General features: G+C 47.9%; 2 protein-coding genes and 1 pseudogene across 5 annotated transcripts; all 3 read left to right on the forward strand.

The window, feature by feature from the left end:
* The first annotated feature begins 5901 nt into the window (after window positions 1-5901).
* On the forward strand, window positions 5902-6740 carry LOC307198707 (large ribosomal subunit protein eL22-like; annotated as a pseudogene). Its single transcript has one exon. The product of its transcript is annotated as a large ribosomal subunit protein eL22-like (transcript).
* A 6360-nt stretch (window positions 6741-13100) lies between these two features.
* On the forward strand, window positions 13101-76751 carry EEF2K (eukaryotic elongation factor 2 kinase). Of its 2 annotated transcripts, none has more exons than XM_079944670.1 (18): window positions 13101-13425; window positions 27427-27739; window positions 42452-42552; window positions 45889-45949; window positions 47264-47301; window positions 47679-47850; window positions 51381-51530; window positions 51762-51894; window positions 52154-52281; window positions 52996-53197; window positions 55008-55075; window positions 58284-58361; window positions 59219-59281; window positions 60736-60870; window positions 61004-61192; window positions 66695-66819; window positions 70726-70904; window positions 72638-76751. In XM_079944670.1, the coding sequence occupies exons 2-18, from the start codon at window positions 27503-27505 to the stop codon at window positions 72745-72747; spliced, it is 2169 nt and encodes a 722-aa protein (XP_079800796.1). In that variant the 5' UTR covers window positions 13101-13425; window positions 27427-27502; the 3' UTR covers window positions 72748-76751. The 2 variants fall into 2 exon arrangements, with proteins under 2 accessions (XP_079800796.1, XP_079800797.1); XM_079944671.1 differs by lacking the exon at window positions 13101-13425 and adding an exon at window positions 13908-13925.
* A 9738-nt stretch (window positions 76752-86489) lies between these two features.
* On the forward strand, window positions 86490-118969 carry POLR3E (RNA polymerase III subunit E). Of its 2 annotated transcripts, XM_079945067.1 has the most exons (21): window positions 86490-86692; window positions 93726-93799; window positions 94949-94999; window positions 98305-98382; window positions 99144-99259; window positions 99695-99777; window positions 101593-101700; window positions 102057-102106; window positions 102434-102553; window positions 103872-103957; window positions 104219-104263; window positions 104356-104447; window positions 105475-105595; window positions 108128-108209; window positions 109487-109546; window positions 109639-109796; window positions 110321-110382; window positions 110967-111490; window positions 113780-113857; window positions 116458-116583; window positions 117572-118969. In XM_079945067.1, the coding sequence occupies exons 2-21, from the start codon at window positions 93764-93766 to the stop codon at window positions 117626-117628; spliced, it is 2133 nt and encodes a 710-aa protein (XP_079801193.1). In that variant the 5' UTR covers window positions 86490-86692; window positions 93726-93763; the 3' UTR covers window positions 117629-118969. The 2 variants fall into 2 exon arrangements, with proteins under 2 accessions (XP_079801193.1, XP_079801192.1); XM_079945066.1 differs by lacking the exon at window positions 117572-118969 and having other exon boundaries at window positions 115988-116578.
* Window positions 118970-121766: the final 2797 nt, after the last annotated feature.

Raw genomic sequence — 121766 nt, forward strand, 5'->3', positions numbered from 1 at the left:
TACGTTTTCATCACAAGAAAAATAATTGGAACTCTGTGTGGTGATGGAATTTAACTAGACATTGTGATCATTTCACAATATATATATATATGGCAAATAATTATGTTGTACAGCTGAAACTAATGTAATGTTACATGTCAATTAAGTCTCAAAAAAAAACCTTTAAAAAATTGGATCTCTCTAAAAAGTACCAATATAGTAATAATGGGAATTATTAGAAATTAGTTGGTCATATTTTTTGTTTTACTATCGCTTCAATTTGTTAATGAGGGGGCCAGTAGTGATCACTATAATCTTTAATGTTTAAACCACAAAATTTTTTAATCCAGCACTGCTCTCCACAGGAACAGTGCCTCCCTATCATCTTGGTATCAATTGTGAATACCAAAATATTAGTGTGTAAATACATCTGTATATATATCATAATATGCGCACGTGGAATTGGCTGATAAAACTATGGATCCTAGCAGAGAAGAAAACCATCACAAGCCTAAAGAAATCTGTGACGGGGTCGGGGGGAGCAAATGTGTTAGGGCCAACGTGGCCATCGCCCGGCGTGGGCATCAGCAGTATGTCCTCTGCTGAACAATTAAGAAAGTTCGTGAAGCAGTTCAAAAATGTGTGCTCCTGTTTGCTCTGTTGAATTTGCATGTGTGTATATAATTTTTAAAAGCTCAGTAATAATCCTTTATGCTTTGTTTATGCTTTATCCTTTATGTTTAATGCTTGACAGTTTGAAAGAGCTTGCATCTGTATGCTCGTACTTAATTCTCAGGCCCACCCTTACATAGAGCTTATTATTCTTATTTTATAAATAAGGAAACTGGGGTTGCCTAACTTCAAAGAGTAGAGGAGGGTGGGGGTCACTTCTCTACAGGCGGGGTAATTTGGAGGACCTGCCCAAGGCCCATTGGCCTAAACACGACACATGGTTATTTCTGCTTTTCTGCACCTTAGCCACGTCAGGGCTTGGGTTGAGCTCTGGGATCTTTCTCAGTCTCAGATCCACAAACCTCAGGCCATTTGGGGCTTTCTTTCTTCTCAGTAACATGCTTGCATGTAAACTCACCTTCTCCTCTGGCTTTCTCTACCAGTCCTGAGAAATCTGTTCTTAGGGCAGGGAAAACAGGTTTTCACTGTTCACATAATCTTCTAGATCTTTTGTCTACCGCCAAACCTCAGCTTGTGAAACCCAAAAGCAAAATCGATTTCTTTGTTTTCTGGATTTCTCTAAGTCATCTCTTCCCCTGAAAGTAGACTGTCTAAACCCTGGGCATGGGGCCAGCATGGGTCACTATGCCAGAAAGCTTCCTTCCTCTCAAGTGTCTTCACCCAATGGGAAACGAGGTAGCACTTCCACCCAGCAGAGGAACCAAGTGCCCATGAGGATTTTAGAGGCTGCCCAGATAACCACCCTCCGTGAGGTTCTTTTTTTTTTTCTTGTATACCTTCTCATAGATATTTTATTTTAAATGTTTATTGGAAATAGTTGATTTACAGTGTTGTGTTAGTTTCAGGTGTACAGCAAAGTGAATCAGTTATACATATACATATATCCATGCTTTTTTAGATTATTTTCCTATATAGGTCATTACAGAGTATTGAGTAGTTGCCTGTGTCATACATAGGTCCTTATTAGTTATCCATTTTATATATAGTAGTGTGTATGTGTCAATCCCAATCTCCCAATTTATCCCCGCCCTTTCCCTCCTGGTAACCGTAAGTTTGTTTTCTACAGCCGTGAAAACTCCAGTAAGTTCATGTGTACATTTTTTAGATTCCACCTATTAGTGATAGCATATGATATTTGTCTTTGTCTGACTTACTTCACTCAGTATGACAATCTCTAGGTCTATCCATGTTGCTGCAAATGGCATTATTTCATTCTTTTTTATGACTGAGTAATATTCAATTGCATGTATGTACCATATCTTCTTTATCCATTCCTCTGTCTATGGACATTTAGGTTGCTTCCATGTCCTGGCTATTGTAAATTGTGCTGCAATGAACACTGGGGTGCGTGTATCTTGGGCCCAGCTGCTCCGCGATATGTGGGATCTTCCCGGACCGGGGCACGAACCCGTGTGCCCTGTATCGGCAGGCGGACTCTCAACCACTGCGCCACCAGGGAAGCCCTTATTTTTAGTTTTTTAAGGAACCTCCATACTGTTCTCCATAGTGGCTGTACCAATTTACATTCCCACCAACAGTGCAGGAGGGTTCCCTTTTCTCCACACCCTCTCCAGCATTCATTGTTTGTAGATTTTTTGATGATGGCCATTCTGACTGGTGTGAGGTGATAGCTCACTGTAGTTTTGATTTGTATTTCTCTAATAATGAGTGATGTTAAGCATCTTTTCATGTGCTTTTTGGCCATCTGTATGTCTTCTTTGGAGAAATGTCTATTTAGATCTTCTGCCCATTTTTTGATTGGGTTGTTTGTTTTTTTGATATTGAGCTGCGTGAGCTGTTTTTATATTTTGGAAATTAATCCCTTGTCAGTTGTTTCATTTGCAACTATTTTCTCCCATTCTGTAGGTTGTCTTTTCGTCTTGTTTATGGTTTCCTTTGCTGTGCAAAGGCTTCTAAGTTTAATTAGTTCCCATTTGTTTATTTTTATTTTCATTACTCTAGGAGGTGGATTAAAAAAGATCTTGCTGCAATTTATGTCAGAGAGTGTTCTGCCTATGTTTTCCTCTAAGGGTTTTATAGTATGCGGCCTTACATTTAGGTCTTTAATCTGTTTTGAGTTTATTTTTGCGTATAGTGTTAGGGAGTGTTCTAATTTTGAGACAGCAAGTAGGAAGCGGTCCTAGCTTTCTTGGAGACACTAAGCAGAAGCATTATAAACGCAGAAAAAAGAGTCATTACTGTGGGCAGCTCAAAGTGAAATAGCCAATCAGGATGGACCATTAAGGCGAATTCATAAACTTTCCATTATGGGTGATGGAGCTATTCCCCTTTGTAGACCCAATGCCAGGCGTCTAAAACATCATCTGGTCTCTCTCATCTTAAAAATGTTTCTCTTGGGCTTCCCTGGGGGCGCAGTGGTTGAGAGTCCGCCTGCCGATGCAGGAGACACGGGTTTGTGACCCGGTCCGGGAAGATTCCACGTGCCGCAGAGCGGCTGGGCCCGTGAGCCATGGCCGCTGAGCCTGCGCGTCCGGAGCCTGTGCTCCGCAACGGGAGAGGCCCCAACAGTGAGAGGCCCGCGTATCGCCAAAAAAAAAAATTTCTCTTGACTCCCCATTCCCCCTCCCGCTACTGCTACCATCACTCATCAAATTTCATGATGAGATGTCCACACTTATGTTTCCATTTCTTCTCTTCAACTCACACCAAAATGGCTTTAATTAAGGTCATCAATGACCTTGTCCACAAATCATAAAACCAAAGAATATTTTTCAGTCTTTATTCTGCCAAGTCTCTTCTGCATAGTTGGCTACTCCCTCCTTCTTGCCATAATCTTCTTGACAACAATCTATATGACAACACACCTGTCTTCCACTTGTGTCTCCAGTCCTTCTTTATCTCCTTCACTGGCTTCTTTTCCATTGCATTCCCTTTAGGATGATGGTCCTCAGGACTCCATATTGGTCCCTCTACTTCCTCTGCATGCTCTTCCTGGGCAAGTTCATCCATTCCCATGACCTCAGTCTCCAATGCCTCCCAAATCTGTATCAGTTACTCAGAGTGTTCTCTTGGCCTCCAGACTTCTATGTCCAATCTACTCAACCCCATGTCCTAAATCTCAAACTCAGTGTGGATCAGAGTGAAATCATCTTTTCCACAAACGTCCTCTTCATCCCGTGTTCCCTCCTAGGGAGACGAGAGGCACTGCCAGCCATCCAGTGGCTCAAGCCCAAAACCTGGTCATCGCTTTCGATGTGTTCTTCTTTTTCATGTCTTCATCATTGAGTTCTGTCAGATCCACCTCCAAAATGTCTCCCTGTGCAACACACTGTCACAACCATGGTACAAGCCACTCTCCTTTGTCCTAGACAACTACAGTAGGCTTTGAATGGAACCTCCTATTCCTACTGCCAGAGGCAACATCCAAAATTGGAACATGCCACCCTCCGGCTTAAAACCTTTCCATGGTTTCGCATGCCCTCAGGGCCAAGTTCAAAGCCTTAACTTGGCATTCATGGCCCTGCTTGCCTAACACTTCAGTCTCATCTCTAGCCATGTCCAGCTGCTCTCTGTCCAGCTGCCCTGAATTACCTTCCCAGCATCTCAGACTCACCAGGCTCTCCTTTGCCTCTAGGATATTCCACATGCTGTTCCCTCTTCCTGGAACTCCCCTCTCCCACCTTCACTAGCTAATCTCTCAATTTCAAGTCCAAGCTAAAAGTCACTTGTTCCGTTGTCCCTGGGTTGGCTTCTGCATTCTGCATGACACTCCTCATAGGTCTAATTAAAGAAATTACAGTGGCTGTGAACTCTGTGAGGCCCAAAACATGCCTCCTGTTTTGCTCTGTAGCCTCAGGTTGATCTTGATTTCTGGCACATAGTAGGCCCTTCATAAATGGTTGTTGAATGAGTAAATAAACAAGCAGGAAGTGGATCAATGAAGCTGGGACCTCAAGGCTGATACACCTGGTGGGGGGCAGGGCTCCTGATACCCCAGACCCTCCATAAAGTCACCTGACACAGTTTCTACCAACAGTGATTTATGGAGTCAGCCTGAGCTCTCTGCTGACACAGAGCGGGCCAGAAAGGGACCCTTCCTAACTGACGTCTTGATTAAAATCACCTCCACCTAATCTTTGTCCTTGGGAGGTAAAGGGGCCCACTCCCAGTGGACTCAGGCCTTGAAGCATTAAATTAAAGGCGCAGACAGACTGTTGAGAGCTTTTCAAGGTATCTCAGGATGCTTTCCCATGGAAATAGGGAGACGTTTTTGTTTCCGTTTTTTAAGGTAGCGGGATTGGTGGGTTTGTGTAGTAGGCTAGGGAGTGAGGTGGATTGTCCTGCAGTTTCCTTCTTTTCCCCTCCCTTCCCCATTGCATTAAAAAAAAAAAAGGCTGAACTGGAAGAAAGAACTTTTACAGGTTGAAATTCCTGTGTAAGGAGAAAGTGAATGAAATGAAGGATCCCTCTGAGGATTTTCTACTGTGGGGAAAAAAAAAAAACGTCAGAAGGCAGAAAAAGTGAAGAGTAATTGGGAGAGGATATGGAAGTTGAAGGACGGAAAAGTGAGACCTCTGAAGGTGTGGCAGCGGTGGGATTCGAACCCACGCCATCGAAATGACTGGAGCCTAAATCCAGCGCCTTAGACCACTCGGCCACGCTACCGCCCAGTCATGATCTTTTCCGTTCATACTATATTAGTCTAGTGACGCGGCGCCTCATGTTCTCTAAGCCCCACCCTCATCGGTTTACGCATGCCCGATATCAGCCTGACGCTTCACGCGCCAGTTACAGCATATTAACCCCCGGCTTCCTCCTGGGCTTTGGAGTCAGAGTGCTCTTGTAATCGGCAGTAGTAAGTTCAGTTGGGACGCAGCGTTAAAAAGGAAAACAAAGTTCCCAATCGTTAATATTAATATTCACTCGTCATGTATGTTTGCATTTGATTTTCCACGAGCGTGGCATACTGCCTACGGCCACGTGGGGGCAGTGTCACGCTGCCGCTTGCTCCTGGCTGGGCTGCGGGTCCCGCCGGGTTTGCGCGGAGACGGCCGAGTCCCCATCTTGTTTGGAGTCTCTAGCCCTACTTCAGGGAACCTCTGCAGCCTCGGGTGGCCCCATGGCCGGCCCCTGCCACCGCGATGTAAAAATCATGGGTCCAGGAAGGAAAATCATTGAACGTTTTTACAGATCCTTGCCTTATGTAGGCTCCCTCAATCATCACTTGTATCTACTTTTTACAGAGGGGGAAACTGAGGCTCAGACTGGCAAAGTAACTTGTGTTAGCTACCCCCAGGCAGAGCCAGGATTCCCTAGCCTCCCAAAACCCAGTGTTCTTCTATGTAGACTATTTCAGTGTGTTTTAAAATGCAGTAACCCTTTCTGCCTTCGCTGCCTCCATGGCGCCCGTGAAAAAGTTTGTGGCGAAGGGGAGCAAAATAAAAGCAGGTCCCGAATTTTACCCTTGACTGTACCCACCCTATAGAAGATGGAATCATAGATGCTGCCAATTTTGAACAGTTTCTTCAGGAGAGAATCAAAATGAATGGAAAAGCTGGGAATCTTGGTGGAGTGTTGTAACAACCGAAAGAAGCAAAAACAAGATTACTGTAACCTCTGAGGTGCCTTTTTCCAAAAGGTATTCGAAATACCTCACCAAAAAATATTTGAAGAATAATCTACATGATTGGTTACGCGTAGTTGCTAACAGCAAAGAGAGTTACGAATTGCGTTACTTCCAGATTAATCAAGATGAAGAAAAGGATGAAGATGATTAAAACTCGGTTATCTGGAATATGTTGTGTGAGTTCTTGAATAAAACTTGGGAACCAAAATGGTGGTTTTCCTTGTAAAAAAAATAAAATAAAAACAAAATGCAGTAAATTCAGAGCAAATGCATATCAATAAATACATAACAAACTTCCATTTTCTGCCACCGAGAATTAATTGTATTCAGCTCTTCTGAGATATCACCCCCTGCGGCCACAAGAAGGAAGCAGAGATCTCTTTGAGTCATTCCCCCACAAATGAGTCAAAGCATTCTCCAGTAGTTTGCATCATTTGTTAACAGCAACTATAACAGAGAAGAACAAACCTGACTCCATGCTGAATCTATTCCTTTAGCTCTAACCTGTGTGCTCTGTTGCCTGTGCTTAGTCATGCTGGCTCTGCACCTTTTGTGAAAGATTGTTGCCTGTAGTCTGAAACATACAGGATACCCCCTTCTCAAGGCTCTGACCTTTAAACTTAACACTTTTCCATTCTTATAGAGAGAAAAAGTTGCAGAACAGAAAAGAACATTTGTCTTGTTGGAGGTTTACAGGAACATGGTGACCTGACCTATGTGGACAGCTGCGAGAACAAAGGATTCCAGCACCAAGAAGTTTACAACAACTAACCACACCTCCTCCCCTTTTAATATAAAAGCCTGAGTTCTAACATGGGGAAGATGGTTCTTTGGGACAGCAGTCTACCACCTTCTCACTCTGCTGGCTTTCCAAATAAAGTTGCTATTCCTTGCCCCAATACTTCGTCTCTCAATTTATTGGCCTATCGTGTGACGAGCAGTACGAGCTTGAACTCTAATGTGACCCTTCCCCTCCCAACTCTCTCTGTTTCTAATAATTTAATTCAAGTAAACATTTATCCAACACCTACTAGGCCAGATCAGGCAAAAATCAGGTCTTTCGGGAGAAGCAGAGCTGCTCAGAACTTGCATGACAAAGGTGCTTCACCAGAACAAAAATCCAGTGGAAGTAAGGCTATGAGCTCGTCTGCTCCAGTGAGCAGGCCTGTCTCCCTGCAGACTTCTGCAGTAGTGCTGACTCGGCTTTCCTGGTGATTTATGCCTTAAGGTTGAGGCTGGGAGGGCAGTTCCTATGCAAAACCTAGGCCCAGGCAGGCAAGGGTGGGGAGGCTACAGAAACCAGGGCAACTAGGCTCTGTTTAGTTTTTGTTCTTTTCTTTTTAAGTAACAGTTAAAAATAACTTTTGCTAAAATAATAAATACATGTTCCTTGTTGAAACTCCAAGCTAAGAAAGAAAAACACAAATAAGAGAATAAAATCACCTTTAATTTCTCCACCCAGTTAAGCTCTGTCAACACTTTGGTAAAGGAAGGTGCTTCTTTGTCTTTTTAGATTTGAAATATAATGTAATGCATGCTCATTGTACATTTTTTTTTCAAATGTCAAACCTTCTGTATAAAGTTAAAGGGAAGTTCTCTTCCTCACCACCTTCCTCCTTCACAGCTGAATCCCACAACTCATTATAATGAGTAACAGTTTAGCTGTATCCTTCCAGATCTTTCCCTATGCAGACGTAGGGGCAACTAGAGGCCCACACATACCCCACCCTAATCCTGGGGTTTGCCTTGTGCAAGAGAAAGGAAGAAAGACACTATCCAAAAGACAGAAGAGTGGTCATTTCATTGCTTCTGTGAGTCTTTCTGTAGCTACAGGTGGGTCATTGAATGGCCCTGTGATGGCTTTGTGCCCAGTAGGCCCTGGACCTCCTGAGCCAGGAAGCCAAGGAGGACTTTCAAGGACTTTTTTTTTTTTTTAAACATCTTTATTGCAGTATAATTGCTTTACAATAGTGTGTTAGTTTCTGCTCTATAAAAAAGTGAATCAGCTATGCACATACACACGTTCCCATACAAGGACTTCTTTTAAAGCTTCTGCTTAAAGACATCCCACTGTGGTTCCCAGGGATCGAGGGGGATGCAGCGGATGAATAGGTGAAACACAGGATTTTTAGGGTAGTGGGACTGCTGTGTATGTTACTGTAACAGTTGATGCATATTATTATAAGTTAGGTCAAACCCACAGAATGTACACTACCAAGAGTGAACTTTTTTTTTTTTTTATTTTGCTGTACGCGGGCCTCTCACTATTGCGGCCTCTCCCGTTGCGGAGCACAGGCTCTGGACGCGCAGGCTCAGCGGCCATGGCTCACGGGCCTAGCCGCTCCGCGGCATGTGGGATCCTCCTGGACCGGGGCACGAACCCGTGTCCGCTGTATCGGCAGGCGGACTCTCAACCACTGCGCCACCAGGGAAGCCCAAGAGTGAACTTTACTATAAACTGTGGACTCTAGGTGATTATGATGTGTCAGTGTAGGTTTGTTAATTGTAACACATGCACTACTCTGGTGGGAGATGTTGATCATGGGGGAGGCTGTTCTTGTGTGGAGGCAGGAAGGATATGGGAAATCTCCAAACCTTCCACTCAACTCTGCTGTGAACCTAAAACTGCCTTAAGCTCCCATGGACACGGCTTCCTGTGGACAGGGAATCTGAGCAGGTAGCACTTGAGAAGCATTTCACTCCCATGGCATATGTGTCTGGAGCAGTTCTCCAACCCTCTCTGAGCCCGCGGAAGGATTGCACCCATCCCTTGAAGCTGGGAGCGGCCACATACCTAGACTGGGCTAGAGCACCATTCCTGGTGACCTCTCTTCTGCTGCCACACCCCGAAGCACCGTGAGGATACCAGGAGCCCTTTTCTGAGGATAACAGCTTTATCGTGATTTAATTCACATACCATACAAGACACCCCTTTAAAGTGTATAGTTCATTGTTTTTTAGTACCTTCACAGAATTGTGCAGCCCTCCTCACAATCAATTTTAGAATATCTTCATCCCCCCAAAAAGGAATACCATACCTTTAGTAGTCACTCTCCATTACCCCCAGACTCCCTTCCTAGCTGTGGGCCACCACTAATCTACTCTCTGTCTCTAAGGATTTCCCTATTCTGGACATTTCATATAAATGAAATCATATAATCTGCTGCCTTTTGTGTCTGGCTCCTTTCACTTAACATACTGTTTTTAAGGTTTATCCATGTTTTAGCATTTATCAGTGCCTCATTCCTTTTTATTGCTGAGTAATATTCCATTGTATGGGTATAACACATTTTAATTATCCATTTATCAGTTGATGGATATTTGGTTTTTTTTCACCTTTTGCCTATTATGAATAATGCTGCTATGAACATTTGTGCATATGTTTTTGTGCAAACATGTTTTCATTTCTCTTGGATATATACCTGGGAGTGGGATTGCTAGGTTGTATGGTAACCCCATGTTTAAGTTTTTAAGAAACCACCAAACTGTTTTCCATTTTCCATTCCTGTTTGCAGTGTATGAGTGTTCCAATTTCTCCACACTCTTGCCAATACTTGTTATTATCTGACTTTTGATCATAGCCATCCTAGTGGATGTAGTTTTGATTTGCATTTTTCTAATGACTAATAATGTTGAGTATCCTTTCATGTGCTTATTGGCCATTTATATATCTTCTTTGGAGAACTGTCTGTTCAAATCTTTAGCCCATTTTGAAATTGAGTTATCTTTTTATTATTTGAGTTATAAGAGCTCTCTATATTTTGTAAATATTAAAATGGAAAAGAATGTGAGAAAGAATATATATATACATCTTTGCTGCACACCCGAAACTAACACAACTGTTACAGAAAGTGCACACAAAGTGATTCAGTTATACATATACATATATATTATTTTTCTGATTCTTTTCCATTATAGGTTATTACAAGATGCTGAATAGAGTTCTGTGTGCTATACAGTAGGTCCTTGCTGTTTATCTATTTTATATATAGTAGTGTGTATCTTTTAATCCCAAATTCCTAATTTTTCCCTTCCCCCCCTTTCCCCTTTGGTAACCTTAAGTTTGTTTTCTATGTCTGTGAGTATATTTCTGTTTTGTAAATAAGTTCATTTCTATCATTTCTTTTTACATTCCACATATAAGTGATATCATATGATGTTTGTCTTTGTCTGACTTACTTCACTTAGTATTATAATCTCTAGGTCCATCCATATTACTGCAAATGGTGTTATTTCATTATTTTTTATGGCTGAGTAATATTCCATTTTATATATATATATATATATATATACACACACACACACACACACACACACACACACACACACATATATGCATATATGTATACCACATCTTCTTTATCCATTCATCTGCTGATAGACATTTAGGTTGCTTCCAAGAGACTCTCTTTTTAAATGGTTTCTATAAAAGAACCAGATTAGTATCTCATTGGCTTGGCTTTGGTTACATACTCATCCCAGCACCAATGAATGGGGCAAAAGGGATGGAATATGCTGATTGGCCAGGTGTAATCATATGTCCAATCTTAGAGCAGGAAGAGTGTGGAGGGCAGTTTTCATGAATTGAGAATAGGGTGGACTGGCTCCTTGAAGACAAATCAAGATGCTTATGCACGGAAGAGATTAAAGAGGAAAAGAGAAGCTAAATAACTTGCGCAGGGTCACAGAGCTGTAAGTAGAACAGTCGTTTTTTTTTTTTTTTTTTGTCTGGCTTTGGGCTTGGACAGACTAGCTCAGACTCTTTGTCCTTGCCCAACTTTCCCACGGTCAAAATTTCAGGTGCAATTTTGTTTTTTGCCAAAAGCCAGAGGAGTTTTCTCAAGGTGACTAAAGGAGCCAATACTTCAAACCAAAATGATTATATCTTCTAGATCTTGTATTGATATTTTCTGAAACTTGTAGTACAGAGGCCAAAAAGTTAAAACACTCAATGATGGGTTTCAGGACTATTTCTTTTTTTTCATTCCCCTCACCACCTTATGAGATGCTGCCTGAATGTCACCCACTCCCCAAGCCTCATAAACTTGAACCTTCTCCCTGCAGGGGCCGTTGCAGCTGGCAAGCTGAAGGACTTCACTCTCCCAACGGGATCTGAATTTTTAGGGGCCACAAAAACTGAAGAGGCAAGGCTTATAGACAGGACATTAAAGGGGTCAGTATATACCTAGACCTGGGTCAAATTCTGCAACTTACTACGTAAACTTGGGAGAGTCACTTAACCGGCCTCCTTCTTTCTGTGTATGAAGTGAGGAGAGTAAGAGGGTTGGGATGAGAATTAAAAGAGATAATGTCTGTAAAGCAGTTACCACAGTACCTGACACAAAATAAATGCCCCGTAAATATCAGCTTTTACCACAACCCCAAAAAGGCTCATCAAAGAAGGCATTACAAGTGACAGGTCGCCCTTGACCACAGGGGTGGTCAACATGTTTACAACCTAGTGTTGAGTAGAAAGGAGAAATAGATGAGTCCACTCTTGTTAGGAAAAATGTATGTATTCCCATATGCATACCCAGATAACCGTGTCTGTCTCTGGCCTTCCTGCACACACCTGTTTCTCTGTGTTTGCCTGGGGCTCACCTGGACACTCAGCCCTCCCTCCAGTTCCATGGGAGAACTTGGTCACATACACCATTCCAGTCCAAGGAGGCTTTGACTGAAGAACTCTTTGGGGCAGAGGTAAGTGGTTAGGTCACAAACCCCACCACGAACTATTTAAACAGCCCCCACTAGACATCGCCCTACTGGAAGCCTTTCCTTTCTTCATCCTTCCCACAGGCCCTGGCAGCCCCTGCCTGGCTCCTGCACTCCTCTCACCTGCGGGGGTCCTTCAAATTCCTCTCCCCTTTTTTACTACACAGAGTGACTCAGCAGACCCCAAACCAGCAGGAGCCCTGTAATATGGATAGATGCCCTTTGCCAAGAGGAAGAAGCCACCTTGTAAATCTTCTGGGCAAGCGTATCTCTATAAGCCTCAGTTTTATGATCTGCGAAGTAGCGGTACTAGCGTTGGTGTGAAGATGGAATGCGATAAATAGCTTGATAAATATTACTGTTATTACTTATATCTTTTATTTATTTATTTTTTGGCCACACCGCACTGACTGCCAGGTAAGTCCCTTACTTTTATTTCTAAAATAAGAGTTGTGAAATTTTTAAAATTTCACTAGAAAAAATATCTGGAAGAATATACTATGAACATGTTCACAGTAGTTATCATTAGTTTTATTTCCTTTTCTTCTTTATACCTTCCATATTTAGTCATTCATTTTACAGGTATTTATTAAAGCACTTACTATGTGCCAGGCTGTGCGCTGAGTTAGGAATACAGCAACGTATTACACAAATAAGAATTCCCACAGTCATAAGTGCCTGTTTTCACAAAGCAGAAATCCGGAGGGAAAAAAAAAAGCAATTTCTGATAAAAATATTGCAAGGTTATGCATAGAGACGTACAATGAGATCCGATCACTACTGATTTTGGAAAGGACTCGAATACAGGAACTAGGCGGGCATCGGAGGGAGAATGGGAAGGTGCGGTGGGCGAGGGACGGGTTAGCTGCCCCCTTTTAAATTACCCGCTGGGAGGGCGCCCCCTTCGCTGGTAGGTGCCAGGCCGGCGCCACGCGTTAGATCCGGACGCTGTGTATTCAGCCGGCTGGGGAGTCGCAGACGCAGCGCCGGGAGATCCAAGCGGCGGCTGCAGGAGCGGTGATAGTCATTGCCCGCGGCCACGTGAGCGCCGCGCCGGGCTTACGCCCGCCCGCGGCTCCGCCCCTGCCCGCAGTCTCCTGCCCCAGCCACAGCCCCAGCTCGGCGAGTGTCCGGATACGCCGTCCGAACGCCGCGCGCTGCAGCTGCCCCAGGCCAGCCGACGGTCGCCGGCGCCCTTGCCCTTGGAACGCGCCCCCTGCGCCCCGGAATCGTTCTAGCGGCTCCGTGCGCCCCTCGCGCCCCGGGATCGTTCCGGCGGCCGCCCCTGCCTCCCCGGAGCGCCAGCCCGCGCTCCCCGCTCGCCGCTCCCCGGCACTCTCGGGGGGCCCGCCCGCCCTGCACCCTGGAGCACCGGGCCTCGAGCCTCTGCCAGCTCCTCTGGATCCTCGCGGCCGTGGGCAGCGGCTGCCGTGCCTCTCCGCCCGAGACAGGTAGGTAGGGCGGCGGTTGGCCTGGGGGGCCGGGATCCGGCGCTGCAAGCCTGTGCTCCCCGGTGCAGCCGGCGCCCGGAGCGCGGAGAGTCTGGGGCTTAAAAGTGGGGCCGCAGGCGGAAGGAGAGCGTGGGGGTTAAGCTCCTCGGGTTTCAGTGTTTGCTTCTGTAAAATGGGGGAGTCGTGGCGAATATCGGCAGTGTCTATTGGTAAAATACTTGGCACGTGACGGTCGGGGAGAGGCAGCTTGGGGCCTCCGCCCGCGGCTCCCGGAGGCCCGCAGAGGGTGGGGGCAGCGCTGCCTTTCTTCCCCTGCAGGGCCGGCATCCCCCACCCCGGCCCCTGAACGAGAGGCCCAAGTTCCGGGAACCTCGAGGACCGTGTAGACGCGCCCTTGCTGCATTGTTGACTGCAGGAGTTCGGGTGTTGGCAGGCTCCGTGGACCTGTGCGCCAAGGGGCCGGGCGTTAATATGCGTGTGGCGGGGCTGGGGCCTACCGGGTGAGTCCCGGCCTAGATTCGCCGCACCCGCCTGGGGGATTGCGGGAAAGCGGCCCAGCTGCGCCCCGCGTGAGACAGATGGGCTGCTGGCAGGGGGGCGCTGCTCCGTCTGCCTTGTGGGGACGCTCTATGGGAGCCTGACTTCTGGGTCCTCGGCCCTGGAAGCTGCCTGCCTTGGGGCAGCTCAGCCAGGAAATTGTCTACCCCTCTGATTTTACAGAGGAGGAGACAGATCCAGAGTGGTCTACCGGCAGATACTAATAAGCAAGATGGACTAAGTCTGGGACTACAGAGCAAGCAGGTGGAGCTGATAATGCCCACTCGGGGGTGGGGGGTGGGGGGGGACGGAGGGTTATTGGAGAAGGCTTCCTGGAGGAGGTGATGGAAAGGATGCCAGTGGTAGGAGGTAGGGTTTAGGAGATAGAGTTTGGCAGGCGTCATCCTTCTCTGTGGCCTCCACAGCGCCTTACGGTCATTGTTTGGTCGATGCATTTATTCAGCAAATACAATAAAGCTGCTTGATGATGGGAAATTAGATGTAACATGGTGGAGATTGCCATCCTCCCTCCTCTCCTGTTCTTAAAGAGGGTGTGTCGGCTGGGATCCCAAGTTCTTATCTTTTGCAGGGGGCGGGGAAGCAGGAAGTCAGGGCCTGACCATCCCTTGAAATAGTTTCAGTTTACATATGATCACTTGTGTATGTTCTGTGATTTGCGGTGGGTGGGTATTGTGTGTGTGTGTGTGTGTGTGTGTGTGTGTGTGTGTGCGCTTTTGGTGACAGAACAGTACTTTCTGGCCGACTACTAAGGATATATCACTGATATGATTTTAAAACATTTTTAATGAATTATGTGGCAGAGATGGCTGTTGGTCACCCATGTCCTCTTCTTCTTGGGGTATCACCTGGATATATTTCCTGGGCTCCCTTACAGTTTGGTGGGCCACATGACTGAGTTTTGGCTGATGGAATGTGAGCAGAGAGAGTGTGTGCCCCCGTCAAACTTGGACCCTAAAAACCTCCCCACTTTCCTCATTTACCAGCAGAGTTGAGAGGACTCTGAGGGCCTGGAGAAGGGCAGAGCCACAAGCTGGAAGGAGCCTGGGCCTCTGAATGACTGTGGAGCAGAGCCTCTCCTTTCCCCCTCTCTGGTGGTCTGTGGCTGTCCACTGAAGAGTATGGGGCTCCAGGAAGCTCTTCGGAAGGTCTTTGGGTATGAAAGAGGCTGGCTGGCTGTGGCCTTCCCCTCAGGGTGATCTAACTGGGCTGTTCCACAGGCGAAGGGTATCTTTAGGCCTTTTTTCTCACACTGGTCAGATTCCCCAAAGAAGTCTTGTCCAGTCTTTGGCAGGATTGGCATCCAGTTGCCAGGACACTGAGAGCAGCATGGAAGAAAGCTGAGGGTCACCAGCAGAAACTTGGATTTGTTCAAGCTCATTCTCTAGGATTTACTCTTTCTGGCCCTGTTCCTAAAGCTGATACAGGAAAAGTTGATGATCGGGACTGCATTCAAAGTAATAGTGGCTGGCTGGACTGATTAAAAAATAAACATTTCTGTGTTGGGGAGATCAGTTTTGCTGACCAAGAAACTGCAGACTTAATCCCCGTGAACTGAGAATGTTCTAGAAGAAAGTGGTTATAGTGACCACCACAGGATAAAAGTAGCTTGGATTAAACTCTTGCAGGCAAGGCTGATGGGCACAAGAGGAAGGCTTCAAATGAAGGAAGGAGTGAGTCACTAACAGGCTGATGACGAAGTAGAAGATGACATTCTCTGGGTCCCCAAAGTCCCAGGGCTGTGGAACACCCAGAGAAGCATTTCAGAGGGCTGGAAAGTCAGAGGGCGGCCATTGTTCCGTTCTCCAGCTGTGATGCTTTCTGGACCTGGCAAGGACCCCACAGGCTGTGGCTGAAAGGCAGGAGGCTCAGCTGGAGAACGTTCTCTCCGCCATTGGTTCTTGAACTTTAGTGAACATTGGTACCACCTGGAGGGCTTGTTTAACCATGGCTTGCTGGGCCCACCCCCAGAGTTTTCTTTAGCAGGACTGGAGTGAGGCCCCAGAATTTGCACCTGTGACAAGTTTTCAGGTGAGGCTGCTCCTGCTGCTAGTGGTCCAAGGATCACACTTTAAAAGTGGTTTAGCAGGGCTTCCCTGGTGGCGCAGTGGTTGAGAGTCCGCCTGCCGATGCAGGGGACACGGGTTCGTGCCCCGGTCTGGGAGGATCCCACATGTTGTGGAGCGGCTGGGCCCGTGAGCCATGGCTGCTGAGCCTGCGCGTCCGGAGCCTGTGCTCCGCAATGGGAGAGGCCACGGCAGTGAGAGGCCCGCGTACTGCAAAAAAAAAAAAAAAACCCCAAAAAAAGTGGTTTAGCAAGTGATGGCTGAGTGTAAGCCCTGGATAGACCTGCACTGGCTTCAGACCCACCTCCCCCACCTTCTAGCCATGTGATTTGGGGCAAGTCACTTAACTTCTCTGTTCCTCAGTTTCCTCATCTGTAGGATGGAGCCAGTGGTGCGTCCCTCCTGGGGTTCAGGGGAGGCTTCCTAGAGGAGGTGACATCTATCTAACCTGAGACCTGAGGGATGAGCAGAGTTGGCCAGGGGACAGGTAGGGAGAGCAGGCTAGAGCATGTGCCAAGCAGATGGCACAGTGTGGGCGAGCCAAGGGAGGAGGCAACGCTTGTCCTCCAAGGAGCTGAGAGGAGTGATGGAGCGAGAGCTTTATAAGTGGTGCTGAAATGGCATGAATCTGTTCTGGGCTACATGTCTCAGGGCCGGATTGCAGTGGAGGGGAGGCTGACCAGGTCATGGCAAATGGGCCTGGGGATGGGAGGGCCTGAAAGCAGTGCAGGTTACTTCTGTCCACATCCCATTGGCTCAAATGTAGTCGCATGGCCCCACCTAGATGCAAAAGGATTTGGGCAGGGGAGAACAGATTCACAGTGGACAGTTGGCTTCTGTGCCACAGACCAGTTCTCTCACCTCTTCTTCGCCTTGCTCACTCTGCCCCACTTTGGTGGATGAGTGAATTTTATAGATGAGGAAACTGAGGTTCAGAGAGGTTAGGTAATTTGCCCAACATCACTCAGCTAGTGGCAGAGCCGGGACTTGAACACAGATCTGTTCATCCCCAAAGACTTGTTGGGCCCGATCCTGGTCTTGGCTGCTTTTTGAGGGCCTCCCCATGACCCAGGCTTTCCCACTCGGGATCTCAGCTGCGTCTCTGGGCTAAGTAACCCCCAGATGCCTTGTAATTCTAACCCGATAGTCCCTCCATTCCTCCATGCCTACAATGCTCATTATACCCGCAGAAATTGCCCACTTTTGTTCAGTTATTCATTCACGCAGCCTGCGTTTACAGGGAACCTAGTGTGTGCCAGGCATTGTGCTCTGGGCTGGTAGCTAGAAGGACTAAGACACGGCCCCTTTTGTTCCAGACGCTCACGTGGTCTGGCCACCAAGAGGCTGTATAAACACAGAGTTGCCCTGAGAAGTGAACCACACTGTCTCTCTGATCTGACCCACCAGGAGGACAGAGTATCCTGGGAACATGAGAAGGGTGCAAACGATTAAAACTTAAAATTCAAGCCCTCTTGTGCATTTTGTCAGTTGAAGCTGTAATTATATTATCGTGCTTTGTATTCTAAGATGTATTTTTCTGATTTTTAAAACAGTAAAGTAGCCTTTGCATCTTAACAGCTTTATATGAATGAAGGACAGTGAATGGCAACGATGAGCTTTAGCAGTCAATGTTGACTTGTCTCTCTGGGTCCAGCTGCGGGTTGCTGTTCTCATCAGCGAGTAAGCTAATTCCTCTGTCTCTGGTATGCGTGGGGATGTGTTTTTAAAGAGGAGATGAGGGAGGGTGGATTGGGGGAAGTCTCCTTGGAATCCACCAGAGTCATTCTAGAACAGGGTTTCTCAGCACTACTGACAGTTTGGCTGGACAGTTCTTTGTCGTGGGGTGCTGTGCTGTGCATTGTGGGATGCTGGCAGCATCCCTGGCCTCTACCCACTAGATGCCGGTTGCACTCCCAGAGGTGTGACAACGAACGGTGCCTCCAGACATTGCCAAGTGTCCCCTGAGGGGGCAAAATTACCCCACTGTTCTGGACTCTATTTGTTTCCTACTGCCACTGTAACAAATTACCACAGACTTAGTGGCTTAAAACAACACAAATTTCTTTTCTTATGGTACTGGAGATGAGAAGTTCAAAAGCCAAGGTGTCAGCAGGGCCATGTGCTTTCTGAAGGCTGTAGGGAAAATCTGTTGCCATGCTTTTCCAGTTTCTGTAGGCCACCTGCATTCCTTAGCTCGTGGCCCCTTCCTCCATCTTCCAGGCCAGCTGCATAGCATCTTCAAAATTTCTCTATGACCCCTGCTTCCATTGTCACATCTCTTCCTCTGACTCTGACCCTCCTGCCTCCTTTTTATAAGGACTCACTGGATAATCGAGGATACTGTCCCATTTCAAGATCCTTAATCACACCTGCAAAGTCGCTTTTGCCACATAAGGGAACATGTTCACAGGCTTTGGGAATTACGACGTGGGCATCTATGGAGCGGCATTATTCTGCCCGTGACATAGACTGTTGGGTCTCTGGGTATGATGGAAATGCTTACGGAGGGCCTGGGAGGAGGGAAGTGACTTAGGAATTGGGGAGTGGCGTATGGTCAGAGCGTAATAGCAGCTGGTGCTTTTGAGGACAGTTCCCTGTCAGGCCTCATGGGCCTGATCTCACTACCAATTCCAGGGGTTAGCTGTCCCCTGTTTTACAGACTGGAAACCACCCAGAGAAGCCTTTCCGGAGGGGGTAAAAATTTGAGCTGGATTTTGAAGGGAACAGAGGGGTTTGGCAGCAGGTGGGAGAGGCATGCCAGAAAGAGTGTCCTTAGGGTGCAGGGGCAGGGAAGTGAGAACTTGGTTGTGAATGGGGACTGGTTCTTGGGTGGGGACATCTGTGAATCAGTCCTTTTTCTCTGACATGAACTGTATTATTTCTTGAAATAGTTTTAATAAATGTTTATTCATGAGCACCCCCACATCCTGGGGGTATATATGTTAATAAGTCACTGACCTGAACTCTTAGCTGGAGGCTTGACTTAGTAACTCCTGATGTCACACCTTGTTACCCTCCCCACCAGCAGCAAATTAATGAAACTCAGCCTGGAAAGGTATCTGATTAGCACTTTATGAGCCCTGCTCAGTGCCAGGCGCCGTGCAGGTAGAGACTCAAGGAAGTCCCAGCCTGCCACATGGAGTCTGTTGTTTCAGGCTCCTAGCTGGGTAGCCAGGATTCAAACTGTCTCGGGCACTACACTGAGCTTTGGTTTTTGTTTCTTTTATTTTCACCAACTTTTTTTTTAATTGATGTATAACTGATTTACGATATTATAGTAGGTTCAGGTGTACAGCATAGTGATTCAGTGTTTTTACAGATTATACTCTATTAAAAGTTATTACAAATAATGGCTGTAATTCCCTGTTCTATAAATATATCCTTGTTGCTTATTTATTTTATACATAGTAGCGCATATATCTTGACTTGCCCCTCCCTTTATCCCTGTCCACACTACTTTTGGTTTCTGTATCTATGAGTCCCAGGCATGTTTGGATTCAGAATCTCAAATGACGTCATCACTGTTCATTTTTCTCTTCATCTCTTGTTCTGCTCTTCACCAAAAGTCAGCTTTGTTCTCTGGTGGCCTCAGCCCCTGTCTCAGATTAACAGCCTGCAGGAAAGGACTGACCTTCTCTTCCAGTTGCTCACGCTAAAGCCCCAGGCTTACCTGAGATTAGGCCATAGTGGTTTGACTTGAGTCACATGCCCATCTCTGAGCCAATCACTATGGCCAGGTGCCCAGTGCTGTGATTGGCTTAGTGGGGTCATGTGACACACCCCATTACCTGGGGGTGGATCCCCAACCCCATGACTGGAGAGTGGGGGAGAAGCAGATCCCCAAACAGAAACAGGTGCGTGACACGAGGTGGTCCATAAGTCACCCGGTCCATTGTGGTTGCAGTTGAAGACCATTGAGTTCTGCCGTGCTGGCCATATACTAGTGTGTGTACTGGTGGCCCAGCACAGCCCGTGTTGGCTCTGGGGTGCTGGCTCCCAGGAGTGGTGGGTGGGAGATTCCAGATCATTTCTGCATCAGGAAGGCAGCTCCTGGGGGTGAGGGGAGCCCCAAGGAGGGCCGGTGGTCACTGTGGCTTGGCCCACAGGCCTTGACCTAGGCACTGCAATCATTGTTTCCTGCCCCAGTGGCTGCCAGAGAAGCCCTTTACAGCAAGATGCAGTGAGAGCAGGGGTTCAGTGGCCAGAGCCGAAGACAGCCTGTTCCCTGAGGACCCCTGAAGAAGCTTGGCGTGGCTACTAACCAGGCGTCCAGGTCACCAGCCTGGCTGGGACCCAGGATTCAGCCCCCTTTATTGATGGTACTAAAAATGATGATGATAATTATAGTCTTAGTGCTTGTTCTGTGCCGGCACTGTCAGGTTAGTGGGGTGGGTACAACTCTGCATCCCAGGTTATAATGCGGAACCCGAGGCCAAGAGGTAAAGTCACACACCTAGTAAGTGGCAGAGTTGGGGCTTGAACTTGGGTCTGACTCAGAACTCTGCTCAGTTGCCTCTCCATAGAAATATCTTCCCAGGATGTGTCAGGGCCTGGGAGGGGAAGATGCGGATGCCTGAGTGAGGGCAGAGGAGAGCTTCTCGAGAATCCTGATGTCTTGGGAACTGGGGTTCTGCTCCTGGTCTCAGTCTCTCTGCTCACAGAGAGGCCCTCTGTGGGCCGGGCAAAGCCCAGGTTAGATGGAGATTCCTAAGAGGCTGGTATTGGAACAGGCATCATGGGGCTGAGTTATGGGCCAGTGAGGGCTCCTTGCCTGTCTAGGGGAATCCACCATCCTCCAGGTGTCCGGTCTTTATGGGCAGATGTGGAAGCAGCTACAAGTTAGGTCTCTGGATTGAGACCACAGTTTTCCTAGGCTGACGTGCCCAGGCATCAACTTGTCATAAGAGATATGATGTGACTTTTTATGACATGGGAGAGAAGGGGTACTGGACCAGATAGAATTAGCAAGTAGTAGGAAAAAAAGAAAATTATAGTCTATTATGTAAGTTTAGATAGCAAACTCTGAAGATTGTGAGTCCAGGATAATTATGGTGCCCCATGATGTAAGATAAGCTGCCCCAGGCTCTCTCTGTTTCATGGCTCTGCCATCCTCGGCACATGGCTTCCTTCTCATGAATAAATTTAGCTGCTTGAGCTCCAGCCATCACACCAGCATTCCAGCCAGCAGGAAGGAGAGAGAGCAGAAGGGTACACTCCCTCTTTTTAAAAACCATTCCCTAGATAAACAAGGTCCTACCGTATAGCACAGGGAACTATATTCAATATCCTGTGATAAGCCATAATGGAAAAGAATATGAAAAAGAATGTATGTATAACTGAATCACTTTGCTGTACAGCAGAAATTAACACAACATTGTAAATCAACTACACTTGAGTAAAATAAATTGAAAAAAAAAAAAAACCCTTCCTAAAGTTGCATAGAACCCTTCTGCTCATATCCCCTTGGCCAGAACTTGGTCACATGGTCACGCCTAATTGCAAAGTAATCTGGGAAACGTAGACCTTATTATGAGTGGCCGCATGCTTAGCTAAAAAGCAGTGGTTCTGTTATTAATAAGGAGAGAATAGCTGTCGGGGGACAGTTAGCAGGCGTTGCCACAGCTGCCTTTTCAAAGCAAATGTATGACAACTGAAAAGCCATGAAACAGATCCCCCTCACTCAGTTCTGGAAAACGTATCAAGTGCCTGCCGGGTACAAGGCACTGTGCCAACTAGGGTCACAGCTGCTTGTCTGTAGCTCATTTTGTTTCCCAGGGCCCAGGAAAATGTCAGGTCTGTGGTGGGATGTGGCCAAGGGCTGGGATTCTGGTCCTAATTCCCCTGTGAACTCCTGTGGAGCCCCAGTCAGGCCACTTTCCCGCTCAGCTCCCCTCACAAATGGGGAAGTTGGCGAGATGAACTAATTTAGTCAAGGTCACCAGTAGCACAGCTAGGATTTGCACCCTTTGGCAGCCTGGCTCCTGAGCCCGGGCTCTTAACTGCTGGGCAACACTGCCTGGAGCTCCGTAGCTGAGGCTGTGGCTCCGGCCCCTCTCCTGGCACCAGCGCAGCCCCAGAGGCCAGTAACCTGGCTGGGCTGCTGGCAGCTCCAGGCCGCCGTGTCTCTTGGTCAGCAGGGACTCTGGCCAGGGGCTGACCAGGGCAGACTAGGCATTGGGGCTGGGAGCGGCCGAGAGTGGGGAGAAGTGGGCACAGGGCCCGGGGACGATTTTGGTAACAAGCAAGATCAGGTGGCTTTGGCATCGGATCCAGGCGATGACTGTATTGCCCAGAGGGTCAGAAGCAAACTCGGAGGTTGACACCCAGAGCAGCAATTTTCACACTGAGTTGAATAATCAGTGTGGGTGGTGCATTAAAGATAAAGAGTAAAAAAGAAAGAAAAACAAGTGGAATCAAAAATAGCAGAGGGCATTGTACAAAGTAAGGCTAAGTACAGTTTCCTGAAATTTTCACTTACATTTTGTAGGTGGGTACTGGGTTAGGATATAAATATATTTCTTGCTCTGATGACTGTCAAGAAAGTGCTGAAGCCTCAGGTCTAGAAAACTGCCTCCCGATGGAAACAGCTGTTAAGAATAATTGGAATTAGTTGATTTAAAAATTTTTAAAGTTTTTTCACTTTTAAATTTTTTTTTATATTGAAAGCAACCAGCTTTGTAAAAACTTAAAACAGGGCTTCCCTGGTGGCACAGTGGTTGAGAGTCCGCCTGCCAATGCGGGGGATACGGGTTCGAGCCCCGGTCTGGGAAGATACCGCATGCCGCGGAGCAACTAAGCCCGTGCGCCACAAGTACTGAAGCCCGCGTGCCTAGAGCCTGTGCTCTGCAACAAGAGAGGCCACCGCCATGGGAGGCCCGCGCACCGCAGCGAAGAGTAGCCCCCGCTCGCTGCAACCAGAGAGGGCCAGTGCGCAGCAATGGAGACCCAATGCAGCCAAAAATAAATGAATAAATTAAAAAAAAAACACTTAAAACAGTACAGAAGTGTACAAAATGTTAAAAACTTCCCTCCACCCGCCAGCTCCCAGTCGCACTGCCCATCGCAGTGCTGGCAGCGCTCCTGTGGGCCCTTCAGGGACGTACCTTTTCTTTTAGCACAGATAGGATCACCATAATGCAACTGCTCTTGTGCAACTTGCTTTTTATTTATTTATTTTTTAATTATTATTTTTAATTATTATTTTTTTTGCTGTACGGGGGCCTCTCACTATTGTGGCCTCTCCCGTTGCGGAGCACAGGCTCCGGATGCGCAGGCCCAGCGGCCATGGCTCATGGACCCAGCTGCTCCGCAGCATGTGGGATCTTCCCGGACCGGGGCACGAACCCGTGTCCCCTGCATTGGCAGGCGGACTCTCAACCACTGCGCCACCAGGGAAGCCCGAACTTGCTTTTTAAATGTAACGGTTTTTCCTTTTCTTTTCTTTCTTTCTTTTTTTAATTATTATTTTTAATCTTTTTAAAAAACATTTATTTATTTTATTTTTGACTGCATGAGGTCTCTGTTGCTGCCTTCAGGCTTTCTCTAGTTGCAGCGAGCCGGGGCTACTCTTCTTTGTGGTGCACGGGCTTCTCATTGTGGTGGCTTCTCTTGTTGCGGAGCACGGGCTCTAGGTGTGCGGGCTTCAGTAGCTGTGGCAGGTGGGCTCAGTAGTTGTGGCTTGTGGGCTCTAGAGCGCAGGTTCAGTAGTTGTGGCACATGGGCTTAGTTGCTCCACCACAGGTGGGATCTTCCCAGACCAGTGATCGAACCCGTGTCCCTTGCATTGTCAGGTGGATTCTTAACCACTGTGCCACCAGGGAAGTCCCATGTCTTTTATTTTTTTAAACATTAGATTATTGAAGTATATTCACAAACCTACCAAACTTATTTAAAGTGGATTTAATATAGTCAGTGGTTTTTTAATGTATTAACAGAGTCATGCAACCAACACAGTCGGTTTTAGAACATTTTCATCTATACAGAAGAAACCCTTTAGTGATTGTTCCCCATTTCCCGCCGACTCTCCCCTCCCCCATCCCTAGGCAACCACTCACGTACTTTCTTATAGAGTTGCCTTCTCTGGACTTTTCATATAAATGGAATCGTTCACTATATGGTCTTTTTTGAACTGTCTTCTTTCACTTAGCATCAGTACTTCATTCCTTTTTGTGGCTGAAGAGCATTCCGTTGTATATATAGACCACATTTTGCTTATCCATTCATCAGTTAATGGGTGTTTGGATGTTTCCCCTTTTGGCTATTGCGTGTAATACTACTATGAACCATATGTCACAAGTTTTTGTTGTGGACATGTTTGGGTATATACCTAAGAGTATAGTTGCTGGATCATATAGTAATTCTGTGTTTAACTTTTTGAGAAACTGCCAGGCTGTTTTCCAAAGTGACTGCACCATTTTACATTTCCATTAATAGTGTATGAGGGGGCTTCCCTGGTGGCGCAGTGGTTGAGAGTCCGCCTGCTGATGCAGGGGACGCGGGTTCGTGCCCCGGTCCAGGAAGATCCCACATGCCGCGGAGTGGCTGGGCCCGTGAGCCATGGCCGCTGAGCCTGCGAGTCTGGAGCCTGTGCTCCTCAACGTGAGAGGCCACAACAGTGAGAGGCCCGCGTATCGCAAAAAAAAAAAAAAAAAAGTGTATAAGGGTTTCCAGTGTCTCCCCATCCTCACCAACACTTGTCATTTTCCACTTTTAAAATTCTATCCTAGTGGGTGTGGCTTTGGTTTGTATTTCCCTAATGTCTAATGATGTTGAGTATCTTTTCATGTGTTTACTGGCCATGTGTATCTTCTTTAGAGAAACGTCTGTCCAAATCCTTTGCCTTTTTTTTTTTTGGCTGTGCTGCGTGGCATGTGGGGTGTTAGATCCCTGACCAGGGATCAAACCCGTGCCCCTGCAGTGGAAGCGTGGTGTCTTAACCACTGGACTGCCAGGGAAGTCCCCCTTTGCCCATTTTTTATTTGGGTTATTTGTCTTTTTATTGTTAAGTAGTATGAGTCCGTTACATAGTCCCTTATCAGACATGATTTGCAAAAATTTTCTCCCATTCTGTGAGCTATCTCTCCACTCTCATGGTGGTGTCCTTTGAAGCACAAAAGTTTTTAATTTTGATGATGTCCAGTGTATCTATTCTTTTGTTGCTTGTGTTTTTGGTGTCCTATCTAAGGCTTTGCCTAATTCAGTGTCACAAAGATTTTCTCTTATATTTTCTTTTGAGAGTGTTAGAGTTTTACTCTTATATTTAAACCTTTGATCCATTTTGAGTTAGTTTTTTTGGTCACACTGCGCAGCTTAGTTCCCCAACCAGGGATCAAACCCGTGACCCCTGCAGTGGAAGCACGGATACTTAACCACCAGACCTCCAGGGAAGTCCCCATTTTGAGTTAATCTTTGTATATAATGTAGGAAGGTGTTCAACTTCATCCTTTTGCGTGTGTATATTCACTTGTCCTGGCACCATTTATTGAAAAGAGTATTCTTTCCACATTGAATTGTCTTGGTACCCCTTTCAGAAGTCAATTGGCTGTAAATGTGAGGGTTCATTTTTGGACTCTCAGTTCTGTGTCTATCCTCATGCCACTATCACCTGTCTTAATTACTTTAGCTTTGTAGTAAGTTTTGAATTCAGGAAGTGTGATTCTTGTAACTTTTATGAGATTCTTTCGGCTATGCTGGGTCCCTTGAATTTCCATGTGAACTGTAGGACCAGTTTGTTAATTTATTCAGTGAAGCCACTGGGATTCTGATAGTGATTGGGTTGACTCTGTAGATCAGTTTTGGGAGTATTGCCACCTTAGCTATGTTAAATTTTCTGATCTATGAACACGGGATATCTTTACACTTATTTCGGTCTTCTTTCACTTCTTCTGACACGTTTTGTTTCTCGCTGTACAAGTCAAGCACTTCTTTTGTTAGCCAAGATATTTTATTTTATTTTTTTTGGCCGCATGATTTGTGGGATCTTAGTTCTCCGATCAGGGATTGAACCCGTGTCCCCTGCCATGGAGGCGTGGAGTCCTAACCACTGGACCTCCATGGAATTCCCTAGCCAAGTTTTTTTTTTTTTTTTTTTTGCGGTACACGGGCCTCTCACCGCTGTGGCCTCTCCCGCTGCAGAGCACAGGCTCTGGACGCGCAGGCCCAGCGGCCATGGCTCACGGACCCAGCCGCTCCGCGACATGTGGGATCCTCCCCAACCGGGGCACGAACCCGTGTCCCCTGCATCGGCAGGCGGACTCTCCACCACTGCGCCACCAGGGAAGCCCCCTAGCCAAGTTTTTTATTTTTTTGATGCTATTATAGATAAAATTGTTTTCTTAATTTCATTTTTGGATTTTTTCATTGATAGTATATGGAAATACTATTGATTTTTGTATCCTACAATGTTGCTGAACTCTTTCTTGACTATCTTTGCATGTCTTTGTGTATCTAGAGCTTCCTTTTTCTTTGTAAGAGTCACACAGTATTTCATGGTGTAGAAAAACTGTAGTTTATATAACAGGCCTCCATTGATGGTCCTTGTGGGCTCTTCCCTCTTTTTACTGTTACTGATTGTGCTACAGAGAACGCTCTTCAGGCCACTCACCCATTCCGGGGACGTGTGTTGAGTGCCTGCTCTATGCCAGGCATTCTTAAGGCAACAGGGCTACAGATGATAAAGAAGTTAAATGAGATGATTTTGGCTTGCTTGGGAAAATCTCTTTGAAGAAAATAAAACAGGGTGATGTGCTAGGGAGTGACTGGGTGTGTGTTTGAGAGGGGTTCTTTGAATTGAATCAGAGAGGATTTCTCTGGAGAGGTGACTTTTGAGCTGGGATCCAAATGATGAGAAGGACCCACTGTTGGGAGATTGGGAAGGTTGTTCCAGGCACAGGGAACACAACAAGTACAAAGGCCCCGAGGTGGAAAATGGGCCCCCAGTGTTCACGGAACACAAAGAAAGCCCATGGGCCTGGAGAGCTGCCAAGGCCGGAGGAGAGGTGGACAGGGGCCAGACTAACACAGGCCTGGTAGCCTTAAAAGGCGTTTGGATTTTGTTAAGAATGTGAAGAGAAGCTGCTGGAGAGTGTCAAGCAGAGAAATGATTTGATCTAATTTATGTTCTAAAAACATCAGCCTTGTGGCCTAAGAAGCATTTATTTTCTGTTTCAAGTGCTGAGTTCTTCAAAGTGGAATTACCGGGTGGAGGGGTTTGTACATTTAAAATGTTCCTAGACACTGCCTGCCAGTGTCTCCCCTAAAGGTGGAAGTAGTTTTCACTCTGAGGGTGCACGCTCCTTCCGTGCCAGGGGCATTCGGGGTGAGGTGCCCTGCAAGCTCTCAGCCCCTGGACCCCAGCACCCATTCTCTTTCTTCCTTGCAGGACCCTCACTGCTGCATTTGCCCAGTAACTCTGGCTGTGCCGCCCAGCCCTTGGGTAAGACGGGCGTCCCGGGAACATGGCAGAGGAAGACCTCATCTTCCGCCTGGAAGGCGTGGATGGCGGCCCGACCTCCCGGGCTGGTGATTCAGATGCAGACAGCGATGGTGAGGAGGGTTACTTCATCTGCCCCATCACTGATGATCCGGGGGCACACCAGAATGTTAATTCCAAGGTTAATAACTACTACAGCAACCTAGCCAAAAGCGAGCGCTACGGCTCCAGCGGGTCCCCGGCCATCTCCTTCCATTTCAAGGTGAGTGGTCCCCCCTCCCCCCACTCCCCCTGCCCAGCTCACCTGCCGTAGGGATGGGAGGTTGGGGTCGCTGGTTGAGGTTGTTTCCAAACTCTTGCCAGTGCGTAAATCCTGGATCTGAGGCTATGCCTATTAACCTGGGAAGATTTGGTTGTTTTAATATAACTTTCATTACTTTAGAACAGTGTTTTACGAATAGCTGCTCTGTACCCACTAGTGGGTTGTGGAAACCTTGGCCAGTTTTTTAAGACCCGGAACAGAACAGAATAGACTAGAAAATATTGGAGAGGGAGGTGGGAGGGGGAAAAAATATCAGAGAGCACTGACAGTCGTAAAGATATTTTAGGGACACGTACACACACGTTTACACACTCACATGCAGTGACCAAATTGGTTGTTGGTGACCAGGTTCTCCGACAGAGCGGTTGTGAAGTATTTTTATTTCATCCCTGCATTTGTGTGTATGAGGGTCTAGAGAAAGGATGTAAAATGTAGTTTTTCATGTTGGTTGTGGTCAAAAGAGCCACTGCTTAGAGTTGGGCATCCTTCTTCTGGATTGAGGAAGAGGGGACTTATTTTGTTAGGAATTTGTGTTCATACCATGGCAAAGCTGGTAAAGAGAAGAGGCAGAAAGGCGAACGTTATTGGACTTTTGTATAATAACTGGTGGTGAAAAAAAATTTTTAATGCAGTAATGTTATCCTTATTTAAGTTAATCCTCACAAACAGTAAGTATCCGTTTGTACTGTAACGAAAATGCCTATTACCACTTTGGGATTTGAAATTGAAGTCATTCTTCTCTAACTGCAGAATTAATCTGTTTTTAGAAAATTAATAATTCTAGTTCTCAGACAGTTGTATATTTTTCCTTTCAAGTCAGAGTTCTAGCTTAGCTCTCTCGGGCAGGCAGCTCCCAAAATAGGCCTGTGGGTCCCCTCTGAGGTTGGGGGGCCCCTGAAGGGTCAGGTTGCGGCTTGCCCTGCTTTCCTGTCCTAAGGTGGCTTCTGAAACACACACTCTGCCCCTCAGAGGGCAGCGTGGGAAGACAGGGGAGCAGCCTGGCGCTCCTGTCTGTTCCAGTAAGTCAGGAAGGCTCGCGGAAACGTGGATTCCTGCAGCCTCGTGTACCACGTGTGAGGAGATCCAGGTGCCAGAGGGGGCCGGAGGGGTCAGAGCTTGTGAAACACAAACCAACTCATGCTAACTCAAGTGAAAAAAAAAAGGGAAATTTATTCTAGCAGTCAAGAAGTGTTTCTTGAGACCCACAGGCAGAAACAATGTCTGGCCTCTCAGGGGACAGATGCAGGAAGCTGGAAGGCCACAGGACTGTCTCTCTCTGTCTCATTCCTCAACTCTCTTTGCCATTCTTTATTCTTCTCTGCACCTCAGTCTACACAGTGGGAAAATGGATCCCCCCAGCCCCAGGGTCCCCTCATTACAGACGGAGCCACATGCAAAGACAGATCTGACCTTCTTCCATCCCAGCTGTAAGAGGAGAAAAATCTAATCTGCTTGGCCCAGCCCGAGTCAGGCATCCTCTGTCTCTGGTCCAGTCAGTCACCTCTGGCCAGGGCACAGCATGGTGGGGCGCCGGGGATCACAGAACGGGGGCTGCTTCCAGAGAAGGAGGATCCTGGAGGCCTCCTAGTGGGGCAGACCCCTTAGAAGGGCTCCACCCACAGCTACCTGTTCAGAGGAGCCATGAGCGTGGTTTGGCCTTTTGGCAAACACTGAGTGGGTCCAGGAGCTGGAGGGTCTCAGACAGGGAGGGATGGACACAGTCTCTGACCACAAAACTCAGTATGGTAAATCCTTTAAAGGAAACACAGACGGAGTGATCCAGCAAAGGGAAGTTTGTCTATAAGTCTGGCTTAGGACGTGAGCTTCATGAGGGCAGGACCCTGTGGCCTCATCATTCATCCCCAGTGCCGTGCACACAGCAGGTGCTTTATTCGGAATCAGGAGAGGGATGAGTGCTGAGCTCACTTCACTGGGTGCGATCTTGCTAAAGGACAGATAGGGACAGATAGTCGGTATTTACATAAAACAGAAACCACTGTGGACCATTTGACAATAGTTATTAAAGTAAAAAATACTTATACCTCAGAGTTATAATTAACATAGACTATTACATTAGTTTCAGGTGGGGACGATTCTTTATTTGGTGGGACTGTCCCTTATATTGTAGGACATTCAGCATGTCTGACCCCTGCTCATTAAATGCCATATTCTCCCCTGCTCATCATGACAACCCAAAACGTTCCCCACCATATATTTGCAAAGCTCGCATGAAGAGGTACTGCCCTCAGTTGAGAACAAGTAACAAAACATTTGTACAGGGCTTCCCTGGTGGCGCAGTGGTTGAGAGTCCGCCTGCTGATGCAGGGGACACAGGTTCGTGCCCTGGTCCAGGAAGATCCCACATGCCGCGGAGCAGCTGGGCCGTGAGCCATGACCGCTGAGCCTGCGCGTCCTGAGCCTGTGCTCCGCAACGGGAGAGGCCACAACAGTGAGAGGCCCGCGTACCGCAAAAAAAAAACCAAAAAAACAAAAAAAAACCCACATTTGTACAAGTGTTCGGATTTACATATTCAAAGATGTGCTTTGCAGTATTGTTTGTAATAAAGAAAAAATGGAAACAGCTCAAAAGTTCCATTGAGAGGGGCCTGTTTAATTATAGACCATGGTCCTAACAGAATGCTGTATTTACATTCAAACAAAAATGTTTCTATGTGAATTGACTTTAAAACAGTGCCAAGAGGGGCTTCCCTGGTGGCGCATTGGTTGAGAGTCCGCCTGCCGACGCAGGGGACACGGGTTTGTGCCCCGGTCCGGGAAGATCCCACATGCCGCGGAGCGGCTGGGCCCGTGAGCCATGGCCGCTGAGCCTGTGCGTCCGGAGCCTGTGCTCCGCAACGGGAGAGGCCACAGCAGTGAGAGGCCCGCATGCCGCAAAACAAAAAAAAAACAGTGCCAAGATATACACAAGATATATTTTTTGTGGGGAGAAAACAAAATCCATGAAAAGCTCTTGGGAAAGTGCTGGTCCATAATAAGGACAAACAAAAATTAGTTATTTTTATGTGCTGTGAAGTAAAAAGCAAGTTGAAATATGATCCCACTTGTATCAAAAAACATAGATATACATATATTAGTATTTGCATAGCAAAAACTCATATAATGTTATAAAACAATTTAAAAATTACTAACGAGAAAAAGAAGGAATTTGCATCCAACAGTTAATGGTGATTCTCTCTGGGGGAGAGGGTGGTATCAAGGGGGACTTTGATTATCTACATGGTATATATTTTTAAACATTGGAACTTTTAAAACTACACGTATGTATTACTTCTGTGCGCAAAAGGATGTTTTTAGCAGAAGAAAAATAAAGCAGCACAGCCAGGTAACCGCCCCTCCCCTAAACAAACATTAGTAATTGGCTGTCCTTGGGCTTGCCTGGTGGCACAGTGGTTGGGAATCCACCTGCCAATGCAGGGGACACGGGTTCAATCCTTGGTCTGGGACGATCCCACATGCTGTGGAGCAGCTGAGCCCGTGAGCCACAACTACTGAGCCTGTGCTCTAGAGCCCACAAGCCACAACTACTGAGCCCACATGCCTAGAGCCAGTGCTCTGCAACAAGAGAAGGTGCAGCAGTGAGAAGCCCGCGCACTGCAACGAAGACCCAACGCAGCCAAAAATAAACAAATAAATAAATTTATAAAATAATTGGCTGTCTTTAAAACTCATCGATTCTGCAAGAGAAAGTTCAAAATCCTCACTGACGATGGTAGCTCATGGTCCGCAGGGCCCCGCACCTCTCCCTGCTCCTGCAGCAGGCTTCTCTGTTTTTTTCTGCGGTACGTGAACCTCTCACTGCTGTGGCCTCTCCCGTTGCGGAGCACAGGCTCTGGACGCGCAGGCCCAGTGGCCATGGCTCACCGGCCTAGCCGCTCCGCGGCATGTGGGATCTTCCCGGATCGGGGCACAAACCCGTGTCCCCTGCATTGGCAGGCGGACTCTCAACCACTGCGCCACCAGGGAAGCCCCAGGCTTCGCTTTTCACGCCTCTTCCTGAAACCTCTTTCAGTTGGGTCTGTTAAAATGATTGTTCAGCCTCCCTAGACGCCCTGCCCTGGCTATCGCCTTGGCATTCCTTGGGGCTCGTAGCAGACCTTTCTGTGCATCTGTCATTCTTGAATGCCATTCTGTTTATGAGTCAGCCCCTGACCTCAAGGCCAGGGGCTGTGTCCCATCGCACTTCATCCCCAGTACTCAGAGGAAGGGCTGTTTAAGGGTGAGATGTAGCTCTTGGCTGCCCACCGTCCTAGGTGATCGAAGCGAGGCTCTATGGGGTTCTTGTTGCCAGTGGTGACTTCAGAGGGAGATGGCAGCTCAGTTTTCCAGACCTCACTCTCCCTGGCACTCAACAAACTGAATGTGTTTTTTCATTTACTGTTGACATGGCAACTGAGTTGTTTAACCAAAATGGCTACCTGGCATTCCTCCAAGGTGGCGTCACCCTGGCAGGTACCAGGCGTGTATTGTGAACTGTTGAGTTTGTCACTGTCAAGGCCAGGGCGTTTTGCCTGAGTTCCCAGGGGGATGGTGGCAGAATCGTTTAGGGGGCCACGCCCTGGGTAGCATGTCAGGCAGCCAACCAGAGGATGTTTATACAGTTTCTCATAACGTGGGAAAGTGCTTCTGTTCTGGAGTTAATTTTAAAGAGCAAAATATAGAGTATGATCTAGTTCTGTAAACACACACACGTGCACACACACACACACACACACACACACAAAACAAAACCCTAAAAGGAAGTCCATCAACACGCCAACAGAGATTGTCTTAGGATAGGATCATTTTTTTTCTACTTCTGTGCCATGTCTACATTTTCTAGAATAAGCATATGTTTTCAAGTTTTTAATAAAGTGGAAAATTTTATTTAAAAGAATTGTTTTCCTGGTCTGAGAATATCTTGGGGATCATTCCAATTAGCACATATAGAGCACCTGTTTTTTAAGTGAATTAAGTTGTATTCCATCACAAGATGTACATGGGTTTATCTAGCCAGTCCCCCTCTTTTTAAAAAAAAAAAATTATTTGGCTGTACCGAGTCTTAGTTGTAGCACCTGGGATCTTTGTTGCGGCGTGTGGGATCTAGTTCCCTGACCAGGGATCGAACCTGGGCCGCCTGCATTGGGAGCGTGGAGTCTTAACCACTGGACCACCAGGGAAATCCCTAGCCAGTTCCTCCTCTTGAGGGACACTTGGGTTGTTTCCTTTTTTTCCTATTACAGACAGTGCTGTAATAAATCTATACACATATCTAAACAAACTTTAAAATACATGTATTTTATAATATGTAAATAATATACCTACATGGTAGAAAGAATTCAACCTGTACAAATGGTAAACAGTGAAAAGTAATCCTCCCACCTCTGATCCCTGTTTCCCTGGGGGATGTCCTTCCAGAAATGTTCCTTGTGAGTGTAAGCATATGTACGTACGTGACTCTCTTCCTTTCCTTTTTCGCAGAAATGTTAGTTGACCGCAGACCTGTTTTGCACTCCTGTGCTGTCTTCCCATATTGGCACATATGAACTGACATCAGCTAGAACTTACATAACCGGCACTGTGGATCAGGCAGGCCCGCTTTACGTGTTTTACTCATATCAACTCATTGAATCTGCACAGCAGTCCTCTCAGGATCGGTGTTTTGACAGATAGTAAAACTGAGGCTCTGAGAGCTTAATTGCTTGATGCTTCCTGAGTGCAGTATGTTGTCTTGCTTATTTTGTTTTGTTTTTCTAATGGCCGAATATCATGGCATTATCTGGAAGCACTGTAATACATTTAGCCAGTCCCTCCTGGGTGGGTGTGAACGTCGTTTCCAGTCTTTTGCTACCACAAACCGCTTCCGTAAGCATCTCTTACGTGTGTCTCTGACATGTGCGTGTGTCCTGGTGCCCACTCGGGGGTGCGCCTGCCAGGTAAATCCCCAGAGGTGGAATGGCTGGAGCAAAATGTTTGTGGGTTTAAAACTTGGCTAAGCATTGCCCATTGCCCTTCAAAGAGGTTGCACCGGCATTGGTGCTCCCGTGACGCATGGGCATGCCTGCTTCCCACGCCCTTCTTGGTAGACTTTGGTGATTAGACTGATACTTTCAACCCGCCCAGCGTGGCTCTAACAGCTTGGTCAAAGTACAGCAATCGCCCCAGAATGAAGTGGATGAGCGTCTGATGACTCACTGGGAAAAGAGGCGTCCCTGCCCACCCGAGCCCGGGGAGACCCCAGCCTCGCATCTTTGGGCTTCTGCCCCTGCCCACTGACCACAGGAAACTCTGTGCATACGCAGAGGTGGTGACCATTTTGGTACTTTGCCCAGTGCTCTGGGAATGCAGAGTGGGAAAGAGAAGCTTAGGTGTCCTGGGTCCAAAAAGCTTTGGACCTCCAGCAAAATAAGGGCCTGCTGGGCGGATGAAGGAAAAAGATGTTGCATCTGGCATTGGGCAGGAAGCCGTCCGTGACCTGGTGTCTGGAAAACAGGAGGAGACTGAAGAGAGTCAAGCCTGGCTGGAGGGACTCATCTTTATGAAGCACGTGGTCCTTTATGGAATATGCTGGATATTCATTAACAGGGGTTCCCTTTCTTTAATTTTATTTTGTAAATTTTTTAGCAGCTTTATTGAAATATAATTTACATACCATACAATTTAGCCATTTAAAATGTACAATTCAGTAGCTTTTAGTGTATTCATAAAATGATGCATCCGCGTCACCACAACCAATTTTAGCTCATTTTCATTACCCTAAAAGAAGCCCATACCTCTTAGCCATCACCCCCAGTATCCCCATCCCACCCAGACCCTAACAGCCCTAACGTTATTTTCAGTCTCTATGGATTTGCCTCCTCCAGACAGTTCATGTGAGTAGAATCATACAATATGTGGCCTTTTGTGTCTGGCTTCTTTCACTTAGCACAGTGTTTTCAAGGCACATCCATGTGGAAGTGTGTGCCAGTACTTCGTTCCTTTTTATTTTTTATTTATTTATTTTTTTTCAGTACGCGGGCCTCTCACTGTTGTGGCCTCTCCCGTTGCGGAGCACAGGCTCCGGACGCGCAGGCCCAGTGGCCATGGCTCACGGGCCCAGCCGCCCCACGGCATGTGGGATCTTCCCGGACCGGGGCACGAACCCATGTCCCCTGCATCAGCAGGCGGACTCTCAACCACTGCGCCACCAGGGAAGCCCCATTCCTTTTTACTGATGATGGATGTACCAATTTCGTTTATCCATCAGTTGATGCACGTTTGGGTTGTTTCTCCATTTTGGCTGTTTCGAATAATGCTACACAAGTCTTTGTGTGACCATGTTTTCCTTTCTCTTAGGTAGGTACTTGGCAGTGGAATTGCTGGGTCATATGGTAACTCTTGTGTTTGGTCCACATTCTTGAGTCCTGGGTCTTCCATTTCATGGTTGCTGTAGCTCTGAAGGCAAATCACCTCTGAGCCTTGGGTACCTCGTCAGTGGACTGGGAACTATCCTACCTGCTTGTCCGTCCTTGGCAAGGTTACCGTGAGGTGCCGGCCAGGATGCTGTCTGAGGAAAGACTTCCAGGAGACAGGGCGCTTTGTCATCCTAGGGAATGTTATTGCTTTGCTGGTTATTGTTCCCATCCTTCTCTTCCTGTCCTCTCTAGCCGTGACTCTGAATCCCACTGGTCAGGGAAGATGACCTGCAGCTACTGTTTTCAACAGAGAGATTTCTTGAGGATTTTTAACTTTGTTTCCTTTATAATTATTTTATTGCTTATAGAAGTAATGTATGCTCCTTGCAGAAGACAACTTTGAAAGTGCAGATACAATTGCTGTTAAGGTCTTGGTGTGTATTTCCGTATAAATACAGACACGACTAAATAAACAGGGACTTTTCCTTACAATAACAGGATTTTGCTATATACGTTCTCTAATAACCAGTTTTTCCTCAGCAATCAAGAAATGGTGGGCTTCCCTGGTGGCGCAGTGGTTGAGAGTCCGCCTGCCGATGCAGGGGACATGGGTTCGTGCCCCGGTCCGGGAGGATCCCACATGCCGCGGAGCGGCTGGGCCCATGAGCCATGGCCGCTGAGCCTGCGTGTCTGGAGCCTGTGCTCCGCAGCGGGAGAGGCCACAGCAGTGAGAGGCCCGCGTACCACAAAAAAAAAAAAATAGAAAAAAGAAATGGTACGTATCTTTCCACATCAGTAAATGTGGATCTAGTCCATCATTTTTTTAGGGGCCCCATGGCAGCCCGTTGTATAGATACGCCACAGTTTCTTTAAGTATTTCCTTTTGTGGGATCCTTAGGAAGTTTCCAGGTTTTTGCTATTATATTCCGTGCTGGGTTCCATGGAAATTGCACGAAACCTCTAAATGCGTGTGGCCCAGAGTGGGGCAGCCACACAGTGGTGCGGCCTCTTTGCATCCCAGAGCGTGATGTGCACCTCCACTTCTTTTACTTGTCCTTGGCTGTGGTTTAAGCCCTTTACTGTCGGTCAGGAGGGGTAAGTAGGGCTGACTTAGGGCTGTAGTTCTTAAATTCTACAGAAGTGATGATGGGGAAAACATATTTTATAACATCTGCTTACTGAATGTAACAGTTGATGTTTCAAGAAGGAAGCTTCGGGCTTCCTTGGTGGTGCAGGGGTTAAGAATCCGCCTGCCAATGCAGGGGGCACAGGTTCGAGCCCTAGCCCGGGAAGATCCCATGTGCCGTGGAGCAACTAAGCCCGTGTGCCGCAACTACTGAGCCTGCGCTCTAGAGCCCGCATGCCACAGCTGCTGAGCCTGTGTGCCACAACTACTGAAGCCTGCATGCCTAGAGCCCGCAATAAGAAGCCACTGTGATGAGCCCGCAATAAGAAGCCACTTATTGCTCCGCAATAAGAAGCCACTGTGATGAGAAGCCTGCGCACCGCATTGAAGAGTAGGCCCCGCTCACTGCAACCAGAGAAAGCCTGCGCGCAGCAACGAAGACCCAACGCAGCCAAAAATAAAAATAAATAAAATAAATAAATTTTAAAAAAGAAGGAAGCTTCAAGGAGCTACTGGATGCTTCATGTAAGATCCAGAGGCTTTGACTGCTGTGATAGTAGTAATAAGAATAGTGATATAAAAACGGCAGCAGTAGCTGATAACATCATGTGTGCCAAAGAGATTGCAAACACATTAGCCACACATCTGGTCTCACTCCTGGCATATTTCAGGAAATTTACTATTATTATTAATTAATTATTTAGTTAGTTTTATTTTATACTCTCAGGCTCTGAGGAACCAAAGCCATTCTGTTCTCTTCCCAGGATTATGTTTTCCTCTTTGTGAAACCGCCTGTTTTATGTAAGAATAATTAGTCCACTCACCAGAGTTTTAGGCTCTTTGAAGCTAGAGAACGTTAGAGCTGTCAGGGCCTTAAGGTCATCTAACCCAGTGATCTTTGTTTAATAGCGTTGACTTACACATGCAACGCCTGAACACATTCTCATAGTAAAAAAATGAATGTAGATGAAGATGAAGTCACCTTGATCAGCCTCTTATCTTCTTCTATTCCCAGAGATAACCATTGTGTCAGTTTCGAATAATCACTTTTCAGACCTTTTACATTTATTTTTATCTTTAATTTTTATTGAAGTATAGCTGATTTACAACATTATATTAGTTTCAGGTGTAGAACATAGTGATTCAGTATTTTCAAGGATTATACTCCATTTAAAATCATTATAGGGGCTTCTCTGGTGGAGCAGTGGTTAGGAATCCTGCAATGCAGGGGACACGGGTTAAAGCCCTGGTCTGGGAAGATCCCACATGCCGCGGAGTAACTAAGCCCAGGTGCCACAACTACTGAGCCTGCACTCTAGAGCCCACGAGCCACAATTACTGAAGCCCGAACACCTAGAGCCCGTGCTCTGCAACAGGAGAAGCCACCGCAATGAGAAGCCCGCACACCGCAACGAAGAGTAGCCCCCGCTCTCTGCAACTAGAGAAGGCCTGCGCGCAGCAACAAAGACCCAATGCAGCCAAAAATAAAATAAATAAATAAATTTATTTAAAAAATTAAGTCATTATAAATATTGGCTTTATTCCCTGTGCTGTAAAATTTTCAGACCTTTTAAGATGTATTTATATATAAATGTACATTTATGCATATATCTACAGACACACATATCCTTAGAAATCTGTGGTATTTTTTTCATATATATATTTATTGAAGTAGAGTTGATTGACAGTGCTGTGCCAATGTCTGCTATACAGCAAAGTGACTCAGTTACACACATAGAGACATTCTTTTTCATATTCTTTTACATTATGGTTTATCCCAGGAGATTGGATATAGTTCCCTGTGCTATACAGTAGGACCTTGTTGTTTATCCATTCTAAATGTAATAGTTTGCATCTACCAACCCCAGTCTCCCATTCCACCCATCTACCCCCCCATCCCCCTTGGCAACCACAGGTCTGATCTCTGTCTGTGAGTCTAAGAAATCTATAGTACTGATTTGTGGGTGTCCTCCACCAGTAAATGGTGTCATGCCGTTTGCTTTCTTCAGCACCTTGCTTTTTACCCCCAGACAGTAGGCCTTAGAGATTGCCCATATCAGCATCGTCATGTTTTTAACGGCTGCATGCAAGTATGCCAAGTGTACCTAAATCATCCCCCTGTGGACTGGCAGGTTGTTTGTAATGCTTGCCTGTTACATAGCGTTACGAGCACCGACCTGAGCACACCTGGGTAGGTGATCAGAATGGCTGGGTCAGAAGTCAGTGAAGAAGGTTCATAACCACTGGCCGACCATCTGGCATAACCAGATGGCCCTCAAAGGTGGCAGTACCTGCTTCCACTCTCCTCACAGTGTCTGAGAGCACTCACTTCCAGGTCCTCCGTAACCACCTATTTTTCCTAACCTGATGGATAAAATAGTACCAGTGATTTAAGTTTAGCTGAGGTTGTTCAACCGTAATGAGCACTGTGTGCTCAGTGAGCCACTGTTTCTAGTGGGAGCATGTCTGCCCCACGGGTGGGGACAGGAAAGAAGTTGACCACCAGTAGTCAAAATATTCTTCATTGTCTTTTGTAAATGAGGAAATAGAGGTTCCCCAAGTTCGTCAGCAGTGGGCCGGAACCAGAGCTGAGGGAACTGAATCTTAGTACAGGACTTTTTTTTTGCGGTACCCGGGCCTCTCACTGTTGTGGCCTCTCCCGTTGCGGAGCACAGGCTCCGGACGCGCAGGCTCAGTGGCCATGGCTCACGGGCCCAGCCGCTCCGTGGCATGTGGGATCTTCCCGGACCGGGGCACAAACCTGCGTCCCTTGCATCGGCAGGCGGACTCTCAACCACTGCGCCACCAGGGAAGCCCAGTACAGGACTTTTTATATTGTGCTTAAAAAAAAAAAGTCACTTGCATTAAACCCACCTGTTGCCAGTAAGGTGTGGCTTGATTTTTTTTCTGGGTTTGTAAAAAAAGGTAATTCTGAGCCTGTGAAATAACATGCCCTCTAATTCTGAAATACTTTTTTCCTTGACTGTTTTTTCTGGTTGCTGCCGTAGCATCCAGCCAGCAGGTAATTTCTGTCGATAATCCTCATTGAATGGGGGGCCCTGTCTTTGGTTGCTTAGGGCGCGTCTTAGTCACCGGTTGAGAGAGGTACACTGAGAAAGTCATGTGTCTCAGGCAGAGAAGAGGGCGCTTGTACAGACATGCTCAGAAGGGCGGCCTGCTGACTACTCAGAACTCAGCGGGCTCCTTGACAGGTGGGGGTCAGAAGGCCATCCCTGCCATTCGCAGCAGCTGGAATACAAGAGGGGACTGTGGCACTTTTTTAAAGTACAGAAATCCAACAACTGCTTTCGTCGTAAACATGTCTACTGCAGGGTTATGTGTAACAGGGAAAAGGCAGTGACAAGCTCAGAGTCTTACTGTGGAGAACCACAGGTGAACAGTTAAATCAATAATGATTAACCCATGCAGTGGATTGTTACACAGCTGTTACAGCTAACTTGTAAATTCATGATGTGATGTTTGTGCCAAAAAATTTGAGTGATTTGTTCTTTGCTTCTTGGAGTGTAACCTAGGAGAATCTTTTTGGAGGGGAACTCCAAATTTCTAAACTTTGTGATCCAGTGATTACACTTCCAAGAAGTATGTCCTACTGAGCTCTTGCACAGGTGCACAGAGATTAGATAAGAGGATGGTCCCTTTAGCACTGTTTATACGAGGGATTATTAGAGAGAATCTATATAACCATCAACTGAGGTCTGAGAAACAGCTTAAGGTACATTTATATAATTGTGTATCGTACAACCATGGAAGGGAAACGAGGTCGATCCAGCCTGCCTGTACGTATGACATGGAAAGGCTGGGTCCAGGATCCTGTGTTAAGTGGAGAAACGTAAGATGCAGAACACAATACCGTCCCAGTGCTCTTAAATTCATGTGTATGTTAACAAATGCATAGGAGGAAACCTGCAGAATATCTAAATCAACTGTCAGCTGAGGTTTTCAGAGGAGTAGAGGTTAGAAAGGACGGCTGCTTTCTAATTCAGAATTCTGTAGTACTTGTACTTTTTTGTAATAAGCAGATCAAACATTTGGAATCAGGGAAAAAAATCAAGATCACTAAATAAAGAACCAAGTCCCATTGACCCACTCTCCTGAAAAGCTGTAAGTTATATTTGCAGTGTGATTCCAATTTTATTTAAAAATGCACGTAAGGGATCTGGAAAATAACTAGTCCAAAGCATTGATGATAGTTGCTCTGGTGGACGGCACGTGGCAGATTTGAATTTCATTGTCTTCTGTATTTTCCAAGTGTTTTCATTAAGCATGAATTACCTCCAAATAGGAAGCAAAAAATTATGGGCTTCATTTTTAGACTTTGCAGAGATTAGAAAGCCCCAGTAAGGGAGCCCTGGGCCGTGTTCGTGCATGTGTGTGTGCGCCTCATCTCCTCTGAGCAGGCTCTCAGTGATGGAGCCTAGGCCGGGGGCATGCGCTGGGAGCTGTCCTGTTTGCACCCAAGTCCGTGGAAGAGCTCCTAAGAGCTGGTCCAGGAGGCTGAGGGATGCCATTGTGGGGTGGGGAGGTCTGGAATCTGCCAGGCCCAGGCAGTGGCCAGCCCACGATCCAGACCCTCCCTGTGGCTCAGGCCTGTGGCCTGGAAGGGAGGTTTGGTCTCACTGATTCCTCTGTAGAGGCTGTCGGGCAAAGGTTCAAGCTCTACAGGAAAAGATGGAGAGGGTATTGCTCCCCAGTGTGAGAGTCGGAGTGTTTGTTTGGAGGGGACAAGAAAGGAGTCCACCTTGGGATTATAAAAACAGTAAAATGAGCTGCTTTTTTTTTTTTAATATTTATTTACTTGGCTGTGCGGATCTTTGTTGCGGCACTCGGGATCTTTGTTGTGGCGTGTGAACTCTTAGTTGTGGCATGTGGGATCTAGTTCCCTGACTAGGGATCGAACCTGGGCCTTCTGCATTGGGAGCGTGGAGTCTTAGCCACTGGACCACCAGGGAAGTCCCAAATGAGCTTCTTAAAACAAAAAACTGGGGTCGTACTATGATGCTGTTGAGAATCAGCATGTTCTCTCCATAACGTGCCTTGCTCATCTTTCCCAGTTAGTACCCTTGAAGCCCCGTTCTTAACAGGGTTTGAACGTTTGGGGACATGTTTTCGGGCAGCACAACAATGGAAGGCACTGAGGCACCAAATGGGTGGAAGGCAGGGACGCTGAACCTGCAACGGGCAGAGCAGATCTGCACAAGGAATTGTCCTGCACCCCCAGGACCTTGGAACATCTCATGGGAATCTGTTCATAATTAACTGAGAACTTAGCACTTTGTTAATGTAGAGGCAACATATCTTTTGCATAGTTTGATATACTCTTGAGTTTAAGAAGGTTAAATTGTCTGTGAATTTCATTTAGGGCAGTAAAATGGGGTGTATTTATGATTTATACAATATTTATGAAAAGGTGACATTGGGCCTGATAGAGTCCAGAATTCCCACCATAAGGCGGTTTAGCATTTTAAATGAATAGAGTCAAAGCGTAGTAACCACTCCCCACAGACGTCTGGGATGAATTCATTTTGCACGATCACAGTGATACCTCTTGTACACGTATGTTTGCACACTTATGTTTGTATTTCTAGAGGATACATTCCTAGATGTAGAATTGCTGGGTCAAAATAAAGGAATACAGTTTTTCCATTTTCGTACATTGCCAGATTGCCTTTAGAAGAGGTTTATACCCACTGACAGTACGTGAGAACACCTGTTTCCCCACATCCTGGTCAGATGCGTCATTACCAGCTGTTAAAATGTTTGCCAGTCTGAACAAGGTGGGATGGGGGACTATCATCTTATTTTCATTCTCAACTTTTTGATAACAAGTGAAGCAGTATGTGTTTTCTATACATATTATGTTTCTTCTTCGGTTTTGTAGTTAAGACAGGTCACTTCTGGCGGTGGGAAAGCTGGGCCCATGTGAGCTGGGCCCATGTGAGGTCTTTTGGGAACTATGTTCCTGCAAGGATAATAGATGGGAGTGATTCTCTCCGACTGATGCTGTCTGCCTCCCCAGAGGTTGGAGACACTGGGAAATCACAGGGTGAAAGGAGCTGCCCTGCACTGTCCCAGAAGCCCCTGGTCTGGACCTAACACTCCCCTTTGCTTCTGCAGGAAGCTTGGAAGCATGCAATCGAGAAGGCCAAGCACATGCCTGACCCCTGGGCCGAGTTCCACCTGGAGGACATTGCCACGGAATGCGCCACACGTCACAGGTCAGTACCTCGTCTACAGACACTATATGACCCCAGTCCACAAGGAGTCCTTGGGGTTTGGGTCCTCCTTCTGCTTAAAATCAGTGAGGCTTAAGTACCCTTGGAGATCAAGGAAAAGGGAATATAATAATAATAATATCAGCCAGTATTTGAGTATTTACGCATGCTCAAGGCATTGTGCACGATCTCATTTAATCCTTACCGTGTGTATTTAATCCTGTAAAGTGTGTATTCTACAGGCTAGACTGAGCTATGCTGCAAGTACAAATACCCCAAGGGCTTTATGCAACAGAGGTGCGTTTCTTGCTCGTACGAAGTTGGGTGAGAGTTGAGTAACTCTTCAGGGCATCTCAGGGATCCAGGCTGCTTTTGTCTTGTGGCTGCATCATCTCAACACATGACCCCACAATTGCTATCAGAGGGAAAGAAAGCAGACCAGCCTTTCAGTGCCTTGGCCCCAGGAAGATTCACAAAACAGAGCTGGGAGGGTCTAGATTTCCTATTTGAAAAGGCAGAGGAAGGAAGAGTGTTCTCAGGGGGTTTCAGGAAGAAAAATAAAAACAACAGAACGCTACCACCAACATAATAATAAGGAGGACTATGGTGATGATGATGGGGTCCTTGTTTACTGAATGTTCCATCTGCGAGGTACTGTTTACGCACTCTATATGTATTTACTCATTAAATAAAGTCTGCAGTCGTTGTGTCAAGCCTTCGGCACTCCTTTGAGGATCTGATGAAGCCATCTCAGAAAGTTGCACGCATATGTCTTATTTGACTCATAATTTTAGAAGACTCATGGATCTGCCCTGGGGCCTGTCCTGTGTCCTATGACCTCTGTAGACCCCTCCAGCTCTGACTCATCCAGGTGAACCCCGTGAGTTCCCTCAGTTGCCCCAGTGGAGAGAGAGGTTTGAACAGGGTCACCCAGGTAGTTAATAAGATAACTTTCTGACTCAGATCAGTGTCTGTGAATTAGTCAGGACTCTTTTTCAAATGCAAGTGACAGAAACCCAGTTCGCAGTGGCTTAAGCATAGAAAGGAACGGTTGACTCATCTACGTGGGCTTCACGTATGGCTAGTCCCAGCTGCTCCAAGGGTGCTTTTGGCTCTGACCCCAGATAGACTGTCTTACATCAGTGGCACACACGGCTCCTAGGAGCCCCACATGTCATCTCACTCAGTGGGAAAGGATCTTTCTTTCTCGATTTTTTTTAAAACAAAAGTCCCACATTTGAATCTCATTGGCCTGGCCTTGGTTATAGGCCGGTTACTGAACCAGTCATTGTGCCAGGCGCTTTGCTGTCACTGGCCAGGTCTAGATCACATACCACAAGCAAGAAGGTGCTGGGGGATCAGCTTCACCCAGTCCATATGTTCTGAAAATGGAGGATGGGGGTTTTCCAAAGGAAAATTGGGGTGCTGTTACCAGAAGAAAGGGGAGCAGTTGCTAGGCAGGCAGAAACAGTGGAGCCCTCTCCACCTTTCTGCAGTGTGTTCCTGCTCCCACCTTGTGAGGAGATGGGTTAGAACCTAGTGTGCACCTTTCCCCATTTCGGAGGCTGACATCCTAGTGGGCTCTGGGGTCTGTGCCGGCAGCTGAGGTCAGCATCGTCGGGGCCCCAGAAGGCCGGGTTGCGCACTCTGTTCCTTCCTGCCTATAAACGCAGCGTGGTGGCTGGTCGGTGACATCTGGCCTCCAGGCTGAGGACACCAGGCTACCAGGGAGGCCCTTGGAAAAGCAGGACTCACGTGCTGGGCTGGTTCTGTGTGTCCCTGAGCTCCTTGGGGGCCAGGGACCAGGGGCTGCGCCGAATTGTGTTTATTTCTTAACCATAGTAGCTGATTTCACCTGCCCTGGCTGCCAGCAGAGGGAGGTCAGGCACTGATGGCCAGAATGTCCAGAGGTTTCTAAACTGGAGGCTTCCACCTCTATTGCTGGTTTTTAAAGAGCTCTGCTGCAAGCCAGCCCTTTACTGGGACAGATTTCCTTGTTCACGTGGGTTGTACCCAGGCTGGTTAAGAGCAAGTTCTGTTTGAAACCGACCTGGGTTTGAATCTTGGCTCTCAGGAAGGTTTTTTCACCTCTCTGAACCTTGGTTTCCCCATCTGGAAAGTGGGCACAATATTTGTACGGATCTCACAGGGCTGAGTGATGGTTGATGGAGGAGTTCCGTGTAAGCACTCAGCATACGGTGAATGCTCAGTGAACTCAGAGCAGCTCTGTCCTCGGTAAGGTTAGTGATTGTGAAGGACAGTTAAGACCCTTCCAGTGTTGCATGTCTCTGCCCTCCCCCAACTTCTGGGCGCCTCTCAGCTTTCAGTCTGTTTGGAAGTGAGGGAAGACGACTTCCTTTACCTTGGCCTCTACGTAGTAGTGCTAACAATGATTGCTGTTATTTATTGGCACCGGACTGCCACGGGCTGGTGCCAGCAGGTGTGTGGCTCTGACAAGCCTTCCTCCCCACCCTGGGCCTGGGGTGGGTTAACCGCCAGGCCTCTGCTTGTTTCTCAGGCTCTGAAAAGGCTGTTCCCACGAGCTGGGAGGTTCTGGAGTCTGTCGCCCCTGAGGGAGGGCCAGGGAGGCATCTGCTAGAGCTAAGAACACCTCAGCCCTGGGGGAGGTTTAAGATTTTAGGGATTTACTGAGCCAAGGAGCTTCCTACCAGGCAAACCTGTTAAGGCCCAGCCAGGCCTAGGGGCAGATTTGCTCTGGAAAAGAGGATCCCTGGGAAAAGAGAGATGAAAATGTTCTGGAACCCTCTCCATCCCTCTCTGCCTTGGGTGTGTATCCGGCAGCCCCTTTCCTGGTTGGACTCAGAGGCAGGACCCTCCCCCCAGCCCTGCCTGCACTGGGCCTCACACCGGCAAGAACGAGGATGCTGCCACCTCCCATCCTGGGACACGCCATTCATTATCTAGGCCAGTTATAACAAGGATATTTACTTATTCAACTGTTCATCCACCATGCGTTTATTAAGCCTCCCCTGTCCCAGGTCCTGTTCACTGGCCTGCCTTTGTGGAGTTACAGTCCGGTGGGGGAGCCAAATAGGTAGGGAGCAAGCCCGCCCACTGCACAACTGTAAGCTCTGGGGGACATGGTGGAGAGGGAATAGCTGCCTTTGACGAAGGGGCAGGAGGCCAGTGTGGTGGGGACCTGGGAGGGAGGGGGAGTGTCCACAGACCCAACCCAGGAGGTCAGGTGGGCCTGTGGGTAGAGAGAAGATTTGATCCCGAGGGCATTGGGCAGCCCAGAAAAGTCTTCTGCCTTCAGCTAGTGAGTGACAGGATCAGGTAATGGACGCTGCGCCCTGGGGTGGGTTCTGGTCTCTGCAGGTACAACGCTGTCACCGGGGAGTGGCTGGAGGATGAAGTTCTGATCAAGATGGCGTCTCAGGTGAGCAGAGCCTCGAGCCCAGTGTAATCAGGGATTGCTTCCTCTCCTCCACACCCACTTTATTTTATTTTTTTTAACTTTGGCGGATTCTTTATAGTACTGTATATTTATTTTATTTTTTACAACAGCTTTATTGAGATATAATTCACACACCATACCCCACACCCATTTAAAGTGTACAGTTCAGTGGTTTTTAGTATAGTCACAGAGTAATGCAACCATCACCACGATCAGTCCCAGAACATTTTCACCATCTCTAGAAGAAACCCCGTACCTACCCATTAGCAGTCAGTCTCCAATTCCCTTATCTGCCCCAGCCATGGGCAACCGCTAATTTATCTTCTGTCTCTGTATATTTACCTATTCTGGGCATTTCATGTATTAATCATATATATCAAAAGATTCTTCTTGACACTCTTATTGAAAATCGGTGAACCGTGAATGTGTATATCCGTTTTCAAAACTTACAGGTCACCACCTATTACTTTTCATCTAACAAGGTGAACTCAGTGGGTTGCAAGAAAAAGGAATCAACTAGAAAATAGAGAACTTCCTGCCGAGTAAGGGGCAGGATCGATCTGTGAAACATTTTGTAGTGTATCACACACTCAGAAAAGTGTGTAGCTTGATGAGTTTCACCAAGTGAACATGTGTATAACCAGCACCCAGATCAAGACACAGAATATCACCGGCACCCCCAGAAGCCCCTCTCAGCCCCACTTACTCCTCCTTTACCCCCAAGGGTAAGCACTACCCTGAATTCTATCACCCGAGATTGGTTTTGCCTTTTTGTACTCTCTATAAGTGGAACCATACCGTATATGTATAGCTCAACATTTTGTCCATGAGGTTTTGTACATGTTTTTTCTAGAACTGTAATTTGTTCATTCTCATTGCTGTATAATATTTTGTCAAGCAAATAGACCTGATTGATCGATCCATTATACTGTCGATGGACATTTGGGTGGTTTTGCTTTTTTTTCTGTTACAGACAGGGCTACAAAAAACATCCTTTGACATGTACTGTCTCTACCCCCACCCCGTCACCCCCATAATATCTTCACCCCCTGAGAGTCTTCTGCTCAGCTAGGCGGGGAATAGGGTGGTCTCATCAGTCCTGCAGCCTCCAGGCTGGAAGTTCTATGAGGGCTTGGTGCTGCAGTAAAGGAAGGAGGGCCCAGGGATTTTAGGGTCGAGATGAGGTCCAGGGCATCGATTTGGTGGGTGACGTCCAAGGGGAAAATCTCCTCCTGGCTCAGGGTAGCCTCTGGGTGGGGTGTGGGGACTGATAACCCGCTGTGTGATGTCTTTCAGCCCTTCGGCCGGGGAGCAATGAGGGAGTGCTTCAGGACGTAAGTGACTCAGCCTGCCTCTCGGGGCCCTGCCCAGACTCCCTCAGGCTCCTGAGAGCAGGGGCACTGTGACATTTCCAGTCAAGAAATGGAGACAGTGGCTTCTCTTCTTGTAGCCCAAGCTCCTCTCCATCTGGTCTCCGTTGGACCACACGTTGGGACCGGCTGTGGGGATGGGCTGGAGGAGAACAGGAAGTATGTCCCTTAAGCCCCATTCGCAGCTCTTTGAAGGATGCTGTGGGGTGGGGAAGCCCCTCCCACCTCTTGCATTTTGTTCCTGGCTCTAGCCAGCCGGGTCAGGCAGGGTCTTCCCATCCTGGGGACTAGGGCTGGGATCCAGAACACCCAGGCGGGCCCCCTGATGCCTCTCCCCTCAGGAAGAAGCTTTCCAACTTCCTGCACACTCAGCAGTGGAAGGGGGCCTCCAACTACGTGGCAAAGCGCTACATCGAGTCCGTGGACAGGGACGTGTACTTTGAGGATGTGCGTCTACAGATGGAAGCCAAGCTCTGGGGAGAGGAGTATAATCGGCACAAGCCCCCTAAGCAGGTGTGTGGCACCCCTGTCTGCCGCCCTCCAACACCAGGACGTATCTGGAGATGAGGACGATGGAGGTGCCTGTCACAGGCTTCCTTTTTCACCATCTTAGCAGCCGCTGATAACAACCATCATGTATTGAGCCTGATATGTCAAGTACTCTACATGCCAAGAGTTATTGATTTCTGAAAACAGAGGTCTGAGGTTGTTTGAGGTCGGAATGTTTTTATTCCATTTACAGATGGGATCCATTAGTCAGGATTTTTGCTTGCAAATGACAGAAACCCACTCAAACGGGCTTAATCCAAAAAGGGAATTTATTGCCTCCTATAACTGAGAAATAGTGCTGGCTCCAGGTGTAGCTAGATCCAGGACCAAATTGAAGTTGTTGGGAATCTTCCTCCAGCTCTAGTCTCAGTGTTCTGTGTTGGCATCACTCTCAGGCGGCTTTTCAGCTTGTAGTGACATGTTAGTCCCAGTAGCTGCAGGCTCCCTTTCCGTTTCTCGGCAACCTTGATGGAATGACATGTTTTCCCGCAAGTTTCAATGAGTCTCAAAACTGGGTTTCTTTTTTTTTTTTTCTTTTTCTTTTTTTGGCCATACCGCACGGCATGTGGGGTCTTAGTTCCCCAACCAGGGTTCAAACCCACGTTCCCTTTGTTGGAAGCACGGAGTCTTAACCACTGGACTGTCAGGGAAGTCCCATGGGTTTCATTGGCTTGATTAGGTCAGGTGCCTATCACTGAGCCAATCACGATGGCCAGGGTGTGGGAATATGCAGATTAGGCAGGCCTGAGCCTTGTACCCACCAGCAATATGGGTTCTTCCACCCAGACTAGGTGGACTGAGATTGGTGGCTCCCAAGGAAAAGCAGGAGAGGGAGTGGGGAATGGATTCCTTCCTTATCTGCCCCTGGGGAACCTAGGGCACAAAGGGGTTAAGTGTCTTGCCCAAATGGGCAGGGATGGAGCCAGGGCTCAAATCCAGGCTTTCCAAGCCCCTGCTCTTGGCTTCTTCACTTGAGCCCCCAGGGTATTGGTGACCTGAAGCCAAGCAGAACTTCCTGTTGCCTGCAGGCATTTGAGGAAATAGCGCCCCGGGCCTCTGCCCTGCTTAAATTCACAGCTCAGCTCTCCTACTGTTTGTGCACCTGCTAGCTATAAGGTACCATCTTCTGAGTGCCTAGGAGAGCCACACTTCCAGGTAGCCAGCAGAACTTATTGAGTGCCTACTGTTTGCAGAGCCCTTGATTAAGTGTCCTTGGTGTGGATACAAAAAGCCACACTCCCACCCTCGGGGGTTGTGTCCTCTTTAGTAATTCAGTACACTCAGGCCTGGCCACTTTTTCCTTCCTCCCTAAGCTTGTTTCTGCCTCAGGACCTTTGCACTGACTGTTCCTGCAAGGCTGCATCACTGCATCTCCTCAATCCTGCTCACGGTTCAGGTCTCAGCTCATGTCACCTCCTCAGCTAGGCTGTGCTAACCCATCCTAAATGAAGTGACCCACCGCTGCGCCCTCTGTCATGTCACTTTGTTTTGGTTTCTTTTTTTTCAGAGCAGTTGGCACCGTCTGAAAGGGTCTTATTCATGTAGTTAATATTTCAGTTGCTTCTCTCCCCCGAGGGCAGGGATTTTATCTGTCTTGTTCAACTCTGTCCGAGTGCCTAGGTGCTCAGTGAATAATAACGTGGTTGAATTGATGAAGGGAGAGGAATGTGGTTGTTTGAGGAGGACCTGGCTGTCCCCTTGAGGATGTATCCTCGCCACTGACCCTCACCCAGTTGCCTTCTGCTCAAGCAGGTGGCCCTGCAGCAGGCTTCCTGGCAGACATGGAGCCAACTTTTGGAACAGGAACCCTCTGGGAACCAGCCGCTCCTTCCCCCCTGTCTGGTTCTCAGAACTGAGGCCACGTTTGGGGAGGTTCTCAGCTCTCAGCTCTGGGGCCCTTTGGCCTCTGCAGTTGTTGTCTGCCTGTCTGGTGACTCAGCCAAGCAGTTTCCTGGGTGGTCATTTCCTTGGGAAACCCAGGCCTGGCTCCTGTTGTGGGTGGCGTCAAGGGAACAGGGTGCCGTGGCTATGATCTTGTGTAATAGATAACGAGTTAGAGTTTCAGGTTTTCCCTGCTCTGCTTTACAAACATACACAGTACTTACATGTTTTCTTCTGAGTACAAAGTTAAACGTATACTTGGTGCAAAATTTAGCAAGGAATGTCTGGGTTCCCTGTGAGTCCCCTTTGCAGGGAAAGAACCACTCTTACGGTTTGGTATGTATCACTCTAGACTTGTGTCTGCTGATAATAATGACATCGGCAAATGTTGACTGCCTCTTCCCTGTGCCAACAGATTTCATCCTCTTGCCCATTCCACAGGTGAAGAAACTCAGGCACAGAATGGGGAAATAACTTGCGCAAATTCACTGTATTAGCATGAGGCACAGGTTGAGTTGCTTAACAGACAGACCCACAGTTGTGTGCTAACTCGAAATGGTTTCCTTTTGTCTCATCTAACAATCCCGCTTTGGTGGGGTCTCAGGGTGGGCTGGTGCTTTACCTGCTCAAGGCATCCAGAGGCCTGGTTCCTTCTGTCTTGTTGCTCTGCCACCTGCCGGGAGTTGCCCTGGACTACATGGTCAGATCTGGCTCCCTGGCAGATGTCCACCTTACAGCCTCAGGAAGGCCAGAGGAGGAGAGGGCAGGCTGGAGTTGCATCATCACTGCTGCTTGCTTCCTATTGGCCAGGCTTAGTCACATGGCCACACTTAGCATCCAAGGGAAGCCAAGCGATGCCATCCCTACCGAATGGCTGTGCATCCTGTTAAAGCTCAGGGATGCGGGGCTGTCTTAGCCCATTTGGGCTGCTGTAACAAAACACCACAGAATGGGTGACTCAAAAACCACAGAAACTTGTTAAGTCCAAGATCAAGGTGCCAGCATGGTCACGTTCTGGTGAGGGCCCTCTTCCTCGTTCATAACTGGAATCTTCTTGCTGTGTCCTCACATGGTGGACAGAGTGAGGGAGCTCTATGGGGTCTCTCTCTCTCTCTTTTTTTTTTTTTTTGCGGTACGCGGGCCTCTCACTGTTGTGGCCTCTCCCGTTGCGGAGCACAGGCTCCGGACGCGCAGGCTCAGCGGCCATGGCTCACGGGCCCAGCCACTCCGCGGCACGTGGCATCTTCCTGGACCGGGGGACGAACCCGTGTCCCCTGCATCGGCAGGCAGACTCGCAACCACTGCGCCACCAGGGAAGCCCTATGGGGTCTCTTTTATAAGGACACTAATCCCATTCATGAGGGCTTCTCTCTCATGACCTTATCACCTCCCAAAGGCCCCACCTCCTAATACCATCACCTTTGAGGGTTGAGATTTCAACCTATGAAATTTGGGGGGATACATTGAGGCCATAGCAGGGGTTTTCATTCTCAAAGGAAAAGGGGAGTGGATTCTGGGGACAGTCAGCAGTTTCAGCCTTTCTGCTCCAGCCTCTTATCAGAGGAGGGTTCCGCTGGGCCCTCCCTCTGACCCCCCTTCCACCTTCCCGCCAGGTGGACATCATGCAGATGTGCATCATAGAGCTGAAGGAAAGGCAGGGCCGGCCTCTCTTCCACCTAGAGCACTACATCGAGGGCAAGTACATCAAGTACAACTCCAACTCAGGCTTCGTCCGTGATGACAACATGCGCCTGACACCGCAGGTGAGGCCCCTGCACACGCCCGTGCCCCATCTCAGCAGACCTCGGGTCCCTCCGAATTAGGCAGGGCTCCTTCCTTTGTCTTTGCCTCTGTACAACTCCTCCCTGCAGATAAAGGCCCCCAACATGGGCAGAGGTGGGGTGTTGAAACCTCTCAGAGCACTGCCTGCCAGCGTTTGTGCAACCCATAGCCTGGTCTCTTGTGGTCACCTTTTCTTTCATGTCACCCCACAGGCCTTCAGCCACTTCACTTTTGAGCGTTCCGGCCACCAGCTGATTGTGGTGGACGTCCAGGGTGTGGGTGACCTCTACACCGACCCACAGATCCACACCGAGAGGGGCACTGACTTTGGAGATGGCAACCTAGGTAGGCAGGGAAAGCCAGCATGTCCACGGAGACCACACTCCCCACAAAATCTCCGGGCTCTTTGTTCACCCAAGAAAGCAGGCCGAGGTGATATATGGGGCGCCCCAAGATTGTGGAGGTGGGAGCCTGGGGCCTCTGGCTCCTGCCAGTTTAGCATGTTTTACGCCTGCCCCTGCCGCATTTAGGGTGCTCAGTACCGTCCTGCCCCCACCCCAAAGCAGAGCAGTGCTCCAGAACCCCTGCTCTGTTGTGTCCGCAGGTGTCCGCGGGATGGCTCTCTTCTTCCACTCTCATGCCTGCAACCGGATTTGCAAGAGCATGGGCCTCACTCCTTTCGACCTCTCCCCAAGAGAGAGGGACGCGGTGACTCAGAACATCAAGCTACTGGTGGGTACCCAGCGTGAACCTGCTCGGACTGGCAGGGCCCTTCTGCTGGCAGGACCCGCAAACTGTGTTTTCTGTGTGCTGGTGGCTCAGGCCTTGCAATGCTTAATTCAAGAGTACTGGGGCCGGAAGACTCTTAGTCCTGCCTGTGTCCCTCGTCCCTCTTGAGCCAGTGCACACAGCCCTCCTGAATATCTCCACTAACAGAGGAACTGGGGTCTGCTTGATATAGGCCCATTTTTGCCCAGAGTGAGGGGACCAGGTATGTACAGATAGTGAGTGGGGTGTGTGGAATGTGGTTCGTGTGGTGTGTTGACAAACGGCTGGACTAGACTCGGACCTGGCTCACTGAGTACCTCGCCGTGTCCAGGATGTACCCCCATCCCCACCCCCACTGCATGGACCAGATATAAGACAATATTGTCAAAGAGCAGCTTGGGATTCTGGAATGTATCCCCCAGCTCAGGGCTGTAAAGCGTGGGCAGCGCTTCTGGGAATGCTGGCCCTCTGAGCTCCTGTTCCGGTTGCCCCTTCTCAGAGGCCTTTGGGTTAAGCCCCCACTGATTCGTTTCAGGTTTTCTGCCAGTCCCTTAATAGGCACAGGTGGGTGCTGTGGCTGAAAGGGCCTCAGGTTTTGAGGGAACAATAGGCAACAGGAAGAGCCCCACTTTCCCAGAGGGTGCCTGTGTGACGTGCATGTCCCTGTTATTTCTCCAGCAATCAGCGCAGACCATCTTGAGGGGGACAGAGGAAAAGTGCGGGAGCCCCCGGGTGAGGACCCTCTCGGGGAGCCGGCCCCCACTGCTCCTTCGCCTCTCAGAGAACTCTGGAGATGAGAACATGAGTGACATAACCTTTGACTCTCTCCCTTCCTCGCCATCTTCTGCCACGCCGCACAGCCAGAAACTGGACCACCTTCGTGAGTGATGGTTTGGCCCCTGGGCATTGTGATTGGAGGGGACGAGCACAGGTAAAACAGGGCTAAACTGGCTTTCACTTATGTTAGAAAATCAGACATGCCAACCAAAAAGATTGAGGGCCCAGATGGTTTTACGGGTGAGTTCTTTTTAATAAACTTTCAAGATGCAGTCATCCAAATGCTGTAAAAACAGTCTTTGTTGCAGAAAACAAGGTAACATTTTTCAGAGTGTTTTATGAAATTAGCGAAAACTTTTATACCAAAATTTGACAAAACACCAAAAAAGAAAACCATATCCCAACCTCAGGTATAAATATACAAGGCAGGGCTTCCCTGGTGATGTCGTGGTTGGGAGTCCGCCTGCCAATGCAGGGGACACGGGTTTGAGCCCTGGCCTGGGAAGATCCCACATGCTGTGGAGCAGCCAAGCCTGTGCGCCACTGAGTCTGCGTTCTAGAGCCCGCGAGCCACAACTACTGAGCCTGCGCTCTAGAACCCGCGAGCCCGCACACAGCAACGAGGACCCAATGCAGCCAAAAATAAATTTAAAATTTAAAAATAAATAAATAAATAGATATACAAGACAAAAATTCTAAATAAAGTATTAACAAATAAAAACTAGTATATTAGGGAATTCCCTGGCGATCCAGTGGTTAGGACTCCTCACTTCCACTGTAGGGGGCGTGGGTTCAATCCCTGATCAGGGGAAAAAAAAAGACTAGTACCTTACAAGAATAGTCTGTCACAGCCAAATACGGTTTTTGCAGGAATCTGAAAGTTGTTCAGTGTTCAGAAACCAATTAACATCATATGAACAGGTCAAAGGAGAAAAATGGGCATCATTATTTCCGAAGTTGAAGTGACAGAGTTTGCTCGTGATATGGAGGCGGGGTCTGCAGGAAAGACGGGAGGCAAGGCTGGCTCCACGGTTTTGATCTGAAGAACTGGCAGGATGATGGGGCCATTTATTCAGCCGGAGGAGGCCCCAGGGAAGCAGGAGAGGAGGATTTTAATGTCAGATATTAAAGAAGCCTGTAAATCACCACTGGAAGGCCTGGGGAATAGTCTGAAGCAAGAGTTGACAAACCTTTTCTTCAGAGGCCAGAGAGTAATAAATATTTTAGACTTTGTAGGCCATGTGGTCTCTGCACTTGCAGCATAAACGCAGCCACTGACAGTACTTAAAACAAATAGATGCGGCTGTGTTCCAGTAAAACTCTATGGACACTGAATTTTAAATTTCATATAATTTTCACATATCACAAAATATTGTTCTCCTTTTGACTTTTTTCAACCATTTAAAAAATGTAAAAAGCATTCTTAAAAACCATATGCGAATAGGAGACAAGCCAGATTTGGCTAGTGGCAGCTTGGGACAGGAGATAAAGACTGGGAGGGTTGGTTTTTAAGCCATCTAAGGCTTCTCCCATTTGTAGCTACTCATGGGACCCCAAGTATACAAATGGCTTTCCTTCCTTCACAACTGCACCTCACTGAGGTTTGGCCGTAGGTCAAGCACATGGCGCTTGTCAATACATGACACAATTGTGTTTACATTATGACAACCCAAGGAGGCACACCTGTTAAGCTGCTCGCTCAGGACCCCACAGCTGGCGAGTAGAGACTCTGGGTAAGTTCTCGAGGAAGAATTGTGTCCCCCCAGGTGCTGACCACATACATTCTTCACCCATTTTTGTACTTTATAAATTTAAAATAAAAAAGGCTTGGTGGCAGCTGTAGGCTGTAGGTGGGTCTTGTGAACTGTTCCAGCGATGGAGCTGGTGCCTTCCTCCATTTTCTCCCTGCTCAGATTGGCCTGTGTTCAGCGACCTCGATAACTTGGCACCCCGAGACCACGACCCTCTGGACAACCACCGGGTGAGTAGAGCGGGTGGAGGACCAGGGTGGGGAGGAGGGGCCTCCCTCCCCCAGGAACTGAGGATGAGACCTCAGATTCAGAGGTGGGTAACCCAGGTCTGCTCCGGACACTGGGAGCAGGATACAGGTGCACAGGGGGGAGGGAATCCCAGCCTCCTGCCCAGGGCAGCATTTTGTCTGGGAAGAGCTGGGTCTATTCCAGTTCCTGGAGGTGGTTAAAGCAGAGAGAATCCAAGTCAGCAATAACACAACCTTCCGGTACATGCTGGGCTTGGCCCTGGGTTTGGTTTGGCCACACGTTGTGCGGCCAAGCTATCTCGGGGGACAGGGGGCTATGTTGGGTCTCCGATGTGTAACTTATAGCAGAGGTAGCTGTGATGCTCACAGCTTGGATAAGCAGAACAGGTTTCCTGCAGCCTCTGCGTGACTAGCAGTAAGAAGCTGTAGATGACATCTTTGCATTCAGACAAACATATATTATGGTGTCAAATTAAAAATTCATTAGAATGTTTTAAACAGACTTCACAGACACATCACACTTGCACAGGCCACAGCATCTTAAGCTGCACTCTCAGCTCCAAAGGTTCAACTTCGCTCCTGACGGCTTTTCAGAGTTCTTGAGTGGGAACAAAAAACAGCAATAGCTGACACATATGGAATCATCACTACGGGCAGACACTGTTTTAAGAGCTTGGTAGATAATTCTCATCTAATCCTCACAACAACTTATGAGATAAGTAGATAATAGTTTTTATTCCTTTTAGAATAGGTTTTATGTTTTACTCTAGAGCTAGGATGAATTTTAGAATTTCAGCGTAGGTTGAAAAGGAAAAGATTCAGAAAATTACAAGGTGAAAAGTCTCCCTCCCACCTGTCCCCTCAGCCACCTGCTTATCCCCAGCATTAGCAGCTGCTTAGACAGTGCCCTCATTATCCCTGATTTAGAGACGGGGAAACTGAGGCACAGAAAGGTAAGCCACTTGCTCATGGTCACTCAGTGATGGAGCCAGTGTTCAAACCCAGGCCATCTGGCCTCGAACCCACCCTCTGTACTGCTGCCCTTTGCTTCTATTCTCCACCATTTCTCAGATGAGGACACTGAGGTTTGGAGAGGTTAGCTGCCTTGCTCAAGGTCTACCTGGGGAGTGCAGAGCTGGGGTTTCAGTGAGGCTCTCTGTTGCCCGGCTTGGGAGTGGTTCCCAAGGGTGGGACACGGGGCCCAAGGTCATGCAGAGAGTGGGTGCGAGGAGGGGGCTGCCCGGAGCTTTTAGGTATAGCCTGTAATCCAGTTTCAAAAAAAGCCTTTCACTCAGCACACTGAACACTTCAGTTTGGTTGTCTGTAAATTATACCTCAATTTAAAAAATTGAAATAGTTAAGCTATTTGGCTCACACAGAACAAAGACCTGGGAGAGGGCGGTAGGAAGCCTGTGGTGCTTCTAGAAACCAGGGCAGGGGCCTTTTTAGAATAACGCATCTCCTTTGGGTGGAGTGGATCCTGGCCAGACCAGAGGCCAAGGATTCCATTGTGTATGTTCCATGGTGCCCATCTGTCTAGGAGACTGATCCAGGTTTTACATTTATGGTAGTGATACCAAGCTTCTTTTAAAAATATATTGACTTAAGGGCTTCCCTGGTGGCGCAGTGGTTGAGAGTCCACCTGCCGATGCAGGGGACACGGGTTCGTGCCCCGGTCCGGGAAGATCCCACATGCCGCGGAGCAGCTGGACCCGTGAGCCATGGCCGCTGAGCCTGCGCGTCCAGAGCCTGTGCTCTGCAACGGGAGAGGCCACAACAGTGAGAGGCCCGCGTACCGCAAAAAAAAAAAAAAAAAAAAAAAAAATATATATATATATATATATATATATATATAGTCTTAAGTAAAATAAAGTGGTTTATTTAAAGTCTTAAGTAAAATAAAGTGGTTTATTTAAAGAAAAATAATAAAAGAGAAGTATGAATTCATGAGAAGAGTTTTATCTGGAGGAGGAAGAGAATGGGATGCGGAGGGGACTCATAAGAGGTCTAAATTTTAACAGCAGTGTTTTAACTTTTAGAAATAAAAGATCTAAAGTAACTAAGGCCTAGTGTTAAGAGTTGACAAAACTTGGCAACAGGTGCACAGGAGTTCATTTTAGGATTCTCTGTTCTTATTTGTGTGTTTGAAATGTTTCTCAGTGGAATGAAGGAGGAAAAAAATAGAAGTTTTAGCCGAACAGTGATGCAGGTGACATGTGGATATGGCCAGAGCTCAACGTTGGTAGACAAATGACTGACGTTTTAGAGATTCTAAATTATACCAGGTTCCTTTTCACAACAGAACTCAGATCTAGAAGAATAAAACATATGCCCAGGTGATGTGTGCGGTTTTGGCAGAGGGCTTAGTTGTAGTAAATAATTGTTCCCAGGGCTGCATTTTTTTTTTAAACATCTTTATTGGAGTATAATTGCTTTACAATGGTGTGTTAGTTTCTGCTTTATAACAAAGTGAATCAGCTATACATACATATACATATGTCCCCATATCTCCTCCCTCTTGCGTCTCCCTCCCTCCCACCCTCCCTATCCCACTCCTCTAGGTGGTCACAAAGCACTGAGCTGATCTCCCTGTGTTATGCGGCTGCTTCCCACTAGCTATCTATTTTACATTTGGTAGTGTGTATATGTCCATGCCACTCTCACACTTTGTCCCAGCATACCCTTCCCCCTCCCCGTGTCCTCAAGTCCATTCTCTAGTAGGTCTGCGTCTCCAATGCTGCATTTTTATCCATGGGTCATATCCTTTAAGCCAGGCTTTGTTTTTCTGCCTGTGAAATGGGTGAGTCACTCTTAACAATGGCACTTACTACGATCCACACTCTGAGTGTGACATCTCATTGCATCCTCACAGCCGCTTGATGTAGGTAGCTATAATGAATGCCCATAGCTAGGGAAACCAAAGCTCAGAGAGGCTGAGCAGCTATCCAGAGTCATAGCTGGTGAGTTACAGAGCTCGGATTTGAGCCTAGGCAGTCTGGCTCCAGAGCCCACATTCTTCGCCACTATTTTTTTACCGCTCCCTTGTCACCCAACCAGCAAGGGTAGGAGGAAGAGAATGTTGTGGGATGATGGGACAAAGGAGAGAAAGCAAATGGCTGGGATTCCAGATATCACCACCACCAGGTACTCAGAGGACCACTGAGACCCTAGGGCCATCTTTTCTCCACAGGACTCTGAGAACAGTGGAGACAGCGGATACCCCAGTGAGAAACGGAGTGAGCTGGACGACCCAGAGCCCCGAGAACATGTAAGGAACCCCAAGGAAATGAGAACAGAGTCCCCTCTTGCCTAGTTGTCCAGGAGGATAGAGAGCTGGGGCCGAGGGGGGAATGTGAATGGGTGGTAAGAGCATAAATTAAATTAATAAATAAATCATTTCAGATAAAGATAATTGCAGGGCAGAAGATAAAACGGTAATGTGGAGTAGTAAGTTTAGTAAGGGGACAAGCATGGGGGATTAGACACAGGGTTGAATATGGCGGACGCATCTTACTGTGAAGCTGGACCTCTGGTTGCTAAGCAGAGAGGATGCTGGGCAGTGGGCCAGAATGGTGCTGGTAGGTGGGAGGGCCCAGCTCAAAGGCACGGGATTCCAGCAGTCCCTCGGGAAGGCTCCAGAGGATGAAAGATGCCTTACGGTATCTTTTCAGCAGCATCCTGGTGAGGGTGGTCTTAGGCAGTATCAGCCATTGAGAGGTTTTGCCAAGTGCCAAAATGGCGCATGCGCATTACAGGCAGTCTTGCCGGGAGCTTTTGGTCTCGGCTTTGTTACTGCGAATATATAGAGACAGGCGATGGGGGCTTTGGCTAAGCGAAGCACTTGGCTCAGTTTTCTTGGTGCCTGTCTGCTGGGATCCTGTGCCTTTGAGTCGGTTCCGTCCGTGCACATGGTGAGAGCGAGAGGGAGGCTGCGGCTGCCCCGGCACATCAGTCCTGCCTGTTACCCAGCATCCTCTCTGCCTGGCAGACGGAGGTGTCAGCTTCCTGAGGCGCCGAGCCAGTTCCCTGAGGAGTGTCCCCTGGGAGGGCTGGACCAGTTCCCCAGGAGGAGGTTTTTGGGAGGAAGGCTGCTCTTTGGATCACTCTAATCTATGTCTCCATCAGGGCCACTCAAACGGTAACCGGAGGTATGAGTCGGACGAAGACAGCCTGGGCAGCTCCGGACGGGTAATGTGCCCCCAGGAATCCTCATCGTGGCTGCGTGCTTGCCTTTTTCAGACTCTGTTTCTGTTTCTTCCCCCTCACGTCATGTCACTTCTGCCTGCCCAGGTGCTCCACATGTCTCCTAAAGGACGATTTTGCAAAGGAGCCAATCCCCTCGGCAAATACTTTTTGAGCTCCTGGGTGTGACGCTGCGGGATCAGCGGGGAGAATTAGAGAAGATCAGGACGGCCTGTCCTGGAGGCTTCAGCTCACAGCGCCTTCCAGTATACGTTAATTTACGTCTAGGGAGTTCCCTGGTGGCCTAGTGGTTAGAATTCCGGGCTTTCATTGCCGTGGCCCGGGTTCAATCCCTGGTTGGGGAAGTTCGCACAAGCTGCATAGTGCAGCCCCCAAAAATTTAATTTTTGCAGCCACCCACTGAGACAGGCTAATGTTATTCATCCTCTTTTGATGTATGAGAAAAAGGGAGTCTTAAGCGACTCTCCCCAGGTTACCCGGCTAATAGTTGGAAGAAGTATCTCAGGTGATTATCATCAGGCCGGTGTGGGAAAGACCACCCTCCTAAATGCTCTTCTCTAGCTGACTCGGAACCACATTTTGAACCTCTCACCCTCCAGCCTTTGCTAAGGCGAGTCTCTCTCCTGCCTGCAAGGTCCTTCCTCCCCTGTGGTCATACCTCCTCAGGCCTGTCTGCTCTCCCAGGCTGGACCCCAGTGGCACCTTCTCCAGGAGGCTTCCCTGATCCCCGGGGCAGGCTTGACTCCTGCTGCTTCCAGAACACAGATTATTCATCACGCAGTATTTCCTTACCACAGGGTATTTCTCAGTCGGGTCAAGGCCACAGCGTGGTGCGGAGGCAGGGTCGTTCGATCCCAGCACCACTGACATTCTGGGCTGGGTCATTCTTTTTTGTGGAGGATGCCCTGTGCATGGTAGGCTGTTTAGTGTGCGTACACACAGACATACACGCACAGCAGCCTGGCTCTGTCCTGCGAGAACTTTGGACAGGGGTGTTTTTAGCTGGGAGACGTGGTGTGTTTTCTAAGCCCGTCTCCTGAAGCACCCTGTAGATGCACAGGGAAAGCACAGTGGATTTGCTGCCAGGTCTGAAGTGAGGCTCTTCTGGTGCCTTGTGTGGGGAGCTGGCAGAGGAGCAGCTCAGGGTTGAAACTCCCCGACCTAAGTCAGATGGATAAGTGAGGAGACACTTATTTGAACTGCTGCAATGCAGTGTGCTAGCCTTTGTGTCCTGTTGCTACCTGTTGCTTGTGTCCCTCAGTGCCCACAAGCTGGCATAATTCAAGTGACTGGAAATGGAGCCGGGTTTGTCCAGGAAAACTTGACACCGCACAGGTCCGCGCCCCTTAACTCGCCAGGCCGACTTTCACAGCTGGGAGGGTGCGTCCATCCCCAGCCCCTCGCTTCTCTGGCCTGTAAATGCCCGGTCCTCCCTTCAGGTCTGTGTGGAGAAGTGGAATCTCCTCAACTCCTCCCGTCTCCACCTGTCGAGGCCTTCAGCCGTGGCCCTGGAAGTGCAGAGGCTCAACGCTCTGGACCTTGAGAAGAGAATCGGGAAGTCCATTTTGGGGAAGGTATGGTGATGCCCTCTCTGCATTAACCCGGCGCCTCCCCCAAGAGTCGCTCCCTCCCCCAGGCTGGCTGGGAGGCCCTCGGCCGCGGCTGCGGCCTCCAGGCAGCCAGGCCCACGTGCCGTCTGTGTGGCAGGTCCATCTGGCCATGGTGCGCTACCATGAGGGCGGGCGCTTCTGCAAGAAGGACGAGGAGTGGGACCGGGCGTCGGCGATCTTCCACCTGGAGCAGGCGGCCGACCTCGGCGAGCTGGAGGCCATCGCGGGCCTGGGACTCATGTACTCGCAGCTGCCCCACCACATCCTGGCGGACGTCTCTCTGAAGGTGAGGGGGGGCGGGGGCTCAGGCAACCCATCACCCTTCGCTCCCTGGGTTTACGCCTCAGAAATTTCCCGAGCATCAGTTTGGGACCAGGCACTTCCAAGTTAGTTGACGCTGATAGAATTGGTCTCCGGCCTTGGGGACTGAGTGGAAGGTGACAGTCACATTCCCAGGCAATTGCGACATGGTGCGGCGGGAGAAGCAGAAGATGCTACTGCAGATAAATGAGGAAGGGCCGCAGCTGGGGTTTCTTGATTGGCAGTTGCAGCTCTGTCCCTAGTGGCTAGAACAGACCTGGCACACACTAGATAATCAGCATTCGTTTGTGGAACGAATGAATGAAGTGATCCCTAAGGTAGACCTGCGGGCCCAGTGGAGTCAGCCAGGCAGAGTGTGGGAGGGGGAGTGTGGGCAGAGGGGACAGCGCGGGCCCAGGCCCTGGGGAGACAGGAGGCGATCAGTGCGGCTGGAGTGTGGAGCGTGAAGACAAGGTGCAGGAGATGAGGCTGGAGAGGGGCCCGGGCAGGATGGGTGTGATGGGAATCCGTGAGGGTGTCTGCTCCCTCATCACTCCCCTGGTCCGTGGGCACAGTGGATAGGACCTGACGTGGCCTAGGGAGTGTGATCCTTTCCTTAGAGAAGTTGAGAGGCCCCTGGTGTGCACATGCTCCCAGCATAAAAGTCTCCAGCTCTCTGTCACGTGGGCCAGGCTTGCAGCCAGACGAGGCTGGGCTTGGTGTGGGCACAGGGCACCAGCCCTGCTCTGTGAGCCTCACCATGGCCCAGCAGGTTGGGGGCTCTCAGACTGGAAGAGAGTGTGGGAAGGCACCCAAAAGTCCTTGATTTTTTTAAAATAGTTAATACAGTCATGTGACGAAACGTTTTTTTAATGTGAAAAGGTTTACAGTGAAAAATCTCCCTCCCACCTTTTCCTCCACCTTCTCATTCTCCTGCTAACAGGTAACCATCATTATTAGTTTCTCACATGTAATTCCAAGAGGGTATTCATTTCCTAGGGCTGCCATAACTAAGAACCACAAACTGGGGGGCTTAAAACGACAGAAATTCATTCTCACGGTTCTAGAGGCTAGAAGTCCAAAATCAGTGTGTTGACAGGCCATGATCTTCTAGCTTCTAGTGACTGGAGGCAATCTTGGGTGTTCCTTGGTCTGTAGGTACATCACTCCAATCTCTGTTTCCATCTTCACATGGCCTTTTTTCTGTGTGTGTGTCTCTGTGCCTCTGTGTCTCTTTTCTTACGAAGACACCAGTCCTATGGAGTTTAGGGTCCACCCTACTCCAGTCTGCCCTCATCTTAACTAGTTACGTCTGTCTGTTTGGAAAGGCCCTATTTCTGCAGCGTCCTGCAGACTTTTCCCCTCAGTGCTGTAGAGACAGCTTCCTCATTCTTTCTGACAGCTGAGTAACATTCCATTGTACAGGTACTTTATTTAACCTGTGCCCTGTTGATGGACACTTGGGTTGGTTCCATTCTTATGATATCTCAAAAACTGCTGCAGTGACCAGACTTGGACATATTAAGTTGAACCGTTTTTATAGGTCATGAGGGTAGAATATTGGCAGTTTCATATGGTTCAGTCAGATACATCCTTTGGCGTGCGGTCAGGGATAACTTACAGCCATTTTTATTTCCTGTTTTAGATGGTGAAGGGCAGGCTTGGTTGGGGGAGGGGATTTTGACAGGCAGATGATTTGTTCCTCTTTCTCTCGTCTCCGTGCTCCCTGAGGAGTGGACTGAATATATCTCATTTAGCCGGTGGTGCGCTGATAAATGCTTAACAACTGGCTCTTGCAGGTGGGGAGGGAATGTTTGCACATATATGTATGTACGTTTATTATACATCTACTTGTAAGTTTATTATACATTTACTGATATAAGGAATGTGGAGCATACAGTTTACAAATCATAAAACTATTGTGAATTCTATATAGTCGATAGATCCTCACAGACTTCCGTTGCTAATTTTTGTGGAACTCATGTCTGTAGCCCAGCTTTGGTTGCAGCTGATGGAGGCGTGAAGTTCTGACGTTAGATACTGGTTGATACTTTCACTTACTTTAGTGAGTAAGATGAAAGTGAAATAAGCAAGTCCTTTGTCAGAGTTGGAACTTCATTTATTTGCTGCTGATACGAGCAACTTCTTTGCTGAATCAGACGATAGTTTTAAATACTGAAGAATGTTTCTCCAGTTTCTTGTGCTAGTCACAATGTAATGGCTACAGACACGGCACACTTGCAAATTAGTCTGCATTATTAATATTTTTTGCCATCTCGTGGTATAACTGCTTCTACCATGGCCAACGTGCAAGCACTAAGATGACATCGCCGAGCACGGAGTTGGAGGAAATGCACCACAGCACACCGTTTCCACATAGCATTTCCATCATGAAGATTCCACAGACTGGTGGTTCTCCACGAGTCATTTTGCCTCCCCCTTCTCCAGGGGACACTTGGCAGTGTCTGGAGACATCTTTGGTTGTCACAGCTCTGGGAGCGCAACTGGCATCTAGTGGGTAGAGGGCAGGCATGCTGCCAAACATCTACAACGCACAGGACAGTCCCTGCAACACAGAATTATATCATCTAAAATGCCAGTAGTGCCAGGGTTGAGAAGCCCTGCAATAGATATAAATAACCTCAAGAGGACAGACAACAGTAAAACATAGTAAAATAGTTAGGAAGTGATGAGCTTTGGGTATTTGTTACCTTTCATTTAATTGTAAGCTTACGTAATTTAATTTCTAATAATGGCTGTGTTTTACGACTGGCTTGCTTTCACATCGGTTCTCACAAGCCTGCAGAGCCGGCTCCAGCGTACCCACTGCGTTTGGCCTGTTCTCCCAGCATCTGGCACAGAGAGGACACTCAGAAGGGTTTGAGGCCTGAATAAAGGAATGCCAGGGTCCAGGATGAGTGGTTAGGGGCCAGGACTGGGGAGACCACTCTCGCTGAGACTCCCTGGTAACTCTCCCTGTGATCTCAGGCTGTTTACACCAGCTGCACCCGAGCACCTTTGTAAAGGGATGTAGAAGCTATTTCGGTTTTCTCATCTGCAGGTGTCCCAAACTCCTTTCCCTCCAGGACAGAATCTGGCAGCAAAGAAAACCATGGCCACATGCCCTGAAAGGCTGCCGGCCCATCTCCCGCTTTCCCCAAAGCCCCCATTCTTAGGACCTTTTCCTGTTGTCTTGCTAAGACATTCGTTTATCCAGCACATGCTTTTTGAGTATCTCCTACACTCTGGGCACCGTCCTAGGTTCTTATTCACAACAGCAAACTTTTCAGGCAGATAAGGTTGTAATACAGATAATAATTAACAAATGAAAATATTTCCAACAGAAGTAAAAATAACTGACCTTTATTGAGCACTGCCTGTGCCAAGCATTGTTCTTAAGTGCTGGGGGGAAATTGTGACAGGGAGTGAGATCAGGAGGGACTGGATACGGGCTTCCCTGGTGGCGCAGGGGTTAAGAGTCTGCCTGCCAGTGCAGGGGACACGGGTTCGAGCCCTGGTCCGGCAAGATCCCACGTGCCATGGAGCAACTAAGCCCCTGTGCCACAACGACTGAGCCTGCGCTCTAGAGCCCGCGAGCCACAACTGCTAAGCCCGTGCACCACAACTACTGAAGCCCACGTGCCTGGAGCCCATGCTCCACGACAAGAGAAGCCACCACAATGAGAAGCCCGTGCACCGCAAGGAAGACCCAACACAGCCAAAAATAAAAACAAATAAATTTAAGAAAAAAGAGTGGATAGGCCTCTTGTTATTAGGACGCTGATTCCAGCTGCAAGAGAGGCTGGGAAATGTAGTTTTTAGCTGGTTAGCCATGTGCCAGCAAAAATATGGCAGACAACTGGTAGTCCCAGCCACACTCCTTGAATCCTGAAGGTCGAGAAGGGCCTCATAGGCTGATAGGAGGGCTTTGGATTTGTCTCCGAGTGAGATAGGAAGTCTTAGAGCAGCTTTGGTAGAGTAACATGACCTGACCTGGGCTTAAAGCATCTCTCTGGATGGATATCGGAGAAGCAGGATGGAAGCAGGTGGGAATGTAGAGTAGTGCAGCCACTGTGGGAAACAGCTCCTCAAAAGGCTAAACATAGAGTTATCCAGCAATTCTACTCCTAGGTATATATATCCCCCCAAAAGAAAAACATACATCCATACAAAAACTATGCACACAGATGTTCATAGCAGCATTATTCATAATAGCCAAACGGTGGAAACAACCCAGATATCCGTCACCTGATGACTGATGAACAGATAAACAAATTGTGAGACATTCACACAATGGAATGTTATTTGGCCATAAAAGAGAATGAAACACTGATAGAAGCTGTATGAATGAACCTTGAAAACTTTATCCCAGGGCTTCCCTGGTGGCACAGTGGTTAAGAATCCGCCTGCCAATGCAGGGGACACGGGTTCGAGCCCTTGTCTGGGAAGATTCTCACATGCCGCAGAGCAACTAAGCCTGTGCGCGACAACTACTGAGCCTGCGCTCTAGAGCCCGCGAGCCACAACTACTGAAGCCCGCGCGCCTAGTAGAGCCCGTGCTCTGCAACAAGAGAAGCCGCTGCAATGAGAAGCCCACGAACCGCAACAAAGAGTAGCCCCCACTTGCTGCAACTAGAGGAAGCCCGCGCGCAGCAGCGAAGACCCAATGCAGCCAAAAATAAATAAATTTATTAAAAAAAATTTACGCCAAGTGAAAAAAGCCAGTCACACTAAACCACATGCTTTTTGTTTTGTTTTGTTTTTTGGCTGAGCCAAGCGGCACGTGAGATCCTAGTTCCCTGACCAGGGATCGGACCTGCGCCCCTTGCAAGGGGAGCGCAGATTCTTAACCACTGAACTGCCAGGGAAGTCCATAGACCACATGTTATATGATTACATTTATATAAAATGTCCAGAGTAGGGAAATCTCTAGAAACAGCATGTAGAGTAGTGGTTGCCTAGGGCTGGGCGGGATGGAACAATTGGGAGGTAATGGTTAGGCGGTATGGTGTTTTGAATCCTTCTTGGCTTGATGAAAATATGCTGAAATTGATTATGGTGTTGGTTGCGCAATCTGTGATTATACTAAGAACTATCGAGTTGTACGCTTTAAATGAGCGAGTTGTATGTTATGTGAATTATATCTCAATAAAGGTGCTAAAAAATGTAAAAAGAATTGGAAGCAGGGAGCCCCTGCTGGAGGCGAGAGATGATGTGGTCTCTGGAGGAATCAGAGCAGATAGAGGAGAGCGAGCGGGAGTGAGCTAAGCTTCCATTTCTCCCTGCCTGATGGGAACCCCCAGGAGCTCTTTGCAGCAGGGGAAGCCCTGTTCTCTTTCTCACGATGCGCAATTCTACAGCAGCCCCAGCCTGGAGCTCTCAAAACAATTCAAGAAACAGGGAAAAGATTGATGAGTGAGATCCTGGCAGCCCCTCCCGTGTAAGCCTCATTTCCTTTTCTCTCCCTGTCTTTGGTTTGTGTTAACAGGAGACAGAAGAGAATAAAACCAAAGGATTTAATTACTTACTGAAGGCAGCTGAAGCTGGCGACAGACAGTCCATGATCTTGGTGGCACGAGCCTTTGACACTGGCCAGAACCTCAGCCCAGACAGGTACTGTGGCCATGGCTCAGGTGACACTGGTGGGAACCTGGGCTGCAGGTGGGAGCTTCCCCTCCGGTGTTAGGACAGACCTGAGTTCCAGATGTGGCTCCCCTGAGTACCAGCCCAGTGACCATGGGCAAGTAGTTTTACCTCCTTGGCCTCAGTTTCTTCACTGTGTAAAATGGAAACGATTATAGAACCTGCATCCTAGGGTGGTTGTGTCTCATTGTATGAGGGTTAAATGAGATGCTGCCTTTATCCTCACTGTGCCTGGCACATACAGTGAGAGATAAATGGCATCTTAGCCATTTCATGTAAAGATTTGCCTGAGAAAGAGTTTGAAAGGATATGTAGCATCAGGTCCAGAGTGGTGGTCCTTAGATGTTAGAATTAGGGGTGATTTTAATTGATTCTTCCTACTTTTATTTTTATTCTTACTATTTTTCACTTCTGAGAGGGAGGGGAGGGAAGGAAGCAAGCTCTAGGGGAGTTCAAGCCTGGTGTGAGTTTTCCAGAGCGGTTTTAAGACTCCTGATGGCTACAGCCCTGCAGGTGTCAACAGCTTTTCGGTTATCCCTCTGGCAGGGGTGCCAGGACTGGACTCGGCGGTGGGAAGAGAGGAGAATGGCAGCTTCATCTCGGCTCTTTGGCTTGGCCAGTGGGAGGTCCCAGAAGTCCAGGAGCAGAGGACGGTTGGGGGAATTGAACTCTTAGCGGGACCCATTGCTCACCCTCTGTGGCTCCCAGTGGATCTCAGCTTCCCCCTGTTGTCCTCAGGTGCAGGGAGCAGGGTGGGCACATTCATTGTCTAAACCTCCAGGATGGGGGCGGTTTGGCAGTTCCCTCCTCTGTGGGTCAAGTTTTCATGTCCCTCTCACTGGGTTTAGAAGGAAAGTCAGGGCTGTGGGTCTGTCATCTCAAGCTCTCAGGGTCTAAAACGTCCGGATACATGACATCCTGCCTGAATTACATGTCATGCAAACATTTGTCGGCTACCTACTGTGTTGTAACAGTAATGCTCCCCTATATTTGGATGCACTTTCATATCTGTGATTTTATTTCACCGAGAACTAGAATTGGGTCTCCTGCATCTCTTCAGGCCCAGTGCTTAGTGCAGGGCCCGGCTCAGTAGTTGTTTGAATGAATGAACCAACACATCTCTTTGACGCAGACAGGGCAGGCATTTGGGGGCTTATGTTATGGATGAGTAAACTGTAGTTCTGAGAAGTGAAGGGCCTTGTCCATAGTCCAGTAGCCAGCAAGTAGTGGAGCCACAACGTAGGTCTTTTCACCTCTCCTCCAGCGGACTGTACATTAGCCTGCTTCTTAGGGACTCAGAATTACACTGGCGTGGAGGGGAGGTAAACAAAACAGACACGACACAATTGTGTCCGATCAAATGCCAACATCTGTGGTGCCCACTGAGTGCAGTGGGGAAGCACCACCGCATGGGTGGGGGGAGCTGGAGCTGGGCATTGAATATCTGTATCTGAGGCCCTTAAAAAAAAATTTGCTGTATGTATTTTCTCTTTATGTCCTCTGTCTACTTTCTCTTTTTAATTTGAGACAATAGGTTTTTGGGTTTTGATTTGTAAGAATTTTATATATATATATATATATATATGTATTCCCCCCCCACCACCACCATGTGGCATACAGGATCTTAGTTCCCCAACCAGGGATTGAACCCATGCCCCCCCTGCAGTGGAAGCGTGGAGTCCTAACCACTGGACCACCAGGGAATTCCCTGTTAAAAATTTTAATATATTAAGACTGTTAACTCTGGTATATGAGTTGGCTTTTAAAAAATTTTCTGAGATGGCTACCAAAAAAAAAAAAAAAAGATAGTGTTAAATTTTTTAAAAAAAAGAAAAAAAAGGCTTCCCTGGTGGTCCTTTGGTTAAGACTCCGCGCTTCCACTGCAGGGAGCATGGGTTCGATCCTCGGTGTGGGAAGTTCCGCATGCTGCAAGGTGTGGCCAAAAAAAAAAGAGAGCTGGCTATCATAGATTTGGGGGGGCAGGGGATGGCACATGTGCCACACAACGACCATTGTTTATTGGGTCTGGGGACATGCTGGTTTTTAATATTTTGTAGTTAAATCTATCAAGATTTTCTTCTATAGCTTCTGCTATAGTCTTTTTCTTACTCTTCTTCCTCATTCCAACCAGCTCCAGCCTCTTCCATTCAGGGAGCATTAATTGAGGGTCAGCTATTTGCATTTTAAGGGGTTTTGACACCCTTAGAAGTTACCATCTAATAGGACAAGGAAAAGTCATTGGAAATTGCAAGGCAGGGTAGACATGCTAATAACCGCTGGGTGCAGAGCTGGGTAGGGGTGGGTGGGGAGAGAGTAGGCCCTTTCCCTCCTTTTACATTTAATGTGTTGGGGGGATTCTGCCTTGCCCTTCAAGACTGGGGAGGGTCAAAGCTGAAAGAAGTGAAATCATGTAGTTCAGTGGCTTCCAATCCACTGTTAAAACCCTGGTTTTTTGGGTGTGTCACCAGTAATTTTCAAATAACTTCCCTTTTTTATAAAATAAAATGGAGTCAGGGTTATCTCCTGACACTATCCTAGCCAGCCACTTCAACAGACATTTAGAGAGGCTGTGCTGTTTGCCAGGCCCTGGGAATGCAGCAGTGAATAGAACAGACAAGGTCCCTACCTTCTTGGGGCTTATGTTCTAGTCAGGGAAATCATAATAAGCAATTAAGTAGGTAAACAGGAGATGAACAGATTGAGGTAATTATAAGAAATAGGGTGTTTGGGGACAGCATCTCTGAAGAAGTTGAGCTGAGGTTGGAGAGGTGAGGAGCCAGGTATGGGAAGAGTTGAAGGAAGGACGTTCTAAGCAGAGGGAGCAGCAGGTGCAAAAGCCGACAGGAGCTGGCGCGTTCGGGGAGGAGAACGTGACCCAACGAGCCGGGCACGGGAGGAGGTTGACAGGAGCTAAGACTGGAGGGTAGAGCCAGGTCCATATATATATATATAGCTGTCGCTCCTGGAACGTTTCATGAGGCCCATAGACCTTCTTCTCTGTGTCTCTCTTTGCTCCTTCCTGATGCACTCTAAATAGTTCCTCACATGTTTGGTAATGTGCAGTAGTACACCCCAAGGAGAAGAGCCCACTGCCCTGTTTGCTCTTTATTCTGTATTGTTCAGATTCAGCTGGAACTTGAATTCAGCATACGCCCTTGGTGGTTTGGCCATTCATGTGCTGCAGTAGGAGAAAGGGTTGAGGGTAGAGGGCAGAGCCAGAAGAGGGAAGTCAGCTCTTCCGGGTAAACTCTGCATTTGCTGGAGTAGAGCTAGAGCTGGCCGGAAGAGGCAGAGCAGAAGATGGGGCTGAATGACTGCTGTGAGAAGGTTCTGGAGGCCTCGACAAAGAGTCCCCCACCCACCTTCTCTCCTGTGTGAGTCACAGGGCAAATTGGCTGGGATACCAGCCACTGCTAATGCAAAAATCACCCATACGGTGATTTTTTTTTTTTTTTTTTTTGCCTCACCATGCGGCTTTCAGGACCTTAGTTACACGACCAGAGACTGAACCTGGGCCACGGCAGTGAAAGCACTGAGTCCTAATCACTGGACCACCAGGGAATTCCCATAGGGTGATTTTGTACAAATGAGGAAAATGTTCCCCTTCTTCAAGATGCTCTACTTCCATCTGTTGGAAAATTGTTGTACTATCCCAATTTTTTTAGGGAAAACTGCTTGACCACTATTGTAATAAATATGTAAATCTACAATGTAAATGACACCCTTTAGATGTGGTGGCATTGGGTCCTATGGGTCCTGAGTCAGAGGTGGTGACCCCATAGGGATTCCTGACTTACCCTGCCTGCTGATGGGCCTCCTCCTTCCTGCCTTGCTGCTATGGTAACTTCCCTCTTTTCCTCTGTGTCTCTTGGCAAGGTCCCAAAGCTGGCCAGAGGCTCTACTCTGGTACAACACTGCCCTGGAGACGACTGACTGTGATGAAGGTGGGGAGTATGATGGGATGCACGATGAGCCCCGGTACCTGCTGCTGGCCAGGGAAGCAGAGATGCTGTTCACAGGCGGCTGCGGGCTGGAGAAGAACCCGCAGAGATCAGGTAGGGCCTGGCAGACCTGCCCCTGGGGTGGGACGGTGCTAGACAGTGAGAGACGTAATTCCTGTCTCGCTGGGAGTTACAACAACATGCAAGACTGAGTCTCTTCTTTCAGTTCTGGTTGGGAGAAAGATTTGTACTGGCCCTGTATTTTTGCCAGGCTGGATACCCATATAATGCTGGCTTAGAAGAGGGCTTTATGCAGTTGGTATGCAGACGAACATTTTTATATTTTAATAGTCAAATATTAGGAGTTTGGGAGGTTTGTTTTTAATTCACAAATTGAGCTGACATTTTCATAACATAAAATTCAACATTTTAAAGTGTAAAGTTCAGTGGGTTTTAGTATATTCACAGTATGATGCCATCATCAGCACTACCTAATTCCAGAACATTGCCATTACGCCAGAACAAAACCTGGTACCTGTTAGCAGCGACTTCCTATTTCCCCCTCCCTCCATCCCTGGCAACCACTAACCTACTTTTCATCTTTATAGATTTACTTATTCTGGTCATTTCATATAAATGCGATCGTATAATAGGTGACCTTTTGTGTCTTGGCTTCTTTCAAGGTTCATTTATGTTGTAGCATGTATCAGTACTTTATTCCTTTTTATTGCTGAATAATATTCCATTGTATAGATACTACATTTTGTTTATACATTCATCAGTTGATTCACACATATATATATATGAAATATATATATGTGTATTTATTTTTTAATTTTTTTATTTTGGGGCTGCATTGGGTCTTTGTTGCTGCATGTGGGCTTTCTCTAGTTACGATGAGCGGGGGCTACTCTTCCTTGCAGCGCGTGGGCTTCTCGTTGCGGTGGCTTCTCTTGTTGCAGAGCACAGGCTCTAGGGACGCGGGCTTCAGTAGTTGCAGCACGCGGGCTCAGTAGTTGTGGTGTGCGGGCTCTAGGGTGCGTGGACTTCAGTAGTTGTGGCGTGCAGGCTCAGTAGTTGTGGCTCGCGGACTCTAGAGTGCAGGCTCGGTAGTTGTGCATGGGCTTAGTTGCTCCGCGGCATGTGGGATCTCCCCAGACCAGGGATTGAACCCGTGTCCCCTGCATTGGCAGGTGGATTCTTAACCACTGCACCACCAGGGAAGTCCCTATATGTATTTTTTTAAATAACATGATAGACATACTGAGCTCCTGATTTCACAGGTATAGGATGAGGCTAAGTTTAAAAGTTATTTTTTAAGGTGGTGTAACAAAATCAAGCAAATAATACTGCAACTCTACAATCCTTTATTTGAAACTTCTAAATCCAAAAAGCTCTGAAAACCAAGTGTTTTTATATGTTTTGCACAAATTCATTTGGTGGCAAAACCTGTCCAGAACTGACGTGAGGTTGTTCATAATTTTTATTTCTTATACTTTATCTTTTCTACTTTCATATGTTCCCAATTTGCCCTGTACAAGCCCTCAGCCTGATTCTCATTGGCTCAGTTGGAATCACCTACCCATCCCTAAACCAATCACTGTGCTTATTGAGATGGCTCACTCTGATTGGCTGTGCCTAAATGTGGACCACTCCCTGTGGCCTGGTGGGGAATGAGAAAGTGCTTTGATTGGCCAGGCTTGAATCACATGCCCACCCAGAGCCCCAACCAGGTTATGTGGAGGGAGAGGCAAGAAAGGGTAACCTCGGGGCGATCTTCTAGAGAGGGGGTCGGGGACACTGGGTGGCAAAAATAACAGGTGCTTCACCCCTTCACTTTCTTTCAGGCGACTTGTACACCAAGGCAGCCGAGGCAGCAATGGAAGCCATGAAGGGCCGGCTGGCCAACCAGTACTACGAGAAAGCCGAGGAGGCCTGGGCACAGATGGAGGAATAGCTTGCTGGAAAAATCACTGCCAGCCAGTCGCAAGCTAAAGGGCTAGGAGTGGGGGAAAGAAAAAGACTTCTTTACTTATTTAGGGTTGTTTTGGGGCCGGAGGAGGCAAATATTTTTAGTGTGTTGTAAATCAACTTTTGTATTTTATTGTTGACTCTTGAAAATGTCTTTGCTACCAGTGGAGACACTGCAGCTGTCCCCTAGGGCAGCATTTTGGGGGAGGGGGATTGAAAAAGCAGCCTAATGAACCAACATATCTCTCTGAGGTTCTTCTTCTGTGTTTTGTTGTTGTTATTGTTGGTTTTTGTCATGAGATGTAAGAAAATGTATCTTTTCTCTCCTGGATGGAAAATACTAAGGCTTTGCTCATCAGCCTTTTCAGGCTGGGCTGAAATCTCAGGACCACAGAGCCTGTGTTTCCTGAGTAAGGATGCAGTGGGGTACAGTAGAGCTGCACGTTAACTTTCCATGGGGCATGTAGTGTCGTGACTTAGTGCAAAGCCTTCTTAGAGCATTTGGAAGTGTGCTGGCGTTTTTTGGTGGATGTGAGACTGTACATCACCCAGGCCCCCTTCTACCATGGGAGAAGACCCGCACACTGTTTTATTTTTTGGGGGGGGGAATCTTAGTTCCCCAATCAGGAATTGAACCCCAGCCCTCAGCAGTGAAAGTGCCGTGTCCTAACCACTGGCCCGCCAGGGAATTCCCATGTTTTCTAATCTTTTAGTTTAATGTCCTTCCTGAAAATAAGCTTATTTTCTGGAATACAGCCAAATTCTATTCTGAAGCATGCTGTCTACAGTGGGCTTTACAAAACAGGTTTGATTTTTCTATGCACACTTTTACTACCTCTAACTCCTGCATCAGCTACTGTGCACCTTTTCGGGTGCACCTCAGAGCTTTTACATGTAAGGACAGTGGCTTGGAAAGTTGGAGCCTGTCCTCCAAGCGGACATGTACCCTGCATTTCAGCGGCAGCATCCACAATATACTGAAGTACCCTTTGTACCGTATTCCTCCGTATTTTCTTAGCACCTGGTGTTCTTATGAAGAACCCGCTCCCCAACCCCTGTTCTTGGCATTTTCTGCTTGAAGCTTTTGGTGATTTTCTTCTTTTTTGCAGCAGGATGCTTTCAGCAGCGGTCCCTTGAGATTTGTCTAAGCTGTTGGAGAATGAAAGGTCAAGAACTATAAACACTCATTAATTCCAGTGGTTTCCCCAGGGCCAGGCTATGGCTATCTGTATTTAATGAGCGTTCTCTTTAGAAGGAATTCAGATTTAACACCAGTTTGATTCCAGTTGGTGTTTCAAATAGCAAAGAAAACAGACTGCTTTGATCAACCCCAAGTGCTACTAAAGCAGCCTCTCTTCCTTTGTTTAAAAATGAAAACATAAAAAAAACAGAGCGTAACATACAAACCATTCTTTTTTTTTTTTTTTTTTTTGGCCGCACCACTCGGCTTGTGGGAACTTAGTTCCCCGACCAGGGATTGAATCCGGTTCCTCCTGCAGTGGAAGCTCAGGGTCCTAACCACTGGGCCTCCAGGAAATTTCCATACAAACCATTCTTACCTGTTCATTAAGACAGGTGCTTTAGCATGTTAGTGTTAAGTACTGTGAAGTCATGACCCTGTGCATGCATTAGGTTCCAAAGTTCAGAGTGTGCCCTAAAGGAAAAATCAAGCAGAGTCAAAATTACCCTTGAAAAATCCTGTAGAGCACCTGTAAATGACAGTATCCCTGTTTTTGTATTTGGACTCATCACAACCAGTTTCCTTTAGAAGTTGGAACTGATCCCTTTTTCCGTTTGCACAGATCAAGTGGTTGGCTTGCCTTAAGTTGTTTGTGTGTTTTAAACCAGTGCATATAGTTAATTTGCATTTTAGAAGCAACTTTATTTTGACTTATCTCTTCAAAGGTGTCAAGCTTCATAAAGTTCATGCTTTTGTTAGTTCAACCAGCCTCCTTGCTCTTTGAGATTTTATTATGCAAATCATTTATGTTCCCTGACTACCTGTCTCATTTCTTAGTTATATGTCAGTGCTTTCCTCTAACGCAGGTATCGGCAACTCTTTTGTAAAGGGCAAGATAGTAAATATTTTAGGCTTTGCGGGCCATATGGTCTCTGTTGCAACTACTTAGCCCTGCTGTTGTAGTGCAGAAACATCGGTGACCGATACCTAAACGAATGAGCATGGCTGGCGTTCCAATAAAACTTTATTGACAAAACAGCCTGCCTGGGCTCTAGTTTGCCAACCCCTGCTCTAATCCTGACTTAAGCGCTACTATATTAAACCCTGAGGGCAAGAGTCATCTCAATTTTTATTTTGGTCTCCAGTGCTTAAAAACAGTGCCTTAGCACAGAGTAGGCACTCAGTAAATTCATGAACAATGGAGAACCAGCCCTAGTCACAGCACTCACTCTTTGTGGCTCTGGTTCCTCCAACCGGTTAATGATTCCTTGTCTGGATTGGCTTGACCGGTCACCCCTGTAATTCCACCCACTCACATGGCCTTAATGTCAGGGCAGTCCCCTTCTGCAGGAGGCTGGGATAGCTAGGCAAATGCTTCTTTAAGGACCATTGAGAGCAAAATGATCTGCAAAATACTGAGATCCTTCTGAGCCAGCAGAACTTACTCCACTTTAAAAAGCTAGTTCTGTGCCTTCTGAAGCTGGTTAGGGCATCTTCTTTTTCCACAAATGCTAGGCATGCCAAAAAAAAAAGCAAAAAAACCCCAGGGTATTCCAGCCCAACTGGGGAGCCATCAGAGACTCTTTTCAGGTGCAAGAAACAGGGGAAGGTCCAGGAGATTAGCAGAGTCGGGGATGTAATTTGCATCTTCAATCACAGATAGAGAATCCACGATTCTGAAAGGTAGACTCTTTCCAAGTACCCTGCTGGTTAGAGGCTAAGCTGGAGCTAGGATTTGAGAGCTGCTTTTATTTAGAGGATCCTGGGAATAAAATTTAAAGTTAAACTGGAGTGTAATGTCTCTTTCAGTTTTGCTGTAGGTTTAAAAAGAAAAAGAGCAGCCTTTATGGATGTAAGTAGGAAAAAATCCGTAACCCCTGTGCACCTGGATATCCTTATCCCCTCCTCCTCACCTGAGGCCCTGTGGGAATTTATCATCAAATGCGACCTTGATGAACCAAGCCAGGTAAATTACTGTTGTTGCTGTTTTAGTGACTTCATTTCCTTTCGTCCCAGCACATTTGTCTGCAGTACTAGACATGTTTTACAAATCAAAAATGTTTACACGAGTATATGCAGCTTGTGTGGGGGAAAGGAGACAAAATATGCATATTCTCTGCATTTGTGCCTGTTACTCATTTTTCTCATCTCTGAGGTACCCCTTTAACCTAGACAAGGTGGACGCTGGGTGGACCCAGAGAAGTGGCTTGCATTATAGATTTATTTTTGCATATATATTGAGTTCCATTTTGCCTTTCCAAATAAAGTGGTTTCTTTCTTTCTGGCCTCAAATTCAAATGTCTCCTGGTGGGCTTCCCTGGTGGCGCAGTGGTTGAGAGTCCACCTGCCGATGCAGGGGACACGGGTTCGTGCCCTGGTCTGGGAAGATCCCATGTGCCGCGGAGCGGCTGGGCCCGTGAGCCATGGCGGCTGAGCCTGCGCGTCCGGAGCCTGTGCTCCGCAATGGGAGAGGCCACAACAGTGAGAGGCTCGCGTACCGCAAAACAAAACAAAACAAAACAAATGTCTCCTGGTAACACATGAGTGAAGTAGCTGGGTGGAGGTGGAGTGAATTGGAGGGCTCAGCCCCACCTGAAAGAGGCAGCCCAGATTCAGCTCCAAATGGTTGTCCCCATGGGGAGTGTGGGCCCAGTGTTGCCCCATTTTCCAATTTTTCAAGCTGCTGAAAATTGGATTTTTTTATGCAAGATTTCTTGATTTTTAACATTTCTAATAAATTCTTATTAAAAAAAGTCTAGATTTGGCACATACGTTTTCTGTTTGCTTTAAATAAAGGATGTGTACCTCTCGTTTTTCTTGTTTTTCTTATCTATAAAACAAATCTTTACCATTACATAGTTGTCATCAGTTTCAAAGAAAATGCATGTTAAAGATGCTTTGTGATCTAAAACTTAAGAAAATCTTCGTTACTGGTATGAGAATTTCTTTAAAAATTTTAATAATTTTTAGAAATTTGAACAATATACCGTAACTACATGGTATATTGAACACATATTTAGGTGCATTTGCTCCGAAGTCTCCACTAAAATGACAGGAAAGAGATTTTCTTAATGGCATAAGCCCATGAGGGTGAAAAGGAAGAGTCATCAACAGTAACAAAATTTTGGATGCTGGAAAGCAGATAGACTGTGATTGAGTTAGCAGACCCAAGAAGGCTGGATCCTAGGTCAGCAGTAGGAAAATCTAAGAACCCAGTTTTCATCATTGAAGACACCCCCACCCCCGCCAAAGGCTGAAGAATTGGCACAAGGAACCTCTGGAAGGGGGAGTGAAATGGGGCTAAAAATGTAGGTTCAGTTGAAAGACAAAGCATCAGACTTCTAGACCCACTCAGCTCCCCTGTGTAGCCAGCCAGCTGCCCCTCCATCACCCTGCAGAAGCCTAGGACACCAGGCACAGTAGAGAGTGAGGCTACTCTACTGAAAGGAAGGTTGGTGGAAGTTTCTGTATTGGCCGTAGAGTGTCCACCAGCCTTCTTTCCCCCTGTGCTCCCAGACACTGGCAGCTGACTTTGTCCCTTCTGGCGGAAGGCAGACAATTGAAGAAATTTCTTGGGAATCTGACTAGCCTAAAATAAAAGACTTAAGGTACTTCCCCCTAATGAAACAGGCTGGCCGGAGCACCTCACAAAAAAAGCCTCACCCACCAAGTCCCACCCACACCTACAGAAATTCCCAGATAACATTAGAGCCCTGTTCTTAAACTTGAACAGGCACCCAAAGATCCATATGTAAGGAAGGCATTTCATATAACAGACAAATAGAACCAAGAGCAGACAGCATCTGGGAGGAAACAATATGCCTGGAGAAGAAAACTTCAAGTAATAAAAAACTATCAATATCCTAAGATAAAATAACGTGTCCATGAAAAAAGGATCAAGATGCGATTCTAAGAATTCACACAGTTTTCTCAGCACCACTTATTGAAGAGGCTGTCTTTTCTCCAGTGTATATTCTTAACTCCTTTATCAAAGATAAGGTGACCATATGTGCATGGGTTCATTTCTGGGCTTTCTATCCTGTTCTATTGATTTATATTTCTGTTTTTGTGCCAGTACCATACTGTCTTGATTACTGTAGCTTTGTAGTATAGTCTGAAGTCAGGGGGCCCGATTCATCCAACTCTATTTTTCTTTCTCAAGATTGCTTTGGCTATTCGGGGTCTTTTTGTGTTTCCATACAAATTGTAAAATTTTTTGTTCTAATTCTGTGAAAAATGCCATTGGTAATTTGATAGGGATTGCATTGAATCTGTAGATTGCTTTGGGTAGTATAGTCATTTTCACAATGTTGATTCTTCCAATCCAAGAACATGGTATATCTCTCCACCTGTTTGTATCGTCTTTAATTTCTTTCATCAGTGTCTTATAGCTTTCTGCATACAGGTCTTGCTAGAGTCTGTCATACAGAGTGAAGTAAGTCAGAAAGAGAAAACAAATACCGTATGCTAATGCACATATATGGAATCTAAAGAAAACGGTTCTGATGAACCTAGAGGCAGGACAAGAATAAAGACACAGACATAGAGAATGGACTTGAGGACATGAGGAGGGGGAAGGGTAAGCTGGGACAAAGTGAGAGAGTGGCATGGACATATATACACTATCAAATGTAAAATAGCTAGTGGGAAGCAGCCACATAGTACAGGGAGATCAGCTCAGTGCTTTGTGACCACCTAGAGGGGTGGCTTAGGGAGGGTGAGAGGGAGACACAAGAGGGAGGGGATATGGGGATATATATATATATATATGTATAGCTGATTCACTTTGTTATACAGCAGAAACTAACACACCATTGTAAAGCAATTATAAAGATGTTTTTTTAAAAAAAAAATCACACAGCAAAGAGCTCTTGTAAATCGAATATACCCTTACAAAAATGAGCAACTTAATAGAAGGGTTGGAAAATGAAGTTGAGGAAATCTCCCAGGAAGTGGAACAAAAGAACAAAAAAGCTAAAGAATTGGAGAGGAAATTTAGGAGCTAGAGGAGCACGCATTCTGGGCTGTACAACTGTTCCACGATGGAACCATTATAATTGTTACCATTTTTGCTTTGTGGAGAAATTAGCTAAGAACAGCCTAAGATTATGTATGTGTAGTTTTTAATGGTCTTTCCTTGGCTTTTTAAAATTTAGGACCAGAATTCTACGATCCTAGTTTCAAAGCCAAAATTTTCATATAGCTTTTTACTAGAAAGTAAGCGTGCATGTAGATATAGATAACATTTTTACTGAATTATATTTAGCATATAGATTAAAATGTAAAGAAGTGTAACTCAGTCCTACCAGTATGCAAATCATTTAGAAGTAAGCAAATGCTTTCATTGTACTACAATGAAGGTTCCAGAAAGGTTTGCTTTCTTTTCTCCTACCTTGACATACTTATCAGTATTTAAGATCACCAAAAGGAATTCATAAGTCTGGTTACGACTGAGTTTGTTTTTTTTCCTTTTATGAGCCGTTTGAGGTATCCATTTGTTTTTCTTCCTACATATATTTCTTTCTGACTTCATGAACAATTTTAGTTTTTCCAATTATAAAGGAAATTAGTTCCAAAGAAATAGAGCTCTTAATACTAAGTAGTATCTATTGGAAAAAAATAAATGTAGTAGTCTTAATTAAAATAAAAGAAAAAAATGTTTTATAAGTCTAGGAACCTAACTTAGAGAAAGTAGAGGGGAGAGAATCTTTTTTTTTTTTTTGCGCAGCATGCAGGGGTCTTAGTTCCCCTAGCATGGATCAAACCCATGCCCCCTGCAATGGAAGTGCAGAGTCTTAACCACTGGACCACCAGGGAAGTTCCCCAAGAGAGTCTTTAAAAAATGTTGAGAACATTTCTTGGGACTGAAAGATGTGTGTCTCCAGAACAATAGGGCCCATTAAGTATCTAGCACAACTGATAAAATTAGACCTATGCCAAGATTCATCTTCATGAAATTTCAGAACATTGAGGACAGGGAAAAGATCCCGGAAGCTTTCAGAGGGAAAGAACAAGTTTCATACAAATAACTGAGAATCAGAATAATATCAGACAACTCAACAGTAACACTGGAAGTTGGAAGCTGATGGCTTCTGAATTCTGGGGAAAATACACTTTAACCTAGAATCATATGCCCAAACTATTAATGAAGCGTAAGGGTGAAATAAAGACAATTTCAGACATGTAAATTCTCAAGAAAGTAACCTCTCAAATACTGTTCCTCCGGAAGCCACTGGAAGAGTTGCTCTATCAAAGGAAGGCCAGTGTTGGGGGAATAACAAGAAATGTGTGAGGTCCAGCATAAGAGTGAGGAAAAGTCAGTGCCCAGGTGAGGGTGAAGGGCCATCTCAACATGGTGGTCTTACCATAAACCTAGAGTCTAGGGCCCCTGTCAGGATGCTGTGGGAGACACGTCTTCAAAAAGTTGAAGCGATAGAACACCTCATGTGTCTGTGTGGCAAGGATGGACAGTTTGAAGTTGAATTAGGGATGAATTCATAGAAAGTAGGTACATGTTTTTAAAGGTAATTATTAAGTAAAGAATAAGGTAAAAATATTTTCCAGAAAAGGAAGAATAATCATAGTTGAGTACATAGCTAAGCTCAAACTTAGTGAGTAGCATTTACTAATTATTGTTCAAATGAAATTACAAGACAACACTTTTAGGAGGGTTGAGGTGTTTGTGATGGCAGAGGTGGGATGATGAAGGTTAAATTCTTATCTTCCTTAGCAGGAAGTCAATAGGAAAGGCCTAAAGTTGAAAGAGAGAGGGAGAGAGAGGGAGGGAGGGAGGGAGGGAGGAAACAAAAAAAGCAGCAATATGTTGTTTAGACACATGGAGAGAAACACAAGAAGGATCAGCTAAAAGTTGAAAGTGGTTGCCTGGAGTGGAAGGAGTAGGCGTACTGTTTATTTTGATAACAAGCCTTGTAGAATTGATATACACATGAAGCACTTTGATAAAATTATCAAAGTAAGAATTTTATTTATTATTACTTTGTATACACGTTTATTTTTCAGCATTTAATTTTTCACTTGCATATGTCTTAGCTCCTCAGTGAGATGGTAAGATCCATAACGAGAGGGCCATGTTTTATACTACTTTGAGTCTTACATAGAATCAAGCAAACTGTCTTTCCTTTAGTAGATTTGATGTTTCCTTCATTGCAGCTCATCCCGATGCGAATGGTGTCATGGTCCAATGTTCCGTGAAGGTTTTCACATCATCCGATCCTGCGATATTTTTGGAGTAACACAGCCTCCTGTTACATTTTATGTCTGGTCCTCTTCCTGCCAGGCTCCTAGAAAATTGGTACAATCTCTCAGTTATCTTGACCTCCATCTCATACAGCCTGACTCCATAGGCTAGTGCCAGCATTCGCTAGGCTTTCAGTGATAGCCTGTGGTGGTTCTAGACGTCAGCTTGGCTAAGCTGAACCTCATTTTCAAGAATTCCCTTGCCAGTATGTCCAGCTAGAGAAGAAACCGCAAGAGAAATTTGCGGGGGGCAAATTGGCAGGAGGCTCTGTTTCCTCTCTAGAGATTGACAGCTTGCAGAGCTCAAAGTAAGAATTTTAAATGTTTACTAAGCTAAAAATACTAAATTAAATTTGCTAAGTTAAAAATTCATTATGGTAATTCATAGATTGAGCATCTGCTACTATGCTTTGTTGAATCTAAGACACCACTGATGTTAAGATGCACCGTTATATTCTGTATTAATAAGAAAAAAACCACTGAAAATAACCTGTATGCCATCGATCATAAGATGCAGGTCAATTTTAGAGATATTAAAATGTGGAAAAAAATGTCTTAGAAATAATGATATAGGGCATGCCAGACATTGGGCTGGACGTACACAGTCACCTTCTAACCCTGCAACAAACCTCAGTATTATTGTGACCATTTTACAGATGAGAAAAATGAGGCTTAAAGGTATCCCATAGCGAAAGTATTTGATAAGAATGTTTTTATTCATCAAGAAGGAAGGGTGGAGGTTTGAAGCTCAAACACCATCATAGTTTCAACATAAATGATGCCAACTGTGGCTGCTGCTGCATTATTCCCATGATCCTCCAGCACAGGACACAGGAGTGTGTTTGAACAGCTGAAACTTAAAGGTATCGAAGGAAGGGTGACAGCAGTAGTGGAGCCTTCAGCTTAACTTGACAGATCTCACTCAGGTCTGTCCATTTCTGTGGACTTTTAAGTGGTCAAGGTGTAAGATGACTGCATGTGGTCCACCAGGGAGGGTCCTAGTTCACTCCAGGGTCCCAGTTCTCCTTCTAATTAAGCATTTGTTCCTGACAGAAGTGGCCTGGTCACCTTGTTGAGGGGGTGTGCTCTGCAAAAGCAACTAAACTGTCTCCTCTGCAAAAACAAGGTTCCTTTTGGGGAGGCCTAGGTGATCAGGGGGTTTCCTTGGTTGCAGGTAACAGAAATGAACGCTAGCCAACATCAGCGAAGAAGCAATTTTTTTGAGAAGGAGGTAGTTTATATACTGGAAGGTAAAAGGGAAATAGGCCTCAGAAAGGGCGGTCCCAGGGCAAATGTGGGGATCTAGCAGAAGGTAAGAGTCTGGAAGTTTCCTTCCCAGCCCCACTAGTGAGCTAAAAATCCTTGTATCTGGTGTCCAGATTCAGATTTCCAGGATAAAGCCTCCGAATGGCCTAATTTGGATCTTGTGCCTGCCCACTCTGTACTTTGATTGACAGTTCCTTGAAGACCACAGGGGGGTTGTGGTGGGGTGGGGAGGGATAAACTGGGAGACTGGGATTGACACATACACACTACTATACATAAAATAGATCACTAATAAGAACGTACTGTATAGCACAGGGAACTCTACTCAATACTCTGTAATGACCTATATAGGAAAAGAATCTAAAAAAGAGTGGATATATGTATTTATAACTGATTCACTTTGCTGTACAGCAGAAGCTAACACAACATTGACAACCAGCTATACTCCAATAAAAATTAAAAAAAAAAAAACGACAGGGAGGAGTGTTTCCTCAAAGGAAAATCAGCATTGGAACCAGAAAAGTGGGGGATGGATCCTGGGAAGACAAAAACAACAGATTCCCACTCAGAGAGTATTCCCTTTGGGGAGGAAGAGGAAAAGGGCCCTGAAGATTAGAGGCAAGTGTTAAGGAAAACTTTTCAAATGGTTTTTTTGCAAGCCTATGCCAAAATTTTATTATAGCCTTCCTGCCAGTGTAACTCCTCATGGAGGCTAGTTCACAGATCCACACTTGGTAGGGACATTTTTAAAAAATTACCTTTTATTACAGTATCACCTACATAGAGTAAACTGTACAATCTTAAGTGTAGAGCTTGCTGAATTTTAGAACATTTGCAGAACTCTAGAAAGCTCCCTCAGCCCCCCTCCCCACCCCCAACAAGGGTGACCATTCTTCTGACCTCTATTTTGGTAGAGACACTTTATAGGACGAGAGAATGATTAAATCATCATTGTTAGATGAGGGAGAGAGAGAGAGAGGGAGAGAGAGAGAGAGAGGGAACGTTCCATTAAAGTTCACTACTCTCTTGACTGACAAACAACAGTCAGCTGGTTGATGGGTAGAAAACAAGTTTCTCAGTATAAATCTTAATGCTAGTAAATTTCATAAGAAAAATCGTTAAGCATTTGATCAGGAATGTTAATTTCTTTCCAGAAGGAGATTCATGCAGTGCAGTTTGGTTTCAGACCGGGTTTGGGGTGATTTTCCTTTTGCAGGGGCAAGGGAGCGAAGATTGGAGGGGATCCAGGACAGAGCCTCCATGTCCATCCCCACTGCCCACAGCTGAGGGTTTATGATCTGGAGACAGACACTCTTCACCTGACAGCCTCTAAATTGAGGGTGGGTGACAGGGGCAGTGTTTGATCTGTGGTGCTTGTCCTTCCCCCCCTCCACCTCAAGGGACAGAGCAGACATGCCAAGGGACAGTCAGGGTTTCAGCCCTTCCCTCTCTCCTTTTACATAAAGCTGCTGGGAACCAGTGAGTTCAGGAGTTCTGATGCAACATTCTGCTTCTCCTGCTTATTAGTTTCACATCTGATTTTCATAAGCCAGCTATGTAATGGGACTGCAGGTCTGCAAGAAATGCCCAAAAGGAGGCCCTGGGCTCTGTCTTCCAGGATCAGCCTGCATCCCTGTTAAGCATTCTGGTAGGGACAGACCTGAATTGCTGCAAATGTTCTGGCAGAAATACCTTTAGCTCTGTTTGAGCCCTTACCACGCAAGGATAGTTCATTTGTTACAGCTACCAGGTAACCCTATCTTTAGCAGAAAAGAGGAATTTATTACAATGATAAAGGGATGTCTCCAAGAATGTGAATTCCACTGGGCCCCGGGAAGAGTCTTGAGTTGGGAGCCACAAAACCATCAGAATTTCTCTATGACTTTCTGCTCTTCTTCTCATTTTATCATTATTTTTCTCTACTTCTCCAGTCCATCTCACAGAATATGACCACCCCAAATCCCACGTTCTCCCTAGTTCCAGGCAGTCAATCTCAGAGACTAACTCCAACACTTAACACAGTGAAAATAACAAGCCAGGAACTCACCATGTCTCAGTTCAGATTCTCAAAAGAGAATCTGATTGGTCCAACCTCTGTCCTATGTTTACTATAGAGCCCACTGGCCATGGTTTGGGGATGGTGGCTACCCAGAGGGTGGACCCACCCTCTCGGCTGGTCAGGCAATTCCTAGAAAAGTGGGATTAGGCGGAGATTCCAGCAATTATTTTCCACCATGGGGATATTTCCTTTTGGAAAACCCGCCACATAACTCACAAACACAGTGCCTCTTGGTACTGAAACACTGTGAGTAGATCAGTGCTTCTATTGATCTCAAGAACTATAGATCCCCCAACAATGCCTGGCCTAGAGAGATGGCTGCTTCTGTATTTTTTAAAGATTTCTTTAAAAGTAACAAACTCTCCCAGTACAATGAAGTCTTTGCATATCAATACTTATTTTAAAGGTAGCTGGAGAAAAAAAATGGGTTAAGGAGGAACTGCAGAGGAGGAATATGGAATGCCCAAATATCAAGGTGTCTGCCAACTGGATATTAACCAGAAACTTGAATATAACAACTTAATATAAACAACTTAAATGTCCATATTCATAGTATGGAATAAATTAGATCTAAATGTGTCACAATAAATCAAAAACATAATGTTGGAGGAGAAAAGCAAGTTGCAGAATGATATTGGTACAACGTAGTAAGGTTTATGTAAATGAAAAGCAAAAAAAGATCATACTATGTATTGTTCATGGGTGTATGCACACACACACACACACACACAAGGATAGATAGATAGATAGATATGAAAGTATAAGAATGAATTGGAAGGATACACATCAAATTCATAATAGTTATAGCCAAGGGAGATGTTTGGGAAGGGGTTATATTTTCATTTGTAATAGTCTAATTCTTTTTGTTTGTAATTGTCTAATATTTCTAATAGATTTTTAAAAGGACAACGTATTCACACTTTTAATAAAAAGCATATACATAGGAAAAGAATTGGAAGTGAAATGCCACCAATATTAGGTAGTGGGAATGTGGATGATTATTTTTTCTTTGTACTTTTTCTGTATTTTTAAATATCTATATATCAACATGAATAGATATTTAAAAAACATAGTCGGGTGAAAAAACAGTTGCAGATAAATACTAACAGCATGATAATATTTATATTTATGTAAAAACCCATAACAATAAAACCAAAACATCTATTTTCTATGGATATATCTATTATGAATATATCCATATATATCCATATAAATTCACAGTAGAAGATCCAGAAGGATATACAGTATGCTAAGCTGTATAATGGTTACCTCTGCGGACTTACGATAGACGCCAAAGGTAAAAGAACATTTGTATTGTATCTGCAAAGTTTTCATATTTGCAACAATTCACATAGTATTTGTGTAACTAAAAATTAAAACACATAATTTTTTAGAGAAAACTGCCCCACCAGTTCCCGTGGTTTGGCTTCTGAAGCCCCTGGTGCGGGTTACTGCTGAAATCCATCATTTCTCCCATGTGAGTTAACTTGACGTCTCCGAGTTAAACGTCCTACCCAGAATACAGATTCTTAAAGTGCTTTTCATTCTAAGACCTGTTCAGAAGTGTGGGTCTAAGACCTGTTCAGAAGTGTGGGTCTAAATATTTGAGCAAATATTTTTCTTTTTAGTACCTGGCATGTTCTAAAATAGTTCTATAGGGATAAGGTAAAGCACATATGAAACAAAGTCCCACAGAAATGAACTGCAATTGCAAATAAATGTATTAAGTAGTTTCCTAGAAGATCCTAACCACAGCTGGGTAGCGTGGCCGAGCGGTCTAAGGCGCTGGATTAAGGCTCCAGTCTCTTCGGGGGCGTGGGTTCGAATCCCACCGCTGCCAAAGTGAGTTTTTTTTGTTGCTGCTGCCTCCGTGTCTGGTTCTGTATTCATCTCTGTTCCGCGGCTGCAACGACGCCCCCTGCTGCCAGGCGCGGCTGGCTGCCCGCATGAATGGAGTGGCGGAGGGGGCGGGCCCGCGCGCGCCTGGGCGGGGCATTGTGGGTAAAAGGAAGCGCGAGGGCCCTCCCCGCTAGCTCCCCCCACGTGTCCGCCGAGTTTCTCCACCAGCAACATGGCCGCTGCCTGAGAGGAGAGCCGGGCCGCCGCCGCCTGTGTAGCCCGCGGGTACCTGGGCCGTTGCCGCCGCCCGCGCGCGGGCCCGTCGGAGAGGTGAGTGCCGATGTGGCAGCGCCCGCCCAGGCTGGAGCCGGGCCGCACTCTCGAGGTGGACCTGGGCGGGGCTGCCGCGTAGGCCCGGAGGCCCGCGCCACCCGGTGCCAAGGGGCCGGCGGCCTCCCGAGACTCGGGCGGGAAGGACGGGCAGCCTGGCCCAGTAGACCAGGGCTGGCCGCAGGCTCCGACCTCGCCTCGGCCCGGCAGTCGGTGAGGCCGCGGCCGAGGCTGCCGGCGGTGACTCAGGGTCCAGCCACCTTGCCCCGCCCGGCTCAGACGGGCCTCCTACGGGAGCACCTGTCCGAAGGCAGCCGATGTCCTGCCGGCGTGGCGGCTCGTGGCAGTGGCTGCTTGGTGGGCGTGAGAAGGGGGCCTGACCACCCGCGAGGGAGGCGAAACCCATTGGACAGTGTGGCTCGGGACTGGCGGCCCGCCCTGATGGGCAGGGGAAGGGTGCCCGGGCCCCCTCCTCGCCCCAGATTAGCTTCCGTCCGGCTAGGCCCGGAATTCTTCATTCATTTATTCCGGCCACCATTCAGGGCTAACTGGGAGCCAGCTACGTGCGGCGGATAGGGCCCTGATCATTTGATCAGAGGAGGTGTCAGTAAGCACGTAAACCAGTAAATAAAAAAGGTCGTTCTGTTGTGTTACCTTTAGAATCGTTGGGCTTGGGGGCAGAAAGAGGAGATCTTAGCAGTCGCCACAGTTTCTTTATCTGTGAAGTGGGGATAATAGAATTACCTACCTCATAGGTTTGTGGTGAGGGCCCAATAGGGTAAGACGGGAGAAGCCCCACGTTGCAGTTAGTTTCGTGGCTGTGTTTCCTGCCTTTTTATATTGGAAGAAAACATTGGGCCACGTAGTAACAAACCTTCCCATAGGTTATTTATACCACATTCCTCTGAGGTCGGTAATTTTGTTATCCCCATTTTAGGGATGAAAATAGTGAGCAGTACTACTGCTCCGGGTGGACCACGGGTAGCAAACAGCGGACCTGGGATTTGAACTTGCACAGTTCCGCTCCAGAGTCCAGGCTCTTACCCACTATGCCATCCTGCCTCCTCTTAAAAAAAGTGTTCAGCATAGTCGTTAAGAATGAGAATAAGGCTCTTTGACATCAGCTAGACTCAGGTTTGTGTCCTAAGTCCGCCATTCTCCAGCCCTGTGACCTTGGGTAGGTTACTTACTCTCTGAACTTTAGTTTCCTTCTTTCTTAATTGGGGATGGTACAGCCCTATAAGGGCTATTGAGCAGATTAAATGAGATTGAGTATTAAGTCCTTAGAGAAGGGAGGGTCCGACTCAGTTGAGTTCATTCTTCCTGCCCCTAGGCCATCTCTCCTTTTAACAGGGGTGGAAACTGGGGTGACCCAAAGAGGGAGATGCCTTGTGCGAGGGGCACACAGCCAATAAGAATCCAGACCTTGAGACTATTTGCCCCGGGGCCCTTTCCTCTTAATTCACATTGTATATTGTCCTCACCTTGTCTCCCTCCCTCTAGTAACTGGAGATTATTTGGAGTTGCCTCTGCTTTTCTGATTGGCGGACAGGTTGGATTGCTGGGTGCAGCACTGATGCACCCAGCTGTGGTTTTCAGGCACCTCGTCTGCTCTGGACCCTTCCTTAGATTCACCTGGTGTTCTTGTCCCCTTTCCGTTTGTTGAGCAGCCCCCTGGCAGGGGATGTTTTCTGTGCTCAATGGCGTGGAGCCACTACCAGGGAGTACCCTTGTGGCCACAGGACACCCTGTTGAGGCCAAGGTGGTCACTGCTGCTGGGGAAGCTTGTCTTGTGGCCTGAGAGGATAGGCCACACCTCTATCCTCAAGTGTCCACAAGGCCCAAACCCTGAGGCCACTCGTCTCTGGATGGGGCTGAGTTAGGCTCACTGGGTAAAAGGTCTGTAACTGCCTGATTTCATGCACTCATTCACTCCATCATTCTTTGTACTATACTGAGTGTTTACTCCATGCCAGGCATTGTTCAGTTTTTTAAAAAGATAATAATCCCCATATCAACTTGATGAAGTAAATATAATCATCTCCATTTTATGGTTGAAGCACTGAGAGGCTTTCATGGAGCTTACGTTCTAGTGCAGAAGACAGACACACATAAGCAAATAGACTAGGTAGTTCCAGATTGTGATAAGAACCATGAAGGAAATAAAATGGGGATGTGGTAGTGACTGGAAATGGGTGGGGGGCTCTTTAAGGTGGATAGTCCGGGAACCTGTCTGTTCCTGGAGGGGGTGGGGGTGGTGATACTAGTGCAAAGGAGCCAGCCTTGAAAAGACCTGGGGAAAATAGGTGGTGTGCAAAGCTCCTGAGACAGGCTGGGGCTTAGCTTGTTGTAGGCCCAGCAAGATCGTATGGGGCCCTGGGGCCATGGAAAGGAATTTGGATGTTATTCTATGTGACAGTGGAAGGGTTTTGAGCAGGGGAATGATGTGATCTGTTTTTCCGCAAGGATAGCTCTGGGTGTTTCTGGGAGGATTGGAGGTAGGAAAGACTTGTTGAAGCAGTACTTTTCAAATTGCAGATCAAGATTTATTAGTGGGATGTGAAATCAGCTTAGGGGGTTTGTAACCAGTATTTTTAATTTTAATGAGTGAGGATAAAAATCATCACTGCATCAGATATAGTAGGGACAATGAATGGTTATGTGAAACCTTGTTTTAGTGAGGTAATTGTATGTATATTCCGGGTCGTTTATATGAAATGGATTTCTTACTGTGGGTCTTAGGCTGAAAAACTTGAAAGCCCCTGAGTTGGATGATGTTGCCTGGGAGGATGAAGGGAGGTGATAATCCCTGCATTAACCGAATCATATATTCTATCTGGAGGGAGGAGCACCATCCTTCCTCAGCTCCTCCTTGACTGGGGAGAGGCCAATAGAGAAAGAGCTGAGAAAGCCTGTCTTGGGATCCTCCCAGGCCGTACCCTTTTAGTACCTACGTCGGTTCCCTGGTTCACCCAGAAGTCCCCAATCTCTCAGTTGTCCACAGAGCCAGCTGGAGAGAAGGTAGGTACTTTGCATACGTTTATGATCCTTGGCAGGTGAGGTGGGGTCTCAGGCTCTCCCATGCATTGCCCTCTGTCCGGGCGGTAACAGGCATTTGGGGTTTATGACTTTCTTCTAGTCTTCTAATCCCGAACTGTTGAGGTAGCCTGCTTCCCTCTACTGTCTTCCTCTGCTCAGAGTCCTATGGTAGCTCCCTATTAAATGGCATTCCTGTGGTTTACTTATTCAGACAACACGTACGTATTGAGTGCCTGCTGTGTGCTAGGCACTGGGGGCCAGCAAGGGACGAAATAGATGAAAATCTCTGCCTTCATGTAGTTTACCACTTATTGGCAGTGGGGGTGAGGATGGATAATAAATACAGAGCTATAAACTGTCACATGGTGATACGTGCTACGGAGAAAACCAGAGCAGGGAAGGAGCTGGCGGGGCGGGGTGTTGTGATTTTGAATTGGGTGGACGGGGAAAGTCTTAGCTATGAGGTAGAATCTGAGCAAAAACCTGAAAGAGGTGAAGGAGGGAGCCATGAGGTTATGGGGGCTGGTAGAGCAGTTACAAAAGCCCAGAGGTGAGGGATGGGGGAGGGAAGGAGACCTGTGGGAGATGAGGTCTGAAAGGAGAAGGGTCAGGGAGGGAGTTGTCTAGGGCCTCACATGGGATGAAAAAGACTTTGTCTTTTATTTCTGAGTGAGATGGGAAGACTTTGAGGGCGGAGGAGTGATGTGATTGCCGGCTGTGGGGTGGGCTGTGGGGTGAGCAAAGACCGTAGGAGGCAAAGGTGGAAGCAGGGAGACCAGTTAGGAGGCTGCTGCTCTAAGGCGGGCAGGAGATGGAGGTGGCAGTGGGGGTGGGCAGATTCCCGACATACTTAGAAGGCACAGCTGACAGGATTTGCTGGTGTGGGGCGAGAGGAAGAGAAGCACTGAGGATGATGCCATTGTTTTGTCCTGAGCATTCTCAGCGCCTGCAATGTATATCTGGAATAAGCGAGATGACTCCGCTTGGTGGCCGGGGCAGGGGGCTTAGATGCCATTGAATCCCATGGTGAAAATATTTATGTTCTTTTAAGTATTAAACCATTCAAATGTTAGGTAGATAAGACAAGAATCGAGCTGGTCTTACCTAAAAGTAGAGGTCTGGGAACTGCTGAGATTGGAGGGTGCCCAGGTGCCTTTCTAACTGTGCCCATCCCCTCCCTTTGGGAATATGAAGGGTCATCCCAGCTGAATTACAGTCAGCCCTCCACATTCATGGATTCAGCTAACCTCAGAAACTAAATTTGCCCTGCGCCTGGCAACTATTTACATTGTATTAGGTATTATAATTAACCTAGAGATGATTTAAAATATACCATGTGCTCTAATATCATTCTTTTACAGGTAGCTGTCCAGTTTTCCCAGCACCACTTATTGAAGACGCTGTCTTTTCTCCATTGTATGTTCTTTCCTCCTTTGTCATAAATTAGGTGACCATATGTGCGTGGGTTTATCTCTGGGCTTTCTGTCCTGTACCATTGATCTATATTTCTGTTTTTGTGCCAGTACCATACTGCCTTGATTACTGTAGCTTTGTAGTATAGTTTAAATTCTGGGAGCCTGATTCCTCCAGCTCTGTTTTTCTTTCTCAAGATTGCTTTGGCTATTCGGGGTCTTTTTGTGTTTCCATACAAATTGTAAAATTTTTTGTTCTAGTTCTGTGAAAAATGCCATTGGTAATTTGATAGGGATTGCACTGAATCTGTAGATTGCTTTGGAATGGGCATCATCAAAAAATCTACAAACAATAAATGCTGGAGAGGGTGTGGAGAAAAGGGAACCCTCTTGCACTGTTGGTGGGAATGTAAATTGATACAGCCACTGTGGAGAACAGTATGGAGGTTGGTTAAAAAACTAAAAATAGAACTAGCATATGACCCAGCAATCCCACTACTGGGCATATACCCTGAGAAAACCATAACTCAAAGGACACATGTACCCCAATGTGCATTGCAGCACTATTTACAATAGTCAGGACGTGGAAACAATCTAAACGTCCAGCAACAGATGAATGGATACAGAAGATGTGGTACATATATACAATGGAATATTACTCAGCCATAAAAAGGAACGGAATTGGGTCATTTATAGAGATGTGGATGGACTTAGAGACTATCATACAGAGTGAAATAAGTCAGAAAGAGAAAAATAAATATTGTGTATTAATGCACATCTGTGGAATCTAGAAAAATGGTACAGATGAACTGGTTTGCAAGGCAGAAATAGAGACACAGATGTAGAGAACAAACATATGGACACCAAGGGGGTAAGGTGGAGTGGGATGAATTGGGAGATTGGGACTAACATATATACGCTAATATGTATAAAATAGATAATTAATGAGGACTTGCTGTATAGCACAGGGAACTCCATTTCGCTGTACAGTAGAAACTAACTAACACAACATTGTAAAACAACTATACCCCAATTTAAAAAAAAAAAAAAAAGGAACGAAATTGGGTCATTTGTAGAGACGTGGATGGACCTAGAGTCTGTCATATAGAGTGAAGTAAGCCAGAAAGAGAAAAACAAATATTGTATATTAACGCATATACGTGGAATCTAGAAAAATGGTACGGATGAACCTATTTGCAGAGCAGGAATAGAGACGTAGAGGTAGAGAACGGACGTGTGGACGTGTGGGGGGGAAGGGGAGGGTGGGACAAATTGGGAGACCAGGATTGACGTATGTACACTACCATGCATAAAATAGTTAACTAGCGGGAACATGCTATAAATAAAGCGCAAGAAGCTCAGCTCGGTGCTCTGTGATGACCGAGATGGGTGGGTTGGGGGGCGTGGGGTGGGAGGGAGGTCCAGTGGAGAGGGGATATAGGTATACATATAGCTGATTCACCTCATTGTACAGCAGAAACTAACTCAACATTGTAAAGCAATTATACTCCAATAAAAAAAAATTTTTTTATTGAAGAAAAGTATACGATGTGCTTAGGTTATATGCAAATACTGTGCCATCTTATGTAAGGGACTTGAACGTCCACAGATTTTGGTATCCTTGAGGGTCCTGGAACCAATCCCCCCTTACCCACTGATACTGAGGGACAGTGTACTCACCCTCCACCATGGCGACCTGCCGCCTTCCCTCCTTCAGGTACTTGAAGTGCTTCCTGTTGCCTGGAGTCCCTCTTCCCCTCTGCTATCCTGGCTTGTCCAAATCCTTCTGTCCTTCAAGGCCCAGCCCAAATGCCCCTTCCCCCAGCAGGAAGGCCCTTCCTTCCTCTGAACTCCCCTACCTGTAACTGCGACCTGAAGCTGGATGGCCTGGCATTGAGGTCCAGTGGGTCCCCTTGCTTCCTGTGTGGCTTTGGGTAAAACACATAAAAGCATCTCTGAGTTCCAGTCTCCTCGTTATAAAATGGGGACAATTAAGAGAAGAGTATGTATGTGAAGAGGGTCATTTTTAGACGTGCGCACACACACACAGAGAAAAACCACAGAAAGGAGGTCATCTCACTCGGGGTTGGGTTTAAAGTCAGCTTGAAAATCAAATATCAGAGATGGAGTCACCCTGGAATCCAAGTCTTGGGACTGTCTGCTCTTCCTGCTGTGCATCAGGCTCTCTAAAGATTCCCCATGGCCCCCGATTACTTCTCGAGTGTTTTCATCACGGCTGTGGACCAGCCAGCCTCCATCCTCCTGCCTGGTGGTGAATTCTTTGTGAGTGGTCAGAAACTCCCAAAACTGGTCCTTTATTCCTTCCCATGGGTGTAGCTGACATGTGGTGACCTGTTTACACCCATTGCTTGGTGGTTTCTGCCTGCTTTCTTTTTGTTTTTTGGCCGATGGGGTGTATAATGGGCTGTCCATTTTTGACTCTACAATAGATGTAGAAATAAGATCAGTTTCTGTTTGCTTCAGGCTCCTCCCTCCCAGAGGAGGGCTGCTTGCAGAATGGGTACCTAGGTGTGTTGGTTGAATAACTGACTCACGGTCCAGGCCTCTTGCTCTCCTTGCAGATCGAGTCCAAGGACCGCGCGGCTGGCTCCCCCCTAGTATGGCCAATGAAGAGGATGACCCAGTCATACAAGAGGTAACTGCTGTTCCCCACCCTCTGCCGGGATGGGGTCCCTTCCATCCATCCTCAGGCCAGCCTGGGACCTGTTGGCATCCTCTCTTCCTCATACCTGCCTGGCCGACCCCTCACTTCTTTCAGGTGTCTGATCCAGCATCACCTTGTCAGAGAGGATTCCCTGACCCTCCTGCCTCATGTGACGTTCTCCTGCACACCCTCCCTAGCCCCTTACCTTGGCCATACCTTGCGTTTGGCCACAACACCTCTCAGCCCCTACACATAAGTTTCCTTCCACTAAAGTGTAAGCCTCATGAGGGCAGGGATTTTGTCCTGTTCACCGCTGTGTCTGCAAAGCCAAGTCCAGTGCCTGGCAATTAATAGATACTCAGTGACTATTTGTTGAATGAATGAATGGGTTTGACAGCTCCCTCTTCTTCACGCTCTTATGCAGATTCGGTCATTCAGCAGTTGTTCACTGAATCCATGATGTGCTGGGGGCTGTGACAGCAGGGAGCCAGGCAGTGTTCTGCCCTTGGGAAGCTTAGGATCTGTGAGGCGAGACTGACAAGGAAGGGGTCTCAAGATGCAGACGGTGGTTCCAGAGTCAGCCCAGACCAAGACATATCTTAGAGGCCCTGGGCCTTTGCACATGCTCTTTCCGTCACATATGCCTCCCCTGTGCCTGATGAGCCTCCATTCGTCCTTAAGGCCTGGAGGTGGGCGAGAACATGGTTCATAGGAAGAGCTAGGAAGCAGGAAGGTAAACTGCAGGTGGGGCAGGGGCGGTGAGGGTTGAGAAGAGCGAGCCAGGTCACACCACCTGAAGACAGGCCAATCCAGGACAGGTGATGGAGGGCACAGGGAGGAAGTCCTCCCCTGCCCCATCCTCATCAGAAAAGCGTTTAATCGGGCCCTCTGGGATGCATCCTGATCTGGGCAGCCTCGGAGTATGTTTTTATTGGGTTATGGTGGACCTGGGCAGGGGGCTCTGGACATACCCAGGTTGGAGATTTGGTTCCCTTTATTTTTAGCATCAGCTGAGCTATTTCGTCTTCCCCAAATGACCTCAGAGCCATTATCCCTGAAATTTGAGGAGCATGCTTGTGCCCGGGGCAGGTTGGGAATTGGGTTCTGTCTCCTGGTTAAGTCTTCTTCCCTTGTTCCCAGATCGACGTGTACTTGGCCAAAAGTCTGGCAGAGAAGCTCTATCTGTTTCAGGTAATTATAGGACATAAAGGTAAAGGGGGAAAAAAAAGCAAGTGTTGGTGGGTGGTGGAGACACAGTAAGTGGTAGGCCAGGAACAATTTGAAACCTCCATGTTGCTTAGAATTCTTGGCAACAGAGGGTGTTTTGTAAGACAGTTTCTTTGCTTTTATGGGCAGGTCAATAGTAATCTCTCATTTTGAAGATGGGAAAACCAAGGCAACCCTAAGAGGCAGAACAGTGTAGTGGATAAAGCTTGGGCCCTGGGGACAGTCTCCCGGCCTTGAGGCTTGGCTGTGAGGCCTTGGGCAAGTTCCTTTAAAAAAAAAAAAAAATCTCTCTGTGCCTCAGTTTCTTTATTTGCAAAGTGGTGATAGTAATAATATCTGCCTGATAGGGTCCCCACGGGGATCAGGTGAGTCCGTATTAAAGTGCTTAGAACACCACCTGCCTGGTGCAGGGTTAGCGCCAAGAGTGATCCCCACCGCTGTAACTGAGACTCGGGGAGCAGCTTTCTGGGGCAGCTCCCGCCAGCAGGGTGCGCCTCTGTCTGCTAGCTGTGAGTCCCCCCAGTTGTTATTCCTGCCCCCTCCCCTCTTAGCTGGGCTGAGTTTAATCATAGTCACTCACAGGTGTTAACCCTAGACTGTCTGCAGGCACCATTCAAAGCATTTTACATATGTTAACTCATCTCCTCCCACAACATCCCTGTGGTGGTTACTATTGTAATTTTATAACAGCTTTATTGAGATCTAATTCACACCCATGCAGCTTCCCTGTTTAAGTGTAGATGCAGTGGATTTTAGTCTGTCCACAGGGTTGTGCAGCCAGCGGCCCAGTCTATTTTAGGAAGTGTTTGCTGCTGCTCTGCCCTCGCTCCCTGCAGTCCTAGGCAACCGTTAGCCTATTTTCTGTCCATGGATTTGCCTGTTCTGGACATTTCATACAAATGGAGTCATGTAATATGTGGCCTTTTGTGTCTGGCTCTTTTGTTTAACGTGGCGTTTCCAAGGCTTTTCCATGTAATAGCATGTATCGGCACCTCATCTCCAAGGCTCTTCCGTGTAATAGCATGTATCGGCACCTCATCTCCAAGGCTCTTCCGTGTAATAGCATGTATCAGCACCTCATTTCTTTTTATGGATGAATATACTTCACTGTATGGACCTATATGCCACATTTTATTTCTCCATGCATCAGTTGATGGGTATTTGGGTTGTTGCCATGTTTTGGCTATTATGCACAATGCTGCTATGAACATTCCCGTCCAAGTGTTTGTGTGGAGAGTTTTTCATTGCTCTTGAGTATATACCTGGGAGTGGAATTGCTGGGTCCTATAGAAACTATGTTTAATATTTTGAGGAAATGACAGACTGTTTTGAACCACTTTACATTCCTAGCAGTAAGGTTGTTAAGTATTTTTGTCCCCACGTTGCATATAAGAAAAAGAGGCCCAGGGAGGCTAGTAACTTGCACAAGGGGCCTGGAACAGGGTGGCAGCACCCTCCAAGCATGTGCTGGGAAGAGGCCCGGTGTTGGGCCCCTGGCATCTGCCTTTACAGGCCGTGGCACTGGGGGCTGTTGTCTGCACCTGCTTCCTTGACTGACTGCAGAGGGATGGAACGGATGGTGGTGACAGTGACCCACGTGTGTTCATAGTGTGCCAGGCCCAGTGCCGGGTGTCGGCTCCACCTGCCTCATTCCCTGCTCCGAATGGTCTGGGAGGCGAGGAGCTTGCCTGAGTACACAGGGAGCAAGTGGCAGAGTTAGGACCGTCTGATTCTAGAACTGGCACCCTTCCCCACCACGCTTCCCGGCCATCAGGAGATCACAGAGCTGCCTGGACCTTGGCAGACCAGGGGCCTCCTGGGCTGTCGTGGGCTAGCCTGTCCCAGCTCAGGGCTCAGCCCAGACCAGCTGTGCTCCAGGCCGTTCCTGGACCTAAGTTCCAAGTTCCTGCCCCAAGCTTCAGCCCAGGAAGCAGGGAGGAGTCATTGTATTGCTATTTAAGTGAGCTTTTAGGAAACAGCCATTTCCTTGGGCTAGAATGCAGCTGATCTCAAATGGCCTCCAAAGGAGGGTTCCTTTATGCACTGCCACACCTCCACCAGGCTCATTCATAGCGATGGTCACGGCCTTTTGCAAGTGAGTCCAAACCATGACTCATCCATCCACCCAGTGGCATATGTAAAGCACGGGAGAAAGAAAGGAAGAGTGCGTCTGTGGGGAAGGATGTCTCTACATCCTTCTTTGTTCAGAGAAAAGAAGCGATTTCAGAGCAGTATGCTCAGATGTGACATAACTTCACACCTGATGACACTGGGGCCCAGAGAGAGCTCTCTGAGCAGGTCACTGGCAGACCAGCTCCCTTCTCTGTCATCAACTTTTTATTATGGAAAAGTCCACACATCAGCAAAAGGAGAGAGAATGGGATAGTGATTCCCATAGATCTGTCGGCTGAAAAAAAAAAAGCACAAACTAACAGTTGAGAATTATGTTTTATTCGGCGGTCGTTCTGAGGACTTAAGTCCGGGAGATAGCCTCTCAGGTAGCCCTGAGGAGCTATTCTGAAGAGGTAAGAGAGGAGTCAGGACTTACAGGAGTTTTTGCAAAACAACAACAAAACCCCAGGGAGTCAGAACATCGGATTACTGTTTGTTAAAGAAATCCAGACTCTCCGAGTTAATGAATTTAGCACTTTTCTATGTATGGGAAGTGGCAGGAGTCTGGGCTAATTGAAATCATTCCTTTGTTATGCACCTTAACTATCTAGGGCCAGTCTCCTGTTTTCTCCATCCTGAGTCCCCTTAGGGTGCACTGTAGGGGGAGTGGCTGCAAGGCAGAGGGTTTGAAGGCCACAACATCCTTTGTGGCAGGTGATATCCTTTGTCCACAGATCCATCGTCAGGCTTTAGCAGTGAGCAGTGTTCGCCAGTTTTGTTTTCCCTCTTTGCTTCCTGTGGTCTCGTTTCCCTTGTCCTTCTCCACCTGGTTGGCCTGTAAACTAGCAGTTAGACTTCGGACCCTTCCTCTTGACTCCCATGGCGGTGCACTTGACGTCCTAGGGCCCATGGGGCTATGCATGCTGGGGCCTGTCTGATGCTTAGGCATGTCCCTTGGACATTTGAAAATTGCTCTTTGGAAGGAAACCAGGTGGAGCCAGTGAGAATGGGATGCAGGGACGCAGGCAGAGACCAGCGAGGGCCTCTGGTCTGGGGTGGGCGTGGAGGGTGGCTATTGATTCTTGGCCAGCGCCTCTGAAGCTCAGCTCTCACTGGGGCTGGGCAGGGTGGACTGACGGCTCCCTTCCCTTCCCCAGTACCCTGTGCGTCCAGTCTCGATGACCTATGATGACATTCCGCACCTCTCAGCCAGGATCAAGCCCAAGCAGCAGAAGGTGGGGCTACCCTCTTGGGTGGAGGTGGAGGGAGGGGAGGGGTGGTAGGGTGGGAGCTGAAAGAATCCAGGAGACAGGCCTTTTGGGGGTGGAAGCGCAGAGGAGTGATTGGAGAGTTAGGAAGAAAACCAGCAGCTTGCAGGGCCTTGAAAGCTGCAGGAGGAAAAACTTCCAGAAAGAAGGGGGGTGGGCAGCTCCAGAGAGGCCAGGGAGGAGTGAGGCTTGAGATGAACTAGAACATGGGGTGGGTGGACCCCCGTTCACAGGACAGGGCAAGGCCAATGCGAAGAGAGCACGATATGGGGAATCTAGTGCCTCTCAGGGCTAGGGTGACGGAACAGGAGACATGCCTTTCCTCGGGCACCTGCTGCTCCAGGCCCTGTTGCCATGTAAAAAGCTGTACCAGTATTGCCAATTCTGCTGACTTTTCAAAAGAAGTTGGAAATAAGGATAAAAGAGAAAAGCTCTTGATTTTTAAACGTTGGCACCTAATTTAGATTTGGGGGAGTGGAATTGTGGGTGCGGGCAAGCAAAACTACATGAACCCCCTCCCAAAGAAAGCACTCTGGCTTTTCTATTGGAATTTGGCTTTGTGGCTTTTGTGTAGACTGAAGCCTAGGGGCCCTCGGAGAGGGATGGTGTCAGTCCTGCTTCTGGGCAGGGACTGGGGTTAGGGAGATAGGCATGGTGGGTTTGAGGGGATCCCCTGAGGGCTGTGCCTTGGGGTCCTCATAGATGCTGGGGGTGTTTGGTGCCTCCAGGTGGAGCTTGAGATGGCCATCGACACGCTGAATCCCAACTATTGCCGCAGCAAAGGGGAGCAGATCGCGCTGAACGTGGACGGGGCCTGCGCTGACGAGACCAGCACATACTCCTCGTGAGTTCCCCAAGGCCTCCGAGCTTCACGTTTTTCAAATACGAGCCTTCCAGAGCCCTCAGAGATACCTAGGCCTTGTGCTCTACAGCTAAGCTTCCCACCAGCGTCCCGTCTTTGCATGGCTGGGCCTGGCGCAGACTCGTCCCCGTGGGAAACGTCTTCCCTCCCGAGATGGCTCCTCTGACCAAGTTCTTCCTGGGCTGAGAGGCAAGCTGGCCCCTCAACGGGAGAGGGAGCTCCCACCCACTGCTTGTTTCTTGGGCTGCACATGAGGTTTCCTCATCCCCAGCTCCCCTCCTGCGGCACCTGTGGCCTGTCCTGTGGCCTTGGTCTCTGGCAGTTGGATTTTAGGTGTCTGGGGTGGAGGGGGCTCCGCCTACAGGCCCAGGCCTGGAGCTTCCTTCCCCTTGACGTCTGTCCTCCCTGTGCTTGTAGGAAGCTGATGGACAAGCAGACGTTCTGCTCTTCCCAGACCACCAGTAACACATCCCGTTACGCTGCCGCGCTCTACAGGCAAGGTACCCGCGCTGGACATCCCTGACTGCCATGGCTTGTGAGGGCTGAGTGGGTGGGAGGGAAGCAGAATGGGGACTGGGATAGGAAGAGGACACCCCGAATGCTAGATACCCACAGAGGCCAGACAGGTTGTAGAAATGACAGATTGTCAGGGGAATGGAATTTGGCACCTCAAGGGACTTTTAGCTTGACACTACCATGCCCGATGGGGTGGAGGTCAAAGGTCATTGTCCTCCTGCGACACAGACACACACAGCATAACCTTTTGGATGAGGTAGAATTTTGTCTTAAATACGAGGTACTTAGGACCCAGTAATTCCATTCCTAGAAACCATCTACGCAAGAGAAATGAAAACACGTCTCCACACAAAAACTTGTATGTAGGTGTTCATAGCAGCATTATTCATGGTAGTGAAAAGTGGAAATGATCCAAATTCCATCAGCTGATGCACGGATAACAAAATATGGTATAGCCACACGTTAGAATATTATTTAGCCATAATAAGGAAAGAAGTACTGATAAGCACTCCAGCATGGGTGAGCCTTGAAAACTTTAGGCTAAATGAAAGAAGCCAGGCGCAAAGGACCATGTGTTACGTGATTCCATTCATATGAAATGTCCAGAATAGGCGAACCCGTAGAGGCAGAAAGTAGCTTATTGGTTTCAGAGGCTGGGAGGAGAGTAGATGGGGAGCGACTGCTGATGATGGGTACAGGGTTTCTTTCTGGGGTGGTGAAAATGTTCTAAAGTTGATTGTGGTGCTGGTTTACTAGTTTGTGAATATGTTAAAATACATTGAATTGTATGCTTGAAATGGGTAAATTATATGGTATGTGAATTATATCTCAGTAAAGCAATTAAAAAGTACAAGGTTTCTATAAGTATTTAGAGTTTATAAAGCAATAAATGAAATTTGAGCACTTAGGAAATAAACTGTGATAGAATAAAGGTAATGTCAAGTAACTATACTCTTCTATTTTGAACCCCAGTCTCAAGGATAGAGCTCTTTAAAGCCACATTCCTTGCAGCCAGGCCTAGTCACTTACTCACTTCTCATCTCAAGCATTCTGCTCCCTCTGGAGTCCCAGAGAGCTTCCACAGAGCCTTAGTGTCTGTCTGATTTCTTTTCTTTCAAGGCTGCATTGGCTTGATTGAAATTGATTACCTTTGCACTGCCTCCCAGTGCACAGGTCTGATTCACAAGAGAAAGTCACGATCTTTGCCAGAGACGGCGTAGACACTCCTCCACCGGGCTCCGCCAGGCCTCCTCTCCAGCCCCGTTTGCACTAGCCAACTTCTTAACAGGACGGGTGGGATTTTGACAGGAAGAGGTGGGAGGATGAGGAGGAGAGGTCTGGGCGTGTGTGGGGTTAGGGAGGCGCTGAGGGTGGTCTGGCAGAGGCCTGGCGGGGGAAGAGCAGGGCGTGTTTGGTGTGGATGAGTGGCCCGGCGTGGCTGGAACAAGCGAGTGTGGGAGGGCATTGGGGACCGGGGTTGGGAGGCCCTTGAATACTGGAGCAGGAGGCTTTGCAGGCAAGCCTTAAGGAAGTGACATTGGGTGGAAGAGTCTGCGTTCATGTCTTCATCTGGTTTGTGTACTTCCTGTGTCCGGCACAGCCAGATCGGGTTGGGAATGGCCATCGGCCTGGTGGTCCCAAGGCTCTAGGACTGGGGGCTAGAGCAGAGGTGGGAGGTGGTTTGGCAGTGAGCCGAGGCCTTTAGGGGAGTCTGGGGCCCTTGGTAGCTCCCTTGAGCCAAGCTGTGTGGGTCAGCCTCAGCTCCTAGAGTCAGGTCCAAGCCCTTCTTCCTCTGCCAGGTGAGCTCCACCTGACACCTTTACATGGCATCCTGCAGCTGCGGCCCAGCTTCTCCTACCTGGATAAGGCAGATGCCAAGCACCGTGAGAGGGAGGCAGCCAACGAGGGTGAGCTCTGGACCCCCAGCCCTGCTGTCTGTCTGTCTGTCTGTATACGTTAGCAGGATAGGTTGGTCATGGCAAGAAGTATTAAAGGGATGGATTATAGGATCCTTGGCAGCATCCCTGGCTGCTACCCACTGGATGCCAGGAGCACCCACCCCCACAATTACGACAACCAAAAATGTCTCTGAATTTCCACATGTCTCCTGGGGGGCAAAATTGCCCCTAATTGAAAACCACTGACTTAGGCAGCTACGTCGGTCCAGAAGGAGAATTCACAGGCTTCGCTGCTTGAGACCTGCCTGGTGGGTGGGGTGCAGAGCCTCCAACAGAGGCTGCAAGCAAGGCCTTTTCTTTTGCAGCGGGAGACTCTTCACAGGACGAGGCAGAAGAAGATGTGAAACAGATCACGGTGAGCTCTGGCCCTGAGAGAGAGTGCAGCCTGGGAGGCAGCAGGGCCAGCTTTGTAGCTCAGCTTCCTGGAAGCAGCAAGGGGTGGGAGGGTCTGCAGAGAACATGGGCTCTGGGGTGAAACATACAGAAACAGAGTCCATGCCGTAGAGCCTCCTTGCTGGGCTACCTGGAGGGATAACCTACCCTCTGCCCAGCCTGAATTGGGTGGCAGTGGGAAATGCCCCAGATGTGAGGTTCTCTGGCCTCCTGGTGGGTGCTGGGGCAGCAGCCTGGAAACGCCCCAGGCCTGAGGTTGTGGACCCGCCCCTCCCCGCCCCCCAACCAGGTGCGGTTCTCCCGGCCTGAGTCGGAGCAGGCCCGCCAGCGCCGCGTGCAGTCCTACGAGTTCCTGCAGAAGAAGCATGCTGAGGAGCCCTGGGTCCACCTGCACTACTATGGCCTGAGGGTGAGCTGGGGTCCCTGGGCGGTGCTGACACTGGCCAGGGTGGGGTCCTGGGAGAAAAGCCCCAGTGCCTGGGAAGTGTTACCTGGTGGCCTCATTGTCTCACATTTAACTTCTTTCAGATTCAGTCCTAGCCACTTGGTAGTGCCACAGGGAGAGAGGTTAAGCCCTGTGAGCAGTTTGTCCTCCCTTCCCACCTACTGTGTGCCCCAAGGAAGTGAGTCTGCCACGTCACTGGTGGGGGTTGTGGCCCCCCGGGCACTCCCTGAGTGTGAGCATCTTGCGGGCTCAGTGAGGCTGTTTGGTTATGTACTTTTTTTTTTTTTTTTTTTTTTGCGGTATGCGGGCCTCTCACTGTTGTGGCCTCTCCCGTTGCGGAGCACAGGCTCCGGACGCGCAGGCTCAGTGGCCATGGGTCACGGGCCCAGCCGCTCCGCGGCATGTGGGATCTTCCCGGACTGGGGCACGAATCCGCGTCCCCTGCATCGGCAGGCGGACTCTCAACCATTGCGCCACCAGGGAAGCCCTGGTTACGTACTTTTAAGTATCGTGGGCCCTGAATGAAGGCTAGACGCTTCATCGGCTGCTCTGTGGAGAATCAGCCATCTGTCCCATGGCTGAGTTCACTGTGCACCTGCCAAGGGTGATTTTTACTGTACTTAGAGCGCAGTCCTTGAAACTGTGTTGAGTAAGGGAAGCAACTGAATATTAGCTCACAAAGACACCATAGACAAGGGCTCCCCAGCGTTTTTCTGGGGGAGGAGCAACCCCTGATTATTCTGAAACCTTCCTGAAAGAGATTTGTGTTGACAGAGCCTTACGCTTTGGGTCAGTCAGACTTCCAGAAGCTCTGCTATTTCCTAGTGTGTAACCTTAGGCAAATTACTTAATCTCTCTGAGGCTCAGTTTCCTTATCTGTAAAATGGGAATAATAATAAGAGTACCTAATTTCATAGTTATTTTGGGGATGAGATGAGTTAGAGTATGTATGCAGCCATTGGAGCAGGGCCTGGCACATAGATGCTCAGTGAATGTTAGTTGTTATTTTTATCATTGCTTTCAGTGTTCCTGTATCAGACAGGGCACTGAGGCGCGGGTGCTGGGGCTGTGTAGTCATAAAGGCAGGAGGGTAGTTGGTTGAGGCCACATCGCAGAGGCCTTGAGTGCCATGCTCAGGAGGTTGGATTGATCCTGTGGTTGGCCTCAGAGCAGGACAGTGGGTGTCTGGAGCAGAAGGTGATGCAGGGGTGAGAACTGGATCACAGAGGGAGGCCTGGAATGTTGGCTGAGGTTCCTCTCACACCCTATTCCCCCCCAACAGGACAGCCGCTCTGAGCATGAGCGCCAGTACCTGCTGTGCCAGGGCTCCAGTGGGGTTGAGAACACAGAGCTTGTCAAGTCACCCAGGTGAGACTGGCCAGCCCAGGGCTGCTAAGGGCTACCGAGCCCGACACTGGCCCCAGGAGGGTCCCTCTGTTGTGGGTCCTCCCTTGGGACTGTGGCCCCTTCTGTAACATGGGGGAGGGATGTGGAGTAGCCCATCATCCTCTGGAGAGGGCCAGGAGGGGGTGTGGGAGTTTGGGGGGGCTTGGATACAGCCTGGTTGGGGGCTGGGTGGGCCAAGGACAGAGCCCTGGGAGCTGCTGACCCCGTTCTCTCCTGCCACAGTGAGTACCTCATGATGCTGATGCCTCCCAGCCAGGAGGAGGAGAAGTGAGTAGAGGGGCTGAACGCCTTCACCCCCCTTCCCCTTCCCACCCCCTAACGCGCCCGGCCCCCTAACCCTTTGCATTTGTTTTCAACAGAGACAAACCCGTGGCCCCCAGCAATGTCCTGTCCATGGCTCAGCTGCGCACCCTGCCCCTAGCTGATCAGATCAAGATCCTGATGAAGAATGGTGGGTGGGCAGCCCTTCCCTGCCTTCTGGGGGGCCCCAGCCCTGCCACCTCCTGGGGAAGTGGAGTTAGGAAAGAGTTAAGGACCAAGGGGCGAGACCAGAGGCCCCACTACCCAGAGCCCGCCCAGCTTTACACCTCTGACCTTGTCTGGAAGGCGCACTAGAGCTGGTGGCGGGCTACCTCAGATGGGCTGCGGGTCCCTGCCGCCTTTGCCACTCACCTGCTGTGTGAGCCTGGGCAGCCCACTGGCCTTCCTGAGCCTTAGATTGTTCATCTATAAAAAGGAACTAAGACATCTTCTGGGGCTGAGGGGAGACCTCAGAGGTGAGGCCCCTAAAGGGACTGTACAGAGCCTTGCATGTGAACGTGAGCTGTGTTCATTTTCACAGCGAAGTGCGTTCACTTGCACTGCTTTGTGGTGCCCTCACCAGGCTCTGCACCGTGGGGATGCTGAAGGCCAGAACCTTTAGAGTGGACGTGAGCCTTGAACCTCAGAGCGGAGTCCCAGGCCCTGGGCTCTTCTGAGATGCCAGCACCAGGGGCTCCGGGGTCTGAGTGGAGAGGGGTGCTCCCGGGGGGAGCCAGGCCGCTGGCCTTGCCGCAGAAGACACGGGGCCTCCCCAGGCCCTGCCCCTTCTCACTTGGGCTAGGGGCTCGTGTGGGGGAGAGCAGAGCACGGTGATGAAGTGCATGAACTTTGGACCCAGATGGCCTGGGTTCAAGTCCTGGCCATGCCACTTACTAGCCAAGTGATCATGGGTGAATTTGGAAACCTTCCTGGGCTGAGTCTTCCTCATGAGGCACGCCTCGGTCTTCCAGTGGGTGTTTCCTCCAGGGCTCAGTGAGAGGCGGGTGCCTGCCCAGAGTAAGCAGCCAGTGAATGCCAGCTGTTACTGTCAGCACTGTCATGCTGGGACCACTGTCAGCACTGTCATGCTGGGATCACTGTCAGCACTGTCATGCTGGGATTGTTATGTGAGCCCAGGCCCCTCTTGCCTTGTCTGATGGCTCCTGTGCCCTCCTCAGTGAAGGTCATGCCTTTTGCCAACTTGATGAGCCTCCTGGGCCCCTCCATCGACTCTGTGGCTGTTCTGCGTGGCATCCAGAAGGTGGCGATGTTAGTCCAAGGAAACTGGGTGGTGAAGAGGTAAGTTCATTTTAGTCCCTTAGTTGGGAGCGCTTAACCCATTTAAATTGAATGTTAAGTACTGATGTTTTGGATTTAAGTCTACCTTAGTGCTTTTTATTTGTCCAGCTTACATTGCATTTTATATTCATTTTTACTTTCTTTTCTTGTTATTCCGTTTCCCTCACTAACTTGGAAGTTATCCTTTCTTGTCTTAGTGATTACCCTGCAGATTTCACAGTTTAATATTAGTTGCCGCTTTTTACCCTCATCCATGACGATTCAACGACCTTTAGAATATTTTATATTTATCTTCCTCTCAACTCATGTGTCATTGTATTTATATATTTTAATTCTGTTTTAAACCCCATAAGACATTATACTGTTCAGTCAATATTTTTGAGATCTACTGACGTATTTGCCTTTTTATTTTGCTCGTCATTCCTTTCTGCATCTCTGAGTTCCTAACTGTGATAATTTCCTTCTGCTAAAGTGAAGGTCTTCAGGTGATGAATTTCTTTGGTTTTTTTAATCTGGAAATGTCGATTTCACCTCTGTTCTTGAAGGATACTTTTGTTTGTTTTTAATTTTATTGAAGTATGGCTGATTTACAATATTGTGTTAAGGGTATTTTTTACTGAGTATAGAATTCTAGGTTGATTATTTTCTTTCCACACACTGATATAATTTCATTGCAGTTTGACTTCCATTGTTTTTGTTGTCTGTCTAATACATGTTCCTTCGTTTCCCTCTGGCTGCATTTAAGATTTTCTCTTGCTTTGGCTTCCCAGGGCTCATTAAGATGGGCCTAAGTGGGAATTTCTTTTTATGTATCCTGTTGGGGTTCATAGGTCCTGAATCTGTGGCTTGCTGTCCTTCAGTAGTTTCTCTCCTCCTGTGATTCCTCCTCTAGACCCTGCCTCCTCCCTAGACTGTCAGGGGTAGGGACTGTCTGTTTTGACTCTCCCTTTATCCGTGGTACTCAGTATAATGCCTGGCAAATGGTAGACCCTTGGTAAATACGGTGTGGCTATGTTTTACGCACACTTGAATTATATTACTTCTAAATTGTATAATATAAAATGCTTGAATACTCACTTTTTAGAAAGTGTGATGTAAAGTGAACAATCTGTCAAAATGTAAATTGTTCCAAATTTTTAAAAAAGTTATTCATTGCAAAAAGTCCATCATTTCACAGTTGGTTGGCCAGGTAAACTGCAAAGTCATGTCACTGCCACGTGGTGACGGCCTTTCCCTGGGAAACGATGCCCAACATGCCTTGTGGGTCCTTGCAGCTATTGTCTTATGTGACACAAGTGTTTAAGTACGAGGACCTTCATGATGGCACATCACTTGTTAAATGGGACACTTATGTGTATTTATGCTGCGGATGGATGAAATCCAGGAGGGCCCATCCCATTAGCCCCCTGAGGATGCTCGCCCAGAGGCACGGAGACTTGCCAAATGTCTGGCAGCCGGGCAGCCACAGAGCTGGGGTTTGAGCTCCCCCAGCACCGCGCATGCCCTGGTGCTGCTGCTGCATTCAGCTTATGGTCTGCCTGTCCCTGTGACTTGAAGGTAGGCCCTCCTGGGCCCTGTGTGCTCTGCCACACCTGTGGGCAGTGGTCCTTCCATGCCCTGAGGAGGCGATACAGGATGCTCCCATCTGTTGAGTAAATGTGTCTGGACGGCTTGTTCTGTGCCCTGCACTGTGCTCTCATTCAGTGCTGTCCCTGTCCTCAGGAAAGTGTGCCGGGGGGATGGGTGGGGCAGGCACCGTTACAGCCCAGTGCACGGACCACACTGTGTACTTAGTGGGTACCTCCTCTCCGTGTGGCAGAGATGGGGCCAGGGCCCTGTCCCGTAGAGCTTACAGGAAGGGTGGACACAGAGCTCAACCTTGAAGGAAAGTAGTAGTTGGCTGCCAGGTGGGATTGAGGAGGCGAGTGGGGCGGGGAGAGCAAAGGTGCCCCGGGCACGGATGGCCGGGGACGTGTGTGTTTTCCTGGGCGACGGGGTCTGCGTCTGGACTTGGGGTCAGGAGACGCCTTTAAGCCGTGGTGCCTGCTCGTTTGCCCTTGAAGGTCCCTGAGCCTTGAGTGCGGGTCCCATTCTCTCCAAAGGCTTCAGCCTCGCCCGTGCTTGGGGTCTGTCTGGACCCCAGTCCCTGACCCCTCCTGCCTCAGCTCACACTGCTCCCCCCTCCCTTTCAACCAGTGGTAAGGCCTTGTGTGTTGCTTTACAGGTGCGACTTGCTGTCTGCCAGAGTCCTGGGCTCACCTTGTCTGTCTCTGAGCCCCTGGCCCCTCCAACTATGTCAGGGGCCTTGGGGCTGGGCCAGTGTGTGAGGGGGGCATTGGGAAAGGGGTAGGGGGAAGAACTCTTGGAGCCAGGCTCCCGGGGAAAAGGGGAGGGTCTGAGGGGAGCGGTTGGGGCCCAGGCCGGCCCTCGCCCGTGTTGTAAAGAGGCCTGAGCTTCCACTCGGAGCCTGAGGGAGTGGGGGGCAGAGGGGCTGAGGACAGGGACTGACCTGCCACCCTGTCTCATTGGCAGTGACATCCTGTACCCCAAGGACTCTTCTAGCCCTCACAGCGGCGTGCCTGCTGAGGTGCTCTGCAGGGGCCGAGACTTTGTTGTAAGTGCCCAGGCTCTCTGGCCTTCCGGGTTGGGGCATTATGGGCGGAGGACTGGGGCAGCACTGAGTGTCCAGGCAGCGGGCAAAGGGCAGGTATGTGTGGCCAGGGTGGGGCTGGGGGGAGTGGAGGGCTCTGGACTCTGTGCCTTTCTTCTCCTTCCTCTCAGACCCTGGAGTCTTGAGCTGCATAAGAACCTTTGAGTTCCTAGCCCGGAGGTTGCACACTGGAGTCCCATAGGTAGATTCTGGCCAAGGAGCCGTTTGACCTGAGTGGTGTTTTTAAAATGTTGACTTAGTTGTCTGTTTTTACAAATCACAGTCATGATTCAAACTAGATTTCTGTCTTGTCATGAATAATTGGACAGTCTGGTACCACTGGACCCACACCCCCAAACAGCACCCTCTTTGAGTGGGGCTCACGCTCCCCAGTTCACAACCGCTTTCCTCGTGCGTGTTTCCTGCACTGTTGCTGTGGGCTTTTTGCAGCTCCTGAGCTGGCTCATGCCTCCACCCCGTCACCCTATCTGCCCCCCAGCCCTTATCCAGAGCTTAAGTCCCAGCCAAGGCATCCCTCCCAAATGCCTGACCCCTGAGCTGCTGGGACCTGTGCTGCCTCCCTTGACCTTGGCAGTGTGCTTTGAGTTTGCTGCAGTCTGTCTCCTTGGAGCTGTCCGTGGTGACCTTGGTGAGCTCATGTGCAGACCTAATCACACCAGGCAGCCCTTAAGCTGTTTCAGAGAGTGCCTCTGTTTTTTCTTTTCCCAGCTGGGTGTCCCAGCTCCTGTGGGTACTTAGCGTCTAGATGCCTGTGTGGTTTATTTTCGTCTCTGGGGGTCAGGGTGCAGTGGCTTCAACTCCCAGGTTCGCCTTCCACATGTGTGCCACTCACCCTCAGCTGCCTGTCAGCCCTCCTCTGTTCGCGCAGGCACCGTCACATCTGGGGGTCTGGGAGAGGGTCTGGTCAAATCTGAGTTGTTGTAGGTGACATACGGGCAAGGTATCCCCCATCCCAGGGAGCTTATGTGGTGTGGAGTGGGTCCAGCTGCCCTCCTGGAAGAGGTGGCCCAGGAGGTCCCTTACAGAGGAGGAGAAGGAGGCTCAGAGTTGAAGTGACTGCCCTCAGCCAGGCCCCAGGCCCAGTCTGCCTGACACCCAGGCCGGCTCAGAGCCGCCACTTTGTGCCCTCATCCCAGGCCCCCAGGACAAGAGCAGGGGTTTGGGGGACAATCCTGGTAGGATCCCTGCCTCCTAGAAACAGGCTTCTTTTTCTCCCTTAGATGTGGAAGTTCACGCAGAGCCGGTGGGTGGTAAGGAAAGAGGTGGCAGCGGTGACTAAAGTAAGTGAAGTTCTTCTTGATCCGAGAGGCCCAGCCCCACTACTGGAGGAGTGGGGGCTGGGCGTGCCTCACCTTTGCCCCCCTCTCCCCAGCTCTGCGCGGAAGACGTGAAGGACTTTCTAGAGCACATGGCCGTAGTGAGGATCAACAAGGGCTGGGAGTTCATCCTGCCGTATGACGGGGAGTTCATCAAGAAACATCCAGATGTGGTCCAGCGGCAGCACATGCTGTGGACGGGCATCCAGGCCAAGTAAGAGCTTGCTGGGCGGGATGAGGGGGAGCCAGGCAGAGGAACAGCAGGTTGTCCCCAGCCACCTGCTTCCAGCGGGGAGCACAGCCTGGCTGCATCTGGGGCGGGAATGCAAATTTGGGGCTGTGTGCACCCCTCCCCCACTCAGGTGGACTTTGCTGCTCGGTCCCAGAATCCCCCCGGCAGAGACCTGGCACAGACACGCCTGCTGATCCGAGCTGACTCGAACTGACCCGCGTCTGTTCTGAGGGGTCGGGAAGGAGGGGGAAGCACTCAGCAGCAGGAGTGGGGGCTTGTGTGGCCCCAGGCAGGCTGGCGGGAGAGCAGCTGGGGAAGGGAGGGCGGGCCAGCGCTCTGCGCCCCCGCTGTGGGGCTCCGAGCCGCGGGGAGAGACCGTGGAAGCTCCAGGCGTGCGGCGTCTTCAGGGACTAGGATGTCCAGGGCTTAAGGGGGTATTTCTGCTGGGAGGCAGGTGACGTGAGGGGACACGGTGTAAAGTTAAGAGGGTTCACTCTTCTTTTCAGATTAGAAAAAGTTTATAATCTTGTGAAGGAAACCATGCCAAAGAAGCCGGATGGACAATCAGGTGTGGAGGGGTGTCGGCTGGGTGGGCCCCTAACCCTGACACTGGCTCCAGAAGGGCTACTTTCTGGAACTTGTCAGGGCTCAGCCTGTGGGGGGAAATGAGGGGGCGTGGCTCATTGTTGGCTGCCCTTCTGTGCCCTCTTCCCTCAGCTGGAGGCTTGTCCAGTGGCAGAGCCTTGGCCTCAGGGACTGAGGCTTCTGGGTTCCAGGGCTGTGTCTGGGTTCCAGGCCTCTGAGATTTCTCGCCCTCTTGGGTTGGCAGGGATGCTGGTGGCAGGGACTCAGCAGTAACCCACCCTGGCTTGGGTCTCTGCATGTGGGAATCTGCTTTTCCTGGTTCTATTTCTTCCCTCATTGTTGGGGTAGCCACATTCCTTCTGGGTGAGGTGGGGGCGAAAGGCAAGCTGGGCCCCTGGCTTCTGTGCCAGCTGGCTTGCATTTTCCCTGTCCCCTTCCTCTGGTCAGCAGGGTGTCCCCATCAGGATGGAAGGGAACGTCTGTGGGGCAGAGGGACCGGGGCCCTTCATCTCAGGCCCTTCCCTGCACGGTCCCTACTGTCCTGAGCAGCCTTGTGTCTCTCCGCAGGGCCTGTCGGGCTAGTCTCTGGGGACCAGCGGGTCCAAGTCGCCAAAAGACAGGCCCAGCAGAACCACGCGCTGCTGGAGCGGGAGCTGCAGCGGAGGAAGGAGCAGCTGCGGGCGTCCTCGGTCCTGCCCGCTGTGCGGATCAAGGAGGAGCCCGTGAGTGAGGAGGGGGAGGAAGAGGAAGAGCGGGGGGCAGAGGATGAGCAGCCCATGGACACCTCGCCCGGCGGTGGCCTCCACAGCAGGCTGGCCAACGGGCTGCCTGCTGCGCGGGCGGCAGGCGGGGACAGCTTCAACGGGCACCCGCCCTCAGGCTCTGCCGGTACCCCCGTGGCCCGGGAACTGAGGGCCTTCGTGGAAGCCACCTTTCAGAGACAGTTTGTGCTCACGCTGAGCGAACTCAAGCGCCTCTTCAACCTGCACTTGGCCAGCCTGCCCCCCGGCCACATGCTCTTCAGCGGCATCTCGGACCGCATGCTGCAGGACACGGTGCTGGCCGCCGGCTGCAAGCAGATACTGGTGCCTGTAAGTAGCGCCTGCTGGGTGGGCAGCACACGCCCCCTCGGAGGGCTCCTGGGTCGGCAGCATCTTTCCTGGCTGAAAGTGGCTGTGGAGAGAACCTGGTAGCAGAGCGGCCTGAGCCCTGCCGGCTTTGGGGAAACAGCTGTTTGTAGGGTGCACGGGGCAGGGGCACTCGGGAGACTGTTGGCCTCGGTGTGAATCTCGGCTCCCACGTGGTTGCCGGGTTTACCGCGGGCCGGTCAGCCTCTCGGCTCTGCACCCTCATCTCAAGTGGGTGAATGTTAGTTTTTGTGTCACGGGGCTTTGGTGAGGGCTGAGTGGGAGCCTGAGGCCGTCACCTGTTGGCTTGGCACACAGCAGGGCCTTCCTTGGTCACGCCGGCCCCCCGTCCCAGGGTCTAGCCCCCTCCTGTGCCGGCACCTCCCTCATTCCTGTCAACTTTGCCGTTTTTCAAGATGATTTCACTTCTAGTATTATTTGATCTTCTTGCAACGGTAGATGAAGAAACCCAAGTTTCAAAGAAGTAGAATGAACTTGTTTAAAGGTCACGTACCCAGGAAGTGATAGAGCTGGAAGTTGAACCTCTACAGTGGCTCCAAGTCTTAAATCCTTTTGCTTCAGCTGAGATGAGCTGGCCAGAGCTGCTCATCAGAGCCCCCAGCTATGCCTGGGCTCCTGCCGGTGGGCCTCCCTGCCCTGGAGGCTGGCTGACTAGCGTGGCTCTGTGGCCTTTCCATTAGCATTTCTGGTGCCAAGCCTGCAGGTGCAGGGGCGGGCCACCCCCCCTCCCCCCAGGCTTTTGGGCTTCTCGTCCTGTCATTGGAAGGGGCCCTAGAGGGGTGGAAGTGCAAGAGCAGAGGGACCCTTGGAGACCATCTCCCTGCGCTGAGGGTGAAGCGTGCCAGGCTGTGGTCCCAGGGAGGCTGTGCTCGTCATTCTCTCTCCCAGGCTCTGTCCAGACCTGGCAGCACGTGGGGTGAGGTGGGGCTGTGTCTGCCTCTTAACAAGGGAGCGCTGACGTCTGCAGTCTAAGGTCAGAGGCACCTGCAGCCTTGGGTGATGTGAGGCAAAGGCCCATCCCTGTGTACGTGAGGAGCAGAAACTAGGACAAGAGGCCCTGGGTCCCAGGCTGGCTGGGGTGTCCCGGGGGATCTGGCCCTCGTGGCAAGGAGCCTCCTTGGTGAGCTCTCTACAGAAGGTACTGGGGTTTGGGGGCCCTGCCCTGTTCGGAGCCACCCTTGTCCACGTAGCAAACAGGTCCGGTTATCTGCAGACTTGCCTTTTGCTGACTGACTGAGCGAGGCAAGGGGGAGGCGCCTGCCTGATGTTGGCCAGGCCATCTTGTGCTGTTGGAGTGGATAGAGGGCGAGGGGCATGGAGTGGGCCACCCTCGGGACCCGTGATCCTGTATCATAGTCATGTCCAAGGTGGAATGTTCCTAGACCTGTCCAGCCTTGTTTTTCTTTATGTAAGGGAGCTGAGGCCCCGGGAGAGCAAGTACACTCGCAAAGACTTGAGTTTAACTCCTGGTTCTGCCACCTATTAGCTGTGTGACCACAGACATTGAGTGAACTCTCCGAGCCGGGCTTTCCTCATGGAGAGTGGAGGCAGCAGCACCTCGCTTCCTCTGTGGCAGCAAACGAGACTGTATATTTAGAGCCCCACCTGGGACTTTACGTGGTAGGAACTGTTACTATTGCTTGTGTTGCGGTGCCACTCCACCAGGCGCCCCTTCCTCCATCCCCCTTCTCCAGGAACCAGGAGCCCGGGCCACCCTTGCCTCGGCCCACCTTCGGACGCTGCTGAGCTGCGAGGCACGGGCCGCTTAGGGTCGGGCAGCCCCTCTAACCCGTACGAGCACGGCCCTTGTGGGAAGGATTGAAAGGAATCCCCAGGATATTCCTAAGGAGTTACAGGGGCGGGAGTGCTTCTCAGGACACGTCGGAGGGTTGATATTTAGGGTGGGAGGACACAGGATGTTAAAGCAGAGAGGAGAGCTAATGCCAGGCTGATAGGAAAACAGGAGCAGCCTCCTCCCCGCCTTACCGAGCACGGCCGCGGGCCGCGGGCCAGTGCATCCGGCTCCTCACAGGAGCCTCTCCGCGTGGGGACTGGCTGGCGAGGAGAAGGACGCAGAGGCAGGTGTGCCACGGTCCACGGCTGGTGGGAGGCAGGAGCTGGGACTGGAACTCTGTTCCCGGAAATGGGCCGGTGCAGACTGAGGGCCCCGGGGGAGGGAGGGTCCAAGTGGTGAACACGAGATCAGCCAGCTCACACCTGGGCCTTGGTCAGTTTCCCCCACAGACGGCTGCTTCCCCGGATGAGCAGAAGGTGTTCGCCCTCTGGGAGTCTGGAGACATGAGTGACCAGGTGAGGTGACCTTTGCTGCCGTCCTCCCAGGAGCAGGTCGGTGTCCTAAAGAGGGTTAGACCTTCGGGGAGACCCAAAGTGCGGTTGTGTCCACTTCAGATTTTCCAGCCGCTCCCAATTTTAAATATTCTGGCTCTGTGTCTCTGTGTACTTCAGACATGCTGGATGTGCTGGTAGTGTGGGCCAAAACCAGTGGTTTCCAAATGCCAGTCTGAACCATCGGCATCAAAATCGCCTTTTAAAAAATACAGAGATTCCCAGGACTGACCTCAGAGATTCAGTTCAGTTCCATAGGAATGGGGTAGGGTCCTAGGTATTTAAGTTTCTGCAAAGCTTTCTAGATGATTCTGATGCCCCGGCAGGCTTGTGAACCTGTGACAGACCACATTTTTCAGGTGGCTGATGGCGGTAGGAATTAAAAGGATTCCTTATCAGATCTCAGGTTAGAGAAATTGGTCATCTTGCCTCTAGTCACACCCAGACAGGAAGGGTCACGGGTGTCCAGTGAACAGAATATGAATGCAGCCAGCAGCACCTGAGGTCCAGAAGTTTTCCTTAAATCATGAGCTTGCCTGAGTTTTAAAGATTAAGATTTAATTGCTAAACTCCAATTGATCTGTCCTTTTCCAGGTCCTGTCCCTCAGGGGTGGGGAGAAGGGGAGTGAGCAAAGGCCCCCACTGAGTTCTCTGTCCCCTTTTGCCTCTTGGAAGGGGACTGACAGGCAGGCTGAGAATACCAAAGGGGCAGGGCCTTCTGTGATGGTGCCGTAGATGGAGAGCAAACTGGAACAGTCTCTGTGCTTTTGGCCAGAATAGGTGGCATCTGGGTTTCCTACTCCTGAAGTACTCCAATAATTAAAAGGAAAAAAGTATAAGCACATGTTCTTAAAAATAAGTAAGACTGAAGCTGTATGGGAAACCATCTCCTGCCCTGCCTGACCTGATTCCCACTCTTCAGAGGCAGTCACTTTTTAACTACGAGATACCACCAAAAGAGTTCCTCCATTATTAAAAATTATTATATATATGCAAAATGTGCTTATACTGCTCTCTGATGTCTCAACTTGATGTTGTCAGTGGGCTTCCTGTTGTGGTGGATGAGGATTTAGTTCTCAGCTATGGGAGAATGTAGACAGGTGTGGGATGTGTTATGACAATTTTTTTGTTAAATCATGTATCAATGCTTATAGCATCATGACTGGAAATTTGTTCATTGTAGAGCCAAATGCCAGTAGTATCTACGATTATATTCTTTTTTTTTTCACTTTTTTCCAGCTTTATTGAAATATAATTGACATCATTTCTTCTTTATACTACTTCCTATTCTCACTTACATGGTTTTCTGAACACATAGATACCAAGAGTAGTACCATTCTTGAGTCTGATTCCCTGGATGCCTCTCCCGCAGAACCAGCTCCATGTCTCTTGCTGGCTTGCAATCTTTTGTCTTCCTTCTTGCTTAATTTTAGCTTCTAAGGGCCCATAGGAGTTGTCTGCATTCTTCCATGTCTTAAAATGGCTTTCTTTTGTCCTCCGGTTTTATTATTTGTCTGGGACTAGGATTTTGGAGGGCAAATCATTTTCCTCTGAATTTAAGATCATTTTCCATTGTATTCAAGCTTTCAGAGTTTTCGTGCACTGACACTCTGTTCCTTGGTCTTTTCAGTTTGCTCCACACCCTTCCCTTAAACCAAACTACGGTTTTCCTCACTCCACATATAGCACATCAGTGCAATTCCAGAGGCACCCTGGTGTGGATTATTACTGTACTGGACAGTTGAGTCATTCTTACGAAGTTCTGTGATAGATTTGTAATTCCTGTGCCTGTTTTATTCTGTTCTTCCGGAATTCTTAGGTCATATGTTGGAACTAGAGGATCAAATCTTTTTTCTCTCATTTAACACCTTTTGTACTTTGCAGGGGGTGGAGATTTTGACTATCTTCTATCCTCCCTGTTTAGTTTTTCTTTGGGACGTAATGCTTTTCATGGCATCCTGTCTTGTTTGTGGGCCAGGACTTTAAGCCACTCACTCCTCATCCTGTTCTGTCTTCACGCAGTTTAGATGGTGGCTTCACCTGCCTACTGAATCAGTTACCACTCCTGTTTTTTTTTTTTCCCCCGGTACGCAGGCCTCTCACTGCTGTGGCCTCTCCTGTCGCGGAGCACAGGCTCTGGACGCGCAGGCTCAGCGGCCATGGCTCACGGGCCCAGCCGCTCTGCAGCATGTGGGATCTTCCCGGACCGGGGCACGAACCCATGTTCCCTGCATCGGCAGGCGGACTCTCAACCACTGCGCCACCAGGGAAGCCCTCCACTCGTTTTTTAATCACGAAAAACTATGTCTGAATCACTCATCCTCTGCCGATGCTTCACTGGGTTTTTGTTCTTGTGGGCATATACCTTTATTTCTTCATTTTATTGGGGTCTTAAGAGGTGACAAATTGGCCAAACGTGTTTGTCTTTAACCAGAAGTCCTGAGCAAGGACGTTGATCAAAGACTGCAGCATGGAGTTAGGTCCAAAGCCTTTGGGTTTCTTGTTTGGGGATGTTTCTCTTTTAGGTGATTATTTCCCATAATAACATGTTTTTGCTACTAAAGCATCGACAGGTTTTGCTTGAAATTTTTTCCAAAAATTACCGGGTACGCCGGAACATGATCCAGTCTCGGCTGACTCAAGAGTGTGGAGAAGATCTGAGTAAACAGGAGGTGGACAAAGTGCTAAAGGTACATCCATTTTGTGTATAATAATATCTGGAGGCTCCAGGCTTTTGCTGACTGTGAGCTTAAGACCAGGGCGCCCACAGCTGCCTCCTCCCTGTCTTAGATAGAGGCTGACAGTGTGTGGAAAGGGACCTAGTCTCGTGCGTTTCCTACTGCTGTGTTTATAAATCAGGCTTCCTCTGGACTCCTCCCCAGCCGGTCGGGTCTTCAGCAACAGATAATTGGCATCGGTGTGGTTGGTATATGCAAAAGGACTAAATTGAATAAGACGTAAGCTCCATCTTAAAAAAATATAGTCATCCTTTACAGTGCCAGGGCCTAGGTTAGAATCCTTACCCCACTCGTTCTTAAAAAAATACAGTCATCCTTTCCAGTGCCAGGGCCTAGGTTAGAATCCTTACCCCGCTTGTTTGAATCATGTACCACTTTCATGGTTTTTGCCATAGCCACATACTCACTCTTGTGCTACTTGCTTTTAGTAGAACAATTTTTAAATAAAATTTAGTTTAAAAAGGAATATATCATTTGTCTAGTATATGAAAATACTTAATTCCTGTTAAGCATTACCTATAATGCCTTTATGGATTGACTCTGTGGTACAAATATCATACTTGCGGAAGCATTGGAACACTGACAGCTGATGACAAATCCCCTATATTCTAGTATTCTTATATTCCAGGTCCATAGATGCTGATGCTATTTGTGAAGCACTTTTGTTCTGGTCAGGTTATTCAGTTCTCGTATTTTGTGTTTATAGAGCACATTCATTTATAGTCCCTCACTCTTAAGATAACCCCTGAGGAGAGGAGGGGCTTGAGGCCCACACGTGGAGGAGGCTGGGCGGTGACCACAGTGATGTGGTCAGGCAGATTTTGATCTCCCATTTGTGTTCTCTCCATTAATCATAAATCAAGTTTTGATATTCTACACAGAATGTAAGTAGCTCCTTTTCCTGCTAAAGTCTGCCCTTGACATGTTTCTCTATTCATAGGACTGCTGTGTAAGCTATGGTGGCATGTGGTACCTTAAAGGGACAGTACAGTCTTGACAATAGTTGCAAACCACTAACCCAGTGAATTCAAGCCCAAGGAAGGACGGCAGAGCCAGCAGAGGTGGAAGTAGAGTCTCGACTGCTTCAGAAGACTTGGAGCAAGAGGAACTGACCAACTCGTGGCCTGTGGCATTGCACTGTCCAGAGGACAGAGGGGATCATACTCGGCCAGTGGCAGGGTCAGCTTAAGTTCGACCGCTCCCAGAAGAGAGCAGCTGGGACCTTCTCTGCAGTACGGTTTGAAATTCCTGATGTATTTTGTTTATTATTTGGTTTCATTCTCATAATAAAGAGAGTGTATACTGACATGGGCAGGATGATGAAAATCATGGTTTAATATTTTACTTTCAAACTTCATGCCAACAAGGTCTAGGTTATGTTTACAAGAAAACCTCAAGGTTTTTAATATTTTAAATGCCTAGAAGCCAATATTAAGTCTTCAATTATCTATCTGCTAAGACTTCTGCCAATTTCGTTAAACAATCCAAATTGAATTGTTTTACTGTTGGGTTCCTGTGGCCATTTTACCTTTTAAAACAACCTACTTTATGTAGCAGTCTCAACTGTTTACATGAACCATAGCAAAAAATCAGAATCAAATCCATTTATTCTTAATGTTTGCATAAGGATGCAAGCAAAACCAGGTAAGTATGGAACAATGTATAAGTGAGGTCATCACACTTTGATGTAAAGAATTTATATTTTGTGTATTTTTAAAATAAATGCTAACACTAACGTGGCATCATGGTGCTGTTGTCTTCAAATGGTTACGAGAAGGCAATGCTCTCTGTGGTTTCAAAGCCTTGTATGTACACCAGAGGGAAGAGAGCCAGCAGCACTGCACGGTAGTGCTGTGCAGTCACATATGTAATTGTAAAATTTTCTGGTGGACACATTAAGATAGTAAAAAGAAACTGGTTAAGTTTTAATATATTTGATTTAGCCTAATATAACTAAAACATCAACTTGTAATAAAAAATATTAATATTTTCTTGGTACAAAGTTTTCAAGATCTGGTATCTTATAACACGCACAATTGGACTAGCTACAGTTTAAGTACTTGGCACATGTGGCTCATAGTGACTGCTGGACAGTGCAGCCCTTAGAGGATTATGAAAAAATAAGGGTAAGCCGGATTGGGCTAGATGTGAAATTTTGCTACAGTTAAGACGTTTGCCCTGGTCTATTTTGGGCAATAGAGCCACTACTATCTGAAGGTTTAGATGATGGTCTATGTGTACGTACACAACCCCCACAACCACCAAAAAAAAAAAAAAAGGAACATCTATTATTTGGGAATGTAGTTTAGCAGGCTGATTGATTGTATATTATGTTCTTGGTTCTGTTAACATATATGAGTCTGAAAAGAGTCAAATATCTTCCAAAATTTTTCTGGAGTGTGTCCAGCTGTCATATAATACTTCCAAGGGGAGGCCCCTTGTGGTACAGCAGAGACTGAGCAGAGCAGAACTGGCAGGGGTTGGGGGAGTCAGGCTCAGTAGGGAGTCAAAGCCTTGAACACTAATAAAGAGAGATGAGTTAAACACTGAATTCCAATAGCTAGGAAAATGATAACATAGGAAATGCTGAAAAACAAAATGAGGTAAAAAATGAATGTAAAGTAAGATATCTCAATAGTTACCAGTGAAGGAAAATGGCACAAGCTTGTATAGATAGTGAGATGGGAAAAGTTAGAGGAATTAGATGATTTATAAGGAAAATACAAATTACTAAAAGTGGTTGGAAAGAAATTGCAGTAGAGCAATTATTAGAGAAGAAAAGGGCCAGGGATTATCGTAGTTGAATTATATCACATCTTTATGAGGTAACACAAGGGTTAAACTTCAGCATGTAATAGGCCCCCAAATTCTTATCAAAGGGTTAATTTAAAAACCTGACAAAGATAGCATGATATGAATAAAAATCCTAAGTAGTGGATTCCAATGGCATGTTAAAGAAGTAAGTCAGTCAGTCAACCATAAAACGTCTATACAAGGGTGATATCCGGGCATTTCCTCTAAGATCAGGCACGAGGCAAGGATGCCTACCATAACTACTTCTGTTTAACATAGTGTTGGAAGTCCTAGCAAGACCAACTAGGCAAGAAGAAGAAAAAAATTGGAAATGAAGAAGTAAAATTATGTTTGCAGATGGTATGATCTTATACGTAGAAAACTATTAAAGATTTCACAAAAAGTCTGTTCCGATGAGTTCAGCAAAGTAGCAGGAAACAAAGTCAACACAAAAATCAGTTGCATTTCGACACACTAACAAGGAACAATCTAGAAAGGAAATTACAAAAACAATTCCATTTACAATGGCATAAAAAAAATAAAATATTTAGTAATTGACCAAGGAGGTAGAAGATTTGTATAATGAGAACTACAAAACATTGCTGGAAGAAATTAAGACAAACGGAAACACGTTCATGGATTGGAAGAGTCAATATTGTTAAAATGTCAACAGATTCAATGCAATCCCTATCAAAATCCCAATGATGTTTTTTGCAGGAATAGAAAAACCCATCCTAATAGTCATATGGAATCTCAAGGGACACCAGATAGTCAAAACAATCTTGAAAAAGAACAAAACTGGAGGACTCACACTTCTGATTTCAAAACTTACTGCAAAGCTACAGTGATCATAAAGGCAAATAGACCAATGGAATAGAGAGCCCTGAAATAAACCTTCATATATATTGTCAAATGGGAAAGGGCAGTCTTCAACAAACGGTGCTGGGAAAACTAGACATCCACATGCTAAAGAGTAAGTTTGGACCCTGACCTAACATCATAGGAAAAGGTGACTCAAAATGGATCAAGGACCTTGATGGAAGATCTAAAACAAAACTGTTAGAAGAAAACAACTAAAGCATTACTACACCGGATTTGGCAGTCGTTTCTTGCTATGACACCAAAGCCACAGGTAACAAAAAATAGACAAATTGGACTTGGTGAAAATTTAAAACTTTTATGCATCGTAAGATTCAATAGAGTAAAAAGGCAACCCGCAGAATGGGAGGAAATACTTGCAAATGATATCATCTAATGAGATTAATATCCAGATTATATAGAGAACTAAAACTCCACAAGATAACCCAATTCAAAAATGGGTAAAGGACTGGAGCAGACATTTATTCAAAGCCTGGTACGAGCCGGGGGTGCCCTGAGGTGGTCCTGGCGGGCCAGCCAGAGCACTAGGTGGTCTTCAATCTGTGGCCCCCACGCTGGGACTGGGAGCAAGCAAGTGTGCATACTGTTCAAGAGCAGAATCCTGGCTACTTACAGCCGTCGGGTGAGACCCACCGGTTTTCAAGCCAGCTAATGGGGCTCATCTCAGTGTCCGACCCCAGGGCTGGGGTGCCTAATATGTGGCTTGAGCACCTTGCTCCCCAGGGCGGATCCCTGAGCCTGCCCTGTGACGTCCCCTCTTCTGGGTCACCCGCTATGGGTGCAGGCCTGGACTACATCACTTCTCCCTGTCAGACTCTGTGTGGTTCTTTTTTTACAGCCTTGGTTGTAGGAGAGCCACACTGCTAGTCTTCAGATGGCTCAACGAGAACTCTATGTGGTTGTAGTTTTGATGTGTTTGTGGGGGGAGGCGAGCCCAGGGTCCTACTCCACCATCTTGATCCCGCCTCCCAGAGTTAGTGTTTAATGGGTATAGTTTCAGTTTTAAAGAGGAAGTGTTATGGGGATGGACGGTGGTGGTGATGGTTGCACAACAACATGAATGTACTTAATACCTCTGAACTGTACACTTAAAAATGGTCCAGATGGTAATTGTGTATTTCTACCACAATAAAAACAAAAACAAAAAACTTGAAGTTCAGATGCCCCAAACAATCGTCAGGCACAAAAAGAAAAGTGTTTAAAGATTAATATAACTACATAAAAGTATTGCTTGGCAAAATGCCAGTAACAAGGTAGAAATTAAGATAAATAGAATATTTGTAATTTCTCATTGCAAAAGTGAATTTCCTAAATACTAGAGCTCTTAAATAAGAAAAGTAGGAGGCAAAGGACAATACGAAAATGGCTTTTAACAGATTAAAATCTATTCAACCTTATTAATAAAAAATACAAAATTAAAAGGAAACACCATTTTTTCTTCTATTAGTTTGACAAGGGTCATA

Source organism: Stenella coeruleoalba (genome assembly GCF_951394435.1).
Source record: "Stenella coeruleoalba genome assembly, chromosome: 15".
NCBI classification, from domain to species: domain Eukaryota; kingdom Metazoa; phylum Chordata; class Mammalia; order Artiodactyla; family Delphinidae; genus Stenella; species Stenella coeruleoalba.

Excerpts from the sequence above, each read along its gene's own strand:
- POLR3E (XM_079945066.1), top strand. The coding sequence starts at position 93,764 with ATGGCCAATGAAGAGGATGACCCAGTCATACAAGAG. Across the intron at positions 99,260-99,694 it reads GAGACCAGCACATACTCCTC|GAAGCTGATGGACAAGCAGA; the intron begins GTGAGTTCCCCA and ends CTGTGCTTGTAG. Across the intron at positions 104,264-104,355 it reads CCCAGCCAGGAGGAGGAGAA|AGACAAACCCGTGGCCCCCA; the intron begins GTGAGTAGAGGG and ends TGTTTTCAACAG.
- EEF2K (XM_079944670.1), top strand. The coding sequence starts at position 27,503 with ATGGCAGAGGAAGACCTCATCTTCCGCCTGGAAGGCGTGGATGGCGGC. Across the intron at positions 42,553-45,888 it reads GAATGCGCCACACGTCACAG|GTACAACGCTGTCACCGGGG; the intron begins GTCAGTACCTCG and ends TGGTCTCTGCAG. Across the intron at positions 51,531-51,761 it reads ACATGCGCCTGACACCGCAG|GCCTTCAGCCACTTCACTTT; the intron begins GTGAGGCCCCTG and ends GTCACCCCACAG.